Below are 144179 nucleotides of genomic sequence, written 5' to 3'. Positions count from 1 at the left end.
ACTAAAGTTCTTCTCTGTGGGCTTAATTCTCATAAATCTTCCTGTTTTTTGTGACATGTTGCTTCAAATGATTTCATTGAACACACACAGAGCTGGGGGTTGTGGGTTTACAGCTCAAAATAAATGCCGTTGGCTTGGTGAAATTCACCAGGGTGTAACAGATAATTAGTATTAACTTTGAAATTGTGTCGTGATTTTCATGCTGCTATTAATTACCTCATCAGTTGCTTTGGCCAGGAGGAACATTATACCTGACTGTATCCCTCTAACTTTGCTGTAGAGATTATTTATCATCATGGGTTGTAATTATACCCGGGGTTCGGTGCACTCGAATGGATTTGCTGTGGAGCTGATAGCATAAATGTTTTATGAGATGTTTTCACTGATGTGTGACTGGATTTGCATTATTACCAGAGATGAGCTAACAGGTTCTACCTGTCCTAGGCAATGTTTGCCTCAATCACAGCTGATAAACTCATGGATAGAGAAAAGAGACTTTTCACAATGTTCTAACTCAACACATATCTTATTTGGGAAAGGTCAGATGTGTGAAGAAAGTTGAGCGATTGCTAATTACCACCCTGCATTCAGTTAAACAGAACTCCTGGATCATTAACGTACAGCTCTACAAAGAAAAAAAATCCTTTTGTCTCCTGAAATAACCAACCATCTAACCAAGTCAGATTTATTCAACAGCATTTATTCTTCAATGCTTGATTTGAACATGAAAAATTTTGTTTTTATTTTTTTTAATCCTTACTGAAGAGTGAATAGACATGCACTAAGTGCTGTATAATATAACACATTCACTAGCAACAGTAGTAAAATTACAATATCAGAGAACAAAAGGATATTTAGCTTCATGTAAAAGCCAATCATTCCAACAGATAGGTTCTTAAATTAGTTTTACAATTACTGTCACATTCACAGTGTACTTACAATTTATTTTCAATAACACTGTATTCACAAGGACTCAAAATATGTCATAAAAGCTATTACTTTTGACAGGAAAATGACATGAAACAGGCCAGGAGCCAGAATCACACACAGATTAAGCAAATAACACTGATGTTCTGGTTTACTTGCGGTATGTTCATGTCAAGTTAGTATATATGCTACTGACTTATGGCTGTTTGAGGTTTTTTTTCCATTTCATTCTGATTTAACTGCACTTTAAGTAAGCACAACCACATAAATCTCTAAATGTTGTAATGAAAATTTCTACAGTAGCAAAGGGATAGAAACAACCTTGCCTCCTTTCATCATTAGTTCCCACCCTTTTTTCCCCTCCATTTTCATTTTTTTTAAATAATAATAATTACCACCTCCATAAATACCCCCTAATAAACACCCCCTCCACAGCACACAGACGTTTCCTAATTCATGAAATATCCGATGATTTTGTTAATTTCAGGAAGTCATTTTGACAACCTCAATGCAATAAAAACATTGCACATCCCTTGTGGTCCCCAGATTAGGAATCAATGTACACTACACCATTTTCTCACATTACACCTTTAACCTACACTCTGGAACATCATATGAATACACACAAACACATAAAGGAGACTGCAAGAAAGCTGGAGAGACAGTAGCCTTCCTCTAATTTAGAAGAGTCTCAATTAGTCTGGAAAGATAATTTAATAACCTATAAGAAAGCACTTCGTAAAGCTAGAACTGCTTATTATTCATCATTGATAGAAGAGAATAAGAATAATCCCAGGTTTCTTTTCAGCATTGTTGCCAGGCTGACAAAGAGTCCGAGCTCTGTTGAGCCATGTATTCCTTTAACTCTCAGCAGTGATGATTTCATGAGATTCTTCATCAATAAAATTGTTTCTATCAGAGAGAAGATTGATGGAATCCTTCCCACTATTATCACTGATATATCATCAAGTAGAGCAGCTTTAGAAGTATCGATAGAACCTGATTTGTATTTAGACGACATATGTCCAGTTGATCTTTCTGAGATAACAACAGCAATAGTCTCTTCTAAACCATCAACTTGTATTTTAGACCCAATCCCAACTAGACTGTTGAAGGAGGTTTTCCTCTGAATTGACACTTTCATATTGGACTCGATCAATCGGTCTTTGTTGACCGGATTTGTACCTCAGACTTTAAAGGTTGCTGTAATTAAACCTTTTCTTAAAAAACCTACTCGTGATTCAGAAGTGTTGGCTAATCATCGACCTATATCCAATCTCCCTTTTTTGTCTAAAGTTCTTGAAAAGATAGTTGCAGCTCAACTCGATAATTAGCCAACACTTCTGAATCAAGGGTAGATTTTTTAAGTAAAGGTTTAATTACAGCAACCTTAAAAGTCTGAGGTACATATCCTGTCAACAAAGGCAGATTGATTAAATCCAATATGGAAGTGCTATGCTGATGATACTCAGCTGTACTTATCTATTAAACCAGATGAAACCAATAGGTTGGTCAGACTACAAGCCTGTCTTAAAGACATAAAGACCTGGATGACTCAGAACTGTATGCTTCTAAATTCAGACAAAACTGAAGTCATTATCTTTGGACCTGAGCGCTTCAGGGAGAAATTGTCTAGTTATATAGTTACTCTAGATGGTATTTCCTTGGCTTCTAGTTCTACAGTGAGGAACCTTGGAGTTATTTTTTACCAGAATTTATCATTTGACGCACATATAAAACTGGTTTCTAGGACTGCCTTCTTTCACCTTCGTAATATTGCTAAAATCAGGAACATCCTGTCTCAGGGTGATGCAGAGAAACTAGTTCATGCATTTGTTACTTCAAGATTGGACTACTGTAATTCCTTATTATTGGTCTGTCCCACATATTCTCTGAAAAGCCTCCAGCTGATCCAAAATGCTGCAGCCAGAGTTCTGATGAGAACTAACAGGAGAGATCATGTTTCTCCAGTTTTAGCTTCTCTTCATTGGCTCCCTGTTAAATTCAGAATAGAATTTAAGATTCTTCTCCTCACATATAAAGTTCTTAATGACCGAGCTCTATCATATCTTAAAGATCTCATTGTAAGATATTTTCCTAAGAGAGCACTTAGCTCCCAAACTGCAGGTTTACTTGTGGTTCCCAGAGTTTCTAAAAGTAGAATGGGAGGTAGAGCCTTCAGTTATCAGGCCCCTCTCTTTTGGAATAAGCTGCCAGTAAATGTCCGAGAAGCAGACACCCTTAGGCTTAGACTGCTGGGGGACCTCATGTGTCACATCTTTCCTCACTTTGCTCTCTTTTTCCCAAGTTTAATTTCTCAAATGATTTTATGTACATGTGACATTATTGTAGTTTTTAACTTGTGTTTCCCTGTTCCAACAGGTATCCTTTTGAATGGTGTTATGGTGTTTTTTTCCCCTCTTTTCTGTCTTCTCAAACACCAGCTGGTTGAGGCAGATGGTCACCCTTCCTGAGTCTGGTTCTGTCAGAGGTTTCTTCCTGTTAAAAGGGAGTCGTTTCTCTCCACAGTTGCCTCAGGCATGCTTAGGACGAGAGATTGGACTGAAGAGAAGTTTCGGTGCAATCTGTTGATTTCCTTAGCAAAGATATTGTTTTTGAATTGGCTCTATATGAATGAATTTGATTATTTTGAAATTAATCAATTGGATTTCATTGGATTATGATTACAATGAATTGAACTCCAATTAGCTTGAATTGGACTATATTACTTAAGTGCCTTGAGATGACAATTGTTGTAATCTGGCGCTATATAAATAAAATTGAATTGAATTGAATAGAATTGAATAACCACTGATGAACAAAAGCAGAAGAATGACGTATTCAATAGTTTTTCATGTTTCTAGTCCCTTCAAAAAGTGAAAGAAAAAGTTTTCGTGGATAGTTTCAACTTTTCCAGAAAACCATCAGGTTTTAGAAGCCTTAGGTGTAAGTGGACTGATGTACAACATCAATCTGGAGTTTACAATAATGAAAAAAAAAAGCATTAGCTAATCTCGCTATGAAAACTGGACTAGTAATAACACAGTCACAGGGTACGTTGCCGTAGCAGCATCAAAAATGTCAGTGAATCCTTCTGCAATAAAATGTTTTTATTGTCTATTTCAACACATAACCACCTTGTTCTCCTTACAGTTACTACAAAAACAAAAAGTATCTACAAAAACTCGAACAAGCCCCCCATGCTTGAGTGTCAGGTGTCTGTCCCTTTCTCCAAACTTTGTAGAAAGACATTTTCTTGTCAGTGTTTACTATCAATGCAACTGGTGCATCCCTCACAAGTGCAGAAGGATAAGTGACAATATGCAGCTGAAGAACAGTTCCATGTGTGTGAAATCTGACAAGAAGGTGTCTTTACCAAGCATCAGTATGTGCGTAACTGGGGGAAAGACTAGCAAGAAGCAGGAAATTTGTCTGTAATCTCTGAAAGATGCTTACAATGGGGAGTTCTAAAAATAAATGTACATTCCACCTTCACTTTCCATGACCTCAGTCATCTGACTGCTTCTTTGGCTTATCTTTAATAGCATCCATATGTCACGCTTCAGGCAGGGATGAACTCTGAGACTGAGTAGTCGAATAAACAGATTATCTTTTATTATATTTTCCAGACAAAAGGGAATCCAGGCAATCCAGGTCAGACAGGCAAGGGAGGGAAAGCGTCCAGGCAATCCATGGTGCTACTCTGGAACAAGGAGAAGTTGGAGACTGTGGGAGAGAGGACAAACAGGTTTCAATGCTGGGTCAAACAGACAAGGGCACTGACTAAACTGGCCTGTGTGCGTTACTACAGTTGGCTATACGACAATCTGACACTGAATAGAAGGAAGCCAGGTCCTTAATTTGAAACTTTGCAGAGAGCAGCAAGTAGTGGTGTAAGACCAAAATACTAATGGGACTGGCGCTGCACGGTGGTGTGGTGGTCAGCACTGTCCCGTCACAGGTTCCCTAACCCCCTATCCATGTTAGGTTAGGTTATTTAGAGATTCAAATTTGACCTTGGGAGTGAATGTGAGTGTGCATAGTTTTTTGTCTCTGTGTTCATCCTGCAATAGACTGATGACCTGTCCAGGGTGTACCCTGCCTCTCGCCCAGTAGCAGCTGGGATAGGCTTCCAATGTTTTCCACCTGCGTCTTATGTATATACATGTGGTGCCAAAATCACAAATATGCTTTTGTGTCTTATAGTGTGTTGTTGGATTGATGATCATGTTATCAGCTGTCCCACTGCTTATTACATTTTAATTTGTGGTCGTTTTTCTAAGAATCTCATAATTGAGAGCAGCAATAACCTGCTGAGCAAACTTGACTATTGAGTGACTAATTTTTTACCACAATAGTGTTAAGTCATATTGTGATTTGTTATATGTAGTGGTTCTACAGTGACTTGTTTCTCTTTTATTTGTTGCTCTAAAACTATCCAGGTTTTTCTGTATTAATTTTATTGTTTAGGAAATTAAGTTAATGAAATAGAATGAAATAGATTTTCTTTTATAAACTGCTTCTTCTATAAAAAAAGAAAAACAAACTAAATGTAAAAGAAGCTGTTTGTATTGCCCTTTGTAAAATAAATACATATATTTAAAAAAGCATCATCCTGCTGTCATATACTAAAATACAAAACAGTTATACACATTTATTGTATTATCTGATTTATTTGCAGGAAAAAACACACATCAGTACTACTGAGCAGCACAGACTGAGAGCAAATTGGATATCCTAGGTCTTTACACACAAAGCTAGAAGTAGAGCAATTCTTTTTCGTATACATTTCATTTAACCTGGATGTCATAATGGCAGATCCATATAGTAGATATATATGTGTATCTGGTTACATCAACACATTTCCCATTACAATGTTGAATATTCTCACTCAACATTGCCAGACCAGATTTTTTTCAAAAAGCTTTTGACAGTTTACTGCCTTCCAGCTCTAATATCATTGTGGGTGATTTCAGTTGTTATCTTGATCTATCTACCATCATGTTTTCATTTATAGCCATTATCCAGTTTAGAACCCAAAAGGTTTAATCCTCTTTTGTTGGAAAATCCTGATTCCAATCTCAGTCAATTAAGTGCATAACATGTTTACACCATGCTATTCATAGAATTAAATATAAATCAGACAGATTAGTCATTGATGCCACAGAGATAAGCACTTGTTTTCATAACTTTTATAAAGAGCTTTATTCCAGCAAAGTTAAATATCTTATGATAATAAAAATAATAATAATATCTTGAATTTGTTTGCAAACAAATTGTTTCCATTCAAGATCGTCACTGATCAAACTATTTATTCTCAAAATGATCGTTTCTCAAATTTTTTCAAGAAATTTCTCTACAAGCAACTGAAGTAATTTTCTTGATAAATCTGTTGCCTTTGAAGTTTTCCAGTCAGGCTTTAAAGCTCACCACAGTACTAAGTCTGCTCTGTTGAGGGTTTTTAATTACATATTTTCAGCAAATGACTCTGGCCACTCTATACTGCTTGTTCTTTTAGATCTGACGGCTGCTTTTGATACCGTGGACTATAATATTCTCAGATTTTGCACCTTACCAGAAGTCAGTCAGAAGTCAGTCATCATTAATTTTGGGGTTAAAATAAGTTCTGCTTGAAAGTTTGACAGTCAAATAAACTCTATTGTTAAATCTTGTTTCTTCCACCTGCACCTTTCCATCATTTGTAATTATATATATTAGATCTTTTTTTTCTTGCTGTCCATAATTTCATCCATTCTGCCTAGATTTAAAACTAAGATTTTATAGATTTTCCCCAGAACAGAAACAAAAACATACACCTCTGTATAGAAACTTACTGTATATGATTGTACCAGAGATAGTCTGTACATCTCACAAAGCATATATATGTCAGGAATTGCAGAGAATTGGACCCAAATGCAGACGCTGGTAGAGACAGGTAGGTGAACAATAAACTTTATTTTTAATCGCAAACTGAACTCACAGACAACAGGAGGAACACAGGAACACCAGCCAGGGGGAACAGGCTACAACACAGGACAAAACACAGGCACAGAACACACAGGAAGAAAGGACACTGAACTTGAAAACAGGAGCACAATAGGGAACAAAAGACACAGACCTAGACAGGATATTTTTAGGGGTTAGGGTTCAAAGGCAGCAAACACCTGCATTTGCCTTTCATCCATAATTTCTTGGCAAAATGCCTCATAATCATCCTGCAAATTGAAAAGGAACATGAACAGTTCCCTCAACTCCTCATTCTCCTCTGGATCCAGGCAATCGGACAGACGGAGGAGTTCCGCTGCCCTTAAGAGACCTTTCCTGTCCATGGAGAGGACTCAGGGAAGGGAAAGTTTCCCCTTAAAAGTTCTGGTTCCACACTACCTTGCTGCCTCCATGGTGTCTTTAAGCAGAGTACCCTAATCAAAAATAAATAAAACAATTATTAAAGTAAGGGTTGGATAAGGCAGAAACAGTGAAATAATAAAAGCCCATAGCAGGCAATATACCCCGTTCTCTGTTCCCAGTCCTGGCGTGTTTCTCACCTTCCTCTGGAAAGGAAACAGATTATGGTTTGTACAATAACAATGCAAGATGTAAAAAAAAAATCAGTGGCTGATTTTAAATATACTGGTTTAATGAAAATGAAGAAATGACTGCAAAACAAACTGACATCCCACCTCTACAACCTTGATGGATATGTTTACAACAATGCTGCTTTGAATAATACCTGATGCTTCAGAGACAGCTTCTGAATGCCTGAACTTTTTAAAAGTGACCTCTTCCATATCCTGAAATAAGTGGAGGGGTTAGGCTTTCGTCTTCAAGCAAGGGTTTGACTACATAATAATTAATCAAATGACCTGTAGTCCATTTTGATCACGTCGCCTTTTTCTTTCCCGCAATCTATCTTCTTCTGACCTTGATGATTTAATGAAAACATACAATTATGATGAAAACATTCATGTTAGTCAGTTGACAGTGAATACAGTTAAACAGGTAATTTTAAAAGTATCTGATGTTGATCTTGATGATGATCTAATCCGATGTGATATTGAGGACACTTACGGCATGGGGAAGTTCTGCAACAGAACAAGACACCACCATCTCCTAATTTGCAGCATGTTTTCCTTAAAGAAGAAAATGCAAGAAGATTAAAATATGTTTAAAAAAATAATACCTTGTATACTAAGCGTAAGCTGTCACAATTTACACATACCTCTCTGAAATCACACTTGGCCCCCATTACAATGTACAGAGCGTACTGTAAGTCAAGAGGTACTAGAGAATAAAATATAATGCATATTCCCCAGGATACAAATTTGGGCAAGAGGAGAGATACATTTAAAAATAAAATAGGAATCCACAAGACAACATAGACAAAACAAAAATTCCCTGGTTAGTAATAAAGGAAAAAAGATTAATACCTGTGAACAAAATACTGATAATTAAAATATGAGTAATCTGTGTGACGCACCTCTGCATTTTACTGAAGAATGGTCTTTTAGATGGTTGTCCATCATTGCTTTTGCAGCCTTGTATCTGCAGAAGGGACAGTGAAATAGTCCAGTGTTGGTGCACTTCGTCACCGTTGGTGTGTCACCATATACTGACGTGTCGCTACATATCAGAAGGGGAATGAATACACTTAAAGTACACAAATGTTTATTCATGTCATATCATGGTTGCTGAAGAGCATAGATGAAGAACAGCTGACTGTTTGCTATCATGACGAAGGCAAAATTTGATTTACACTCATTGTTACCCAATAGGTCACATGACCTGGAAGCTGTCGAGCTAAAATGCTCATATTTATTAAAAAATTAGTGTAGGAGCATAGTACTACACTTGTTTTATGAGACACACATTAGAGGGCTACATTGGGATGTAGCCTACTTGTGTTGTCATAAATGTTTCTTATTCAATCACCTCAATCACTGCGTGATTATATGAAGGTAGTAAAATAGATAAAATACAGAGGAGGAGTTTAGAATATGAAACAGCCTTTACTTAATTAAAAGCTAAATGAAAACAATGAAATAGGAGTGTTATTCCTGACCTGTGCGTCAAAAAACATGCTGTCCAGGAACAAAACAGACAACCCCATGAATCTCTTTATTAATAGCCTATAAAATGACGTGTTTTCCCGCACAGGGCTATAACACCCATCTCTTTTTTTTTTTTAAATAAAATCTTAACAGTCCTCATTAATTTTGAAATCCGTATGTTTCCACACGTTGTTGTAAGTTAGCGCTGATGACCTCAGTTGTCTCCGGCTACTTTCCGCGCATTTGAAATGTTGAAGCGGCTGGCTTGACTGCTGTCTCGACTGCTGTTTCATACTGGCCCAAAAGTATGTCAGCCTACCGTGAAAATGCTCTATTACCAGTCCAGCCATGACATAAGTTAATAACAAAGTTAATAACTAAAAACAGTGTATCATCACAGAGCATAGCATATTTTACTTCCTTCCTTGTCTGTCACAAATATTGCAAAATAGCACATTAACACAAAAGAAAAACCTTGCTTACTTCCATTCTGCAAATTGTAATCTTCTTCTTAACAACATTCACTTCTCACTATTCACCAGTAATACACTAATCTTTTTACACCGCTCTTCTTCTTCTCTTGCACAGATTCTTCTTCTGCGGTTCAATGCAAGTACAATGTGGGCGGGGTTCAACGTTGAGCTCCGCCCCGATCTGCCGGTATTACCATTGAAGATGCCCCCGCCACTTTGAAATTGTTTGTTTGGCAGCACTTTGGGTACCCGGCGGAAATGATAAATGGTAGTAGAGTGACTGATAAGACACGGACAATATGCAAGCATTGTAGGAAGATAATGCCGTACACTGCGGTAATTTAGTTTCAGTTTGTGGAAGAAGTCTATTGAAAGCTCATGCTTACATAATGCATGTAAAGAGTTCAAATAAAACATTTCAAAAGGCATGTGCAGGTCGGTTAAATAAGAGTCTGTTGGTCCAGTCATACATTTTGTCATGGTTGTTTTTTTAAAATCTCATCTCGTTCTTGTGAACCCAATATCGTGTCTCGTCTCGTGAGCTGAGTGTATCGTCACACCCCTAGTAAATACGATAAAATGGATATTCACGTCGGCAGTTATGCCAAATCGGGAGGTCACGAAAATTAATGTGGCATCTGTGTGTAATTTTGCCAAAACGATGTCGGACTCTGTAGTTTTCTCTGGACCCCTGCCAAATCTAATCACTGATGACATGTTTAGCTGGATGTCCTCATTCAGCCACTGGTTGTCTAGATGGTGTCTAGCTCTTATTAAGGTGAAGGTCATATCTGGAAGGAAGAAGTCTCCATGGCGAAATTCCACACTGGTGAAAAATGGGAAAAGAGAGTGTCGGAAAGCTGAGCACGGATGGAGAAAAATGTATCTCCAGGTTCATTATGACATCTTTAAAGAGAAACTTCACTCATATAATTTACAACTGAGGAAAGCAAGGAAGTCCTACTTCTCTGACATCATCACCAAAAACAGTTATAATGCTCAGGCCTTATTTGCTACAGTTGACAGGCTAACAAACCCTCCTGTGTCAGTGGGAACTGAACTTCATTCCACCATGGCCTGCAATGACTTTGGCAAATTCTTCACAAACAAAGTCCAAAATATTAGACAAGCAGTTGGTACATCAGCAGCAGGTTCAACATATGTACCGTGTCCACCGAAAACCGGTTTAAACACCATGACACTGTTTCAACTCATTAACAGTAAAGACCTGGAGGACATATTACATCACCTGAACTCCTCCTCTTGCTGTTTAGACATCCTGCCAACAGATTTTTTCAAAGGGGTCTCAAAGATTTTGGAGTCAGACCTGTTACTGATCGTGAACTTAATGTGAGGTGTGTTTCCAGAGCCACTAAAAACAGCTGTAATTAAACCTCTGCTGAAAAAGGACAATCTTGACGAGAAACAAATGAACAACTACAGGCCCATCTCAAATCTCCCATTTTTAAGTAAGATCATTGAAAAGCGGTTAGACAGCACCACAGCACTGAGATTCTCTGACCAAAGTGTTTAAAGGGGAACCTTTAGGTATTTTTAAACCTAGATTTCTGGCATGAAATATGTTTATCTACTCACCGAGAACAGTTTGGCGAAAGTCGGCGTCCTTCGGAAGCTATTTAGATAACTCGCGATCCATATAACAGTATCAGTTATGACTAGATAAGGAAAAAGCAGGAGCTGAGCATGTAGCCAGGATAGAAGCAGAAAAGCCAGAAAAAGTGTTAAACTTAGAGGGAATTGAACTTATTTTACAGTATGACATCAAACCTGAGATTACATTGAATGTTTCCGGGACGGAGGTAACTTTTCTATCTGACACAGGTGCAACACGAACTGTAATCCATCCTGATGACATTCCAGGAGTTGAGGAATCCAAAGATATTATTTGGGTCAAATCAGCAAATGGTAAGAGCCACCCTGAGCGTTTATCAAAACTCTTGACAGTAACAGATACACGGAGTGGAGTAAGTGGTGATTGTCAGGTTGTCTTGTCCACTCTGTGTCCCTGTAACTTACTGGGAAGAGATTTACTCCATTTATTGAAGCTAAGAATAGTTCCAGAAGAAAAAGGGTTAACTGTAGTTCGAATGAAGTCCGCTCAAACAATGATTCAGCATGAGAACACCTTCATACTGGTATAGTTTGGATCTTGTATCTACAGGTCCCAGCTCTGTCACGCTTCCTCTCCTTAGGAAGGCAAAAGAACACGTCTCAGGAGAGCTCACCCTCAGGTCACCACATGAATTACACTGCACTATGTCTTACAGATACACTGAAGGGTCTGACAAAAACATATGAGAAACGTTTTTTTTCAGAGAAAAACAGACTTTGTTAAAGTTAGAAAACTTATACTGGAATAAAGAGGGTTGTTGTGCAGCTAGCTACTCACTCTCCCCCGGCATGAGAAAGATTTTAAGATCATGTAATGCACCTCATGTGTCACTCTCCAAACCCACAGACCACTGGAGGCATTTAGGTGTGTTTGTGACTGCATGTGAAGAAGCCTCAGAGTGGGAGAAGGTGAAGCCATGAATAGAGTATTCTGAGAAACTGGATGCATATACTAGTCCATTAAATTGGACCACACATGCAAAACCAAATGTACACTTACAAGGACAGATGTGAAAGAATAAAGGTGCTATGAACTGTAGAATTGATACGGCGGATTGGCTGACGGCTTTGCTTTGCGGTAAGACGTATTGCATCACTTCCTGTTGCTTTGTGTGTGTGCACTGTGACAGTTCTCGCTCCTCTTGAACTACTAATCACCTTATTTCTCCCTATAATTTACACATCTTGCATAGTTAACTCTATCCCATACTTGTTATATTCTAACGCTCACTCTTACAGATCTTTAGTTTTTATTTTTCACTTTTTAGCAGTGTGTCGGGTTCTCTAGCTTAGCATGGCTACCAGTTCTCTTCCTCTATCTCCTGCTTTCACCTGCTCCGTGTGTCAGATGTTTAGTTACTCCTCTGCCTCCTTTAGTGGTAATGGTACATGTAACAAATGTAGTCTTTTTGTAGTTTTGGAGGCAAGGTTATCTGAATTGGAAGCTCGGCTCTGCACTGTTGAAAACCACCCGATAGCGAGCCAGGCCCCTTTAGTCAGTGCGGAGCCACCTAGCGTAGCTAGCTCTGTTAGTCGTCCCCGAGCAGATCCCGAGCAGCCGGGACTTAAGAGTGGCTGGGTGACTGTCAGAAAGAGGAGTCATAGTCCTAAAGTCAAGCCCGTGATTCACCATCAACCTGTCCACGTTTCAAATAGATTTTCCCCACTCAGCGACACACCCGCTGAGGACAAAACCCTAGTAATTGGCAGCTCTATAGTCAGAAACGTGGCATTAGCGACACGAGCGACCATAGTCAAATGCATTCCAGGGGCCAGAGCGGGCGACATAGAATCCTATTTAAAACTGCTGGCTAAGGATAAACGTAAATACGGTAAAATAGTTATTCACGTCGGCGGTAATGACACCCAGTTACGCCAATCGGAGGTCACTAAAATTAATGTTGCATCTGTGTGTAATTTTGCCAAAACAATGTCTGACTCCGTAGTTTTCTCTGGACCCCTGCCAGATCTGACCAGTGATGACATGTTTAGCCGCATGTCCTCATTCAATCGCTGGTTGTCTAGATGGTGTCCAGCAAACAATGTGGGCTACACAGATAATTGGCAATCTTTCTGGAGAAAACCTGGTCTGATGAGGAGAGACGGCATCCATCCCACTTTGGAAGGAGCGGCTCTCATTTCTAGAAATATGGACGAATTTATTAGTCATCCAAAAACATGACAACCCAGGGTTGAGACCAGGATGCAGAGTTGTAGTCTTACACACTTCTCTGTGGCTTCCCACCTGATGCTGCCCCACCCCATAAAAAAACACAAAAGGAGCAAATCCTCTTGTGCAAAAAAAGTTAAAACAAAAACTTTAACTGAACAAAAACATGAAACTATTAAATGTGGTTTGCTGAATATTAGATCTCTCCCTTCGAAGTCTCTGTTAGTGAATGATTTGATTTGTGATCGTCATATTGATATATTTTGTTTTACAGAAACCTGGCTGCAGCAGGAGGATCATGTTAGCATTAATGAATCAACTCCTTCTGAGTATTTAAATGTTCACGTTCCTCGAACCACAGGTAGAGGAGGAGGACTGGCAGCTATCTTCAGATCAGGGTTACTAATCAGTCCTAGACACAAGATTAGTTTTAGCTCTTTTGAATCTCTGATTCTCAACTTTTCCCACCCAAAGTGGAAATCACAAAAACCTCTTGTGTTTGTTGTTGTGTATCGTCCACCTGGCCCTTATTCTGAGTTTCTCTCTGAATTCTCAGAGTTTTTATCCCAGTTAGTGCTGAGTACAGATAAAGTCATTGTAGTGGGTGACTTTAATATTCATGTAGATGTTGAAAGTGACAGCCTAAATATTAACTTTAATTCTGTATTAGACTCTATTGGATTTTCTCAAAGTGTTCACAGACCTACTCACTGCCTTAATCATACCCTTGACCTTGTGCTGACTTATGGCATTGAGAGTGAACAGTTAACAGTGTTCCCTCATAACCCTGTCTTGTCTGACCATTTTTTAATAACTTTTGAATTTACATTACTTGACTACACGGTTTCTGAGACGAATTCTACATATAGAAGGTGTCTGTCACAGAATGCTGTAACCAGATTTAAAGAGTTGATTTCATCATCCTTTTCTTCACTGCCATGTGCTGATATGACAGAGGATGGCTACCTAAATTTTACTCCAGTAGAACTTGACTCTCTTGTTGACAGCACTATAGCTTCAATGCGTACAACACTGGATAATGTTGCCCCTCTGAAAAGGAAGGTAATCAGTCAGAAGAGGTTGGCTCCTTGGTATAATTCACAGCTGCGTGCGTTAAAGCAGACTGCAAGAAAGATGGAGAGACAGTGGCGTTCCTCTAATTTAGAAGAGTCTCAATTAGTCTGGAAAGATAGTTTAATAACGTATAAGAAAGCACTTCGTAAAGCTAGAACTGCTTATTATTCATTATTGATAGAAGAGAATAAGTATAATCCCAGGTTTCTTTTCAGCACTGTTGCCAGGCTGACAAAGAGTCCGAGCTCTGTTGAGCCATGTATTCCTTTAACTCTCAGCAGTGATGATTTCATGAGATTCTTCATCAATAAAATTGTTTCTATCAGAGAGAAGATTAATGGAATCCTTCCCATTATTATGACTGATGTATCATCAAGTAGAGCAGCTTTAGAAGTATCTTTCGAACCTGAATTGTATTTAGACAGCTTCTGTCCAGTTGATCTTTCTGAGCTAGCAACAGCAATAGTCTCTTCTAAACCATCAACTTGTATGTTAGACCCAATCCCAACCAGACTGTTCAAGGAGGTTTTCCCCTTAATTGACACTTCCATATTGGATTTGATCAATCGGTCTTTGTTGATAGGATATGTACCTCAGACTTTTAAGGTTGCTGTAATTAAACCTTTACTTAAAAAACCTACTCTTGATTCAGAAGTGTTGGCTAATTATCGACCTATATCCAATCTCCCTTTTTTGTCTAAAGTTCTTGAAAAAATAGTTGCAGTTCAACTTTGTGATCATTTACATAGAAATAATCTGTTTGAAGAGTTTCAGTCAGGATTCAGAGTGCATCATAGCACAGAAACAGCACTGGTGAAATGATCTCATGTTAGCTTCTGATAGCGGACTTGTTTCTGTGCTTGTCCTGTTGGATCTCAGTGCTGCATTTGATACGATCGATCACAGCATTCTGTTACAGAGACCTGAACATGTTATTGGGATTAAAGGAACTGCATTAGGCTGGTTTAAGTCATATTTATCTGATAGATTCCAGTTTGTTCTTGTAAATGAAGAATCTTCCTCACACGTTGGAGTAAGTCATGGAGTTCCTCAGGGTTCTGTGCTTGGACCGATTCTTTTTACTTTATACATGCTTCCATTAGGTAACATTATCAGACAGCATGGCATAAATTTACATTGTTATGCTGATGATACTCAGCTGTACTTATCTATGAAACCAGATGAAACCAACAGGTTGGTCAGACTACTGTCTTAAAGACATAAAGACCTGGATGACTCAGAACTGTCTGCTTTTAAATTCAGACAAAACTGAAGTTGTTCTCTTTGGACCTGAGCGCTTCAGGGAGAAATTGTCTAGTTATATAGTTACTCTAGATGGTATTTCCTTGGCTTCTAGTTCTACAGTGAGGAACCTTGGAGTTATTTTTGACCAGAATTTATCATTTGACGCACATATAAAACTGGTTTCTAGGACTGCCTTCTTTCACCTTCGTAATATTGCTAAAATCAGGAACATCCTGTCTCAGGGTGATGCAGAGAAACTAGTTCATGCATTTGTTACTTCAAGATTGGACTACTGTAATTCCTTATTATTGGGCTGTCCCACATATTCTCTGAAAAGCCTCCAGCTGATCCAAAATGCTGCAGCCAGAGTTCTGATGAGAACTAACACGAGAGATCATGTTTCTCCAGTTTTAGCTTCTCTTCATTCACTCCCTGTTAAATTCAGAATAGAATTTAAGATTCTTCTTCTCACATATAAAGCTCTTAATGATTGAGCTCCATCATATCTTAAAGATCTCATTGTAAGATATTTTCCTAACAGAGCACTTCGCTCCCAAACTGCAGGTTTACTTGTTGTTCCCAGAGTTTCTAAAAGTAGAATGGAAGGTAGAGCCTTCAGTTATCAGGCCCCTCTCTTGTGGAATAAGCTGCCAGTAAATGTCCGGGAAGCAGACACCCTTTCCACTTTTAAGATTAGGCTTAAAACTTTCCTTTTCGATGAAGCTTATAGTTAGGAATGGCTCAGGTAATCCTGAAACATCCCATCGTTAAGCTGCTATAGGCTTAGACTGCTGGGGGACCTCATCTGTCACACCTTTCCTCACTTTGCTCTCTTTTTCCCCCTGTTTAATTTCACAATTGATTTTATGTACATGTGACATTATTGTGGTTATTAACGTATGTTTCCCTGTTCCAACAGATATCCTTTGAATGGCGTTATGGTGTTTTTCCCCCCTCTTTTCCCTATTTTCTGTCTTCTCAAACCCCAGCTGGTCGAGGCGGATGGCCACCCTTCCTGAGTCTGGTTCTGCCAGAGGTTTCTTCCTGTTAAAAGGGAGTCGTTCCTTTCCACAGTCGCCACAGGCACGCTCAGGACGGGAGATTGGACTGAAGACAACTTTTGGTGCAATCTGTTGGTTTCCTTAGCTAGGATATTAATTTTTTGAATTGGCTCTATATGAATTAATTGGATTATGATTACAATGAATTGAATTCCAATTGGCTTGAATTGGACTATATTACTTAAGTGCCTTGAGATGACAATTGTTGTAATCTGGCGCTATATAAATAAAATTGAATTGAATTGAATTGAATACTGCCAAAGAGGGTTTAAATATGCTGCAGTATTGAGCCATGGAGCACGTCATGTCTCTCCAGAAGGGTTGGTAGCAATAATGAACAAGGTTTAACAGCATATGGTTTTATTAATAATACATTTTAATATAATCATTTTATGAAAAATTAATTTTGTCTAACATATCAAATATGTTCAAAATAAGATCTACAAGGTGGCCTAGGACCGGGGCGAGGACAGTTCCCGAGGCCGGAGGACCCTTTTCAATGCGTTTGTATGGATGTCATTTAATTAAATAAAGGTATCTGCCTTGAGCTGAAGTATTACTATGTGCATAGGCAGATGCACTCTCAACATTGGTGAATTAAACATTACTTAGATTTGGAATTCCTGAAGAAAAAAAAAATCTACAGTGATAACGGGATGCAATTTGTAAATAATGTTGTCTTCCTGATGGCAAAGAACTTAAAAATAGATCTCAGAAACCACTGTGCATATCATCCACAATCAGCAGGTTTGCTGGAGAGACACAATGGAATAATTAGGTGAAGACTGAAGAACTGGGATGAATTGGGTTTACTGTTTACCACTAGTAGTCCTAAACATGCATATTACTCCAACTAGCACAGGATTAACTCCATTTGAGATAATGTATGACCATTTTTACTACCACAGTTAGAACTATTCACCGGACATGATGAAGAAAGAGAAGAAACTTCAACAGAATATATGGTAAAAATGTTAACAAATAGAGAGATCTCTTCTGTCTGGTCTGTTCCAGGTGAACCTGTGGAGGAATCTTTAATACCCGGAGACTGGATCTTCATCAAAGTGATAAAGAAAGAGAACTGATCCAGCCCAAGGTGGGAAGGTTCATAACAGGTACTGCTTACAGCACCCACAGAAACTAAACTAATATATCCTGGATTCACTTATCACACTGTAAACTAGTAAGGCCACGACCTGCAGAAGTAGGGAAAGATCAGTTACCCACCACTGTTCTCTGAGGCATGAGTCTTACTACAAAGGGGAATTCTCTCAACAGGAGGGGATTCATCTCAACCTCAGTGAAGAAAACAATGGCTAAAATGGGAACATAGGGTGTGGCTAAAATAAGAAACAGAAATGATTTGTTCATTTTCATGCAGTACCCTCTCTCGCCACATGGCAAGCGGCAGCTAAATAAGCTCAGTCAGCAGGACAGGAAACAGCATTGATTCATTCACGACTCAACTCTTTGGGTCTTCATTCATTTGTCACGTGACAGGCTGCAGAGCAGTAGGCACAACAGTTCAAAATAAGACCATAAATTACCAGGATTTTGTAGGTTAAAAAGAACCAGCTGTGTATTGTTAATCGTTCTTATTATAGTATTCCTAATTCTATGGGGTTAAGCACAGATTAATAAAAAACTAAAAGATAATGCATTACAATGAATCACCCTCAGACCCTTAACACAGACTGACCACAGAGATAGGAGGTCCCTCAGGTCCAACAGACAACTTGTCAACTTATTTTATTCTTGCAGGAATAGATGGGGTGGCTGAGATTGACTTATGCTCAATTATTTTATGTAAAGACAACCAAAAAGCCCATGTGTATTCTGAAAAGTACATATGTGAAATGTATGTTTATACAAGATTTCTGAAGAATCGCCGGTGTATCAGTTGGAATTTTGTTATAACGAATAGTAGTCCACAACAGGTTATAGTGATCGGAATAAATGGCTGGATTGGATGATGTATACAGCATGACAAAATAATCAATCGTATTGTATTGAATATGCTAAAGCCAGATCACATTTAAAAATTAAGCAATCACTCTGACCCAACTGGTTTCCAATGTGCATTACAATTGTATAATTAATCTTTGTTACCTAACACAAAGCAATGTAAAACTCTCTCTTTGTTGTTTCCAGCAGTTAAGGAAATAGATGTACCGCCCTCTGCGTTGGCTTATAAGGGTAATTATATATGTTTCATCCACAGGGGTACAGGTGAGAAGGTGGGTACACTCATGTCTGTCATTACCTCTGGTGGCTGTGTGGGGATATGAAACTGAGGTCCGTCCTTTTGCCTAACTGGCAGGGCAGCTGCGCAATAGCCCAACTACTGATGACTTTCCATCTGTTCCCTGTGGGGGACTTTAAGGCCTTGGGTGAAAAGCTGCAACGTCTCAAGCATTCAACTGTGTCTGGAGGTTCATTTGACAACAGAGTGTACCTGGATACATTGGGGTTCTGAGTCCCAGATGAATTTAAAGCTAGAAATCAAGTAACTTCAGACTTAAAATCTTTCCTTTTCTGGTGGGCAACAATAAATAAAAATGTTATTGGATAAATTACATCTACAAGGCATTGCTGAACAATTGAAATGTTTGGAACTTTTTCCTGTTCCTTTATTCCTAACAATACTTCCGCAGATGGCAGCATCACCAAGAGGGACTCACATCACTCTCTGCAGAGCTGATAGAAAACTCGGGGATCAACGACCCCTTCACTGACATGATGGAGATGGTTTGGTCTCTGTCTGTTATAACAGCCATAGTAGTCACCTGTGCTTGTTGTTGTATCACATGGTTGAAAGGACTGTCCCAGAAACTGATTAAAACCATCCTTACCCGCATAATGTATCAACAGGTTGAGGGTGATGATGACAACGAGCTACACATGGATGATGGGGACAAGGATACGGATAAGATTTAAAGTTCAAAGTACTTTGAATAACCCCGAGTGAATTCTCAATGATTTTTGGTCAAGACCAATGAACATGAGAATTGGACCTGTTAAAAGACAATTCCTGAATGTATAACATTGTAAAGATGATATGTTGCTTTTTTCTGCTAACATTCGTCCACAGGTTAAATTAACTGCATCAGCAGCAGAACCACTGCAGGACTCAAAGTCAGGTAACTGACCAGGTGTCTGGAATTCTAGAAGGGGGCCCATCATGCCAAGATGATGGTGGAACAATCACAAATTTTTATCCACATGTGTACAAAAGGGTTGACGCGAAGCTCAGCGCTCCACCCCAACTGAATGAAAAGCTGATTTGAAGAGTTCATTCCACCAAGTAACAATCTACAGCCTCCAACCATTACATCCTGAAGTGTCCTAAAAGAGGATTAGTTAGGGAATAAGAGGTGGTAAAGACCTCTTCCTGGAAGTAAAGTGCTTGTAACCTCGCCTTCCAAGAACGAAACAGTTACAAACCAGCCAGACTGATGTTCGGCCAGAAGCAGACGATTGCAGTGTTGTTGATGGGACTGGACTGAATAAACTGCATTGCATTATTATTGTTTGACTATTCCTGATTTTTCATTTAATCTTATTTTTCATTCTATTAATTTTTTCCATTTAATATTTATTTCATATTATTCATTAATTGCATTTATTCTTATTTTCATTTCATTCATTTTTTTGTTTGTGTATTCATTTTGTGTTTGCTAATCACACATATGTCCATCGCCATTCATTGGAATCAACTGTTCGGAGTGCAACATTTGATACTGAGTGAGTGATTAAGCAGTCGGTCGCCAGGGGGAGAATGGGGCTATAGGCGAATTTTCCCGTAAATACAGCAAATGGGTTTTTCATTCCTATGCACTCCGAACTGTGGAAATTTTCAACGTTAATGATTTAAAATGATTCAATGTTAATTGTGCAAGAAGAAGAGTTTTTACGGTGTTTAATCCCTTTTTCTTCATAGCATAAACAGGAGGGAATGTTAGAGGTACATGTCGAAGAGTCCTTGGGCAAGACACTGAAACCGACGTTGCCTCCCAGTGTATCACTGGGGTATGAATGTGTATGAATGATTAGAAAAAGCACGTAGTTAAGTATCTTAAGACGTGCTGTATGAATGTGTGTGAATGTGGGTGAATGCGGCATGTAGTGAAGCGCTTTGAGTGGTCAGTTAGACTAGAAAAGCGCTATACAAGTACAAGTCCATTTACCATTTAGAAAAATTATATTGTTATACTATGAGAAAAGCTGAAAGAATAAGAGTTTATGTGATGGGGGGAGGCCTCCTCCTGTCTTTTGTTTCTCATAATACTATGTAGCAAGCAAAATTGTTTTGACTGTCTGAACTCGTCTTCAAATAGCATTAAATGGCTCGCAATGCCTTTTCCCATAACATTGAATGTCCCTTTCCCATAACATTGTGTGGCCAGCAAACATAAATATTATAAATTCTTGCAAGAAATAAATGTTTTACGTTAAACGTATCCAGCGATTCTGTGCCTAATTTTGAGAGAATTTTTCTGACACATATCCATGCTCCCACTGGCACAGATTATAAAAAACAACAAAATAAACTACCATAGGTATGCAGATGACATGCAGATACCGTACAATGTCACCAGGAGACTGAGGCCTTGTACAGGCCCTTTATAAATGCATTGAGGAGATTAATGACTGGTTGTGCCACAACTTTTTCCAGCTAAACAAAAACAAAACTGAGGTAATTTTCTTTGGAGCTAAAGAGAAACGATTACAGGTCACGACAGAGCTTCAATCTATACACCTAAAAACTACCAACCAGGCCAGAAATCTGGGTGCAGTGATGGACTCAGGCCTAAATTTGGAAAAACACATTAAGGCAATAACAACGTCAGCCTACTATCACCTTAAGAATATATCAAGGTTAAAATATCTGGGGCCTCATGTACAAAGACTTGTGTGGATTTCCTATTGAAACATTGCGTACGCTCAAACCAAAATGCCCTCCAACGTACAAAAATATCTGGATGCATCAATATGTGCGCACGCATGAATCCAAGCACATTTTGTTTGTACATCCCAATCCACGTGGAATTGAGTGCACATGTCGGAGTACCCGTCTCCTCCCTGTCCACACCCCTACTTAAATATGCAAAAAACAAAGAAAACAAATGAGTAAGATGGGAAAAAAGAAAAACTTCACAGAAAGGGTCAAGCTGAAGAAGACATTTCACACTTTACACACGGGGTTATTAACATTTGCACACAAAGACAATCAGGGGCTCTTGAACTGTAGTTTAACCAGCAAAAAACAGTAAGTTACTAACTTTAACCACCAACTAGTAATGATGCTGTGAAGACAGGATAGAAATTGGGGGGGCACATGCTCAATGCATGTCACAGGGGATAATATTAGGACTATTACACGAATAAAGTTACTCATCAAGAAGCCACCCATCACGCAGAGTGCCAGCTTGTAGTCTGTTCCCAACAATGCTGTTTCTCAGATTGTATGAATCGTGCGTTGAATCAGGCCACCCCCACAGTGTTGGTTAATTGCATTTGCGCATCACATATGATCAGTACACTGATGGAATGAAAATGTTCCCTATTGATATATACAAATTCATCAGGCGCTTTTATAGCAATGTGTGTGAAGGGGATAGCACTGATTACGTTAGGAAAACCGGCTCTCGCTTCAAATTGCGCTTCAATGTTGGCCCGTTCAGCTGCATTGTGGGAATTTGATATACCTGCTGAGATGCAGATAATTCCGTCCCACTCGGCTGGCATGGCTCGGCTCAGGTTCGACTGGCACAGTCCCAATCGGTTGGTCAGCTCTCTCTGAAATGCCCCGGTTGCTTAAACACCAGTGTGCAAATCAGCTGTGGCACAAGCAGCACATGGCTCCTTGCTGTTGCGCTCCAACGCCGGCCGCAGCTCTGCCACAGTTTCAGGAGGATTGGCCTCAAAACGGCAGATGAGCCACTTGTCATCATGTGCCAGCAAATCCTCTCTGTCTTAGAACACACGCTTTCTTCCAACTGCACCATTTGCAATGTCTTCCAATACCGCTAAAGCAGCCATTGTTTTTAATACTATGCACTGCCACACTTTTTGCTTTTATATCCATTCGTGTACTTGCAGACACAGGCGTGTGTTAATTGTTCATGTGTCCCAAATGTGCACATTACTCAGTGTGGGGACAAATTGTGTTCACATTTATTTATTACAACAGTTTCCCAACATCACCTCTAAGTGTCACCAAAGAATCAACAGTTGTAGAAAAGTGTGTGCGACAGCCCTGAAGTTGGCGTGAGACACCGCACATTTCCACGGTCATTTCGCTATTGATACATCTGATTGTTGACGTACGCACTTTTTTGTGCATACGCACCCTTTCTACACGAGGCCCCTGATGTCTCAGCAGAACCTGGAAAAACTGGTCCATGCATCCATCTTTAGTAGGCTTGATTATTGTAACAGCATATTTACAGGTCCACCTAAAAAGTCAGTTAGACATCTGCGGCTCATTCAGAACTCAGCTGCTCGAGTCCTCACTAAGACCAAAAAAGTGGACCACATCAGTCCAGCTCTAAGGGCTTTACACTGTCTGCCTGTCCATCAGAGGTTAGACTTTAAAGTTCTGATGATGGTCTATAAAAATATGAATGGTCTTGGACCAAAATACATCAGTGACCTCCTGACCCAGTATTAACCTTCCAGACCCATCAGGTCATCTGGATCTTTTTTTAATTTTTTTATCAGTTCCCAGAGTCAGAAACATATATGGAGAAGCTGCATTCAGTTTCTATTCTCCACATGTCTGGAACAAACTCCCAGAAAGCCTCAGATCAATCATCCCAGTAGAGGTGTATGTAGAATTCCCTACGTTAGCTCTCCTATAGCTGCCAGTAGCCATATAACAGTAGCTGTGTGCTAACAGAGCAATAGTATGCGATTGCTCATTCATTCGTCTTAAAGTATTGGTGAAATAAAGACAGATAATGCCTTATTTAGAGGCTGCATCGTCTAAGCCCCGTTCACTCCATTATATGGATATACGCGAGTTATCTAAATATCTTCCGAAGGACACGACTTTTGCCAAACTGTTCTCGGTGAGTAGATAAACGTATTTCATGCCAGAAATAAGGTCTAGGTTTAAAAATACTGAAGTTCCCCTTTCAGGGAAGAAGCACCCACAAAGAGACAGAGATTGCATTGGACTTTTGGGCTTTGAAGATCTCTCCGGATTTAATGTATCATTCTGTAATTCTGATATGGACATGGTTGACAATAAAATGTTTCTGTGTTCTCCCTGTACCATCTACACATCAGCTGTTTGAAGGCAACTATCTTTCATACACCACATCATCCAAAAACATGACCAACCAGGGTTGAGACCAGGATGCAGTTGTAGTCTTACCGGGCACTCACACCAAAAGCGTCTTGAGCTGCAGTGGTCGCTCAGGCCGCTCACAAACCACCGCCTGCACGACCTGTGGCCAAAGCGGCCGAAGGGGCAGGGCTTTCAAAAAGCAGACATATCATAATCCATCTATAAAACGGTTCCCTCTTTCACCATGGATCGCACTCCGGGCAGTCTTCTTTGTGTTGCATGTGCATATTTGCGATGGAAACGGAGGTTCCGTTGCCGTCGGTCCAACTGGGTCCATAACGTCCTGAGAAACCGGCCTCTTCACGGAGAATTAAACCAGCTGATTCAGGAGCTCTGCTTTGATGATGTTGGGTTCCAGCGTTATTTCCGACTGGATAAAAGCCAGTTCGATGACCTCCTCACCGAGGTTGGTCCATGGATCAACAGGATGGAACTATTGCCGAGCTATTGGTGAACGCCTGGCTATCTGTCTGCAATGAGAATGAAACCTCTAGTGATGTGTCATTCGTGAACGATTCGTTCGATATGAACTCATTTTTTATATGACTCGGGAGTAACGAGTAGTCTCAGTGAGTGATTCGTTCGTTTTCATGCAGCACCCTTCCTCGCCACATGACAGGCGGCTACTGCATAAACTCAGTCAGCACGACAAGAAACAGAAATGATTCGTTCATTTTCATGCAGTACCCTCTCTCGCCACATGGCAAGCGGCAGCTAAATAAGCTCAGTCAGCAGGACAGGAAACAGCATTGATTCATTCACGACTCAACTCTTCATTCTTCATTCATTTGTCACGTGACAGGCTGCAGAGCAGTAGGCACAACAGTTCATTCACAAACCGGATCATTCATACGGATCGTTGTTTCGTTCATTTGTCATGTGACTGCATCTCAGCTGTGGACTACAGGCTGCATCGGGAGTGAGCGGCTAAAACACTGTGAGATCGGGATGTAGCCTAGCGACAGGATGTCAATAAATGATGTGGAAACGAAGCTCAAAGAAGGTCTTTACAGCACAAAGACAAAGCAAGGCAAGTCTGACATTTGGAGAAGTTTCTCAATTGTCCGTGAATCTCTTTATTAATAGCCTATAAAATTACGTGTTTTCTCCTGCGGGACGGGAGAAGACACAGAATCAATGCATTTCTATTACTGTGCGGGCATAAATTCTCAAAGTTTTGCGGCTGCGGGCGGGAGTGTAACACACGTTGCGGGCGGTAATGGTCAGAAATTCAGTGGGAGCGGGGTGAAGAAAACAGTCCCGCACAGGGCTTTACTGTGGACTGAGAAACGAAGGAGGAAATGAATGATGTCTGATTTGTGATGTTCATTCATTTGTCATGAAATCATAATTAATTAGCGGTCTTTGGTTCTTGTAGATATGTATAGTGTTGTATGTAAATGTAATTTATTTATACAGGGAGTTAAGAACAGGAGTGATATGCATACGTCTGTCAGTGTTGGTTAAAAGACGGGCAGCAGCATTTTGCAGAAGTTGAAGGCGACTGAGAGAAGTCTGGGAGATGCTGACATAAAGTCCATTGCAGTAGTCTAACCTTGAACTTATTAGGGCATGGATGGCTTTCTCAAGATCGTGACGGCTAAAAAACATTTTAACTTTGGCCAGGAGATGCAACTGGAAAAAACTAGTTATGACTACATTGTTAATTTGTTTGTCAAACTTCAGATGACTGTCAAAGGTTACTCCCAGATTTCTGACAGTTGAACTGAGCTTTGAAGACAAGGTGCTAAAGTCAGCCGTCACAGTATCCCCAAAGACAATACATTCAGTTTTGTCATCATTTATATGTAGAAAATTTGGGGCCAACCATTGCTTAATGTCAGCAATACAATCAAACAAAGAACATTTTGCACTGTTACTATTTGGCTTCACTGTATGGCTTCACTGTATGTAATGCGTGAAGTATGTAAATAGATACATGATAATGTAATAATGTGAATAAATACTTTTGAAAGTTATATCAGCATATTGATATTGTGTTATACTCTACCATAAAATAATAGAATATAGTAATAATTTGTCATGTGACAGCTACCGAGTCACTGTCAAGCTTTAAACAACAATGGCAGGGAGGATACAGACACAAGTCACCTTATTGTGTATTTGCTTTCCCAGGTTTTCACATGGTTTGAATTGTTTGTGGCATTTTGTGTATTGTATTTTGTCAGGTCAGCTGAAGCAAACTATGTTGTCTTCAGTGTTAAGTGTTTAGAACTGTGGCCGTTTTGTGCAACGCCCACAGTAGGGCTACAGCGCCACCTGCTGGAAAAATGAACGAAATTACTCGTTCAACGATTCGTTCAATTTACTGTTCGAGAGTAAAAGATCCGATTCAGTCAAAAGACTAGAAACCTCGCGGGCACCCACACACATGTAGGGTGGCCAGATGTCCAGCTTTCATTTATTTTAATTTCTCAAAACTTGTCTGAACAATAATGGAATATAAATTATATTAAAAGTAAAGCTAAATTTTAGAAAATAGTAGCTTTTTCTGCCTTCAGAATCCAGATCGGCCCACAATTGGTTGTCGCCGCCGTCGCGTTGCTGCTCATTTGCATATTGCATAAAGTTGAGCCTCTCTCAACTTTCAACGCTCACAACGCTCATGAAGAAGCTCACGCCGGCCACTTATTGACACCCAAATTAAATAAATCAATAAACACAAGAGGAGCAAATCCAGAAAACTTAAAAAAAACGTAAACAAAAAATTTAAGAACAAAAACTGACTATTAGATCTCTCCTTTCCAAGTCTGTTTGTGAATGACTTGATCTGTGATCATCATCTTACGGAAACCTGGCTGCAGCAGGAGGATCATGTTAGCATTAACGAATCAGCTCCCTCTGACTATTTAAATGTTCATGTCAACTGGTAGATCTATGCTGTCTATTTATTGTTTGGTTTTAATCAAAACATATGTTTTTCAGTGGTGTTGATACCAAGCATTTACAATTTGTATGAACATTATAATTTATCTGTGTGGATATTGTGGTATTGCACAATGTATTAAGTGATTTGCATGCACTTTAGTGGAATCCTCATGTTGGACTTTCACTTAATTATTTCAGACAGCAATGATTGAACCACACCAGGATAGGCTGGGATACACTCCAGCCTTCTTGCGACCTTGAGTTGGATTAAGCGGGTATTGAAAATGGATGGATGGATTTTTTTTTTTTTTTCGAACTTTTTAACATTTTTGTTTGCTTGTTAAAGTTTTTCCTGACCCAGTTCGTGCCAGTGATCTTATAGAAGCTTGGCCAAAGAACTGAACACCTTTATCAGATCGAGTTTGGAAAAACAGTTTTGCTAGAACACAAAATTATCCTGTCAGTTCCCGATATAGGCTTATTCAGAAGGATCCCTGTCACACTTGTTTTTGTCTTGTTCCACATAGTGGTTTTTTTAAACAATAGTTTTTGCTGGTTTCCAAAACTACTATTTTGGACACCTCATATTTGACGTGTCGATCCAGTTGCATTGTAATCTGGCTGTATTTGGCTGTTCAGAATAGATTAGACTACTTTCATCCTATCAAAAACAAGCCTTAACGATGGCAAAGAAGACATTTTATTTGAACGGAAATCACCATCACATCCCTGTTTTAGAAGATGGCTGACTGAGATATTGTTCATCGTGTGTGAAAGGCAAATCATACATCGATTTTCAACATGCTTGGACGGCTTTTTTGAAAACGTTAGACAGGTAAAGCATAAGGGTCTATTTAAGGCTTCTTTGTAGTAGAGTATTGTGATTTTTTTCTGTGTGATCTTTATAATTTTTGTGAATTTTCTACCCACTGTTTATTTTGTTTTGTGTGTAACTGTTTAGTGTGTGTTCTGTTATGCGGATACATGTTAAATAACATATATATATATTCAAAAACGTATTATGTATTACACAGCCTCGCCTTCACTTCTTCTATAAACAACATCCTGTCTGCATCAAAGTCAAAGAGATAGAAGAGGTTTGTCTCCACATCAGACACCCCACTCTGCTCAAACACTGATGCTGCATCATCAATCTCATATCAAACTGTTCCTGGAAAAATGCCATACTTTGCTCGGGAGGTAGCAATGATGACTAAATGTGTGAATCCTCCTACCCTTAAAAAGGAAACAAAAAAAGCACAAAATACAAGCAAAAATAACATTGAAAGTATTTTTAGATTTCACTCCTTTTTCTCTTTATTTGCACACATTAGAAAGACTAGTGTCAGATACTGCACATTGTACAGTGTTACATTTGGTAGTTTGGGTTTGGACGGTATCGTTTGTTTGTCATTCTCTAAAACTACAATATCGCTATGAAACCTAACTAGATCTTGCTAGAACTCAAGAGATAAGACAGTTTGGTAGAAAGCAATATCATTGTGACAGTCACATTAATGAACACTACTGACTGCAAAGGCAATTAATTACTGCTTGCATCATCACCCCAGAAAAAGTGTTTAATTATTTTTCGATGCACTCTGTTGCACTCTGCAAACCTCATGGTGTGTGCTCAGGCTTACAAAATGAAGGCTGGCAAGGAACCAGCAAAGATTTGGTTTCACCTCCTAATGCCTTTTGTAGTGGCAGAGCAGATGGTGTTTCTTGACAGTTAAGATGCATGAGGTCTGCTGGAGCAGATGTGACATTTATTGTCATTTTAAATCTTTTTTTTTCTCAATTTTTTAAATCCAGCTGATTTGTATCTAGAGCATATTACCATTAAAACACCAACACAAGAACCAATATCTCAAACCAATTAAAAGTTGAGAAGTCCCAGAAAAAGGAAAGTACTCACTCAGTACTAACTTTATAAGTTAGTTAGTTAGTTTAGAAATATTCCACAAGAGTTGTAGAGTTCCTGCTGCTAAACGACATAAGCAAACATATAATTTCAACAATGTTCTTTCAAGAAGATAACACCAGCAATACTGTTCAAAAACAGTAAACATTAAGCATTTTTTATGTCAGATAGATAGATAGATAGATAGATAGATAGATAGATGGCTTCAGTGATGATTTACTTTCTCATAATGCAACAATGACTAACACTTTAATTAAACATGCAGCATTCGTTACAAATGTAGATTTGCACATTTGCACATTACTGCGGGGCTCTGGAATTTTAATTGCGAAAGAATTTATTAGGTCTTTATTATGAAGATTTTTTCTTTAATATGCTTAGTGAATTTTCAAGACAGGTACTGAATTTGCTTGCAATAATTGATGTTTTTTTGTATGTTTTTTTTATTTCTTTTGAATTGTGTAATTTGTAAGGATTTATTTTCAAATGCTAAAAGATATAAGGAAAACCAGCACATAGTTTGTCATATGTCTACCCTTACAGCAAACAAAAGTATGACCAGATGGAGCCTCAAATACTACCAACCATTCCATCCAAACATTTACATTTTCAGTTTGAAAGTTAACGTTTTTATTTAATTTTTTTAATTCACACTTCCATATTAGATTTGATCAATCTGTGTTTGTTGACAGGATATGTACCTCAGACCTTTAAGGTTGCTGTAATTAAACCTTTACTTAAAAAACCTACTCTGATTCAGTGGTGTTAGTTAATTATCGACCTATATTCAATCTCCCTTTTTTTCTAAAGTTCTTGAAAAAATAGTTGCAGCTCAACTTTGTGATCATTTAAATAGAAATAATCTGTTTGAAGAGTTTCAGTCAGGATTCAGAGTGCATCATAGCACAGAAACAGCACTGGTGAAAGTTACCAATGATCTCTTCTCAGCCTCTGATATCAGACTTCTTTCTGTGCTTGTCCTGTTGGATCTCAGTGCTGCATTTGATACGATCGATCACAGCATTCTGTTACAGAGACATGTTATTGGGGTTAAGGGAATTGCATTAGGCTCGTTTAGGCTCATCGACCCACTTTGCATGCTCCATGAGGTCAGAGTCCAGGAGAGTCAAGGTCCTCCATAACTACTGCCCCAAACTAAAGAGCAGCGTTGAAGTTGGAACCACGGCTGCGTGCAATGTTGAGATTGTCAAGTGGGTTCAGTGGGACAGCATTGGGGCCGCCTGTAACCCTATGTGTTGTGGTTGTCGTTGTGGAAAGTGCGCCCCTAGGGGGAAGGAGATGTCACTCGCTGAGCGAGACTTACAGATCATCAGGGTAGATCTGATCTTCAAGCTGAGCGACAACCACAGCGACAAGCCCCACTGGGATGCCAGGTACCCCTGGAAAGAGAACGTTGCAACCCTGCCAAACAACTACGAAGCTGTCAAGGCGGCGTTTCTGAAATTGGAGAAACGCCTCGAGAGGGATATGAGGTGGAAGGAGGCTTACGCGAGGCAGGTGCACTACATGGTAGCCAGGGGGGCCGCAATAAAGCTTTCCAGGGCTGCAGTGGACAGTTGGAATGGAGCTGTGTGGTGGGTGAACGACATGACAGCACCCAACCCACATTCTGTCTTCACCACGGTCTGTCTGGGACAGCAGCCGGAAATTCAAGAGTGTTAGCCTGAATGGCATCCTGCTGAAGGGCCCAGATATCTTGAACCCCATCCAGGTGGTCCTGCTCCATTTCCAGGAGGGGGAGCATGCTGCGGTTTGAGGTGTGTCCAAGATGTACAACTCAGTGTGGTTGGAGGATCAGGAAGTATATGTCCATCGCTTCCTGTGGAGAGACTCTTCGGCGGATGACATTGAGGATTACACCGTGGTACGGGTGAACATAGGCGATAAGCCAACTAGTTGTATCGCTCAGGTGGCCATGAGGGAGACTGCCCATCTGCCACAGTTCGCAGAGAAAGTGGAAGAAAGACATCATCATGGACAACGCCTACGTGAATGGCATTCTGGTGTCCCACAATGACCCCTAAAGACTGAGCGAGATCCTTCAGGGGGTTGAGGCCATTCCTGCAAAGTCGGAGGCAGGGTGGTGTTCCCACCAAAACTGAGACTATCATGTTGCCCAACCAGTTACGGGACGAGGACAACAAGGCACTGGGTGTGGGTTACCACGTGAGAGAGGACAAACTTTTCCTCATGATGGTCATTAATTTCTCCGCAAGGAAGAAAAAGATACGCACCAAGCTCGACCTCACCATGGAGGACATAGAGGTGAAGTTACATTACACCAGATCCCCTTACCTGTCGTATGTTACTGAGCCAAGTAGCCGGGCTTTATGACCCCCTTGGTCTGGCGACACCCCTGAAACAGAAGGACATCATTCTTGTCAGGAGGGCCTTTCAAGAGGCCGGGACATTGATTAAGGATACGTGGGACAAGCCATTGTCTGCTGAGCTGTGCGGGAGGGTGATTGAGCTCTTCAAAGAGTATGTCCAGCTGAATATCATCACTTTCCCCAGGAGTATTACATCTTCCGGCTAGCTGGGTAAACCCTGGGAGATCACATGGAGTCAAAAGCTAAGTTGACCCCCCCTTGACTAGAAGGGCAACGCTGTTAAAGCGGAGATCTGTGGAGAAGTCTTTGCCGCCCGTCTGAAGGGGTACATACTGACGCATGGGTGGTTGGAAGTGGGTAGGTGGTACCACCTCGCTGACAGCCATGCAGCGGGAAAGTTATGGGTTCTAAACTTTCTTCGCTAACCGTGTTGGTGAGATCCAGGAGGCCGGACCTGTAACAGATAGGTGGTGGGTCCCCGGTCAGTACAACGTGGCCAATCTTGTCACAAGAGGGTGTTCCCCTGAGCAGCTTGATGGTAACTCCTTGTGGCAGAGAGGCCTCAAGTTCCTAACTAGAGCTCCCCTCCAAGGAGCGGATCAGCACCCTCCTTGCCGAAGAAGCCCACTGTGCCAACCATGAAGGCATTGCCGGTACCTTCCTTCGGATGAGAAAAAGAGCCTGGGTGGTGCAAGGCCCTAGAGTCACTCGCAAAGTCATGGACTAATGTATTCATGATGGGAAGCGCAGAGCCAAGTTATGTTCTCAAATAATGAGAGATCTCCCTTCTGTACGCACCGGGCCAGCAGCTCCTTTCGAATACACAACGCTGGACCTGTTTGGTCCATACACAGTCAGCGACGTTATGAGGCAGTGCACGAAGAAGAAGGTCTGGGGCGTGGTCTTTAGTTGTATGGCGTCAAGAGCGATCCATGCAGATTTGGTCGAGGATCTGTCGACTGAGGGCTTTCTCAAAACTTTCCAGATATTTACCACCATAACGGGTCATACCAGAAAGCTCTGGTCCGACCAGGGCACCAACTTCATGGGGCCAGACCTGCGCTGGAGGTTCTCTATAGCTTCCTGGCAGGTATCGACAAGGACGAAGTCCAAAGGAGAGCGGTTGTGCCTAGGACTGACTGGGTGTGAGAGTTTAGTCCAGCGAACCCACCACATCGGAATGGGGCAGCAGAGGCAGTTGAGCAGTGTTGGTGAAGTGGGCGACTTGACCATCCTGGAGTTCCAAACCCTCCTCTACCTGGCTGCCAACCTTTCCAATAAAAGGCCAATCGGAGCCAGAGCTCGGGTTCAGGAGGAGACTGTGGACGTTGTGACACCAAACACATTGTTGTTGGGTCAGGCTGGGCCCAGAGGTGACACGCAGGGTTTTGAATTTCCTACCTACCTGTTCAGTCATCTGCGAGCAGTCCAGGTGGAGTTGGATAAGTTTAGGAGACATTGGAGCCAGTTGGCAGGACCTCACCTGTTCGTTTGGCAAAAGTGGAATGCCCCAGCCAGGAATGTCACAGTCGGAGACCTGGTATGGGTAGTGCCCCAAAATGCCCTCAAAATGGGGTTGATTCAGGCTGGGTGGGGTCGAGGAGTTGTGTCCAGATGATAAGGGTGTTGTCCGAGACATTAAGGTGAGGATTTGTCATAGCCTCCCCATCAGCCTGTCCCAAGTAAGGAAGGACAAGGAGCCGTGTCCTGCCACGATCCTCCACAGGGACGTCAGGAGGCTGGTGGTGTTGCTGCCAGTAGAGGAGCAGGAGAGGGCTTCACTTACCCCCCTGAGTACCTAAGAGGTGCTAGAACTGTGAACACTTGGATAACTGGAAGATAATGGATGACTGAATGGATGGAAGTCATATTACTCATGGTGTTTCCACCCCTTTCATGATTTGATTATCATCACTCTAGACTAGAAATTCCATAAAAGTGGATTGAGGGTTGTGTTAAACCCCACCCTTCAAACAAAAGATTGCTCTTTGGGATTCTGTCCTGCAAAATCTTTTCTACAATGCTTTCACTTTTCTACTTCAGCTGTACATGCGTCTTCGATTACTTACTTTTCTACTTTACTCCATACTGTTTGTGGTTATGGTTATTGTTAAAAGTACATTGTTAGAGTTAGAAAACTATATGTCGTCATACACTACCGTCGACTACACAACTGCCAACCAAAGATGTTCTATGGACCTCAAATGCAAAAATGACTGTATATTTAAAAATCAGATGAAGTTGACACATTAAATATCTTGGGTTTATATGCCTACAATGAAATGAGAGTCAAAGTAAATAAATCACTGTGTTTCATTTTGTTTTCGTTGCCTATGAATTTTTTTCTCAGTCAGAGTTGTAAATATTGAAATCACATGTAACTTTAACTTAAGTCTGCTTTGAATAGCAGGGCCCAGTTAGATTGTTTTTATTCATGTTCTTTAACACCTCTTGTCCAACAGACACTATTGTGAAAGAAAATATACCTTTCCCTGAAAAAATTCAATCCAATTAAGAGCAAATACTAAAAGTGATATAATCTGTGCCCATTGCAACAAAGGGAAAAGTGTTCTCACTCTGACCATCATAATATTCCAGTGCGTTCTCCACTGGCTTAATGACTCAGGAGATGCTGTGCATTTGTCGGGTTGCTGGCCACCTTCATCCCCTCCTCGTTTTCGCCTTTTTTCAGCATGGTTTTATAACATTTTTTTTTACCTCATGAGCACCGAGGAGCCGGTGACACCCTCATTATATACGTTATAGAAGGTTATTCTATCGAAGAAATAGGCATATAGTACAAATAACAAACAAGACACAATTTGCAACAATTTCTAAATTAATTCTCCTCATTAATCTACTCTAACATGCGCAGCACTGCTTTTTATTAGTTTCTTTATTTACGTATTGGTTTGTACATCAAACCAAGCGGTCAATATGATAGTAAAGGGCCGAATAAGGAGTACACTCGCACATGTGGGGTGTGTGTGGATACGACTGTGATCCGTTAGACTGACGTCTCTCCGCTAGCGCAGAAGAAGACCAACCGGGTTATTTCACAGACTTCGGTAAAGCCAAGCAGTCGACCGTCGCACTCACAGAGTGAACGAGAAAAAAAATTAACAACTTCACCAACGATAAGCTGTAGTCTTCCAGCATGTTTATCTTTCGGAAATCACCGTTCAGGCACCCTCGCCAAGCGAGTGCTTGATTTTGCTGGTGTGCAGGCTTTGCTCTTTTTTTCCTTTTTTCTTTTGGAGGGGAAAGATCCGTCTTTTTTCATCCTTCGTCTGATGTAAAACAACCCCATCTGTACTGGAATGATGTGGACATCTCAGGATACTATTGGATTTATTTTCTTTGTCGGATTTTGTGTTCAGTTCGGATTCTCCTTTGAAGGTAGGAACAGCATATTGACACCAAACAGTCGGTCTGGATGTGATCGTTTCGGGGTTTGCTGCCCTGCGCACTGTGAGCTGCTCGCTCAGATAAAGTGTTAAAAGTGCGCAGCCTTTCTATAAATTCACGGGGAGCTGTTTGGAGAAAATGTTTTATATTAAGGGAATTGTAATTACTGACGAAATAGAAATAATCGCGCGAGTAAATATCATGAAAGCTTGCGGTTGAACACAAGCGATGAAAAAAATAAGCAACTGGTGATTGTTTGAAATGTCATAAGACGTTGAAGGGAGCGGGCAGCAGTTTGTCTTCTTTTGCTCTTGCTTTTCTTTACAGCAATGTAACATGTTGCTCGATAAAGAAACAATCTTCTTCTCCGGGATGGCCTGGAGGGAGAGTGAGCGATCCATCGGATGTTTCAGCACCACGGAAAGCAGCTGTGTGCCGCTTGCCATGGTACTGAAAGCAACGCTCCACTCTGCCTGTCCGGATTTATCCTGCTGAGATTTCTACTTTCAAATTGCGTCTGTTCGCTTTCTTCTCATTAAAGCTGCATTCACACATCGCGGATAAAATATTTCCGTTGCATGAAGAGCCTTTTCTTTTAAAAGATAAGATAAATCGCGGTTTGGAGTGAAAGTTTAGTGTAATTTGTCAATTTGTATACGTCACCTGCGCTGTTCTGAAGGATGACCCCCCCCCCCCAAGTCAAAATCCATTTCGTCTTTGATGAGCCTGCTCTGACTCTGGTTCAGGCCAGTTTATCATAAGTAAGATCAACAGAAAAAGACAGCTGACCAAGAGAATCTATAAGAATCTCTGTTAGAGCCTGCGCACGACGGAGGTTCTGAATAATTTAGCTGTACTGTGCTCGTGCGTTATTCCCGATTAAATCGCGTCATTATCTGTAACTGGGGTAGGTGAGGGCTTGATGATGTGAACATTTCACTAAATTTGTAAAATATCGCACTTTCCAAACTGACTGATGTCTTTGCTTGGAGAAATCCCACAAACTATGCCCTCTGTATTATAACCCATCCCCCTCCACCCCATCTCCTCCTTCCACTCATTCCTTCTCTCATCTGCAGGTCGCTTCACGGATCTGCCCTCCAACATGACGGTGAAAGAGGGACAAAACATAGAAATGGCGTGTGCTTTCCAGAGCAGAACCGCCTCTGTGTATTTGGAGATCCAGTGGTGGTTCGTTAAAGCGCCAGAGCCCACTGACAGTGTGGAGGACATTGATGATCAAGAGGTAAAAGAGAACCCCCACCCCCCACCCCCACCCCACCCCCATGCTCTGTTTTAAGCACAACCACTGAAATGAGTAAAGGGGCATTCAACATGTACCCGCACTATTACGGACAAGCGCCGAATGTCATCAGCCTGTGTAGCGGGCTATGACGGCAACTCACACCCCAACTTTAAGATTGAGCTCTTCAACTTGTAATGTCCTTCAGATATTTTCATTTGCTGTGTTAAAATTGGATAATTTGCAACGATCAAAAACATTTTTGGAAAAAAAAAATAAAAGCATTAATTTAAGAAAAAAATAAAAATCTAAAAATGAAGAAGCAGAGCATTTCTAGTATCAATCACATGAAGTAAATGAGCCTGATTATTCATAAATGGGTAAAAGTGGCAGTCAATGGAGCCAAAGCATATCAAACATATTCTTACATATCACCTCATTAAACACATATTGGAAGTGTGTGTTTAAAGTTTGTCTTGCTTCGTATTGCTGCTGCATTATTGCTGGTTATGACAGCTCCCCTTTGCCCAGAATAATGATGGGCTGCTTTGTGGGTGAGCATGGCTGGATGTGTTTACTGTATTCAAAATGACTCAGTGACTTATTGTGTGGCAGGTAGCTTCATCTCATAATTTGGAGAGGCTGGTATTTTGTCATGAGAGACATCAAACAGAGCTTTTTCTAATTCAGTCATAAAGAGGAGAGGAGTGTATATGTGTGTGTGGGTATAGCTTGACATCCATGTGGCTTTAATTATTGTTCCATTGTTGCCCAGCTCTCATAGTGGCATCAATTGGGCTTTGATGTGAGTTTGATTCCACGTGACTCTTGGATGTTGGGCTAAAGTGGCCTATTGATGCAAACATTGTATTCTTAGCCTTATTTCTTATCAGGTGAGGCTGTTTGAAATGAAAGCTGCCATGTGTATTTGTTCTGCACTGTTGTAGTTAGAATGGAAACAGAGTCAAGAAGCTGAAAAAAGCTGCTTGGGAAACCAGCGAACATCCTGGAAATTTAGAGGAAATAAGGCCCGTGTCTTAGAACGTAAATTTGTACACAAATATCCTCTTTGAGGATGTCATGAAAATATTCAAGACAGTAGCTCTTCACTACATTAGAGCAGAGGGTAGAAAGTATGAGCTGGGTTGTTGGGTGCATATAATCAAAATCAAACTTTGCACAATTATGTGGATATAAAAGGAAATACTTTCTAATACAGATTATAATAATGATGATAATAATATGATATTTTGATCAAATGTGGAGTCTTTATTGTAAAGCCAAGAATTAAAGATGGTGATTTCTGCATCTTGAAGGAATTCATCTCTAGTCTGCCCGAGTAACACCTGAATCTGTACTGTATTTTGGGAAAAAGCCACAGCTGCCAGATGCCTAATAGGAGAGAATTGTGTGATCATCCCTGAGGTTGATAATTCCTTAACCACCTCCACCATGAACATGTTCTGGATTGGATATTGAAAACTGATCCCCTGCCACATGCAGAGGTTTGAGTACTTCATATAATCAAATTCAGATGAGGTAAGTGTTTACTGACTGATTTTTGAAGGCCTTTTATTGATGTACTCTTTAACAAACTTATTTAAAAACCTGGTTTTATGGAACTAAGTGAATGTCTCATAATCTGCCAACCAATCAGCTGGTCCTCTTGCCATCTGAAGATCAGTGGTTCGATCCCCAGCCATGCCACGTCTTGATGTGTCCTTGGTTAGACAGGGTCTTCAATATCTGTGACTATAATCTCTTTATAAAAAATGCAGATATATAATAAGTACTGTATCAGTGCTTGTGTGAGTAAAAAGCTTTATGTGTGGGCTGTTTACTGCTTAGGCAAGGTAGGAGTACATCCATGTGGCTTTGAACACATTGTTTAAACACATATGTGTGTTGAGTGAATGAGAGGGATATATTAAGTGTTACTATATAAATTAGCAATATTTCCAGTCCCCCTATCACCTCTAACATGAGAGAGCTCTGAACTGCATCAATTATTACTCTGTAAAATGGGCCAAATACTCATAAACCTCCTAATTCCACTCTGTGTGACAGTACGCTTTTTTCTTTTATTCCACCTTGTTACACAGAATTCTGCATCTCCAAAATTTGGGCAGTAAGAAAGCAAAGATCTAAACAGTGACAATGTTCATTTGCACACTCACTTTGTGCCCCATGATCAACTATCAGTGGATGTAAAGGTGGACACAGACATCAGCTAGTAACAATTTATTTAATGTTTTGAACCAGACCCTGCCTCTCACCCGATGACCTCTCACCCGATGACCGTCCGCCCCCCACCCCCCCGACGCGACCGATGGATTAAGCGATTAAGCGGGTATAAAAAATGGTATTGGAACCAGCTTCATCAGTTCACCAGAGCTCACAGAGTCACAGTGCTGTTCTTATCTGTCTTTATATGGTACATACAGTACAGTCACTGTTAACCAGCAAATAGGCAAATGAACTGTTGTAGACATTACTGTGTGAACATTACCTCAGAATGTAGTGGACATTTGACTTCTATGAAGATTTTGACAATTATTGCTTGTTTAATTCATTCACATCATTAGATGTAATGGTCTTTAAACTGCAAGCTTCAAGTAGACTGTATGGGTTTACTAAACTGTGAAGATCAATTTTAATCATTCTCACAAAAAATAAAATTAAATCTAATTAAATAGAATAAAATGTTAAGATTTGGTGAGGTGTACAGTTGGCTTTGGGAAGGAATTAAGATACGGGTAAGGGCAAGCTATTTGTGTGGTAACTTTGGACGCTTAATTAAAGGAAACCACGTTGACCATCAGATGAAAATGTTTCTTTAAGACTCTACAGAGGATCTCTAAAAGTGTTACAAGTCCACCCTGGACACGGATCAGGAAGGGGATGGAAGTAAACATCAATACAAAATCCCGCTGTTTGGCTTCAGCTTCCCTAACAAGTGGTAAATGATTCTCCGATCAGATTATAAATTACATGCTAGCACCTCATAATTATGCACAAACACAGACAGATAGAAACAATCACACCTCCATGACAAAGGGCTGCTGATGGGATTTGTTTTTCTTGTGATGTTGTTGATTCAAGTCAAAGAGTTAAGACACACAGAGAGGAGGGGAATGAATGCAGAGCACGAGTGTGCTGAACATTCTCTTTTACAGAACAGAGTGCTGGAAATGCATGCACATCACTCTACATGACATCAAACCACAGTAACATGATAATGCAGTGTTGTTGAGTATCATCCTCAAAGGCTAAAGTGTTCCTGTCTGAGCAGAGTAAGAAAGTAATTTTATACATATTTATCTGAACTGACACGAGGATATGAGCATTTAATGAGCAGGGGAAGCAGTTAGTTTGAAGGCTTATAAACCATTTTAAAACAGGGGAACAGCCACCAAAAATGATTTAGTTTTGGCTCTGAATACAAAGCTCCACTTCACCAACAATGCTCGAGTCACTGACAGTTTTCAGCCATCTTGCTTTCATCAATTATCTGATATTATCTCTGTTTCATATTCAATGAATTGAAGAATTAGTGTGAAGAATTCCCAACCGCTTTTAGTTTGTACCACCTTGAAGTAAAACCCATTTACAAAGTGCCCCTGACACTGTCTTCTTGAAATTTTGTTTGTTTCTCTTTTTTTCCTTTTCTTTTACCAAATATGTCCTGATCATTGATGCCTCAAACAGCTAACTTGGCCAGCTGAGCAGAGAGGTGTTTGGGTTAATGGTGAGGTATACAACACAGGACTCTGACATCGGACCCAATGACATGAACATAGCTCATCATTCTGAATAGGTACTTAAATTCAAACTTGTTCAGTCCTGTTTGAATAAGACTGGAATCTCTCTTTGTGAACAGTGTTAATGCAGTTCTCAAAAAACTTAAGACAAGTAAGATCTTTTAAACATTTCAAAAAATGAATTGCTTTCTTCTGCCTGATCTATGGTCAGGGTTTATTTAGATAAAAGCTACGGTTTATTACATTGAAATAGTAAAAGGCTGTGTTAGTAACAATGTTAAAGGGGAACACCAGTATTTTTAAACCTAGACCTTATTTCTGGCATGAAATACGTTTATCTACTCACCAAGAACAGTTTGGCGAAAGTCGGCGTCCTCAGGAAGCTTTTGAGATAACTCACGATTGGCTTATATCCATATAAAGGAGTGAATGGGGCTTAGATGATGCAGCCTCTAAATAAGGCATTATCTGTTTTTATTTCACCAATACTTTAAGACGAATGAATGAACGAACGAACACGTACTATTGCTCTGTTAGCACATAGCTACTGTTATGTGGCTACTTGCAGCTATAGGAGAGCTAACGGAGGGAATTCTACACACACCTCTACTGGGACAACTTCTCTGTTTATTTGACCCCATCATAGGTACATAAAGTATAGAAAGAACAAAGCACTGCCTCAGTGGATATACCAAAAGCATAAGTCGCACATGCTGGACTGAGCTTTATTTCCATGTATTTCCATCTAAAATATATTTGTCAATATCTGTTTGGTTTAACCCCTAAAACCCTCTTATTCTGAAGAGCTGGACTTGATTCTTCTTTATTAAGGTAATGTGGATGCTATGGTTTGCTATGAGATCAATTTATTAAGTAGATATTTACCACCATGTCCACTCGTAATTCTATTTGTCTTGGAATTATATATGGATGAAATGGAGAAAAGCTGAGCTTCGTCTGTGGACGAAACTGTTCTATTTCTTTCAGCCAACGCTCTGCGTGTTATCAGTCACTAATGTTTCATTCCTGAGTTTATTTATACGATACAAACAGCTTAGAACTGATACAATCCTCACTGTGAGTGAAAAAAAAGCTTGGTTCAGATCAAGCAGATCCACACTGCATTTAATTAGTAAAATATTGCCTGGACTGGCATAACTGAAGAGTCTGCTGCTGGATGGAAACCTAGATGTTACAGGTCTGGGTCATGTTAAGATATGCAGCTTTGTGTCTGTAAAGGTGAGAGGAATGTTTGAAAAAAAACGAGGTGCACATGAAGCAAGGCGCCCCTTGGCCTGATGCTGCCAGAGAAAATAGGGACTAGTTGAACCTGTTGTATGAATACAAATGAGTCGGACATAAAACATCCACTGGCACTCTTTGACCAAAATGCACTTACCAAGCTCAACCTCACTTAAGATGTCAGTTTATAAACCTAGTGGGTGTAACTGCAAGGAAGCATAAAATCCATTGGTTGCCATGCTCTCTGAGTGACCTTATTGTGTGCTTCTCCACCCCTCTATCAAAGTCTGACTGAAACTTGAGCAGTGGCACCCTTCCCTTGGGCTCAGATAGATGCAGCCAGAGTCAACAGGGGGCACCAGGCCTCTTCCTGGCAACTGCTCTCATCAGCTTCCGTCAGCTCTCATACGTTTGTAATGATTTGTAATGGTCTCCAAACACTTTGCAGTCAACACGAGCTCTCCGCAGGAGGCTGCTGTTTGTGCGTGAGCATGCACTGACACATGAAAGAGCATGCAGCTTTCATTTTTGACTAGTGGACTGTGAAGTACTCACTGTCAGGCTAGCTATCAGCACAGCCACCAGTCATGAAAAGAAGGCCTCTTTTGAAATCCCAAAAAATCACTGTATCACACCACTGCCAATTTCCTAGTATTTTTCAATAAACACATGTAGACGTGGATTTAATGTGGAATCTAATCTTTGGGAGGCCCCATTAACATTCTTGTATGGAAATTTTGATTCAAAGACACAGATGTGGGACTTCCACACCAGCAAGAGACAGACTCCACCTCTAATTTCAACAACCTTTACTTTGGAGATGATTTGAGGGACTCTCTCCCACCAGACCTATCCCGTGACTTATCTGTGGGACATAAGAATACCAGCTAGAAAAAGCTATCAGTGGATGAACAGAATAATCCTTTCATGTGAGTGAAGAGCCTCAGACAGACCAAATGTTCTACCTCTACCTGGACAAATCAAAGATGGCTCCCATCTGCCTTTTATCTAACAAGACAAAAAACAGACCTCTCACACCTCTATGAACTTTCTTCAGATTCATTCTCAGTTGGATTTTTAAAACTGCGTTAAATGTGTTTTATACCATTGTACATGTTCTTTAACGTTTTCAATGATATCACAAGCTGCATTTTGATACCTTTTTCACGATTGTACTTGGTATAATAAGGAAGAAATCATTATTTAGGAAAATTACTAACTTTTCTATGGAGCCACATTTCCATTTAGTGGTCGTAGTACTGAGTAGTTAAATCTAAAATAATTAAGAAATCAGACATTTATGAAGTAACTCAACTGTTAACTGATGTTCCTTGTTGTTTCTTTTTGTACTCCATTGTGTTAAACACTGGAAAATGACATTGTTTGGTTCTGTATTCATGTCATAACTTTACAGATATCCATATGAATTTGAGAGGTATTCAAGCAACACACCTGTTATCCATGTTACTTTAGTTCAGAATATGTTGTTTATTTCTCGTCTTTTGATTTTACACGTTTATTTCACATCTGTACTTTCATATCTTAAGCAAGTGTGGTGTTTTCAGAATTTTTCTTTGTTTTATAGAACTCGTAACACTAGAATTAAATTTTCTACTTTACACGACCATGCAAACGCCATAACGTTTTCAGGCATATTATTGGCTGAAAGTTGAGCCTAAGCCTGCGTCATGCCCCGCGTCCGTGAATCAAACTCGGAAAACCGGCAGAAGAAATTAGAGAAGAGAAAGAAGAAATTAGAATTAAAAAAATAGAAAGATGTTGTTTTTTTTCATGAGCTTTGTTCCTCATCGCAAACCGCTGCTAGTTACTACACACAGTAATATTTCCCTGCAATGAAAGCCAATGTAAGCTTGTCAAGTTTTTGTTAATTTTAGATATCATCAGTTGTTTATTTGGCCAAATAAACGAACCAATTCCAACATTCAGGTGACCGCACCTACAATGAAGTCTCGATAACAAGCCTGCGTCTCTTTGGCAGCGAGAAACCCCCAGTGGAAAAAGAGACCCACAACTTGTCAGGCACCTTGAAAGTCCACAGAAATTCATCCACATCCAGCTGACGACAGAGCAAGGCCCAGAGACAGCGGACCAGAGAGACTCACTCAGTGCGGCTACATGCGGGCAATCAGATCGGATTAGTGGCTAAATTACAATAAGATTGAGTTATTCAGCTCATGTAACAAGCTTAATCCGACAAGAAATAGAATCGGATCGAGTTACTTGCGATCGAATTAAGACCCCGGGATCGATCCGATTGCCCACATAAGGTGCCTGGAGACGACAGTGGATCGGATCGAGCGCTCTGCACATGCTCAACATTTTTTCCCACGATCGTCACCCGGAAGTCGAAGGAGACAATATTACTGTTGTTGTCTCCGCCGTCAAAAAGAAACAAACAATGCGATGGAGAATGCGCCGTTGTGCATCGCGTTTGTGTCATAACCAGCTCATCACAGATGTAGAGGGACGTAGCTTCAACTTGCTCTTCGTTCGCCATCTTTCTCGAATGCCTGAGTTTTGTTGTTGGTGGTGGTGAAGACGTCAGGAAGTGACTCTATTAGCGATAGCTGAAATGGGTACAGCGCTGCCTATGTACTGCATGTATTGTATGCTTTGTGCCAGTGATTCAATACATTCACCGCCATGTAACAAAGGATTACCCTCGCTCAAATAAGAAGCATAATCCAACTATAGCTATAATCAAGCTAATCTCATCATGTAAACCCACTGACTGGGATACCGCTGGCCATGATGTGTTCACAGCCGACTAACTGGGCTAAGTGCCAACAAAAGTAAGGTCTGCCATCTTCTTCTCCTTTTCAGACGGTACGGTGGTGTTGAAATAATGCTTTGTTAAAAATAATAAGTGACTCCAAAGTACTTAGCCTTTAAACCGTAAATAGTGACTCAATTTGAGCAATTCTTGTACATTTATCCATTCTCTTGCCTCCTGTCCCAAACCACAAGGTGTTCCCTATACCACCATACATAGTCCATCCTTTTCTCCTGTTTGTACTTTAAGGTTAATGTTGTTGGTTACATCTTTCAATAAATAGTTCATATATATATTTAATGAGTCGTTGAATGCTCCTTTATACAATTTTGGTTCATTCAAACGAGAACTCGTGAAGTAACACTTTGAGACTGATTAAGATCACAGAAAATGTTCCTTCTGCCGAAGGATGGCGCCCTTTTTATTGAGGTTTATTTAATGTAATAGTGAGAGCGCTACATACATAAGTCGATTTAGAAAAAGAAAAAAAAGGCTTAGCTTTTAATACAGACATTAGAACTAGCTTGTGATTAAAATTCAAATGGTGAAAAATAATAGCTATTATTGGTGAATGGATGAACATCAGTAATCTAGATGTTCTCCATCTGCAAGAACTCCATATATGGCTGGTTTTACCCTCAAATCCACAGGTTTGTCTTGGAGACGTAAACATCCAGCTGAAGAGATAATAGTCCTCCCTTCCCGTGGTCAAAATAATGTCAAAGCAAACCTCTGGTATTTACAACCATTATCAAAATAAAAACGTGAAATGAGACTTTGATCAGAAATACTCCTTTCAGCCCACTCTGCATGTGTTTGAGTGACAGCTGCTGAGAGCGTGGAGAGATGAGGTGATGAAAGGTGTGATGAAAGCTGTGCAGAGAACTGCAGCTTCTATACCAAGGACAGTGGTCTGAACCATTACAAGCCAATGCAGTCTCACACCAGAATCAACATGCGTAGTAGCCACACAAAATGTAGCAGATTAAAAATAAAGGCTCAAAATCACATAATATACCTACAGTACATCTTTCTGTAAAAATAATAGCATACTTCTTTTTTTCAACCACTAAAACTGTCACATGCTGCAAAAATGTTACTTTTCCACATTGTCTTTTGTAAATTGTTACATTCTTTTGTTTGAAATATCTGAAACAAACCCAAGGTTATCAATCCCCTTTTTACTGCACTACTTTACTTTCTGTAGTGGTTGGTGTGGGTTGGGGATAAAACATGATTTGACTTAGATGTCCATAGATAAATGGTAACAGGGTTGCATCAAGTCGCCTGGATGCTTGCTTGTACAAAACTAAAAGGCAGTGAAAAATGTTATGGTCTCACCATGTCTGTGCCTTTACTCTGACAATTCTATGTTTTGGACATGTGGACAAATGTAACAGTTACAAGTTTTCTTTCAAATCCCAACTGTTGAATTTAAATTGGCAACTGTAAGATGTTGTAATTTTCTTCTTTTCTTCTTCTTGTCCTCCTATTATTATTATTATGTATATTATTACTGATAATATTATCATTAGTAGTAGTACCATTAATAATATTCATTCATTTATTTTAGCTGGGGTCAGTGGCTGTGAGTTGAGTTTGCTGTTGTTCAGAAGCATGCTCATGTTTAGAGCAGTCAGTTCACTGAATCACAGCATATAAAGCTCTAAATGATGTGCTCAGGTCACAACATGCCTCTCTTCTCCATGAGCTCAGAGCACGTTTGGAGAGTATATGGATGATAAACTCATCGTTCATAGCAAACTTTATTCATTCTGTCAAACGTTATCAATGAAATCGGTATGAGGTTTGACATGGCTCTTTCAATATGTGGGCATCTGAATGATCATCTGCACTTACTGTATTTACTGTATTTAAATATATGTATGCATATGCACATATTTTCACATTTCTACATTTTCATTTCTAGCTTAATTATGACGTGAAACAGCTTGTGTATTAAATGAGCCATGAGAATGAAACTCCATTTCATTACTGCTTAATGAAAATACAGTTTGAAAGGAAAATTTCTTTCTTGTTTTTCAGAATACATGAAAGATTTCAGATAAAAAAAAGATTCCATGTTTTGTGCAGCAAGTTCAGGAAATGTAACAAATTAAATAGAAATAAAATTTAGATACTAGTATAATATATTGACACTGTTTCCCTCCACATTCCTGGCTTGACAGTCTACTGCAGGGGTATTCAACTAAAATGTTAGGTCCAGTTAGAGAAAATTCCCTCAAGTGAAGGTCCAGAACATCACATGTATAACTTGAGTGGATATGTTTGATGAAAAACTTTGAGTTTTGTCTCATAGTTTCACATTGGCACTTTTAATGAGCGCCGCGGTCCCTGAACAAATGAGAAACACTGGGTTTGTGCTCCCTGTGGGAAGAATGAACAAGAATGAATATGTCCAGTCCGGGGGAAAGCTCTATTTTCACTATCCACTTTTCTCTTCCACGTGCCATTACTTTTCCCTGTCTCCCGCTCACTCCCTGTCTCCCGCTCTCTCGTCTCTCAGTCTCCTCTCCCTGTCTCCCGTTCACTCATCTTTCCGTCTTCTCTCCCTGTCTCCCGCTCACTCCCTGTCTCCCGCTCTCTCCCTGTCTCCCGCTCACTCTCTGTCTCCCGCTCTCTCCCTGTCTCCCGCTCACTCTCTGTCTCCCGCTCTCTCCCTGTCTCCCGCTCTCTCGTCTCTCAGTCTCCTCTCCCTGTCTCCCGTTCACTCATCTCTCCGTCTTCTCTCCCTGTCTCCCGCTCACTCCCTGTCTCCCGCTCTCTCCCTGTCTCCCGCTCTCTCCCTGTCTCCCGCTCTCTCCCTGTCTCCCGCTCACTCACTGTCTCCCGCTCTCTCCCTGTCTCCCGCTCTCTCGTCTCTCAGTCTTCTCTCCCTGTCTCCCGTTCACTCATCTCTCCGTCTTCTCTCCCTGTCTCCCGCTCTCTCCCTGTCTCCCGCTCACTCACTGTCTCCCGCTCACTCACTGTCTCCCGCTCTCTCCCTGTCTCCCGCTCACTCACTGTCTCCCGCTCTCTCCCTGTCTCCCGCTCTCTCGTCTCTCAGTCTTCTCTCCCTGTCTCCCGCTCTCTCCCTGTCTCCCGCTCACTCTCTGTCTCCCGCTCTCTCCCTGTCTCCCGTTCACTCATCTCTCCGTCTTCTCTCCCTGTCTCCCGTTCACTCATCTCTCCGTCTCCTCTCCCTGTCTCCCGTTCACTCATCTCTCCGTCTTCTCTCCCTGTCTCCCGCTCTCTCCCTGTCTCCCGTTCACTCATCTCTCCGTCTTCTCTCCCTGTCTCCCGCTCACTCCCTGTCTCCCGCTCTCTCCCTGTCTCCCGCTCTCTCCCTGTCTCCCGCTCTCTCGTCTCTCAGTCTTCTCTCCCTGTCTCCCGCTCTCTCGTCTCTCCGTCTTCTCTCCCTGTCTCCCGCTCTCTCCCTGTCTCCCGCTCTCTCGGTCTCCCGCTCTCTCCCTGTCTCCCGCTCTCTCCCTGTCTCCCGCTCTCTCGTCTCTCAGTCTTCTCTCCCTGTCTCCCGCTCTCTCGTCTCTCAGTCTTCTCTCCCTGTCTCCCGCTCTCTCCCTGTCTCCCGCTCTCTCGTATCTCCGTCTTCTCTCCCTGTCTCCCGCTCTCTCCCTGTCTCCCGCTCTCTCGTCTCTCAGTCTTCTCTCCCTGTCTCCCGCTCTCTCGTCTCTCAGTCTTCTCTCCCTGTCTCCCGCTCTCTCGTCTCTCAGTCTTCTCTCACTGTCTCCCGCTCTCTCGTCTCTCCGTCTTCTCTCCCTGTCTCCCGCTCACTCGTCTCTCCGTGTCATCTCCCTCTATCGCTAACTTCCCTTTCCACCTGTCACTCGCCTCTCATCTCTGTGTTCAGAGTCACGCTGTTGTTTACACAGATTTGATTGGCTGAGCAGCATCATGTGGGATGGCTTAACTCGCATGCAATTGGTCTGTAAGGTCTGCTAAAGAAATGCCCTAAAGACTAGGAAACTGGTGCTGGTGAAAATAGAAGTGCCCCGTCAAAATGTAGAATCCCTCAGGCATTTATTGATTATAGGTCTGGGTCTGCATAGGACAGCGTCTGGGTTCAGACCATGACCGCGGTAAGCCTGTTAAGCCACAATTTCACAACAGTGTATGTTTTCATGGTATTCACAAGAATAAGAAATATTAGACTCTGAGAGCGACACATGGTTTGTTGGTTTCATGCTGTGATACTTCCTCAAGCAAAGCAAATAAGTGAAATCACATTCTTTCTTGTATTGTTGAACACTATAGAAAACAACTGCTGGAGAGTATGCTAAGTGAGTAAATGGTAAATGGACTGTACTTGTATCGCACTTTTCTAGTCCAACTGACCACTCAAAGTGCTTCTAACACTACATTCTACATTCACTCATACAGCACGTGCTTCCTAACATTCAAACACACATTCATACACCGATGGATACATTGGTAGGGGGTTCAGTGTCTTGCCCAAGGACACTTCGATATGTAGCCAGGGGAAGCCGGAGTCGAACCACCAACCTTCCGATTGTTGGGCGACTACTCTGAGCTACGGCTGACCGAATAGTTGGTATCTATTCTGTCATCATGTCCCTGAAATGAATACCACAGAACATGACAGACTGTTCTGTGTCAGAGAGAATGATCAAGTGAATTCTGTCAGCTGATTCTAAAATCTTAAAGAAGACGCAGTGTGCTTCATATTGATAAATCACGCCGGTCTGCTTTCCTGTACGTCTACAATCAAAGACCTGGAATGACTCATCATGTTGGCATGCAGAGCAAACAGAAATCTTTTGAAAGTTTTGAAATCTGAAGGTCACTGAGAAGATTTTCACTCTTCCAAAGCTACACTCAGATTTTCATTTTTCATTTGGTTCATCTTTTATGATATTATGGTAATGAGTTTAATTCATTTGCTGCCTCAGAAACAATGCAAAAAGAAAGCAAATGAACAGATTTGCAGTGTTGGACTCAGAACTGTACTTGTTGTTCTGAACACGCTGATAACTTTACCCAATTGTAAAAATATAAAGACCCACAAAAAATAATTCTTGGTCAAAGAGGGGAAGAGTGGTGGAGTAGGACGAATGCAAGGTCATCACTCAACAGACTTGTTTGATTTTTCAGGGAAAACCTTGTTTCAGATTCATTCTCAATGTCCCAACATGTAACAATAACAAAGATTTATTTGAAAAATCCATCCATCCATCCATTTTCTATACCCGCTTAATCCATCAGTCGGGTCGCAGGGGGGCTGGAGCCTATCCCAGCGGTCATCGGGCGGGGTACACTCTGGACAGGTCTATTAGAAAAATATAGATTTTTTTTAAAAACTATGTTTCTATGAACATCTAATAACCTTACTAAATGAAAAGTTAGATTTTTATTACCTTTTAATTACACATTTAAATATGCGCACAGTAGGTCCTTGATCATGTTACTGCCACAAAAAGTATGTAAAAGAAGAGTACTGCTTAGTAGTTGACAAAGATGAAGAAGTTTGATGAATAAGTGGATGCAATTTTGTAGGAAATTCCAGGGTATACATTTAGGAAAATGCATGATCAAACTTGTTCATTTATGCAAGAACAGGCAACAGAGAGTGAACTGACTTTGTCAAAGAAGTGAAAACATGACGAGGAGAAGCGAAGATAGAAAACAAGCATAAACATTTTTGTGGATTTTACCCAATGGAAATCAGTGACAAGGAAAAAAAGTTGCCAAAGATGCTTGTTTTATTTCTTAACAGGTCATTTAACGTACAATTATATTATAGATTATGAATAGATGGACTTTGATGGTTTCTGTCTTCAACTTGACTACTAGATGTTTGCAAATATTAAAATAAATGTTCCTTAAACTTTTTAAGGCTTTGTTTTTAGTAACTCTTTAGTTAGGTTTATGCACAACAGTACTTTACCAGGAAAATGTATATGGATTGAGTGGTGGGTCGTTAACAATAAAATGTCCACAAAAGTCCATTCACATACTGTGGAGGGAGGAATAAAAAAGATGGACAGATGGAGAAAGCATATGGAAGATGTTATGCAACAAGGATACTGGAAGGCTCTGGGGAAATATATGGATGAGTTTCATATGTGCATGCAAAACAAAATTCTCATTTAGTGTACTGTGAGTATCTGGACAGATTTGTTTATGACCAGACTGTATGATACACATCACAAGAACTTAAGGCTTCGTTGTAGCAAATTGTCTCTGCCTCTCCAGCATGATGAGGAGGAAGAGGAGTTAAGTGTGGCACGTTAACTTAGTGAGTCATTCAAAAGAATTTTTGATGCTCATGTTAAAGCAGTGTCTTTTGTAAGCAAGCCTTACATCCATGCATGCACTCTCACGCACACACAGATACTAACACCCTATTTAGAATCACCAATTAACCTACTTGTGATTACAATTCCCAGTCAGGGCATGTCTCCAGCAATCTTGAAATTAGCACTCAATCATTTTCATTTACTTTTTATTTACGAGGCCCTGCCAAATCACAACAGATGTCATCGCAGGGCGCTTGAAAGATACAGCCCAAATCAAACCAATTGTAATTCAGTTTGTTGCAATGCAATCCTTATTCAATCAAATCAAATTCACCAGAATCCAAATTCCAATCCAGTTCATTCATTCATGAAAAAAACATGGTCCCTTTCTAAGGCAACCAACCGATTGTATCAAAATTTCTCTTTGATTCAAACTCCCATCCTGAGAATGCATGAGGTGATGATGGAAAGGACAATATCTTTGATAGAAGGCTACTATACTATTCCCAGTGAGAATGTTCAGCTATAGAATCTGCAAAGATAAATAGAAATAGATGAGGTAACAGAAAGATGTTATGGGAAGGGGTAGGTTGGACGACAAGTCATGGGGGACTTAATAAATTATGATAACACTAACATCAGGTCAGCTGACCTGAGATTGAAGAATGTGAATACATTGGATACTTGGAGTGTGTATGGCCCTTTGCCAAGCCTAAGAGACCGATAAGCTGATGTGCTTTGCTACAAGATGAATGAAACAAGAAACAGTAAGGGGCAGTATCCTCCATGGAGAAGAAGGTTGGAGGGCAATATCGACATGGAAAAGTTAGCCAGCTATCAGAGGTGCAATGATGAAATAATTTCCTAAGAAATACAGCTGTATAATACAGCAATACAGCTGACTCATTTTAATGCAGAGGGGCAGCAACTCTACTCTGAGCTCCTGCTGGATGGCTGAGCTCCTCACTCTGGCCCAGCTACCTTCCAAAGAAAACCCATTCCAGCCGTTTGTATCCGCAATCTTGTTATTTTGGTCGCTACTCAGGTCTTGTGACCATATGTGAGGGTAGGAACAGAGACGGACCAGTAAATTTAAAAGCTTTGCCTTATCTTCACCACAACGAACTGCAGCAACACCCCAATTACAGCCGACGCAGCCCTTATATATCTGTACATCTCTCTCTCCAGCCTGCCATCACTCATGAACAAGATCTCGGCCATTTCACAATCAGGCATCATTTGTAAAAAGCAGAGATGCAACCCCGAGGTTCCCAAACCAGACACCCTCCTCTTCACAACTACACTTAAAGACCCTGTCCATGAAAATCACAAACAGAATCGGTAACAAGAGGCAGCCTGGCAAAGTCCAACACACACTGTAAAAAAGTTCAACTTTGTGCCAAGAATGTGGACACAGCTCTTCCTTTGGTTATACAGGAACAGAACAGCTTACAAAAGATTTTCCACTACCCTATACTCCCTCAGCACCCCCCACAGAATTCCTTAGGAAACAAAGTCGTAAGCCTTTTCCAAGTCTACAAAACACATGTACACTGGGTGACCAAACTTCCATGATCCTCGCAGCAGCTCTAAAAATCCCTTCCTGCTCTCAACAAAGGCATTTCTCTTCTTTACCCTATCTTCCCTCTCCCTTATCTTCCCTGCTTTTCTTCACGCCTTGTCCTGTCATGTCTCAAATTTGGGGGACCTCTGTCTGCATTGCACTCAAAATTAAAATCATGGAATTGGTCAACTGGTCTCTCAACGCAATTGACAAAATTTTCTCGACGAGAAGCTCGGGTTGGAGGGAACCTCTCTGCCCTGATGGAACGTTCACCGCTGGTTACATAAGGGACTCCTGGGAGAAGTGGAGGGTGATGACATCCTGTGAATTGAGACACTGATTGAGAGTGAGACGAAGCAACTCTGGGCTTATGGACACACACGCATCTACTGACATGCAGATTTGCAGCACACCCCCCTACTCCCATCAACCTTCAAGTTGTTTTTTGCGTTTGTATGTGTGAAGCGAGCAAATGTTTGCTTATGTTTTGAGTCTATGTTGAATCGTGAGCTTATGTTTGCTGTTCTTGATGTTGCAGAGGTTTTTTCCCGGCCCCATATTGTACTCCCAAAGGAGCACAGTCTGGATGCTGTGTTTTTTTCCCCTCCCCTCTGCCTTTGTTTTCCTCCCCTTTCTCCCTTTCTCCCCACTCTGTGCAACTCTTTAAAGTTGGTGCATGCATTTGCTGCCGGGCTAATTTTGTTGTACTCATGTATGATGACAATAAAGATTTAATTCATTCATTCATCAGGTCCACTGTTCCACACAGAGTCTCCTCTCCAACACCCTGGAGTAAACTATTCTGTGGAGGCTGAGTCATGTGATCCACCTGTAGTTGGAACACACTGTCCGTTCCTCTTTCTTAAAAATGGAAACCACCACTGGTGTTGTCCTGGACCTCCATGCAACATTGAAGAGGCGTGTTAGCCGAGACAGACCCACTATGTCCAGAGGATTTAGTACGCTGTGTAGAGATGAGCCCAACTATATCTAGTTGGCACCACTCCACCTAACACACCAGCTCAGGCTATTTCCCTCCCAGTGAAGTGACGTTTCTTGTGTCAAGTGCCAGTTTGCGATGCTGGGGATCAGCATGTCCAGGCCCCCACCTTTGCCGCCCACCTCACATGGCACCCAACCTCAAATGTCCTCCATGTCAGTGGTCGGACCACATGGAGGTGGCTTCCTGATTCTTCTTTGGACTGAGCCTACTCGAGCCTCAGGATCCAAGGCTAGGCCACGAGGTGCTCGCTTGGCTCCAGGGGTGTCACTTGTTCCCCTTTTTTGGGTGAGGTGACTTTAATAGCCTGGTGCTGCTCCATCGAGGTATTTGAATTGTTCTGTCTGACCTCTCCTCTGTGACCAATTTGCCATGGAAGATCCTATGTAGCACTTATGCGGAGTGAAAGGATGATAGGATTACAACCTATGTGGATTCTGCACAGACATCCTAATGTGAAGTCGTGCACATCACATCACACATGGATTAGGACTATGTGTTGGAACTTGACAGAATGACTTCAACAAAGGTTATCTGGCGAGTTTTATGACTGCTGATTCAACAACCCAATGAGAGAAAAAAGTATTCACTGACCCTTGACCTCCATTCATAATTTTTTTCCAGTGTGACCTGTCTTTTCGATGGCACGAGCAAGGCAAAAGAATATAAACAAATAACAGATCAAAAATTGATGAGACATTTCTTGACTTTCCAACACTGTGCACATCACATACTGATACTCAGTCAGGAGCCTGCTACATCCGTTTTCAATGTGCAGCCAATGTATTTACTGACAGCTTCACTCTAATCCACCACACTTTTGTTGCTGTAATCAGCAGCAGATAATGACCAGAGATGATAGAGGAATGGGCTTATATACACCACAGTGGGACAGGAAATTAAACACAGATTAGGAAGATGGTTTATCCTTGCTGTTTGATATTAAAGGCTAATTATAATACATGGGTAATCATGAAGGTGTTAACGTTAGGTATGACTGTAGCACCATGGAAATCAGCTTATGCACCCTGACTCTGTTCCTTAGGTTGCTTTCAATGCACAGACTCTGCTTTATACTTTTATTGCTGATTTGGTAGTGAAGCCTACATTGAAAATAAGACCTGCTGTTGCTGCATCTGCTTGATTTGATAAATAAATAAATTCAAAGTATCAATGCTTCACATACAACTGTTTTTCAGCATTTACCTGGGCTGTTTCTGGACTACCATCTTGTAATTTCTTATCAATGATTTGAGGGGAAAAGAAGATTTCTAAGATGTTTTCTCTCTGGCTAGAGAGAAATCTGGAAAAATAGCTTTGTGTACTTTTAGATCTGACAAACATTTATTTTTCATCTGAAGATTGATATTACATGAGATCGGAGAATCAACTGACATGGAAACATGGCACGAACAGAAAACACACTTTTTTGTTTTGGGGTTGAGGAGGGAGGAGATATAAGGGAGTAGGGCTGGTGCTCTCATGTGCCTTTTTCTAACTGCAGCCACACATAATTCAATCAGCGGATCCTTTGCTGTCACTGCTATTCTTGACCCTTCAGTTACACTGTTACTAAAGGGGAACTGAATCAATTTGGTGCTACGATAGAAGCTGTCAGACACAGAGAATAAATTTTCAAATTGAATCAGACTTTTCTGTAAATGCTGACAGTTTGTGTCTTTGATGTTAAAATGCTCCTCCACTGTTGGAAATGTTGCCAAATTGCAGCCCTCTACTTGTTGTGACAATCTGTGCTGGGCTATCTAATGCTAGGTGTTTTTTGGTTTACCTGCACTGTCCATGCAGATTAAGTTTTGCAAATGTCCATAAGTAATTTTCACAGTATTAGGGGGGGGTTTCTTCATATTTGTTTTTGTGTATTTTTTACTTTGCTGTATTTTTTCATTCGTCAGCTATGGTTGTTTGGACTGTTTTAGAGCAAGTTGTACAAAGGCAGAGAGATAAAGTCAAATTGGTCTGAATGATTATTCAGATTATATCAGACATAAAATTACATCAGGGTCACTCATAAATCAACAGTAAGCACAGAGGCGGGTGCTATAATTGTCTCTTTTCTGTAACTTAAAACTCAGAAGGTTTTGTAGGTCTGGTTCACACCTCACTTGACACTATGAATAAAAGTTATAACTAACCAATTTTAGATCTTTGGCGTCTGTGTATCAGCAACCCAGAATGTGATATGGTCACATCAATTAATCTATTGATTTGAGTCCACAGAACATGATTTGTGCTGGGATTTTAGTGCTGCTTAACAAGATAATAATTCCACAGAGTAGCAGAGTATTGCAGCATCTTGTGAAACTCACATTTAGACCGTTGCCTCACCTTTAATAGTCAAAAAGTATTTATAGAGCATATGCACCTACGCCACTGTTCAATTCAGACAATTTAGAATGCTTGAATAGATAGATGCTAAGTGGCAAAACATGTAACCTGGCTGCCACTGCTACTCCAGGGATTGGGAATATAACAACTGAATATCATCTGTTAACGAATCTGTGGATGGTTTCATTAACATCTAGCCAGAATTCAGGTTTCCTAATGTTTACATGTGCATCAATTCTAAGAGAAAAAAGTAAGCGGAAACACATGCACACACAGTTGCCTCAGATGACTTAAAAGTTCTATTTGTATTTTAAATATATGAATATGTTGCCGCATATTCGTGCCATATTTCCTAAACATCCTAAAATTTGATCCCTAGGCAATTTATACAGCACGTGGAGAGATCATGTTCTTTTACAGTTTCTTAATTCTTTTAATTTAATATCGACTGTATTATCCGATGTATTTTAGTTAGCTGTCTTTTTTTCCCCCTTTTTCTTACTATCTCTTTTGGAGCAAGTGACAAACTAAATCAAAATGGATCCTCAAAGTGCTGACTCTTATAGCTTTAAAGTTCATTAAATGTGATATTTATGTGTTCATGTTGATGCATTGGGCAGATGCTTTCATCCAAAGCAACGTACAAATGAGGATATGACAAAGTAGCTAACATCAAAGCTAACAAATAGCCACATAATTTACTCTTTACTTAGTCTACATTTTTTAATCTATCATTTTATTTTTTTATAAGAGTTTTTTTAATCACCCTGTGATAAAGATAATTGTACATTGTAATACAGCAAAAACATTGTGCAGATTAAATTCTTACATAACTCAAGTATGTAGAGATAATCTGATTTTGGATCTCTAAAGTAAATCTATAAAATCCTAATTAAAAGCATAAACAATTTTTTTTTCCACAAAATGTATTTGCTTCATTTGCTTTTCAACAGAAAAGAAAATGAAGCAAATTTGAAGCAAATTTTTTGCATCCATAAAGTAAGCCTACACAGAACAAGAAACAGCAATAGATCTGCTGATGTGTTTCACATTTGAACCTTGCAAGACATCTTGTGATTAAAGAATTGCAACTTTAGAGTTTATTGACCCTGCATTGTAAACATTTTTTATGTATCGTGTCATAATTAATATATGATAAAAAATTATACAAGCAACAAGACCAGAAAAGCAATCCAAAAAGTAAAGTAGATTCAATATGCTCCATACCCTGTGTCTTTAATCCGGGATGTGACCAGCTCTAATAAGTGTGTCAGAATAAATTATGAGTAATCTTTAATAGAGCTCAATGTCTTTTGTTGGCGTTCTGTAAAGTACCGTCCCTACAAGTGGCAGAAAGGAAATACAACTCATATTAATATTTTATTTATTAAGAGGAAAGATGGGTAGTTGGATTGAGCAGTTAATCGCTGTGCCTTCAACCATGTACCTGTATGACAATGGACATGACAATAGTATACTTCGTTGGGGTTAGAAAACAAACTAGGTGTAGGTGTAAAACTCCAAAACCCTCATGTGTGTAATTCTGCTGGTTACTCTGGTTACAAGCACTTTCCAATGAAAAATAGTTTGGATTTAGATAAAAACCTCATTTGGTTAGGGAATTAGGGTTAGAAATCCAAAGTACTTGTTTTGGATTGGAAAACACCATTGGTTGGGTCTAAAAAAACATTATTTTAAAACTTCACTGAACCTTCACATGCAATTACTCTCACAGGCACTTGAGGTGGCATATTTTTTAAACTTGATTATTGGCTATATCTGCATGCAGTAACAAATGCCAACGGGCACCTCTTCAGGTCTATTTGACCAATCTTTAAAAGTAAAAATGCCAATTTTGTTTTTTCTTTCATATCATTGTCTGAAAATCACATGGATGGTCCAAACTATTAACCAAAATATTGTAAGGCCAGCGGCTGAGAGAATCCCTGGAGGGAGCTCATCCTCTGAGTCCACCCCCAAGAAACAAGTGCCTTGTATTAATTCAATTCAATTTCAGTTCAGTTCAATTCAGTTTTATTGATATAGCGCCATATTACAACAAATGTCATCTCAAGGCACTTAAATAATATAGTCCAATTCAAGCCAATTGGCATTCAATTCATTGTAATAATAATCCAATTAAATCCAATTAATTAATTTCAAAATAATTCAATTCGTTCATATAGAGCCAATTCAAAAACAATATCCTAGCAAAGGAAACCAACAGATTACGCCGAAACTTCTCTTCAGTCCAATCTCCCGTCCTGAGAGTGCCTGTGGCGACTGTGGAAAGGAACGACTCCCTTTTAACAGGAAGAAACCTCTGGCAGAACCAGACTCAGGAAGGGTGGCCATCCGCCTCGACCAGCTGGGGTTTGAGAAGACAGAAAAGAGGGGGAAAAAACACCATAACACCATTCAAAGGACACCTGTTGGAACAGGGAAACACAAGTTAATAAGCACAATAATGTCACATTTACATTATATCATTTGAGAAATTAAACAGGGGGAAAAGAGAAAAAAAGTGAGGTAAGGTGTGACAGATGAGGTCCCCCAGCAGTCTATAGCAGCTGAACTATGGGATGTTTCAGGATCACCTGAGCCATTCCTTATTCTAAGCTTTATCAAAAAGGAAAGTTTTAAGCCTAGTCTTAAAAGTGGAAAGGGTGTCTGTTTCCCGGACATTTACTGGCAGCTTATTCCACAAGAGAGGGACTATATAACTGAAGGCTCTGCCTCCCATTCTACTTTTAGAAACTCTGGGAACCACAAGTAAACCTGCAGTTTGGGAGCGAAGTGCTCTGTTAGGAAAATATCTTACAATGAGATCTTTAAGATATGATGGAGCTCGGTCATATGTGACTTTATATGTGAGAAGAAGAATCTTAAATTCTATTCTGAATTTAACAGGGAGCCAATGAAGATAAAACTGGAGAAACACGATCTCTCCTGTTAGTTCTCATCAGAACTCTGGCTGCAGCATTTTGGATCAGCTGGAGGCTTTTCAAAGAATATGTGGGACAGCCCAATAATAAAGAATTACAGTAGTCCAATCTTGAAGTAACGGTGTTACATGGAGCAGTTTTTCTGCATCACCCTGAGACAGGATGTTCCTGATTTTGTCAATATTACAAAGGTGAAAGAAGGCAGTCCTAGAAACCAGTTTTATATGTGAATTTATCAAATGATAAATTCTGGTCAAAAGTAACTCCAAGATTCCTCACTGTAGAACTAGAAGCCAATGATATACCATGGAGAGTAACTATACAACTAGACAATTTATCCCTGAAGCGCTCAGGTCAAAAGAGAACAACTTCAGTTTTGTCTGAATTTAAAAGCAGACAGTTCTGAGTCATCCAAGTCTTTATGTCTTGAAGACATGCTTGTAGTCTGACCAACCTATTGGTTTCATCTGGTTTCATAGATAAATGCAGCTGAGTATCATAAGCGTAGCAATGGAAATGTATGCCATTCTGTCCAATGTTACCTAATGGAAGCACGTACAAAGTTAAAATAATCGGTCCAAGCACAGAACCGTGAGGAACTCTGTGACTTACTCTGGTGTGTGAGGAAGATTCTTCATTTACACAAACAAACTGGTATCTATCAGATAAATATGACTTAAACCAGTCTAATGCAGTCCCTTTAATCCCAATAACATGTTCAAGTCTCTGTAACAGAATGCTGTGATCGATCGTATCAAATGCAGCACTGAGATCCAACAGGACAAGCACAGACACAAGTCCGCTATCAGAGGCTAAGAGGAGATCATTGGTAACTTTCACCAGTGCTGTTTCTGTGCTATGATGCGCTCTGAATCCTGACTGAAACTCTTCAAACAGATTATTTCTATGTAAATGATTACAAAGTTGAACTGCAACTATTTTTTCAAGAACTTTAGACAAAAAAGGGAGATTGGATATAGGTCGATAATTAGCCAACACTTCTGAATCAAGAGTAGGTTTTTTAAGTAAAGGTTTAATTACAGCAACCTTAAAAGTCTGAGGTACATATCCTGTCAACAAAGACAGATTGATCAAATCCAATATGGAAGTGTCAATTAAGGGGAAAACCTCCTTGAACAGTCTGGTTGGGATTGGGTCTAACATACAAGTTGATGGTTTAGAAGAGACTATTGCTGTTATTAGCTCAGAAAGATCAACTGGGCAGAAGCGGTCTAAATACAATTCAGGTTCTAAAGATACTTCTAAAGCTGCTCTACTTGATGATACATCAGTGATAATAGTGGGAAGGATTCCATTAATCTTCTCTCTGATAGAAAAAATTTTATTGATGAAGAATCTCATGAAATCATCCCTGCTGAGAGTTAAAGGAATACATGGCTCAACAGAGCTCGGACTCTTTGTCAGCCTGGCAACAGTGCTGAAAAGAAACCTGGGATTATTCTTATTCTCTTCTATCAATAATGAATAATAAGCAGTTCTAGCTTTACGAAGGGCTTTCTTATACGTTATTAATTTATCTTTCCAGACTAATTGAGACTCTTCTAAATTAGAGGAACACCACTGTCTCTCCAGCTTTCTTGCAGTCTGCTTTAACGCACGCAGCTGTGAATTATACCAAGGAGCCAACCTCTTCTGACTGATTACCTTCCTTTTCAGAGGGGCAACATTGTCCAGTGTTGTACGCATTGAAGCTATAGTGCTGTCAACAAGAGAGTCAAGTTCTACTGGAGTAAAATTTAGGTAGCCATCCTCTGTCATATCTGCACATGGCAGTGAAGAAAAGGATGATGGAATTAACTCTTTAAAACTGGTTACAGCATTCTCTGATAGACACCTTCTATGTTAAATTCTTCTTAGAAGCCGTATAGTCAATGTCAGTTACCAGGGGATTCAGGATGCAGATGCAGGGTCGTGGGGTTTCAAGAGGGTTTTATTCAAATAAGCAAACACAAGACAGATCACGGCACTACAGGGCGACCTCCCGGCAGCGCAAAAGACAAGACTATAAAACTCCTAAGCGTATCTATGGTGGAGAAGGAGCGCGGCTATGAAAGTTAACCAACATAAAATCTCTCCAAACTGGGAGGAAAACAGAAATGCTATGAACACTTAACAAAGCAAAGACTCGCTCTCGAAATGAGGCGGAATAAAACAAAGGCGCACTCTTTACAAAAACAGAGGCTCTATGAAAATGTAACTTTAACTTAAAGCTCTCCTTTAACGGAGGTGACTATGAATAATAACAACGAAAGATCACTCCTTGAAAATGGAGGAAAAACGAAGCTATGAAACCGTGTTGGAATAAATAAACTAAGGCTATGGAAAACAATAAATTACAAAGCAAGATGCACTACAGGAGAGTCGCTCACTGCAGGCTCGAGGAGTCAACATGGGAACAAGACAAGACAAGGCAAGTGGCTGGTAATGAAGCTCAAAATGAGACAACATGCCGGCGACGAGACAAGGGAAACGCAGACTATTTGAACACACAATGGACCAAGGGGAACAGGTGAAAACACTTAGGAATCAGGGAAGACAATGAGACGCATGACACGGGAGGATGGGCAAGTTACCTGAAACGAGAGGACAAGGTTAGTGATTTTTCAAAATAAAACAGGAAATGACAAGACAAGACATGGAACGGAAAATAAACCGTGACAGTCAAGTAATGTAAATTCAAAAGTTATCAATAAATGGTCAGACAAGACTGTTCACTCTCAATGCCATAAATCAGCACAAGGTCAAGGGTATGATTAAGGCAGTGAGTAGGTCTGTGAACACTTTGAGAAAATCCAATAGAGTCTAATATAGAATTAAAGTTAATATTTAGGCTTTCATTTTCAACATCTACATGAATATTAAAGTCACCCACTACAATGACTTTATCTGTACTCAGCACTAACTGGGATAAAAACTCTGAGAATTCAGAGAGAAACTCAGAATAAGGGCCAGGTGGACGATACACAACAACAAACACAAGAGGTTTTTGTGATTTCCACTTTGGGTGGGAAAAACTGAGAATCAGAGATTCAAAAGGGCTAAAACTAATCTTGGGTCTAGGACTGATTAGTAACCCTGATCTGAAGATAGCTGCCACTCCTCCTCCTCTGCCTGTGGTTCGAGGAACGTGAACATTTAAATAGTCAGAGGGAGTTGATTCATTAATGCTAACATGATCCGCCTGCTGCAGCCAGGTTTCTGTAAGACAAAATATATCAATATGATGATCACAGATCAAATCATTCACTAACAGAGACTTCGAAAGGAGAGATCTAATATTCAGCAAAACACATTTAATAGTTTGATGTTTTTGTTCACTTAAACTTTTTGTTTTAAATTTTTTTTTGCATAAGAGGATTTGCTCCTTTTGTTTTTTTGATGGGGGGGGGGGCATCAGGTCTGAAGCGGCAGAGAAGTGTGTAAGACTACAACTCTGCATCCTGGTCTCAACCCTGGGTTGTCATGTTTTTGGATGACTAATAATTTTGTCCATATTGCCAGAAATGAAAGTCACTCCTTCCAAAGTGGGATGGATGCCGTCTCTCCTCATCAGACCAGGTTTTCTCCAGAAAGATTGCCAATTATCTATGTAGCCCACATTGTTTCCTGGACACCATCTAGACAACCAGCGATTGAATGAGGACATACGGCTAAACATGTCATCACAGGTCAGATTTGGCAGGGGTCCAGAGAAAACTACGGAGTCCGACATTGTTTTGGCAAAATTACACACTGATGCAACATCAATTTTAGTGACCGATTGACGTAACCGGGTGTCATTACCGCCGACGTGAATAACTGTTTTACTGTACTTACGCTTATCTTTTGCCAGCAGTTTTAAATAGGATTCTATGTCGCCCGCTCTGGCCCCTGGAATATATTTGACTATGTTTGCTGGTGTCGCTAATGCCACATTTCTGACTATAGAGCTGCCAATTACCAGGGTTTTGTCCTCAGCGGGTGCTTCATTTTAGGACTATGACTCCTCTTCCTGACAGTCACCCAGCCACTCTGGGGTCCTGCCTGCTCAGGTTCTGCTAGGGGACGACTAATGTAGCTAGCTAGGCTAGGTGGCTCTACATTGGCTAAAGGGGCCTGGCTCGCTATCGGGTGGTTTTCAACAGTGCAGAGCCGAGCCTCCAATTCAGATAACCATGCCTCCAAAACTACAAAAAGACTACATTTGTTACATGTACCATTATCACCAAAGGAGGCAGAGGAGTAACTAAACATCTGACACACGGAGCAGGTGAAAGCAGGAGATGGAGGAAGAGAACTGGTAGCCATGCTAAACTAGAGAACCCGACACACCGCTAAAAAGTGAAAAACAAATACTAAAGATCTGTAAGTGAGAGTGTTAGAATACAACAAGTATTCGATAGAGTTAACTATGCAAAATGTCTAAATTATAGGGATAAATAATGTGATTATTAGTAGTCCAAGAGGAGCAAAAAATTCCACAGTACACTTACACAAGGCAACAGGAAGTGATGCAATATGTTTTACCGCTTAGCAAAGTGAAACGGCTTTCATTTAGACCTATAGATATCTTTTTTAAGCCTATTCATACAAATATCTATGTGTGTTTTATGTCTTTTTTTCTTTTGCCCCAACAGATTCTGATGGTGCTGCTCAAAAAGATAATTGTCTGGAAATGCTAAAACATCTATGCGCGGTCTGATAATCATCTGCGCAGTAAATTGATTGGTTTCATTTCAGGATTAAACTTTGACATATGCCTATGGTATCCCATCTACTTGTGTGCATCTGATCATAACCATAGTGAAAATAAAGAATTATTATTCATTATTATTATTTATTAATTATTTATTTACTGAAAAATTAGGTATATATTTATGTTAACTCGAGCTGTCATAACATATATTACACAAAATAAGTGTAAAATAAATGTTAATATGTTGGAAACAAGTTCACTGATAAGGTGAAACAAATTATGTGATTATTTTATACCTCATGTTTTATGAGCAGTCAAAACAGATCGGGTCATTTTGACCTGGGAGGACAATAGGTGCGTAGTAAATAGGAAGACAATACAAGGGATACACCTAATTATTGGCTGTATCTGCATGCAGTAACAAATGCCAATGGACAAGTTTCAAACTAAAACAAATAGTAATGAATTTCTTCTGTATATAAGTGTCTAAGAAGAAAAATAAATTATTTGTTCTTGATGTTAAGAAGATCAAAGTGTATGTTGGAGAACAGAACCAGACTGTGTATGAGTACAGCAGTATTGGTTTTAGCTTTGCTTTACAGCATGATGGTGGCATCTTATTACTAGAGGACGATTTGGGGATGATTTGTATCAGCATACAGGGCTCGTGGCCCATAATAGTTTCCCCAAGGAGCCTAAATCTGATATAGTGGACTTTTATTGGCTATAATGACTTGTTTTTCTAATGGCTTAGTCTCCTTATGGACTTATCTTCAGAGTGATAATGATAATCACATTCCAACTACCAAAATTCTCTTTTACTGTATTGTACCCTATTCAATAACAACAATTATTTGTAACTTTTATCCTTTAAACAAATGCCTAAAGTGATATATCTAAAATATTGTACTTATTCACACTTAATAGGGGCATAAATGAGATCTTGAAATTAGATGTACTGTTACAGGTATCTAATCATAAGTCACAAGCTAGAGACACAATGAAGCCATATAAACCATATTTATGCATAACTGCTACTAATTTGAGTATAGGTAGTATTGTTTCTCTGCATATTTCTGGGCGACTCAGTGAAACCTTAGAGAAAGCTGAAAAAGTGCTTAGTCATTGCTAATGATTAACAGTAGAAGAGCTGGATTAACCACCCAGGGAATATGATGCTGTTGGCTCTTACTGACCACCTAGCTTCTTCCCAACTGATCATGAATGCATTATTGAGATCATGTGTTCTGTGCAGCATTCAGATGTTTGCATTTTTGTGTGTCCCTCAAATTCATATGATGAATCTTTCAACTTTTGAAGTTACCACAATGTAGATTTTATCCAAATGTGAACTTTTAAGTCAAGTCAGCTTTTTCATGGAGGACATTTAAGAAAATAAATAAAAAGTTGAGCAGTGTTATACCCAAACAAATGGAGAAAATAGCATTAGTAGCACTTTATCAATAAAGCATTTGAAATGACCTAAGTTATAAAGTTAGCACAAATATCAAAATGAAAGGCTGAAGCTTAAGCCCAATTTGAAATAATGAATTAAAAAAAATACAAAAACCAAAAAAGTTTCATAGAGATACAGACATTACAGAATTAAAAAAAAAAAGAAATAAATAAAAATAAAAATCAAGGAACAGAAATGTGTTGATGCCTGCCGAACATTCACAGTCCATAATTTTGGGGCAATAAATTTGTTACATTTTCCTTTTAAATAAAACAGATTTGGTCACTTCTGCAATTTGTCTGTTTTGACCAAAGCACTTGTGTATCTGTAATGCATTCAAATGGAAAATAATATGAACACGCTTCGTTAAAGTAGATTTAAGCAGTTTGTGCTGATTATTTTGTTTTCACTAAGGACCGAGTGGGAACAGTTAATCTGGAACTGTTTATCTAAAGCATTTTGCCTCCTGATTTGTCGTTTTTCCAAACATTTTCCCTGGTTTCAGTACCAAGTTTGAAATTTTAGTATTGTGACTGTCTAATATATAATCAGTAGACTTTTATTGTTTATCTTGTGCTGGGTAGACAGTGAAGCTAATGAGGCCAAAGCAGATGACATATATTCATGTATACGTGTTCCCCTCTGGAGTCTGGTGGCAGCATTCTGAACTAACTGCTGCTGTTGAATAAGCACCTGGCTCATTCCATGATATAATTGATCATAAGTCATGTTTCCATCCAAAAGGGATTTGAATCACTGGGAAATGCGCATAAAAACAAATCATGTGTGTTTCCATCCAAATTATGGACTTTGGTGGAAACGACTAACTCGCGCAAGTTTTCTAACAATGTCGTCCATGGTTTGTCAATCCCCCAGCTACAGATTTCCACGCGGAGCTCTTGATATATGCTGGCATTTCTCTGCTATTTACTGTCAAGGATAGCAGTTATTTGTTTCTCCTCAATTAAAGTTAAAAATGCCACAACTTCTCCCTTCGTCCATAAATAAACCTTCCGTTGTCCGCCATGATTGTTGTCTTGTGAGTGACCCGCAAACACCGGAAGCAGTTGGGGAGAAAGAGCGCTATGTCAGACTTTATGTGAACATAGCTGTTTCCATCCCTTTCGAATCAACCAAAACCCGGCGCTAACGAGCATATATTAATTTGTGCGAATCGGCAGATTATGGCGTTTCCATCATAATTTTCTGATACGATACTTCTCGATGCGCATCTAAACAGGCTGATGGAAATGCATCTCTTGTAATCATTCTTTAAACATTTAAAGGAAGGAAAGGTTCAATCATAGCAAGTCATACAGTTTTTTTTTCTTAAGATGTTTTTTGCCACAGATTAACAGGCAAATCTAAAGAAAGACAACTATATGAGCAACACAAAGGTTATCCACAACATGATTGGCAATAGGTTAGGAGAATTAATTATCAGAATCTCTGTTGTTATATATTTCCGTAAAATTAAGAAAGGTTTGTGAAATCCATGTTTTAACATCCATCATACTATTCGTTTTGGGGATTTTAGAAGACATTTTCAAGTTTTAGTAGAAGGTAAATCTGAGATTTATCGACAATGAAGTTTTAAGCAATAATATGTCCTCTAAAAATTACCCATGAAGGAGCACATGGTATGTAAACATAAGAGGATGGATCTTTGAGGTACAGCACAAGTCAAATTGCCTGAATTCAATTCAATTTTATTTATATAGCGCCAGATTACAACAATTGTCATCTCAAGGCACTTAAATAATGTAGTCCAATTCAAGCCAATTGGAATTCAATTCATTGTAATCATAATCCAATTAATTCATATAGAGCCAATTCAAAAAATAATATCGTAGCTAAGGAAACCAACAGATTACACCGAAACTTGTCTTCAGTCCAATCTCCCGTCCTGAGTGTGCCTGTGGCGACTGTGGAAAGGAACGACTCCCTTTTAACAGGAAGAAACCTCTGGCAGAACCAGAACCAGGAAGGGTGGCCATCCGCCTCGGCCAGCTGGGGTTTGAGAAGACAGAAAAGAGGGAAAAGAGGGAAAAGAGGGGGGAAAAAACAAAACACCATAACACAATTCAAAGGACACCTGTTGGAACAGGGAAACACAAGTTAATAACCACAATAATGTCACATTTACATTATATCATTTGAGAAATTAAACAGGGGGAAACAGAGAGCAAAGTGAGGAAAGGTGTGACAGATGAGGTCCATCAAGGAAGAAAACTTTCAAAGCACCTCAATAATTGTCAAAAGTTTAATTGTGTTAAATGGTAATTAACATAATTTCAACATCAACCAGAACATAGCAGGAGTGTTCAATAGAGATGCTGGTTAAATAACACCGGTGTTAGCTTAAACCTGCAGAAATTCCTGCACTTCATTAAAATAACTTAGTGACAGCAAAGTGACACAAAACATGTCAGAACTGTGTTACTGTGAAAGTTTTAACTCCTCAGGCATCACCCCATAAATCAGTTCTCCCCTGTCTGAACACATTAAGCTGACAAACACTGTTGATGCTTCGGTGTGTTGATGGACTGCAGAGGGAAAAAAATCAGCACAGGTGAACCGGTCAAGTGTACACGTTATTCTTTTATACAGAAACTTTTCAAACACATTAAGTCACAACGCAGTGGTTAAATGGTTAGCAGAAAAAATGCTTCTGGCCGAAATCTCTGCTTGTAAAGATTGTCTAGTTTAAAAGACGTGCACATTCGGTAACTGATGTATCTAAATTTACCATAATTATTAATGTGAGTTTGCACTGTTCTCTGTCTAGGTGTTTGCCCAGTGATGTTCTGTCAAACTGCCCACAGCGTATCCTTACACTGAACAGGATAAAGTGGAGAAAAAGATAAATGTGCACTTTTAGTAAAATAGGAAAATATGTGAAATGACTCATTTTCCACTGAAAAGCATGAATAGAAGTAGCACCTTATAGGCAGAAATTTCCATTTAAACATCCATCCATTTTCTATACCCGCTTTATCTGTCGGTCAGGTCGCGGGGGGGCTGGAGCCTGTCCCAGAGGTCATCGGGCGAGAGGTGGGGTACACCGCTAAGGCCCCACAGAGACAAACAACTACACTCTTAAGGACAATTTAGAGTCACCAATTAAGCTAACATGCATGTTTTTGGACGGTGGGGGGAAGCCGGAGTACCCGGAGAGAACCTACGCATACACGGGGAGAACATGCAAACTCCACACAGAAAGACCCCAGGTGGCAATTGAACCTGGAACACTGTCGCTGTGAGGCGACTGTGTTAACCACCACACACCGTGCAGCCCCCATTTAAACATAATTTAAGTCAATTTTCTCTCTCTCTCTAGATATGTATCTATATATCTATATGTCTATAGATACACTGTTTTCTTTTTTGCAATAGATCAGAATAATGAGAAGATTATACAATTTTCAATGTGATGAAAGTAGGACATCTGAAGCTGCTCAACAGTCCTGGGTTTTCTTTGCTCTTCACGATGCTCAGAATGTTTCAGTTTGTAAAAGGTCTGGACTGCAGGTCAGGCAGTCAGAGAAAATTTCTGAATCATGTTCATATATGGCTTCTTTGCATAACAGAGCTTCAGTTTGCACTTGTGGATGGCATGGTGAACCGTGTTCACAGACAATGATTTCTGGAGTAGCTCCTTGACCTATGTAGTGATTTACATGATAAGTCTGTTTTTAAAGCAGTGCTGCCTGAGGGCCTGAAGATCACGGACATCCTATATTGATCATCTATGTCTTACACACACATGTCTCCAGATTCTCAGAATCTTTTGATGATAGAATATTCAAAGTCCTCACAATTTTATGTTGAGGAACAAAGATCTAAATTGTTCCACAACTTTCCAGATTGATGAACCTCTGCCTATCTTTTCTCCAGAAAGATTCTGCTTCACTAAGGTGTGCTTTGTATACAGGGCATCCGGAAAGTGTTCACACCGCTCTACTTTTTCCACAATATCATTTTACAGCTGTATTCCCAAATAGACTAAATTAATATTTTACCTCAAAATTCTACACACAATATCCCATAATGACAAACATGTTTGAAACCTTTTCTAAAAAAAAAAAAAAAAAAAAAAAAAGTATTCACATCGTTTGCCATGAAATACCAAAAAGCAAGCTCAGGTGCAAACTTTTTCCACTGAAGTTTCTAAAACCTGATTGCAGTCCACCTGTGTTAATATCAGTTGATTGGTCATGATTTGGAAAAGCACACTTTTCTATAAAAGGTTGCATATTTGACACTGCATGTTAGAGCACAAACATTAAGTCCATAGAGTTGTCTATAGACCTGTGAGACAGGATAGTATCGATACACAGATCTGGGAAAGGTTACAGACAAATTGTTGCAGCATTGAAGATCCCAATGAGCACAGTGACCGCCATCATCCATAAATGGAAGAAGTTTGGAACCAACAGGACTCTTCCTAGAGCTGGCCGCCCATCCACCCTGAGCGATCGGGCTAGAAGGGCCTTCGTCAGGGCCAACTCCACCACTCCAACAATTCCACCAATCAAGCCTATATTGTAGAGTGGCCAGATGGAAGCCACTCCTCAGTAAAGGCACATGACAGCCCACCTGGAGTTTGACAAAAGACACCTGAAAGACTCTCAGACCATGAGAAATAAAACTCTCTGGTCTGATGAAACAAAGACTGAACTGAATGCCAAGCATTATGTCTGGAGGAAACCAGGCACTGGTCATCACTTGACTAATACCATCCCTACAGTGGAGCATGGTGGTGGCATCATCATGCTACATCTGTGGGATGTTTTTCAGCAGCAGGAACTGAGAGACTGGTCAAGGTCGAGGGAAAGATTAATGCAGCAATGTACAGAGACATCCTTGATGATAACCTGCTTCAGAGTGCTCTGGACCTCGGACTGGGGCGAAGGTTCATACTCAAAAAGACTTGAAGCTGTAATTGCTGCTAAAGGTGCTTCAAAGTATTGGGCAAATAACTTATGAAAATATTTCATTTTTAATAAATTTGCAAAAGTTTCAAACAAATTTCTTTTACTTTGTCATCATGGGGTATTGTGTGTAGACTTGAGGTAAGAGATTAATTTAATCTACCGAAGGTGTCAGGAAACCTGCAGGACACAAGTGCAGGGTCTTTTCAAGACAAAAGTGTTTATTACTAAACAACAGGTTGCAGATCTCCAGTCAGAGCAAATCAAAAGGGCTGTGAAACTCCTGAAGCACTCTCCTCAATAAGTATGGCTGAGGAGAGTGCAGCTATGAAAACTAATAAAACTCTCTCCACTCTGGGAGGGAAACAAAGGGCTGTGAATGACTATAAAACGAACTGACAAGATCTTCAAGAACAGGAGGATCGCTACACTGCAGGCTCGAGGAATCTGTGGCTGTGGATGCTGTGGAGGAAGACGCTAGAGTGAGGCTCAAGACCAAACACAACACACTGGCACAAGACAAGGGAGACAGACTATTTGAGCATAAGAGAAGCCAAGGGGAACAGGTGGAAACACTTTGGGAATCAGGGAAGACAATCAGACACTTGACACAGGAGGAAAGGCAAGATACCTGAAACGAGAGGGAAGTTAATATTTCAAAATAAAACAGGAAATGACGAGACGAGACATGAATAAAAGCATAAGTCGTGACAGAAGGCTATGTTGTGGAAAAAGTGGAGCGCTGTGAACACTTTCCGGATGCACTGTACCCATTCCAGTTACTGTTGTTAATAAACCTAATTGTCACTTACTTTTAAAGCCTTTTGGGATGCCTAGCTGCGATCAAATTGAAGATTAGCCAATATTTTTCTTGAAATAGTAAAATGTCAAACTTTCAACATTTGATACAATAGTCCCCATGTTGTACTGTTAATATATTATAGGTTTATGAGATCTGCATGTCATTACATTCTATTATTTTTTTTTCATTTACATTTTACATTGTGTCCACTGGGAGGAGACCCCAGGGAAGACCCAGGACACGTTGGAGAGACTATGTCTCTCGGCTGGCCTGGGAACGCCTCGGGATCCCCCCGCAAAAGTTGGAGGAAGTGGCCAGGGACAGGGACATCTGGGTTTCTCTGCTCAAGCTCCTGCCCCTGCTAGCCGACCCCCAGAGAAGCGTCAGATAATGGATGGATGGATGGATGGATAGATGGACTGTGTCCATACCTTTTTAGAATTAGGGTTGTACACGATTGATTCGGTCAGATCAGTAAGCGTGCCACATTTGACAATTTCCACATGATATTTAGGCACTCGAGGGCCTCTGAGCATCCGTGGCTAATTTCTACCCATAGCTTTGGCACCGTTTATTGGCTGTTGTCGCTCCTAATCTGTGGTTATTTGGGCATCATGTCATGTTGAATCATCAGCAGAGGCAGCTGACTGACTGGCTTTTCAATACCTATTTATAATTGCTGAAAAAAAATTTAATTTAAAATTCAAGTGTCAATAAACAATTCTGTTTGCCACAAAGTAGGATTCAACAGACCTTGAGAATCTATGACAAAGAGCACCAAAGAGCCTTTACAGCACTGTTTGTTTGTGTGACAGTCTACCGCTATGTCTAGTAATGGAGAAATGCCATATGTATTACTTTCAGGTTGCATATGAACAAAATCTGCGATGAGGCTGTAATCAGTCTCAATGGAAAAATAATTCAACCCATTTGAGACAAGTAAGGTGAGCAAATCAAACAACATTTCTATCTGTCAATGATAATTATGGATATTCAAGTGGGACTTTGATTTTATAGACACAGCAGACTGCAGCCAAACCTGACCACAAACACAATAGATTATGTAAATGATGTGAAGCATTGCTAATGCTTTGGTTCAACCTGACCTTATTATAAAATGGGGTAACATCTACATTGGACAACAGTGCAAAACATTGCACAGTAAAATTCCTGCATTTTACTACATTTTCCTTACTCAGTTTTATGGGAAGATATGTCATCACACCGATGACATTCACACTCTGCATCTTTCTGAGTCTCACTATTGATATGGTGACGCAAGCCGTCTCGCAGCAAAACATTAAACATGTCACAAAACAGAAAACTTTGGCTAGTTAGTGCTAAAGGAATGTTATTTTTATTGTCCCAATCAACATGACTTTTACAGTAATATATTTTAGTTGGACATTTGGGTCATGTTTCCAACACATGTTGAGTTTTAAGACAAGAGGGCTGGATGGCTGGATGGATGGATGGATGGATGGATGGATGGATTTCCTCAGTAACATTACTGGACTTCCTGACACCACCAGCAGCACAAAAGATTAGCATGTATCACCTCGTTATCATGGCTGTAAACGTTTTTGTTGGTGGCAGATTATTCATATCATAATGGTGACAACTGCTGTGTAGGTAGGGGCCCCTGTGAAGTTTTCACTTAGGGGCCCCGTCAGACTCAAAAAATGTTGCTCTTCAGCTCTTTTCTATTCAGCTTGCAGCAGTGTGTGTAATGCCATCCTCAACCCCTCTGATTACCAAATGAAGATTTTTTTTTTGCCTATTGAATTTGATGTAACGGATTTGTGATATTTGATTAAATAACACTGACAATTTTTTCATCTGTTGAGTTATGTTTGTGTCCAGTGGCCTTAAAAACAACACATATTGTGCCAGTGGACAGAATCAATAGATCAATTTCTATGTCTATTGCATCTTTAACCTGTAGACTGGGAGTGGGGTATCCCAGAGGCAGGGTACACCCTGGGCAGTTTCTACCATTGGGCCACAAATGAGACAAATGATTATGCACGTACTTTTAGAATCACTAATTAATTTAACATGTATGTGAGAAGAAGCCAAAGTACCCAAACAGAACCCCACATGCATCAAGAACCTTTTTGCTATGTAGCCCATTTAGAGAAAAATTTTTAATCAATTCTGAGACCACAATGGCCAGTGGAACCGAATAGCTTCTGTCTAATGAACAACTGAAGCCAAAAAGTATTTTACCTGACATCTCCAGAGAATTAAAAGTGCCTGAACACATCAAAAAGGGTGAGAGGGAAGGGCTAATGCAGATGAATGGCTACATTGATGAGGTAGATTTCAGCAGACTGATGTTGATTGACGAAAAGACATAACAATAAAAAGCAGGTAATGATGGAAAAAGTGTTACTGGAAGTGATTATTTCAGATCAAAAGATGGCACATTTCTGTGGATAGAAATAGGAAGATGGCTGAAATGGCTGGTATATGTCTTTGATAGTTAGCCAGTATGTCTACTCCACTGCAGATAATTAAGTGCACTGGAATGACATTATAGCAAATACAAATTGAATAAAATCTAATTGTTCTGAATTGGCTGTGGCATGGTAGCACAGTAATTATCACTGTCACCTCACAGCAGTAAGGAAGTTCCAAGTTGTCTGCAAGTTTCTTCCACTTTCATGTAACAATCCAAAAGATATATGTATGCAATAAACCTGGGATAGGCTGCAGCAACCCGTAACCCTGAAAAGGGTAAAGATGTCATGTCATGATAGATGTATGAATAACAGAATGTTTTATTCAGATTTACTTTTCTTATTCTACTCTGTAAAGTTCTAAAAAGAGTATAATAATACAGGAAATCATTAATGTGGCTAAATAAGATATCAACGCCAAATGGAAACAAAGTGCTGTTGAGTCGGATTATTCCCTGACAGAATTTCAGTAATTGTTTGTTGGCAATCCAATCGATAAAAGGATAACACAGGAGTAGATATCAGATGTGATCAGTGTCACAACCGGTTGAATGCAACAATAGATTGTATGTAATATCCTTTGACTGCTATCCAGCCAGTGGAGGCGTAAAGCAATTAAAGGCAGAATCAATGCCCTGGGTCAGAATACCGTGACAGCTCTATTATCCCTGGATGTAAGAGGCCGAGTGGAGTTCAATCTCTCCGCTATTTTCATCCTGTTGTTTAGTGTACTAATGCATCTATACACATATTCTTTAACCCTTTAGGCGCCAGTGGTTTTTTCCATAATCCTTGATTTTGACAAATAAATATCAAAAGGCTATATCTTAAAAGTGATAGGAGATAGACTTTCTGTAAATTAGAGAAATGTTAAGGATGACGCAAAGTTTATGTAGGAAGCAAATTGACACACCTAATTTGCATATTATGACATCACGGGGCGGCGGCCAGGTTTTGCTGTTGGCCAATAATCTGCCCAATAATCTTCTACCAAACCCATACTCAAATGCAGAGACATGAAGGCTTTGATTTCACTTACAGTTACATCAGACCACTGGTGAAATCTTGAATGAGGCTTGATTTCATGGGAGGCTAAAAACTGATGGGCATAACTATTTGTTTCTACAGTCAATAAATTCCAGAAATCATCATTGAGAAAAAGTGACAAAAAAGGGTCGAATCAGTATTGGATAGTTCTCCGTCCCCCTGCTATCCAACTGTTTCATCAAATGGCTTTATCCAATTTTGATACCCCACCTCATCAGTGAAATACTCAAAGCCTGCATTTCCATAACCTTGCTTAGTGAGACGCATGTTGGCTGACGTGGCTCTGCGCTGTGTGACAGCAGGTCTGCCTCTAAACGCACCATTTGTGCCACCTTGCACTCCTGTCATGTCTCCACCAAGTGCACTAACACGCGTTCAGGTCAAGTGAACAGACGCAGCATGACTGCGGCTACGCACATAAACTGTGGCGCTACGTTTTCCCCCAGCTCTCCCACTGACACGTCGACCATGTCTGACATGTCCATCGAGATTTATCAAGCTACTGGCTGCGCGATCGCGGATACTTTGTGAAGGCACCGTGTCAGAAAGCACAGCGTTCACTTGGCGAGCTTGATAACAAGACAAAAATAAAAAGAACACCCACATTACTCCCAACCTCGTTCCCTCCAGTACTACCACACCTGCTAACTCCTCGATGCAAACTGGGAAAAGGATCTGAAGTTGGTGTTTGGTTTAGGGAAACACTTTGTCCGACTGCTGGGACCGCAAGGCGGGAACGCATCGCCACTAGCGCTGGGACTAGCGGACCGTCATCTTCCAAAGGTAGATTTTCCCCTTCAGAATCAGGATCAGCGAATAGAGGATCCAGCGCTTCTTTGCAGGTAAACTTTTTAGTGGACATTGTGCAATTATTGGAAAAAAAAATACTCGCTAATGCTGACTATATCGCTCTGCTGCCGTTGCTCAATGGTGTACTCGCTCGGTGAAGAACTCATACTGATTCAACTTGCTGTAGCGCGAAAATTTTATGTAGAAAGATGACGTTTTTTGAATCAGAGGTGAAGTTTGACATGTCTGCCAACCAGAGGTGGAGAGTAGGAACAAAATATGACGTTATTTTTGCCACAATGGGCCGTTTTATTAAAGACGCCATCTTGTCGACTTAAGTTGATCATGGCGCTTAGAGGGTTAAATACAGAGAGTAGCATGAGTGATTGCAAGGCACAGGTGGACATGATTGGGATCAAGCACACTAATAGCCTGTTCTGTATTGTTATGGTTCTCTAATTAATGCCATTCTCAAATTCTGCTGTGTGTGTCTCTCAATGTTGCTATTTACTTTCAGAGCTGCTCTGTGTTCTTCTGGTCTTCTGATCCTGGTTCATGCTTCATGACTTAAATTTATCAGTGGCGTAACCAGTCTGGTTACACCAATGCCAGCTTTTTAAGAGACTTGAAGATGTTAAAGACTGCTTATCAGCTTGACATCCTGTCAATTTTCTAAATGATCCATGCAATTAAGCTTTGCTGGAATGGGAGAAGGCTACACTATGTTCAGGTTGCTAGAATAGTAAAACTGAGTGAAAGCTTTGATAACATGAGTGCAAACCTTAATTTATAATAGTTTTAGATAATTCAATATTGTTTTACAAACAATCTTTCATGATGAAATATAACATTCATAAACTCAATGGAGTTCATTTCTTCATTAGAAATGCCAGAGTTTGAACAGTATGACTTTATTTTCAAAAGAACTCTTCATCCCCTCCATGCTTTTATTTCTCCTCTTAAACTTTTGGGAAATTTGGCCGTAACTACATCATTATTTTCTGAACTCAGGCATCTACATCTGAACAGAGCTATTATGAATTCAAAGCAAAGTATCTTGAAGAGATTCTTGAAAACTTCTTGCGTTTAATTTTTTTAAAAATCAGCGGTGAGGCATTTCAGTAAAATGCAGCACACACCTTCTATGGCTACTTTGTTGTGCTGGAAACATGAAACCTTTTGATTGTAAATCTTTAACAATTGTTAAAAGCTTTCAAGTTCAATGTTCCATTTTTTATTTCACATTTATCTCTTGCGGTTGACAAAATTCACACAGATCAGCTATAAAATTAAAACCACTGACAGCATCCATGAGAAGCACAACCCACAGGGCCAAATAATCATTTACTAAGGACCTCGTACAAGACACTCCAGGACACCTTCAGATGTTCTTGGACCAAGCCCTGACTGGTCATAGCTCTTTTGGCAGGATGAAGAGATATCATAATGTTAGCGTTAGGACATAATGTGATGGCTGATCGGTGCATTTTTCTCCTAGCTAAGATATTAATGTGTGACTCCCATTTACCAATAGAATTCATTCCAATATGAAATTCTAATTGTGACTGAACTGAGCATTAAATTAGTCTCCTGAAACATTAAAAATTAAACTCTGAATATGTGATTAATGTGCCAATTAATTCATATGAAAGAGGATAATTTCTTACAATGTCATAAGAATCTGCAGAAGTAATATATATTGCCTAATTAAAGCAATAATTCAACATGAATATGACAAAAATCTCTTAACGAGATACTTAAAAGTAGAACTTTTTTATGGATATGAGATTGCCTAAGAAAAACAACTCTTCTTCTATTTGACATTTTGGTCACTAACATATCTTTTCAAAATCAACCACAAACCATTCAAGAGCTTAAGTATTTTCTTTATATCAATTGTTTCACTGAACCAAAAGGTTTATACTTTAAATCTGTTCAGTTTTGACTAAAAGCTACAAAAAGTAGATCCTGGATACCTATAAAGCATTTGGACTTTAATTTGTGAAAGATACAGAGGACTACTGCCATATTTTTACCACTTTTTCACCACTTTAGTACTGTGTGAGCAGGGCTGAGGCACAGTGCAAGCCTTTTGCTGTGTCTGTGACTGGAAACCTGTGATTAGGACAAGGACAAGATGGCAAAATCTGTAACCTGCACAGAGTGTGAGGAACTAACTGAGATGATAATGCAGCTTCAAAAGAAGAATGAAACGCCACAACATATTTGTGAGAGTGAGCAATTCATTGATGCTGTGGCAGCTTACATACAAGGTGCTTATGGACAGACTGGTGTGTATGGAAATACAACAAAAGTGGAGCATACCATCGCTGACTTGGCTGACACAATCCCATGGATATGTCCTAACACCACTGGATCAGCTGCAGAGGTTCCCAAACTGGCCTTCCCTAATTACCCTTCCTACTGGCACAGGACTGATGCTCAACCAAAAGCATCAACTCCAGCCAGGACTTGGTCTGATGTCACTAGACGCAAAGGTAAATCCAGCAGGAATCCAGTCAAGAGAGCCCCAACGCTCACCCCTCCATCTGAACTCTCTCTACACAACAGGTATGATGCACTGGCTCCAAATGAAATATGTGACAATACCAACTACACTGAACCCAGGCAGACCAAGGCTATCCAAAATGCAAGCAATAGCCCCAAAACCACTGCTAGACCCAGAGTCAGAAAAAACTATGCTAATTCCACACCTTAGAAGCCAAGGGCCAGGAGAAGTATCGCTAACACCACATCTGATCAGCCAGATACCATCCTGATCGGATACTCAATAACCAAGCATATAAGAGTGGCAAAGACTGAAAATCTAACAGTGTCTGACACGTCTGTCAGGGAGCTAAGCGAGCTGTTACCAGTGATCCTCTCTACACACCCCAGTAACATGAGGATCATCATCCATGCTGGGTCTTTTGACATTCTACGAGGAAAAACTGGCTCTGAGATCCTAAAAAATGTTTTTCCCTTCTCCTGGAGAAACTGAGTGATTGTCAGTCACAAAATGTGTTCATTTCTGGCCCCATTCCAATCCTGGGGAAAGGAATCAAGTCTTTTACCAGACTCCTTTCCCTGAATACATGACTGACATTGGCATGCTTCACTCATGGGTAAAGTTTATTGACAATTTTAACATATTTTGGAACTGTAAGAATCACTTTCAGCGTGATGGGATACATCCGAACAGCACTGGATGCAGACTATGGACAGATATGAGCCAAGGACAAGTACGGGGCACAGAGACAGAGAGCCTGCATCTCTCCCCCTTCACCTAACCCTTTGCCCCACATCACCCAAGGCATTCAGAGGATGTCTCTGTCCCAGTCAGGGATCCAACAACCCCCTTTCTCCCCCCCAGCACCGGCGCAACCACCGACCCTCCCCTCGACCACCACAATCACCATGGAGCCAGTGTCAACCCCCCCCACCACGCTCACCAATCAAGGAGTTAGCTGCCACACTAAAACTAAAGCTCAGTCAAACTGATGAACTCTTAAATAGTAGCCCTAGAGTCATCACTCAGGTGCTTGTCAGAGATGAGACAGACCCCTTCCTTAAACATACCGGCAATCTTATATAGCCGGTGGTATGGTCAAACACATCTTGAAATTGAAAAGCATAAACCAGAGTAATCTCCAAGGTCTGTCATTCCTGTTTTGACTAGCATCAGGAAAAACAATGTGTACTCGAAGCACACAGCTTCTCTATCTAATCTGACTCCAGTTATGCGTCAGCCACAGACTGTGTCAGACAATGTTAGTACATTAAACTTAGCTTTATTAAATATCAGATCTCTGGCTGGCAAGTCACTATTAATTAATGATTTTATTATCAAGAGAAACCTTGATTTTATGTTTTTAACTGAAACTTGGTTAAATGAAAACAACAGTGCAGCAATACTTATTGAATTAGCCCCCCCAAACTTCCATTTTGTCAGCTCAGTTAGAGAACTTAGGAAAGGAGGGGGAGTAGCCACTTTATTTAAGGATGTTTACCAGTGCAAGCAGTTGTCATATGGGAAGTTTGAGTCTTTTGAATATGTTGCACTGCAGTTGAGATCCTCCTGTCAAGCAGTATTAGTAACCATTTACAGGCCTCCAAAATATAGTGGACAATTTGTTGATGACTTTTATAAACTACTGTCTGTTGTCTGTATTGATTTTGACTGTGTTGTTATAGTGGATAATCCCAAAGATGGCAGTGTGATAGAACTTTTCTACATCCTGGACAACTTTGAACTTTCCCAGCATGTCACAGAGCCAACACACAATAAGGGACATATTTTAGATCTAATTATCTCCAAAGGGCTCAACATTTCTGAGGTTGTGGTGACTGATGTTGCATTTTCTGATCATTACTGTGTTTTGTTTAAAATGGCCATCTCCGCTGACAACAGTAAAATTACAACAAAGGTAATCAGAAAACGCTATATCAATGAAAAAACCTGTACACTTTTCACCTACGATTTCATACCCACACCAGCTGTGCCCTCAGTCTCTGTCAATGATCTGGTTCATAGTTTCAGCTCTGAAGCTATGAATATTATGGACAATATTGCCCCCATGAAGGTCAAGGTTGTCTCTGGTAAGAAAAAACCACTGTGGAGGAATGCCACACAGGTAAAAGCTGAAAAAAGAAAATGCAGGAAAGCAGAACGCAGGTGGCGAAAAACCAAACTCCAGATTCATTATGACATCTAAGGAAAGTCTGCACATCTATAGCTTGGAGCTAAAAAGGACGTGGCAGTCCTTTTTCTCTGAGATTATCAACAAAAATAACAACAATGCACAGACTTTATTTACTGTTGTTGACAGACTGACAAACCCATCAGCGTCAGTCCCTCCTGAACTGCTATCCATCAAGGCAATGACTTTGCTTCTTTTTTCACAGACAAGATTTCAAAGATAAGACAGACAGTCTGTAAGTCCAACACAGTGGCTATTTCACCTGTACCTCATAAGACTACTCCAGTTAATTTGGCACTTTTTCACCCATTAAATTATGCTACTTTGACAGACATAGTTAGAAACCTTAAGTCCACTACCTGCTGCCTTGGCACTCTGCCTACAAGCTTTTTTAAAGATGTTTTTAACTGCATAGCATCAGATATACTACAGATAGTCAACTGTTCTCTTCAGTCAGGCCTTTTTCCAACGGCCCTGAAAACTGCAGTCATTAAACCTCTCTTAAAAAAGCCTAATCTGGATGCCTCAGTAATAAATAACTACAGGCCCATATCAAATCTACAATTTTTAGGAAAGATCATTGAAAAGGTTGTTTTTCAGCAGCTTAACACCTTCTTGGAGCAAAACAATTTCTTTGATGCCTTTCAGTCTGGATTTCGAGCACATCACAGCACTGAGACTGCATTTGTAAAAGTTTTAAATGACATTCATCTGAGCAGTGATGCATCAAAGATTTTGGTTCTTGTATTACTGGACCTCAGTGCTGCATTTGACACAGTTGACCATAACATACATACATACAATCATAGAAAAGTTTGTGAGACTTTCTGGCACTGTGCTAGATTTAGGTTTTTATGCTAGGTTTAAATCTTATTTACAAGACAGGGATTTCTTTGTGTCACTTGGCAATTATGAATCTGTGTGAACAAAGATTACATATGGAGTTCCTCAAGGGTCCGTTCTCGGGCCTCTTCTGTTCAACATCTATTGCTCAGATTATAGAATATCATAACATCTTATGCAGATGACACACAACTTTACATAACAGTGTCACCAGATGACTACAGTCCCCTATATCTACTAAATAAGTGCATTGACGAAATCAATATGGATACGAATTTTCTACAACTAAACACAGAAAAAAACTGAGATAGTTGTTTTTGGCCCCAAAGAACAAAGATCAATAGTCAGTGCTCACCTTGATGCCATGACACTAAAACCTACAAATTAAGCCAGAAATCTTGGTGTAGACTCAGACCTAAATTTCAGTAGTCACATTAAGACAATTACTTATTCAGCCTACTACCACCTCAAAAACATAGCAAGCATAAAAGAATTTCTGTCTAAACAAGATACAGAAAAACTTTTTCAGCAGACTGGACTATTGTAACAGTGTCTTCACAGACCTGAGTAAAAAATTCAAGTCCTCACCAACACCAATAGAGTGGAGCACATTACACCAGTGCTTAAGACTTCCTGTGTGTCAAAGAATAGACTTCAAAATCTTGTTACTTGTTTATAAAGTACTAAATGGTCTCGGGCCTAAATACATCTCTGATTTACTTGTACGTTATGAAGCACCCAGAACCCTCAGATCATCTGGAACAGGTTTACTCAGAGTGCCCAGGATCAAAACCAAACAAGGTGAAGCAGCCTTTAGTTTCTATGCTTCCCGCCTGTGGAACAAACTTCCAGAATATCTGAGGTTTGCTGAAACTGTCAACTCATTTAAATCAGGGCTTAAAACATTACTATTTACTGCAGCTCACCAGTGAACTAGATATTGTAGGATAATCTGTAGCTATTGTTTTTATATTTGTCTGCTGTTGCTTTATGTTTGCTTTTCAAATGCATTTTCTGCACTGTTTTTCTTGCGTTTAGCTTTTGTTTTTAATGATCTATTGTTCCTTTAATGTATTTCTCTTGTAAAGCACATTGAATTGCTTTGTGTATGAATGGTGCTATATAAATAAAATTGCCTTGCCTTGCCTAGGAGAGGAACCCAAACAGTACGTTTACATATGTAAGAGAGAAACTAGATACAGTTTTCTAGGAAATTAATGTACTGACATCTTGCCAGAAAACATATGAAAAAGGACCAGAACAAATTACAAAGATCTTCTTCAGATTGTATGCAGTGTGAGCAGTCCATGTCAATGTCCTTTTTGTATCTATGTAGAAATAATTTACAAGGATAATCAGATATTTAGAGGGAAGGCAAAGTCCTTTGAACTGGAAGGACATGGTTTACATGTTTTCAAAATATGAGTGCCACGAGTAACAACTTACGCGCTGCTATTAAAGAATATTTTGATCCAGGACATGGATAGGATGTGATACTGGATATACTGTCGACAATTCACAGCATAAACGTGAGTCTGCATACGCTGTTCGTTTGTTTCTTTTTGTCTGATGATGTTGTCTTTCCGGTTAAAAGGAAGGACCACCAGTCCAATCAGCGACGATTCATGTCAAATCACACTGTCCCTTTAAAATCTTTAAGAAAATTATGTAAGTGTATAGAATCGTTGGCTGAATGTCATGTATCGTATCGTGAGATTAATGTATTGGCTGGATATTGTGTATGGTATCGTGAGATTAGTGTATCGCTACCGCCCTACATCTTATACATTAAAAGTCTGAGTAAGTCAGATCAAATTATTGATCATTTTGAGTTGGTTACACCAAAAACAAATGTATTATCAACCATCCATACCCGCTTAATCCGTCAGTCAGGTCCGTCAGGCTGGAGCCTATCCCAGCAGTCATTGGGCGAGAGGCGGGGTACACCCTGGACAGGTCGTATTACCACTCAGTTAAATAAAATCTCTCAGTAAATTAATTTAGATTTCAGAATTGAGAAAATGGACTTGTACTTGTGTAGCGCTTTTCTAGTCTAACTGACCACTCAAAGCGCTTCACTACATGCCACATTCACCCCACTCACACACATTCATACAGCACGTCTTAAGATTCTTAACTACATGCTTTTTCTAATCATTCATACCCCCGATGAGGCAACGTGGGGTTCAGTGTCTTGCCCAAGGACGCTTCGACATGTATCCTGGGGAAGCCAGAGTCGAACCACCGACCTTCCGGTGGGTGACTGTTCTTCCTCCTGACCTACAGCCGCCCCTGCTCTTGACAGATCTCAGACCAGCTCAAATAATCCAATTGTAGAGCAAAAGGTCAGTTGCCCAAATTAACAATATAGATATTAAATATTTTTGACAACTTCCAGCTTTGGACTGAGTTACAAACATCATCTAAATATATAAAGTGAGACTTACAGTCACATTACAGCTTTACAAACAAACATTATGGGGGGGGGGGGGGGGCAGTGATTAGTATGTGTGTTAGCATCCCCACACATGTAACAAGGGAATGCAGTTACCCAATTTATGTGCATGTACACAACAGGTAGCCCATTTCACACAGTCAGCTTTAGTAAATCATAAATACAGACCTTGTCTGTATCAACTAATTTCATATTAGCCATAGTTACATTTATTGTGAACTGTTTCAAAACATTTCAGTTTGTTCACTCATCTAAGAAACCCAATAAAAGAAGTTGAAGGAGCATCAAATAAATTATGTAATGTTGCAGAGCTGTGTCAGCTCACAAATGCTGATGAAGACACCCCTTTAACCCCTGATATTCCCACAGCTCATGGGAGGCATTTTGGAGAGCTGAGGTTCTTGCGATTTGATATTGATAATATCCTTGCCACAGCAGGTGCAATCATTGCCAGTCACAATCAAAACTGTAACGGGTGTGGTTTGAACCCAATAGTGGCACAACGACAGGCAGGGATAGTTGATAACACACTTTATTATCACACGTCCAGGAAACAATGGTAACAGGCAAAAAAGTCTGTCTTCTGGCCCTTAAACAGTCTCTAGTGAGGATTGGAGATTAGGCCCAGCCGACCCAGACCAGGACACTGGTGAGTAATGTCTGTGAAACTCTGTCTTGTACTCACTCAGTGAAGAAATCAGAGTCACAGAACTGCAGGAAGCCACAGAGGAGACAGGAGTAACACTCACTCTGTAGAGCTAAATCAGGTAATCACCGGATAGCCAAGGGAGCAGACAGGCAGAATCCAGGAAGGGACAGACGAGGATCGTGGTCGGAAGGCTGAGGTTATTTCCAGGAGATTCGTGTGGCAGGGTAGTCAGAGGCAAGCAAGGTCAAAACCGGGCGATCAGGCAGAGAAACGCTGGAGAGTCTGATGCAAGCATCGAGAACAACCTGACAATGAGTGAGTGTGGAACTGGGGCTTAAATACAGCCAGAGCAGAGCAGATAGCACAGGTGAGTGGAGTTGGCTTGATGAGAGGGGTGTGTCTGATTGGCTGATTGAAGCAGGCAGGTGCAGAGTGGTGAGGCAGAGATGAACTGTGATAAAAACAAACATTACACCACTGAAGCAACTCATCTATAAACCCTCCAGTCTCCTGGTCCATACTCTTTTACATAAAAATGGCCCTTTTTTTTACAAGCGTCTTTACAGTCCAGTTCTGTCAAACTTGTATCCCCAGAAAAGTCATTTATTCGATATTATTCCTTATCAGGTAACCCAGGACCGATGTTGATACCAAATGTGAACAGACCCTTACAAACACTTTGGCAGTGGCACATCCAAAAATTCAAAAAGTTTCTGGTGAAAGTTTGTAACTCTTGGCAGGGATCCTGGGCGTGATTCTCAGTTCTATATCGTGTACCATAGCTCTGCACAAAATCAATTCCTGGGCGTCCACCTTCTCCCGTAACTTTGGTTCTTGGAGAAGGTGCACAGCTTTCTAACAACTGCAGTGCTAGCATGGCTCGTCAATCCAACAAGCATAAATCTGATTTAGCTATTCCAGCATCTGCAATGTCTCATTACAACTTCACATGTTACAAAAGTAATCCAGTTATTATTCTTCTCATTATCTCTTGCAATTTAAGTCGACAGCCCAAGTTCTGCTGATTCTGGCATCCAAGGAAGATGTGTTTGCATGATGAACAAACAACAATTACTAGCTAGTCAATAGACCTCTGAATGACTCGGTTGGCTAATCAAAAGCTAATGCATTATAATAGTCTATTTATAATATTACAGTGTTAGAGGCAGGGTCAGCATTAAGTACCTGCTCACTGTCTCATAGTGCTGTTATTTCAGACTAGCTGTAAAATTCCTGAACAGGAAATCAATGAGAATCTGTTTAACAGTCCAACTCTACAACTCAGTACCTAATGGATCTTAGTCTTTTAACAAGTTTTTAAAAGCTGTTGCCTAACACATATAGTATTCTCCCATGCAAATCTCTACATTTGCCTTACTCAAACTTGATATGATAGAGGGAGCGGGTAAGGGAGGTTGGACATAGGATTTATGGTTTCTGTAACACAAAATATGTCTAGATAATGATTACTAATAAAATCATTTACTAAGAGTGACTTGGGCAGGAGAGAGCTAAGTTGTCTAAACCTAAACCTAATAGTTTTACTTTTTTTTGGATAAGACCTCCTGACTATTTTTTCTTCTTCACTGATACAAGCCTATACTACTTTGACCTGCAGTAATTGACAGTATTTGCACTATTAAGTAAGAGCTCAAGGAATGCTTTTGGTGAGACTGTTGGACACAGACATTGCTCCAGAAGTTCTTAAAATCACATTTAAATGTTGATCAAATCCTGTTTTCCATCAGTGTTCAGGTCTGACTGTGAGTGTCTATTTGCCAGGACTGTTCATCTTTATTTGTAAAGTTACAACTTTCATCTGCAGTTTTTAGACCATTTTCTGAGTTTGTACAGCAAACATTAAAGTTCATCTCCTATTGATGCAAATTTGTGAATTATAGCAATCATTTCTCAAATCTTAAAATTCAAAACCAGATGTCATCAGATATCTTACTAATCATCTATTACAGCCAAGTGTTTCCTGCTAAGACACAGTCGTGAAAAATAAAGCGCACCTTCTTTCAGCCTTCAGATTTTAGGGCAAAAAGAGTAAAACAATGATAATAATAATGATAAATGATATAATATTAAAATAATGTAAATAAAACCTCGTATAAAAAATAAAGCAGGGCGTGTAGTGTCAATTTTTAATAAACAAAATGCAGTAAATTACCCTAAAATGCAGAAGCAGTTTGTAAGAATTAAGTGCATGACTACATTTTTAATAGGAAATGTATTCAATGGGTAAGTCGGACTGGCATATCAAATGCACTTGATTAACTGATCATCAGCAAGTGTGAGCAACTCTCAAAGCTGAAGTTTTTGGCAATTTGCTGGTCTGGAGCACTAAAGTGTGTTAAAACAATGTTAAGGATAAAATACATCAGCAATGATCTTAGAGAAGCAAGAGATGTTTGGTCATCATGCACAGCAGCACGTTTGGAGAAAACCAAACACAGCATATCAGTACAAACACCTCATACCAGCTGTCAAGCACGGTGGTGGAGGGCTGATGATTTGAGCCACAGGACCTGGGCACCTTGCAGTCACTGAGTCCACCATGAACTCTTCTGTATTTCAAAGTATTCTAGAGTCTAATGCGAGGCCATCTGTCTGACAGCTGAAGCTTGGATGAAATTGGATCATGCAACTGGAGAAAAATCCCAATCATACAAGCTAATCTAAAACATAATTGCTAAAAAAAACAAAAGGACACAATCAAGGTGTTGCAATGGTCCAGTCAAAGTCCAGACCTAAGAGAGCTGTGCATAAACCAATGCTGCAAACCTCAATGAGCTGAAGCAACGTTGGAAAGAAGAGTGGGCCGAGATTCCTCCACAGCCATGAGAGAGACTGATAACGTCCCACAGGAAACCATTACTGCAACTTCAAAGCTGCCGGATCACGGGGTGGACTTTTTCACACACTGCTTCTGCATTTTGACTTAGTTGTTCAATTAAATAATGACACATATGTAATTTCTTGTCTGTAATCTGAGATTAGATTTAGATAATTTTCAGACCTGCAAAAGACTAGAGGATTTTTTTTGTTTTTATGACAGTATGTACTGATATGTCTTGTGGTGCTTTCTAACAGCGTCACATCATTACTCTGAACATGATACAGTCGTATGTAGTCCTTTGATCCAAAAGCCTCGAGCAGTTTTTTGTGATTTATTTAAGATTCTGTCCGCTCATTATGTGTTTTGCCCATACTGTATAAAGATTATTACAGAGTATGTCTGAAAATAAAATAAATAGATAAATGGAAAAATAAAATAAACATGTTGAGGTGTTTTTTCATTTAAAACTTCTACTGCCGATTGTACCAAGCAAAGAGGAAAGAGACTTTGATTGGATTTCCTGCATTACCCAGTACAAGAGTTAATTTGGAATTTGAAAGGCTTGACATCAAGCTGTACTGAAGCTGGAAGAGAGAGGTGAATCCATTAACTTAACCATAGCAATTTCTTTCTTTTGTCCAAATTAAATGTGATTTTGTGCGAAGAGACATTTTCCAAAGATGTGTCCACTGTGAGAAAGATAAAGTCAAGATAAAGCAGGATAAGACACTGGCTGGTGCTACCTTTTAAATAGTTGGTAGTCAGAGCTGCCAATGAACAAAATAACTCAAATGAGCTTTAAAAACTTGGCTCAAACTGTCATAAGTTATGGCTCTCCTCAAATGTCACCTCTCTGCTCTCATTAGGTATTCCCTTTGCGGGTAGTAAGTACTTTGTCATTCTGCTAGTCGTCAACGTAAATTGGCATTTCACTCAGTGCCTCTTATTTCATGAAGTATTCTTCTGGGGCTGCCTTTTCCTTTGTCTCCTCTTTCTCAGCCATGCCATTTCACCTTTTGTCTCTCTGGAAATGCACTGGCCAGCCAGGACAAAAATTAAACTGCCAAATCAATTAGGAATCCTCAAAGGTATCTATTCATTTTCATGCTCGTTCATCATGCCCTTTTCTACTCTTGTCTGTCCCCATCCCTCGATTATTAGTTGCCATGTTCCAACCTACAAACGTCGACACTAGAAGGAGAGTCAGAGATGATTTTCTAACTAAGGGTTGGGAAAGAGCACGAAGTGCCTTCACTATAAATGTCTGCACTTCCGTGGTGCCTTTTAACATAGTTCGACAAAGCACTTGTGAGTTTTTCTCATTCATCCTGTCAAAAACTGACGTACCAGTGGCAGTGAAGTTGCCATGTGAGGCAATAGTCTTTTTTCCTTGGCAATCAAACGGACTGCCGTAAAAAATCTGTACAGACCATAAAGGTAACCTTAGGAAGACGTTTAGACTTTGATGATACTCTGACTTTTCATCTTGCACAAGACCAAGTCAATGTATTTTGGAGAAAAGTCTGAATTGAATGAATTTAAAATTTGACAGTTACTTTATGAGGAAAGAGAGCAAAAACTTTCATTCTACTTATTTTTTTTTGTTTTAGTTCAGACTGAGAGTCTAGATATTTCTGTCTTCTTTCACCAGCTGTTACAGGGGTTATTTAGCGACACAAGTGGTTGTGCCTTTGACGAGAGATAGTTTCACATTGGTTTACAAAGCCTCATGGCATAGTTAGTTTTAGGTCCAAGTGGTGTATTTTTAATTCTATGGTGGTTTAGTTGTCTTTGAACTTTTTTATAGTGATTTTAATAGTTCCAGGTCTGAATATTTGTGCACAGTATTGAGAGTGAGTAACAATGACTGAGGGTTCTATGGGAATTACTGAGATTTAGTAGTTTATGTGGTATCTACCATTGACTGTCACTTAAGCACATAGTACTCACTAAAAGAGCAATGTTGGCATGGTGCAGAAGAGAGAATGATGGACACTGCAAGTCATATTTTCTTATCAGCAGCACATTTTTTTTTAGGTGATAGAATGTATCAAATGCAGCAGGAGGGGAGTTAAGAGGATGTGTTTTTACGAAAATGTTCCATTCTCTTTTTATTACTAGCTGAAAAGCTGTAAAGATATCCATTAAGTCTGTTGCTTTTCAATCAGAAGTGTTAACCAAAAACAGCTTTTGGGGTACTGTTCCATTGTTTTCTTACTGCTGACCAGCAGAAGTTGTAAAATTATTGAAACAGCGACAATCGAACAAACAGCATCACCAATTTAGAATGCTCTGCACACATGGAGACACATAATCAGTGCCTCCATTGTTAATAATATAGGAAAAAAATTCTCAAAAAACATTTTTTGAGAATTGTGATGACGTTTTATCCGGCAACCAGCTTCTAGACGCCATCCTTTGTTGAGGGTGCTGGCTGTGGTTGTCACGCACTCCGAATAAAGCAATCACTTCCCCTCTTGAGTTACAAACAGCGTTTTATTCGCCTCTGGTTTGCACAACTTAAGTCACCATTATCAAATAGGAAAAACACAAACGAAAACAAAGAGAATTGTCAAAAAAACAATCTCAATCTGTGGATATGTGGATGATTCCACGCATTGGAATAAGGGCTGGACTTTTATGGACCTAAACACAGGCCCGGCCTCAGTGGACTTCTGAGTAAATGTTGCGCTGGAAAAAAATAAATAAACAACAACAACAAATATGCTTATCGGCTTCATCTGACAAACAAAACGCAATCCAGTGATATGAAAATAAAATGAAAATGTACTGTATATGAATGAATTCTGCAAACACGGACGGAACCTTATAAACAAGTTTAACTAAATGTATGAATAAAGATGGCTGATGCTGGCCCAGAGGAGAGATTCGCTCTGCGCATCACGCAAAGGGAGACTTGGAGTGTTCACACACAAAATGAATGAAGATGAAATCAATGAAACCGTGGGTAATGTTGAAAAGGTGAATGAGTCTGTTGCCTTGTTTCAGAGATCACTTGAAGATTTCAATGAGATTCATGAATCAGTCCAAATGTTTTCATCTAAGGAAAAAGAGAGAATTGATTGGTAAGAACCAAAAATGTCCACATTTGCAGATTTCCTTAAGGATGTGAAAAAGTGGAAAACTTCTCAAACAGATCCTCAGTCTCTCATTGGACCTCAGGACAGCATTTCCAACGTTTCAAAGAGGTCACGACTCTTAGAACGTTCATAAGCAGCATCAACCATTTCTTCTGTTTTCTCTGCCCGTCTTAAAGTTGCCTCAGAAAGAGCTGCTCTGTTGGCCCGGGCAGCAGTTCTGGAAAGGAAGCATGTCCTGGACATGGAAAAGGCTCAATTAAAAACAAAATGGAACAAATGGAGTTGGAAATGAATCTGGCTGAATCTGAGTCCAAATTAAAAGTGCTGGAAAACTTTGAATCTTAAAATGAACAACAGCTACCAACACATGTACCACAAGTACAACATGAGGATGTCATGAATGAATATTTGGAAACTTACCATGGAAACACAGAGCTAAAAGCAAATTCAGAAACATCTCCAGTTCAACTTGCTAAGCTTGGAGCGATTCCCAAAACACCCTTTCAAAGATACTTAAACCAACAATCCAAACCAATCACAAGCTTTCCACCACGAAATAAAAACAACATAACGCACATTTCTCTACCACTGCATGGTCCTACTGTTTAGTGTTGTCCACAAACAACAACAGGTGCTGTGATTAACATGACAAACAACGATGACAATTTTTTGACTGCAATGCAGAGACAAAACGATGTTGCTGATTTATTGGTTTTACAGCATAAACAAGTATCACTTCCTGCACATTAAACTCCAGTTGTTGATGGAAACCCTCTTAATTATCACATTTTTATGAGGCCATTTCAGCACAACATTGAGGAGAAAACAAATAACTGCCAAGACATGTTATATTACCTGGAGCTGTATACATCAGGACCCTGCCAGGAGCTGGTCCGTAGCTGCCTTCATGTGGATGCTGTAGCAGGCTTTGCAGAGGCTAAGAGACTGTTAAAGGTTCATTTTGGAAATGAAATAGAGATTGCAAATGCTTATATGGCAAAAGCTCTGAACTGGAACAATATAAAGCCAGAGGATGGAAAAGCACTGCAAAGTTATGCACTTTTCTTAAGAAGCTGCTGTACTGCCATGCAGGACATGGAGGAGCTTGACCTACCGTCCAACTTAAAGCTCATTGTGTCAGAACTTCCTTATAAACTGAGGGAAAAATGGAGAACTGCAGCTTGTGACATTTTGGAACAGTGAAATACGAGCAAGATTGCAGGACCTTGTGGCATTTATTGAGAGGCAAACTAAGATACTACAAGATCCCCTTTTTGGTGATATTCACGATCCTCTTACGTACAATAGGAGTTTAAAGGCCAAAACGACCACAGACAAAACTAAACAGATTTAAAAGTAAAGGAAGCAGCTTTTCTACCATAGTGGAAATGGTGTCTGGCAGCAAAGAAGAGAAATCACCCATTAAAGTCAACTTGAACTCCAGTACTCATGAAACTCCATGCTCCTTTTGTGCTGGTATGCATCTCTTAGCTGAATGTCAGAAAATAAATGTACAACCTAATGAAGCTAAAATTGAGTTTCTCAGAGAAAATGGGTTGTGTTTTGGATGTTTGAAAGCAGGGCATCTGAGTAAAAACTGCAAAAGAAGAATGAAATGTCAGAGTTGTCAGGCCAAACATCCTACTATTCTGCACATAAAGAGATCTCCCAAATCTGAGACATACACGCACAAGCCAGAGCAACATAGTATGGCAGCTAAACCTGGAGAAACATCAATAAGCTCTTGTGACACTTGGAGAAGGTGAGGGAACTGGGGCTGACAGAGAGTGCATACTGGCCGTAGTTCCAGTATTGGCATCCATCCCTGATACCAGCCAATACCAATGCCCTCTATAAGAAAGGGCAGAGTTGCCTTTGTCTCCTAAGGAGACTCAGGTCATTCAACATCTGCAGGACCATGCTGCAGATATTTTATCACTCTGTGGTCTCCAGCGTCTTCTTTTACGATGTGGTGTGCTGGGGCAGCAGGATGAAGACAGCTGATGCCAACAGGCTCAACAAGCTCATCAGGAGGGCTGGCTCTGTCCTGGGAGTGGAACTGCAGTCTCTGGCAGAGGTGTCTGAGCAGAGGAAGCTGAGGAAACTGCTCAGCATCTTGAACAATAGGACACACTCCCTGCATGTCACACTGGACTCCTTCTGCAGACCGAGGTGCTCCACAGAACGCCACAAGAAGTCCTTCCTCCCTGTGGCTATCAAACTTTTCAAGTCTTCCCCTTTTTCTACATAGGACAATAACATTTCATTCTGCACTACAGTAACCTTTTTAAGCTCCTATCAACACCTTATTTGTTATATATTGTATATTTATACTTGTTACATTTGTACTCTGTTATTCTTCTTTATATTACTTTGTTTTGTGTGATTACTTGTTATCTGTAATGAAGCACTGGCGAAACAAGTTCCTGCGGGATCAATAAAGTTCTTATCTTATCTTAAAGACTGGAAGTGTTTTCTTTGTTTTGTTTTTGTTTTAATTAAAGTAAATTAAAAGAAAACTATATATATATGTGTATATATATATATGTCTTGATAAAGCACATACATTTTTCAATACGAAGTCCCTGTCCTGAACAAAAACAATTGAACATAAAAGATTCTTCAGATGGGGCAGACATGCATCCTGAAGGCTTATTGCTCCTTTATGGCCAGTGAGCCTTTTCTCCTGTTTGTGGTTATTGAGGTTATTTCATGAATGCTCTTAGTTATATTATCACATATTGTTGATTACATTTGCAAGTAACAACACATTGACCATGCCTCATTCTATTTTTTTATTTTATTTTTTTTACATGCACCTATGAGTGAAGAATTATTCAACTAAGTGCAGCAATTTTTTCGGAAACATGAACAGAACACTCCAGCCGCCAAAAGGCTGCTTGAAATTTGTTGTAGCTAAAGCTCTCAGAATCTGATGCAAAGACAAAGAAACACTTTGCATCAGTGTTCCTCACTGATACAAAGTGAGGAACACGTCTGAGGATGTCTGCATAACCGCTTACAGGAGGTGCGGCAAGAGAGAGGAAGAACCTACAACTTCTGACCTCAGTGTTGCACATGGGGAATGATTTGTCCTTGTTTCAACATTAATGTTGATATCAGAATGTGTTTGGATTTCATGAAGAGCTACGATTATATAACGATATGATGCACATACATGTCACTAACCGGCTACCTCGTCTTTATGTTGTGCTTTGAGTTAGTTTCACTCTTCTGTGAGAGCAGCTCTTTGGTCTTTGAATCCTGGCAAGTCAAATGGCCACTTCTCCTTCACTTGACAAAGTAACAGAATAATTGTATGCAATTCAAGCACTTGCATGATTTCTGCATGCACAGTTGCAGGCTTTACAGGTAATTAACATAGCTCTTGTCGTAACCCAATGGGCTTTGAAGGGATTAGTGTTTGTATGTGAATGGGACCCCTGTCAGATGTGGGATATAATTAGAGTCACCAACAGCTTAGACCCAAAACATCTTCAAGTGGGAGTCAGTGAGCATTATAACTAGGAAGCACTTTACGGGACACACGACTGTGCTTTATGTACTTTGCACCCAGTGTTGACTCACTTTGTACTAAAAGAACCACATTGTTCCCTGGAGCCTCAGCCAGAAGAGAACTGTGGATTATAATGCATGCCACATTCATAACTCATTAATGGGTATGATTAAGATGTCCTGGCTGTAATTGATCTTGAAGACGCTAAACACATCCATCATAATTGGAGACGTGTCACTGAGTATCAATATCCTGTCACTTTATAAGAGCTTCCACTTGCAGCATTCACTCCTCTGCTGTCTAACCCTGAGGATCTGTGGATATGTAAGAAAGTTCAGAGTTCTTTCATGGCTGGATTGCAGGGCTTTGCAGAAAGCTAGCAGGGTTCTGAACTGAGGAAAAAACAGTTTGTCAGCAACTCTAACCTGCTTAAAAACTATTACATGGTAAATTCATTTGCTAACCCCCCACCCACAAACAAAAAATCCTAATCAGGGAGCATGGGGGTGGCTAATTTCTTAAATTCTTAAAATAAGTGAAGGGCACAAATGCTGCACATTTTCATATCTGATCTGAGTTTTAGTGAGTGTGCACATTTTAGTTGGTTTCCTGATCCTGAGCAAAGCTGAAATGTCTAGGTTGACAATAACAGGTTGCTTGTTTGACAAAGTAACTATAACAGATTATTTGGAATTTAAAAATGAAAACATACTTTGTTACTAGTTTCCAAAAAAATAAGTGTTTTTAGCCCGAGCACAATAAAATACATAAATAAGGTCAAATTGCTTATCTGATGTATATTTTGTTTATGAAACCAGTGGTGTATCCAGGACATTTTTATTGGGGTGGCCAAAATGGGACACAAAAGCAGTGTGGAGTAGGCCACTATACACTATATATATATATATATAATATACACACTATTTACACTCACACAATCGTACATTCTAACGTATGTGTGTACGTACATACATACAGTATATACGCGTGTCTGTGCATTTATGTATTATGCACATTAATTAATGTTCTTCTGTCCGAACTTCTGTCAACTGTGTTAACTATGTGTGTACTGATGTTTAAGACAGTTGTAATAGTTTTTGTAATAGTATTAGTAGTAGTAATATAGTAATATAGTAATAACACTCCAGAAATACTATAGTAATAGTAGTAATAGTATTTCTGGAGTGACAAACAACTTGATTGTGAGCCTACATGGTAAATTTAAACTATCCAAGCATGACCTACCACCCTGTGCAGGGGGAGCTGACTGCTCTTCATCACTAATATTGCTGAACCTAGACTGGGCTGACTCTAACTGTTGTGTTTTTTTGAGGAAGAAGCTCTCAATATTTCTGTTTCTCTTCATATTCCCCTTATATCCCTGGGGGAAATTTAATTAAATCACTCAATCTATCAATCAACCAGTCAGTCAATTCACTTTGAAGTAATAGCCTAAACGATGTCTATTTATAGTATCTACAAATCACTTTTAATAACACAATTAACACATATTGCATCTCAAACATTTGTGGCATTTGAATGCAATTTACTCAGCCTCTGCCTATTTAATCGTCTGAAAATATGTGAACTGTGAAGATGAGCTAATTGATACAAACAAGAAGTCCTTTATCTCCAAGAGAAAAAAAGCCTTTAAACAGCTCTTAAATCACAGAGCAAGTAAATAAACCACTGCTTGTTCTTGTGTTATAGCTACTTACATCTAAACTGTCACACTATATTTCACACACTGGTTGGTCAAAAATATAACTATAGGTATAATGAACACACACATCAGCAATAACACCCCCAGTCCAAAAACGTTTCATATTTCATGGCTGTATCCAAATAACAATAAAAACAATGTTAAATGCTTAACTCACATCTGCCAATACTGGGCTATGAAAAAGAGAGAGATTTTCTGGGGTAGAGGTTGGAATACTCCACTCCTTCTGAAATCGGCCCGACACAGTTTATAAAATGCATTTCACTTTAAATTCGGGGATACCGCCAAATTAAAAATCCAGGGCAGGGCTGCTAAGCTAGCTAGTGCAGTGTCGTTCACCTTTTAGCTGCTACTTTGTGCTTCATAAAAATTTCCCACACATTCAGAGGGAACCACGACATAATCAAACATTAAATTACCATACCTCTCAATCTACAGATTTTATCTGTTTTAATCCAGCAACAGGTGACGGAGTCTCTAACCGTCGTCCTGATTCACCGGACCAGCAGCAGCACAGATGCAGCGTGCATCTATATTTTTCTGATAGTGCCCCAGAGTGGCAGCAGCATGCTGAAACGTTTAACATGTGTTTGTCAAGCTATATAAAGTTGTAGTAAAGATAGAGTAGAACCAAATAGAGATACTAGCAAAGTTATATCAACTTAAACAAAGTTTTATTTCACATGCCAATGAGGGCTCCATTTGTGTACACGATAGCCTTGCTTTTCTGATGTAGGACCAGTTCTGGTAATATTTGCCACAGAAAAAGAATGTTCCTCCCATGATCCTTCAATGGTTTCTCAACCATTTGATTGAGTTACAAGTCTTGTATTACGTTATAGTCTCTACAGATTTCAACTTTAAAGTATGTCAGGTTAGTTAATCATGAAGTGATAATTCATTGTTCATTTTTTCTACTTGTTAAGTAAAATGATTGTGCAGCACCTGGGTCACATCTGCAGATTCTGTTGAGGTTTTGGGCATCTTAGCCTATTTTGCACATGCACACTGTTAATTTGCGATGTTTCCCTGGACTTTTGTTGTCTAATGAAGCTTCATCGTCCGTTGACACAAACTGTTCCGCCATCACACAAACTTGTGTTTTGCATTGAGCATGCTCAGAATGTTTTCTGTTGCACTTGTCAGTTTACCAGGGGACTCAGGACACAGACGCAGGGTCGTATGTGTTCCAAGAGGGTTTATTATTAAATGCAGCACACAGAGCACAGCAATGCAGGGCGATCTCCAGGCAGAGCAAAGTAAAGGGCTGTGAAAAACCTGAGCGCTCTCCTCAGGAACTAAGCGGAGGAGGAGCGCAGCTATGAAAGTTAACCAACATAAGTCTCTCTAAACTGGGAGGAAAACAGAAACGCTATGAACACTTTACAAAACAAAGACACGCTCTCCTAACGAGGCAGTTTAAACAAAAGATGCACTCTTAACAAAACAGAGGTTCTATGAACTTTAACGATAACTAAAAGCTCTCCTTTAACGGAGGCGACTATGAATGGATACAACAAAAAAAATAAAAATAAAAAAAAAATGAAAAAAATCACTCCTTGCAAACGGAGGAAAAAACAAGGCAATGAAACTCACCGTTTAGAATAAATAAACTAAGGCTATGGGTAAGAATAAATTACAAAACAAGATAGCACTGCAGGAGGATCGCTCAGTGCAGGCTCGTGGAATCTATGGCTCAAGGCTTGACAAAAATGGCTGGTTTTGATGCTCAGGGGGAGAGACAACATACTGGCACAAGACAAGGGAAACGCAGACTATTTAAACACATGAGGGACCAAGGGGAACAAGTGGAAACACTTGGGAATCAGGGAAGACAATGAGAGGCTTGACACGGGAGGAAGGGCAAGACACCTGAAACGAGAGGAGAAGGTCAGTGCTTTCAAAATAAAACAGGAAATGACAAGACAAGACATGGAACAGAACATAAACCGTGACAGCACTGTGACATGTCGCTCCTGCCGGCGTTATCACCACAGACTGGCTTGGTAACATTATTTCAGTGTTTGTGGAAAATTAGGTATTCTATATTTGAAACGAAGTGAAAAACATCTGTTTAAAAAATTTATAAAGTAGTGTAGTCAAGGCCCAAGATTCTGCACCACTAAAACACTGTATATTTGAAAGATGCGTGTTGTATCGTTCTCTTTAGAAATTCCTTTGTTATTTCATAAAGGATCAAAGTTCCAAATCACTTTAGCAAGTTTAAAAAAAGGAGCCAAAATAGATATCAAAAAAGGATATTTAATCATTTTGCTTCTGTCTTCAAGGCAGTAGTCTGGAGGCGATGCCTTACACAACCTTTTCACCATGTTTTAAATTCTGCAGGTCATGCATTTCAAATTGGAAATGTATCTGAAGTGATGCAAGGATTCGTGGTGATTCATGTTTTATTCATCTCAGCACTGCTATCTGCTTTTGGCTCGACATCAGCTCAACGTATTCTCCATTGTTCTGTGACACCTCCCAGAGAAAGACCACAAACACACAGAACAGATTATTTTTTCCAAAAAGCACATTAACATTAAGTTGGGACTTCAAGTATATGGAACTTGAAACTGAACTTTTCCCTGATGCTCTGGGTGAAAATGCTAATATCTCAGGCCTCTTACATGATGGATGGGCATGTATCATTAGTGAGCATCAGTGCAAACGCGGCACTACAAACAAGGCTTCTCTCTTTGATTATGAGAGTATGACATGAGGACAGTTTCTTCAGATCTTTTAGCTTTTTTTTTTCAGCTAAAAGGCTAAAATGAATATATTCATTGTGTAACATTATCTAACATTATCTGCATTTGGCCAGTTATATTACAAATCAGACATCAGCCACCAGCAAAATGGATATGCAGGGAAGAAAACCATGAGGTGTTAATATTGGAGTTGAGGGTATTTTAGGTTCAGAAAACTATTTATTTTCTAGCTTCATAAGAATAAGCATCCTACTCTGGGATCTTTTATCCCTGCCAAGATTACAGGTAATAAAAGAAATGGCATTTGACAGAAAGTCAGAGAAATTGTTTGAAGATAAAATGTTCATGATGAAAACCAAATAAAGAACAAGCCTTTTAACAACCGTTGGTTTTAGTCTAACAAATGTTTAGCATATGATAGCTTTAAAGATCATAAGCAAGCGCAGCACCTAGACCCAGAAGATGAGACAGTTGCATAAAATGAAGTTAGCCCTTTTTTCTACGAGGGAAAATTAACCTGTCTGTTTAAAAATAACTAAATTGACTATAATTTGACTAATAACCAATCAGATCTTGTTTTATTTATTTCACAAATATATTCAAGAAAAGTTAACCACAAAATGAAGAACTTTTAAAATGGCAGGTTTTACATTGGGTCAGACACGCGCAGATGTTCTGAGGATGTTCCAGATGGGGTGGCATGTGTGCACTCTGAGGGTCTTGCAGAGTTTTTCCATCCAGAGCCCCATTTAAATGTTCCGAGGATCAATGGGAGAGACAGTACACAAATGTGGCAACTGAAGCTTTTACTGTGAGAAAACACGACTATTTTCTCCTGACCGGCACATTCTTTCCACATACTGCTTGACATTGTGGATGCATTTAAGTATATGTGCTTATGGTATCAACATAAAAACACAGTTCTTTTTAACATCCTGAGTGCTCGTATGAAAGGGCTTTGGTCTGCACCTGTAACATCAGAAGGTGGTCAGAAACAGGACTTATGTAAGCATCGAGAGGCCACACGACTTCAATCAAACATCAAATTAGCCGTCTAAGAATGAGGCGTGGTTGATTCTGGTGTTCAAAATCAAACATTTTGTTGGAACAGGGCTTCAATCCACAGGTGAAAGGCTGGTTTGGTGCATATGACACCACAGTGAGATTTTGGAGGTACTGTTAATATTTACTTTATAGAATTACTAAACTGGTGTCATTTTGTGCTGGCTTTTGATGGAATGTTTTTAACCACATTTGACAACATGATAACAATTTTCTCCACCACCACTACTCAAGATGAAAGGGTTTAATATGTCCACAACCTGAGTCTGAACTCCTCTGAATGTTTGAGCTGCTAAAGCTTATGATTGTGTGATATATTCATATTAATGTTTGGTTCCATTAATTTGTTTTCATTGGTCACGTGTATCAGCCAGGCTCTGGGCTCTCACATGAGACTCTATCCCTTCACAGTGAGAGCTGAGATATAACGGCAGCCACACAGGGTTGCTTGGTCCCCATTTCAGTGTAAATGATGATGAATTTTTCTTCATGTGACATTAATTTAGTCTCAGCAACTCAATGAGGCTTTTTTGATGCACAGTAATTGCAGAGCACATTTTACAAGAAGTCAATTTGAGATTTGCATGAAGAATGGCAGTGTGTCATGGTAGAAGGGTTTTGCAATAAAGAGACAAGAGATTGGAATTGAGATACTTGTGAGCAGCCGTGGCTTTGGCTCAGAAGGCACTCATGTGATAGAAATGAAATACAAATGGGAAAATAATGGTGGTATACTCTGACAGTGTCAGAGACAGCGTCAAATGTGAAAAACTTTTACATTGTCATCACAGACAAGTTTAACTAATTAAATGCAGTAAAAGTGGTTGTTTTCATTGAGTTTCCTACTTTATCTGACACAAAGCGACATTGTAGAAGAAATAAATTGCCTAAATAATTGATAAATTGATATTGGGCATCTCCCCGTGTATGCGTGGGTTCTCTCCGGGTACTCCAGCTTCCTCCCACCATCCAAAAACATGCATGTCAGGTTAATTGGTGACTCCAAATTGTCCGTAGGAGTGAGTGTGAGCGTGCATGGTTGTTTGTCTCGTTTGTCTCTATGTGGCCCTGCGATGGACTGGCGACCTGTCCAGGGTGTACCCCGCCTTTTGCCCGATGACTGCTGGGATAGGCTCCAGCCCCCCCGCTACCCGGTATTGACGGTATAGAAAATGGATGGATGGATATTGGACATATATTATGTCACAATTATGTTGACTATACTCATGATGAGATGAGAGAAAAGGCTTCATCTTGTCATTCTTTTTATTCTCCCACACTTTTTCCACATGCATACAATTACAGTTGTTGGTTTTGGTGCCTGATGCTGCCGTCTCTGTCACACTGATCAACTTTGAGACACAATTCTTTTTGTTAGAGTTGCAACTGTTCATTTGTGTATATGAATCTTATTGAATATGTATGTGCTCAGCAGCAGCTTCAGCTGCAAAAGCTGGAGAAATACGAGCTATTTAGGCAGCATGATGACAACGGCTACTCTTGTGACCACTCACATTATTACTATGCTCATGATAGTGCGCAGCTTTGACTTTATTCAGTGCTTGTGATTTGGAATGTGAAACAAAAAGGTGCCGGTAACGCAAGCTTTTTTCATTCAGGTGAATAACCTTCAAAAATTGTTGGGACACCGTGTAAATTGCAAATAAAAACAGGGTGTAATGATGTTCAAGCAAATTTAAACTGAATTCAGATCTGTTTTTTAATTAGTATTGATCAGTTTATCTTTATTTATTGCAACATATTTTACATCATGAGTGCAGAACAGATTTTTACATGAGGACAACACCTTGTGCATTGTGTTTACACTCCCACCCCTCCAGCCCTCATACACACACACACACACACACACACACACACACACACACACACACACACACACACACACGCACACACACACACACACACACACACACACACACATTCAAACACAAATACAACGAAAAATTCAAAAAGACAAAAAATGTGGGGCAGGACAATCCTCCCAGACAGCATTTGATTATCAGGTATCAAAGAATTATTACAGTAGAGCTTTGAACTGTTTGAACAGAAAATGGCTCAATCATTTGTTAATTCTCTTCTACCCACAGATGTCTGTGCTTGCATTCAAAAACTGGGGAGCTGGAGAGAGGAATTTCAAACATTATCACACACAAGATCCTAAAAGAATTCACTTTCAAGTCACTTTGTCTCTTGCCACCTGAGAAAAACTCAAAATTTGGCCACTTTTAGCCCAAACTGACACTATCATGACCAATTGAATGAATCAATTTAACAATGTGCATGGTCAATGTTGTTGTACAGTAGTATTATAAGACAGGAAATGCAATCTTTTAACAGAGACTAAGAAAAGGAAAACAGTGGAACATGGAACTTGAACTGTGTTTACTTTATGGGAAACTATTCATAGAAATGGTCTTAACTCATGTCTCACTGACAAAAGTCCTGTGATTATATAATTTGCTCACTGCATCAAATATTTTTATAACCATTACAATGCTCCAAAACCTCCAAAAGGACACGTTGTGCCGAAGTATGGGGGGAAAAAAGAGGCCACGATAGGAATCAGGCCTAACCAGAATGTTCTATCCATTTTTCTGAACTAACTACTCAGTGGAATGATGACAACATGTACTCTGAAAAAACAGGTTAAGGATTTTCCATCCATCCATCTTCTATACCGTCAATCCGTTAATTGGGTAGCGGGTGGGCTGGAGCCTATTCCAGCAGTCATTGGGCGAAAGGCGGGGTACACCCTGGACAGGTCGCCAGTCCATCACAGGGCCACATAGAGACAAACAAGACAAACAACCATGCACGCTCACACTCACTCCTACGGACAATTTGGAGTCACCAATTAACCTGACATGCATGTTTTTGGATGGTGGGAGGAAGCCGGAGTACCCGGAGAGAACCCATGCATACACGGGGAGAACATGCAAACTCCACACAGAAAGGCCCCAGGCAGGGATCGAACCTGGAACCCTCTTGCTGTGAGGTGACGGTGCCAGGTTAAGGATTTTGATAAAAAAAATAGTTCATGGAGAAAGATATGAAGTTCATCTGTAGTGTGATGACAAACTTACTTTAAACAACCTAACAATCTGATCATTGATGAAATGTCTTAGAAGTAATGAATCTGTTACATCTACCATGATTTTCTTAAATCAGCCACCCTGTGTGGACCAGAGAAGAGCAGCTAAACTCCAAGCCAGCAAAACCACTGTTATGGTGGTTTATAAAAGAGAAGGCTGAAACTGATGACTTTTAACAGTCCAAACTCAAAGATCGAAGATAATCAATCATGCCTCATCTAAAGACGTCTTTCACTATCTCTATCTTCTACAATAAAGATGCCAGGTCTGTCTGTGAAGTCAGGATGTAAGAGTCGTGCATACGTGCAGAGAGAGAAAGCTAATTCTCCTCATTAATCACCTGTCTGCCGAGCATCCTCCAGAGAAAAGCAGCCCTGTTACACCAAAGTAATTACAGCACTTGAAGGAACACTGTGCAGCAAATGCTCATAAGTAGCCATTTCATCCCGATCCTACGTTGCCCTTCCTTCCCCTTTTTTTTTGTCTCAGTTGTGGAGCCAATAGCTTTCGTGTCCTCTAGAGAAACTTCCACCTCATTCCCCTCCCAAGCCTTTTCTGCAATGCTCCTCTTGCTCCTCTTCAGCATTGTCGTCAGCAGCCTTTTTTTTCTCCCTGGGCACACATCCATTTGGCATCCGATGTGGGATAAATAAATTATAGCCTCTAAAATCAATACCTCATCCATGATGTTGGCTGTAGTCTTAATGCTCGCCACCATGTTAGAATTATGCCAAAGGACTTAAGCAGAAACATTTCCTGAGCCCAGGAGCTACGCTGCTATTCAGAGTTTTTTGTGCTTTTGTAAAAAGCTTTTTGAAGCTTTGTGACATTTTATTTGTAATATTACTTTTACTGCAGAGACTGCAGAAGGTTCAGATGTGTAATTTGTCTCAGGAAGCTGCAGGTTTGTCAGACAGCATCCTGGTTTGAACTTGTTTTGTCCCTTTAAAATTGCAGCAACATCTGGAAGTTGTCTTTAATTTCTTCACGGAAGCACTTAAAGAATCTAAATATAAATCAGAACGAGTGGGAAAGTGGCATTTACTTTTAAAAGCAGAACAGTGGCAACACAGTCACTCAGACTTCAAAGTGTGTGTTGATGTTGGTTTGGAAATATTTATAAGCCTCAGAGATGCCTTTTCCCAAAGTTGTTGTAGTAATCTCAGCATTGGTTTTAGGGAGTCTGACACTTGCATAACATGACTTATATCTTTGAATGTTTCCTCAGAGTGGCTCTTGGAGCAACCCTGTACTCAGCGGGCTACTCTCACTGTACTAATAATCTCTTTTCTGTGTGTTTCCAGTTGGAAATGATACCGGAGCCTGATCCTGATGATGAGGGGACAAAAATAAGTGTAAGTTGAAGAACATATCATGGACACCTGGTTGCAAACCAGCACTTTCCAAACATGTTCCATTGTGATCCCAGCTGGCAGAGATTCCTTCTGAGCAAACACAACCGCAGCTGATTTCCTGAATAATACACCTCCACATAGAAAGAAGCTAATCAGTGAAATCAGTGGCAGCATACTATTACTGTCAGAATGTTTCCCTTTCTGTGCGTGTGCAACAGCAACTATTACACCCCTATTTCTTTTGTGCACAGTGCACCACACAGCCTTCAAATAACCGATCTCAGTAGAGCCCTCAGATCGTAAAGAGTTGTGCGTAATGGGAAATGACAGATTGAAGATCCAGCTAACTTACATGTCAGAGTATTAGAGACCTTGGACTAGATGCATACAACTGAGGGTAGATTTATGGCTAAGACAGTGTGTATGCATAAAGGCATAAATGTGCATGCATGTGCATCTGGTTTATAAAGCTGCACAAGTCCCTGTCATTGTGAAACTAAATGCATACATAGATACACTAACCTGATATCTACTTCCATTTTTTTAGCCACGATGCAGACAATCCCCTAATATGTCATTATTTTGGCTTACAAGAGCACCACGACTATATACACACGATGAGACAGACGTGATGATGAAAACAAACTAAAGAAGATGGGCAGTTTTACCAAATGTAGCTATGTGACTATGAACAAGAGAAACAGGCTTCAGCTCACTCTAGGACCACATCAAAGCAACAGGTTTAGGACCACAGGCTTATTGTGCAACAGATGAAGGCACAGCCTCATCAGTACCATAAAAGTAGTGCTTTAAGATGATTGGGGATGACATGGATGTACAGATGGATCATGGTTTGTTTGCTGTTTTCCTGAATAGCCTGTGGAGGCAGCAAGGTATATGCTAATCTCATGTGCCAGAATGTCGGAACAATCTCAGAATACTTATTTTCTTTTTATAGGTCTTGGCTGAAGTACCCACAATTCCAAAAAGTATATGAAACAAAAGATTTTTCAAGTGTAAATTATTAAAAAAGACATTAAACTGTTTTGTATTATAGTAAGTGTAGTTGCCTCATTTTTTCAGGTAGAGCGGTTGCTGACTGGATGTCAAAAGCTGCCAAGGCCTTCAGCATAAAAAAAGTTATTCTCAAATTTATAACATACAGCCAGCAATACTCCAACCAGGAAATATAGTTTGAAGTTTTTAACCCTCAAATATAGTTTATCAGCTGGGCTCTTACATCCTCTGAGGCTGGTGGTATGCTCCTCAGTACAGCTGACAGCAGAACGTGTTCACCAGAAGTTGGCTTCATCTGTCTAGCAGCTTGAATGTGAAAGGGCGTAGAGGTCGAGGCTTAGCAGATTAGGTGGAGTAAACTTAACTGATGACGTGAAATGAAAATGGAACTGGCTCATTAAACAAGGAACTTTTAAACAAGGGGGCACTAAGAAATGCCAGTGTTGTATTTTTTGGGAGTTTTATACTTGCTGATGACTTCAGACATCCAATATATATGCTCCCAAGAACAGAAAGAAGTGATGACATCAACAGGCAAATTGGATAATAATGAATACAATTTTCATGTGTTGGTCATGCAGTTTTAAGTAGAGACAATGTCCTCCTCCTAAAACCTGCCAGTGTGGCATTTTTTAATGTGGGAAGAAATGACGTAATAATAATCACGTTTCACCTCTTGAATCTTGGTACTGGAGGAGAACATCCGTTTTGATCCAGCTCTCACAAGTCTTAGCTTTATTTTGATAGCAAGATGGTTTACACAGAGTTTGTAATTGCAGAGAAATCCTTAATTCATTTTGGCCATTTTCGAGCAGGAAGCCCAAAAGGATTGTGTTTGTGCCTTCTTGAATGAAAGACTTTAGAATTATATCTGCTGAAGTGTAAACTCTAACGTGAGTCATATTTCCCTTTTGCATTTGAGGGGCAGAACTTTACAGGACACCCTTCTGAGTCTTGAACGAAAATACTGAGGAGTTGATGTCACGTGTTCAGAGGCTTTCTCAATAAAAATAATTTTTTAACACTGTTTGTTGGACAATCAGACAGTCATCAAATATGATGACATTATGGTCTTTTTTACTTTCTCTAACAGACGGTGAAAGTCCAAGGCAATGACATTTCACACAAACTGCAAATCTCCAGAGTCAGCAAGAATGATGAGGGACTGTATGAGTGCCGGGTGACACGGGCTAACTATGGAGAGATTGTGGAGTACAAGGCCCAAGCCTGGCTGAAGGTCAATGCGACTGCCAGGCCTCGACGACCGCTGCCACCACCGAAGAAGAGCTCCCCACTGCACCTGACAGACAAGAAACCGAGAAAGTCCAGCTCACCTCAGGGCCAAGACAGCATGAGCTCAGAGCAGAGGGTGGCCTGCACATCCACCTCTCACACATCCTCCAATACAGCTAAACACAACACCGGCTCAGGTAAGAACAAAATTGTTCAATTTAAATTAAAAATCACTCTTGACAAATTTACTCAGTTTTTGCAAAATCCTCTTCTACCGTCCACATGCTTTGGACTGCTTCAGTATATCAAGGAATTGAGTTTTCACAGTTTTTTACATTGGTTAGGGTAGTTTTTCTTCCAGTCCTTTGAGAGATGAAGGCAGAGGAACTGGAAAACACATCAGAGATGTTCAATAATGTAAAGTGTGGTTGTGGAGGCCAATCCAAGTGTCCCAAAACAACGCTGTGCTTATGGACAGTTTTGAACCGATAACTGTGAGTCGGAAGAATTTTGTCCTGGAAGTTGGCACCAACGTTGGGAAACAGTTGGCCACCAAGAACTGACAAACACCATTAGAAGTAAGGCCAGGAATATACTCACTTTTAATAATATATATGCATGTTTGTCATGGATGCCTCGCTTATCCTGCATTGGTTTGGAGCATCATTTGTGCACATCCTCAGAAATTGGATGCGATATATATGCAATGACTAATCGGGGCAGTGTGGTGCCAAATTTCATTGGATGTAAGGTCATAGTGTCGACAGGGAGGGAAATGATGAGATAGACAAACCTGTAGAGAAAGTCTACAAATAGGCTCATCTTTGCAATGTGTAAAGTGCACGGTGACATATGCTTGTTAAAATTGCTGGAGAGTGCAAGGAGGGAATGTTGGAGACACAGAGTGGGGGCAGTGCCAGTAGCGTGCTTTTTTCCAGCCTGCCCCTAATGGAATCCTCCAGTACCAAGCGTAGTAAAAAGGTAAGTATGAAAACAATTATGCCCACAACTGAGCAGGTTCTTCATGTGAACGTTTTATTAAAAAGCAAGTATATTCCTCTGCCATGTAGTGCTATTACAGAAGCAGCAGAGTTATACAATACAGCCTCCCATAACAGTTAACAGCGTGTGCAGTTTTTGTGTCCAGCCCTTTTCAGTTACACTCCTTTCCTTCTTTGGAAGTTTGACAGGTAAACAATTTTACATATACGGATCAGTGGCATGAGACAGCACCAGACCCCAATGCAAAATCAAAGCAGGTGCTGCCAAACATGCATGATAATGTTAAGCTTACTAGTGAGTTTAGAGGCTGCCTTCCTTTGGCCTCTTGTCCTTCAAGCTGCCACTCAACATTTCATACATTAAATAAAGCACACCAGCAAGTGACAAATATTTCAATCTCACAGTAACATCAAAATACCTGACATCAGATGTAGGTGAAAGAATGCAACGTCAGAAAAGCCTGAAACAACTAAAGTAGCTTTTTAAATAGCATAAACCAAGACCTCTGTGAGGCAAAATCTGGTGCAGATCACTGAAACAGAGAAAGACATAGTTAGTGGTAGCACTAAACTGTCTGTGCCAGGATTAAAAACAGTCTTGAATTACATTCAGATTTAGATTTAGATTGAGATCTTTTTGTGTCTTTTGTTGCTCTCTTCTAAAACCTGCTTTTATGTCAGAAATGTTTTGTTAGGTAATGCGCTGCTGTGACAGGGTTGCTGCACAATTTTGTGGGTCGTATGATTGGCCTGCAAAACTGCTATGGTGGCAAGTAAATGGTGAATGGCAGGATGCAGATTTTTGTTGGAACAAAATGAGCAGTGCTATTCATTCATATGTCACTAGTACATGTTATGACTTAAATATGTACGATTTAAGTGCCATTGGGACGTATATTCATATTTATGTCCAAATGTTTATGGGAATATAGGGATAAATATAAAAGCTGTTCTATTTTGTTTGATTGAAACAGATCAGAAAACAAACATCAGAAGAACTGTCAAAATAAGACTCAATAAATGTATTTCCGCTTCTATAAAAAAAAGAAAACGAAAAATGACGCACATTTACCTTTTTTTAAACCCTTGAACCCTTTCTGACTGTTTCAATCTTGACATTACATGGTTTAAATGGCATGAGACATGGCATGTAAATGCGTGGACAATCTAGGAGTCCAAGCTATAACAGGTTTATCTCAATCCAATGTATTGACATACATTTATTGACTCTGTCAATAATTCAACATCAAGTTCAGCTTTCGTGAACTTTGACTTTTTCACTTCTGACCTGCAGGGGTGTGGACTCGAGTCATGCATTTAATGACTCAAGACTTGACTTGACAAAATGATAAAAGACTTGCAACTCGACTTTGACTCACTGAAATGACTTGCAACTTAACTTTGACTTCAGCCTATTGACTTGGAAGTACTTGATACCGCCATCTTTATCCTGAAACAACTCATTTTAATGCTGTTTTCACCTACACTACACAGAATCTTTTCACTCAATCACGTAGCAGGACACAAAGACGACAAAGAAGAAAATAACGTCACAAAGAAGCAGAGCTCCAGTGGCAAAAAAAAAAATACCAAAGCTCATCTCGTTCGCTTACAAAAATGATGAGGTTGTCAAAAAACACATCACAGTGTGTACAACATGTGGGTCGAAAATCTTAGACACAACAACATCCAACTTCGTTCAGTCAGTCACATCAAAGTTTGCAAGCTAATGCTAGCTTAATGAGGGACTTCGGCATTGGTACGCACGGCAATCTATTAAGCCCACCACATAGCACACGTTGATTTTGTAAGTTGCACAGACTCCATTCCAGCCAGTACACAGAAACAAGCTACATAAGTTTTAACAAACAAGTATGCAGTCTGCAAAATCTACAGCAAGTACAAAAGAGCCCAATCCTAAAGTCATTCACCCTTCTAAAAGTTTCCCTCGTACTGCCGCTAATCTACATGGTGTTTTAATAGTGATAACCAGACACAGTCAGTGAATCCAAGATTAGCATGGAGCTGGTTTGGTAAAAGCTGACAGGAGGAATGATTTAATTCAATATACTAATCAGAAATGTCCAGCTGTTAAGAAAAAAAAGCTGTCTTAAAACAATACCCAAGTACTGGATTTTTTATTTGTGTTAATGTTTTACAGCATTGTGCATTGAAAGCGGCACAATTTTTTCCCATTATTACATTTATTCACTTTCTGTTCAAATAACCAAGTACAAATTTCAGGAAAAAAAATATTTTGTGTAAACTTAATATTTCAATATACATTTAAATAAGATGTATTTGATGAAGAGCTTGTGATGACCTTGCTGTGACTTGAAACTCAGTGTTAAGCACTTGTACTTGACTTTGGCCTTTTCAGTCTTGACTTGTGACTTGACTCAGGACCTGCTAATACTGACTTGGGACTTGACTCTAGACTTGAGTAGAGAGACTTGAGACTTACTTGTGACTTGCAAAATAATAACTCGGTCCGAGCTCTGCTGACCAGTAGCAAATTGATTATGCTTAACAGTGTAGACAGCTTGGATTTCTCAATAGACTATTATGCGAAAGCTGTCTTGTAACATTAATCAGTTTTATTTGGCCTTCTCTGTTCATGGAAAAACTATCAGACAAAAATTGATTTGCATGATTGATTAAGCCATTGGTATAATTACATGGGATGAAAAACATCCTTCTTGAGACAAAACTAATATAAAAAGCTGAAAAACGGACTGTTAGCAAGTTAATTAACTCGTAAACCTTCATTCAGAGAGGAAGGAAACAAAGGAAGCACCTGGACTTATTGTAACTGAGCTTCAAGCTTTCTAGGGTTAGCTTCTAGCACATGCATTAAGTGGTGGTATTGGGAGAAACACAATAGTCATTATTGCATGTAGCTTTCAGGCAAGTGTAACCAGTCGTCTGAATGCTTGTAAAAAAGGGCATAACAAACTTCAGAGATTAATTATAAATGTGCCTATGAGGCATAGGATCGCAGTATCTTGCAAGTCTGGCAAGAAGGTTTGACGCTTGCTCTTTCTCACAGAGCTTCATCCTATTCAGGTTCACAGATGGGCTGGAGCCCATCCCACTTTTCTTTCTTATCTTTTTCACTTTGTCATTCATTGAGTGAGAAAATTCATCTTGCATCATGAGCAACATGCAGCAGCCAATATTTTAGCCTAAGGTGGTTTTGAATACAATCTCTCATCATTGCTCTGACTATCCAGCTGTGCTATAATTGTGCCAGTCAGCCTAATCTACAAATGGCAATAATTTCTTGAATGGTCAGACAGTTCAAATGCTGTCAGGTCTTCTCTAATAGCTGTCTGCACCCTGCAGCAAAACACATGGAAATATTGTTTGCCACTGAAAAGACGTAAAAGTTGAATAATCCCCAGGGCTGCAGAGACAGAGATTATGAGGCAGCCAAATTATGCTGACAACTGTGTTGCAGTGAGTCCTCGATGCGGTGTGTCTGACAGAGATAAATGCTTCTCTGTGGCTGATCAAGCAGTCTTAGCCACCTTCACAGAGCAGAAAAAAGGTGAGAGCGAAAGAGTTCTATTACTGCTGTGCTGAGGTTTGAGGCTGATGAGCAACAATAGGTAAATGGAATGAGATGAAATTAAGCCCAGGAGAGCGCAGATATTTCTGTTTCTGCATTGCTGCACCTTGCACTGAGGCACTTTCCAGATGGGGAAATGCGACTGTGGCCGGTGGAGCGTCATCAGCAGTAGAGTGGTTTGTTCACAGCTACTCCCCACCAGTATGTCAGCTGTTGTTAGATCACAGCTCGGCCTCCATCGTTGGCAGTGTTGTTCTCTCAAAGCTCAGAGGTGACCAGAGCAGAATGTAGGGAAAAAATAAAAGATAAAAGAAAAGACTAGTCTCTCCACCCCTGAGGCCAGCCTTAGTTCTACATGGGAGAAAAACCAATATGGATTCAGATTGATTGCATTCATCCAAATGAATAAATGAATAACACATAAAATAACACATACAAAAGAATCACATACCTCTTTATAAGAGGAACTTTTTCTGTGTAGAAACTGCCTTGACTGCACATGCAAAGAACGTAAATGACTCATCTTTCCAGGAAAATTATGGACAGTGGATAGAAACAGTCACTCAGAGAGGTGCACACAATGTAACTGTGCCTATTCATTAATCCTAAATAAAGCTGTCATGTTCTGTGTTTCTGTCTAGTCTTTAGTTTTGCTTCTAGTTATGTCCTCACCTTTTCCTCAGTTCCCTCTGGCCGGGTCATCAGTTCCACTCCCTACACTTGTGCCCACTTTTCCTCAGCTGAACCATGGCACCATTCACTCTCCCAACCCTATCCACTCTCCCGGTTGTTCATAGTCACTTGTCAGATCCTTACCATCACCCATGTTAAGTCAGGTTAGTCTTTGCTATATTGTCAAGTCTGTTCTTCTTTTTTTAGTTTGGTTCTTGTTTATTCATGTCACATCAGGTCTGTTTATTTTTTGGGTTTTGTTTCATAAGTTTACTGTTTTGGATTTCCGGCTTTGCCACACCTTTTATAAATCTGCATTTTCTTTATAAATCTGCATTCGGGTCCTCCCATCTCCATGTCTACACCACATTCCTTTACAAAAGCAATAAAGTCATAAGAAAGTACTTGTGTCTTTTGGGAGCTTGTAAACATCTGAGTATACAGGTGGGGGAAAGCGCAGTCCTGAGCACCACTAAAACCACATAATATTGAAGACTGGATCTCTTCAAAACAAAGTAACTACAACCTTCACATATTGGATTCCAGCTTTTTATTATGCTCTGACATCTCTTGTGGTGAATTGGCAGATGACTGTTGCTATCTACAGATTCTCTCATTTTCAGAGGTAGTCTGAATGCCACAAGGATCCAAATCGTGTCAGGATGGTAATTTACTCTCAATTCATTTTGGGTTCATAAAATCTATATTTAGAATGATTGAGTATTTAGGTCACAGAGGTATATATTATCCGTGGAGCAGGAAGCAGGAAGCTTCCTCAGAGAACCACACATGTTCACTAATAATGTTCATTAACAAATAAATAAATATTCAGGTTACAGCAAAATGGCTTATGTGTGAGTGTGTTGCAAATGATAAAATAATTTCCTAATTTATATGAAGTTAGATTGGAATATTAACTGTCTGCGTCCCCTCCAGACTTTTTTTGCAGTTAAGTTACAACAACAAGCATGTTTATAGAATGACATCTGCTCACAGATCATGCTGTCAGTTCTCAATGCTGGTGAAAATTCAAAGGTTGCTTCCTTGAAGCAAAATCATCAAACCACACTGTTAAAAAGTCCTTAGCCAAAGATGTGCAATCATAATAAAATGGCATAAGAACAAATAATTCATAGAAGGGCGATTACGTAAAATGTGTTCTCACTCCCTTTGGCATTTTTCTTATGTTGCCTTAAACATTGAGCTTTCAAGCTTAAAACTAGTGTTGTATTATTTCATTAGTACAGCACACTGGAAAGAAAATAATCATTCAGAGAGGAAGTAAATGTTTTTGCAAAGCACTGTATATGCTTCTGTTGTAAAAGAAATCAGTCTCCAACACCACTGAACATCAGTATAATGAAAACTAAGGTGCTCTCCAAACAGCTCAAGGACAATGATCAGAAGTACAGTTTAGTGTTGAATTATAAAAAAATATCAAAAACTCTGACTGTCCAAGGTAGCATATCAATTGTCTAGCATTGTCCAGAATATGGCACATAACAAACCTGCCAAGAACACCCATTCACCAGGCAAGAAGGAAAGTACTGAGAGCACCACGCAAAGATTTGAGTGTCTGTCCTTTGGTGCACTTGAAGCTGTACACTCTACAAGGCAAGACTTTATGAAAGAGTGGTCAGACAATAAAGCACATTTAGAATTTAGAAAAAGGTAAACATGGAGGAACATACTCTTGTGGGAAACAAAATGTTTGACCATCAAGCAAAACACTGCATGTGGCCCAAATCCAACATCTCATCACCCAGAGAACACCATCCCCACAGTGAAGCATGAATGACTGGTGCAAACAACGGCAAATTCTTAAAAACAGAACAAAAAAAAGCTGTTAGGGTAGTGTAGCGAACTCAGACTTGAATATAGTAAAACTTGATCTATGGGAAGCCCATTAATAATTGATTTGTTGACTCAAACACCACAAGTTTACTGGGATGTGGGATTTCCACATCCCAGGGAGAGACAGACACCACCTCTCTTTTAAACAAACTTTGTGCTTTTGAGATGATTGAAAGGGGCTCTCCTCAGCAGACTTTCTCCTGTTTTCCATAAACTGGCCCTGAAGAAATTAAAGCTCTGGTACAGACTAGAACAACAGCCTTTTAAATTTGGATGCTATCAGTGAAAACACAAGTCCAAATGTTTCTTCCGCTCTGTGGACAGGAAAATAAAGGAATTCCTCAACACCTATATCCACTTCATCTAAAGCTGTAGGGCTGACATAAAAAAGGACCTTCCACACCTCCCCTTTCTTATCTTATGCAAAAGGACGATTTACTTCGGGTTAATTTTCAGATGGCTTATTGCAACTATGTTAAATGGGTTTATTAGTTTTGTACAGGTTTATTCAAGGTTTTCATTGAGTTGGAGAGCTTCATTTTGATACCATTTACAAGATTGTAAATATACAAGAAGTATAAGAATAATAAAAAGAAACATAAATTAGAAAAAAAATAGTCCTTTTCCCATAAAGCCACATTGCCATCTAGTGGTCATTGTCACAGACTATTTAATCCTCAAGTAATGAGTTAATCAGACAACTGAATGAAAGGTAACTTCATGTGTGTTTAACAAATGTTTTACAAATGCTTTGTAACACATTTTGTTTTACGTTGTAAATTTAACATTGGATATCTTACTCTATGGCTTATATAGAAGGCCATTATCCTTCTGTCAAGCTTGGGTCTTCTACCAGCAGCCTGAGAGCTTGAGGGTTTTACACTCTATCTTAGGTGTTCCTAGAACTGCGCTCTTTGAATCATGTGTTGTCTCGTCATTTCCTGTTTTATTTTGAAATATTAACTTCCCTCTTGTTTCAGGTATCTTGCCCTTCCTCTTGTGTCAAGTGTCTGATTGTCTTCCCAGTAGTGTTGGGAAGTTGGACTCTTTTGGCTGAATCGGATCTTTTACTCTCGAACAGTAAATTGAACGAATCTTTGAACGAATCATATCGTTCATTTTTCCAGCAGGTGGCGCTGTAGCCCTACTGTGGGCGTTGCACAAAATGGCCTCGGTTCTAAACACATAACACTGAAGGCAACATAGTTTGCTTCAGTTGAGCTGACAAAATACAAAACACAAAATGCCACAAACAATTTAAACGATGTGAAAACCTGGGAAAGCAAATACACAATAAGGTGACTTGTGTCTGTATCCTCCCTGCCATTGTTGTTTAAAGCATGACACTGACTCGGTAGCTGTCACGTGACAAATTAACGAACAAGAACGATCCGTTCAGCCCTGTCACGTGACAGCTGGTAGAGAACAAGTGAATGTAAAACTCACATTGATTTTGACAATTAGTAACACAATTAAGTGAGAAGTAACAATAAGTTCCTTAAAATGTTACATAGTGCATTTATTGTGTCCTATTATTATTATTATTATTATTATTATTATTATTATTATTATTGCTATTGTCATTACTATATTCTATTATTTTATGGTAGAGTATAACACAAAATCAATATGCTGATATAATTTTCAAAAGTATCTATTTACATTATTACATTATCATTTATATATTTACACACTTCAGGCATTATATACACAACAACACTTTACATATCTACAAGAACCGAAGACTTTGAGAATTTATGCCCGCACAATAATAGAAATGCATTGATTCTGTGTCTTCTCCCGTCCCGCAGGAGAAAACACGTCATTTTATAGGCTATTAATAAAGAGATTCATGAACAATTGAGAAACTTCTCCAAATGTCAGACTTGCCTTGCTTTGTCTTTGTGCTGTAAAGACCTTCTTTGAGCTTCCTTTCCACATCATTTATTGACATCCTGTCGCTAGGTTACATCCCGATCTCACAGTGTTTTTAGCCGCCAGCCGCCAGCAGTTGAGTCGTGAACGAATCAATACTGTTTCCTGTGCAAGGATCCGTCACCTGAGGAGTTGAGTCGTGAACGAATCAATACTGTTTCCTGTCGTGCTGACTGAGTTTATGCAGCAGCCGCCTGTCATATGGGGAGGAAGGGTACTGCGTGAAAACGAACGAATCACTCACTGAGACTACTCGTTACTCCCGAGTCATATAAAAGATTAGTTCATCTCAAACGAATCGTTCACGAACGACACATCACTACTTTCCTGATTCCAAAGTGTTTCCACCTGTTCCCCATGGCTCCTCATGTGTTCAAATAGTCTGCGTCTCCCTTGTCTTGAGCCAGTGTGTCGTAACTTTCCATGTGCTTCAATCTAGCGCCTTGAATCACAGACACTATAGTCTTGAATCCTTGAGCCTGTTGTTGAGCGATCCGCCCACAGAGCTATCTTTGTTTTGTAATTTATTCTATAGTCATAGTCATAGCCCATGGTAAGTTCATAACCTGTTTTGTCCCTCCGTTAAGGAGTGTTTTTTTTATTCTCGTTAATGTTTCATAGAACCTCCGATAGAGGAGTGTTGCATGTTTAAGTTATCGCTTAAGTTTCATAGTGCTTCCTTCGTGGAGAGATTTATGTTCTATCGTGTTTGTGCCCCGTTTATCGGGACAGAATCTTTGGTTTAATTCCACCTCATTAGGAGAGCGCGTAAGTTTATTTGTAATCGTTCATAGCCATTTCTTTTTTCCTCCTGGAGTGGAGAGAGATTTTGGTTTTGATCAATTTTCATAGCTGCACCATCCTCAAACATAGTTATTGAGGAGAGTGCTTCAGGTCTTCACAGCCTCTTGCTTTGGCTCTGTATTGGAGAATCACCAGTGCTTTATATCAATATCAATAAAAACAACACTAATAATAATATTAATAAATTATTGAATAAATAAATTTGAGAAGAACATGTCAGCAGTCACAGTTAAAAAGCCTTATGGCTTTGGAGACAAAGGACCTCCTGAACCTCTCAGTGCTGCAGTGAGATGAGCAGAAAAAGCATTACAAATATGTAAAAGAATTAAAATTAATTAAAATTAATTAAAACAAGCAACAGTCTAAATAAGTTAAACTATACAGTGCAGATTTCATACATAGACACATGAGAAAAGAAATATTTTTAACCTGGATTTAAAAATGTCTACATTTGGTGACTGTTTAATCTCCACTGGCAGTTTGTTCCACTTGTTTGTAGCATAATAGCTAAATGCTGCTTCTCTATGTTTTGTCTGGACTCTGGACTGGACCAGCTGACCTGAGTCCTTGGATCTAAGAGCTCCGCTGGGTTTATATTCTCTGAACATATCGCAGATGTATTTTGGGTCTAAACCTTTATTTGATTTGTAAACCGTTAGTAGGCTTTTAAAATCTTTTCTGTGACTGACTGGAAGCCAGTGTAAAGATTTTAAAACTGGTGTGATGTTCAGATCTCTTAGTCCTGGTTAAAACTCTAGCAGCAGCGTTCTGGATGAGCTGCAGATGTTTAATGCTCTTTTTGAGAAGTCCAGTTAAAAGACCATTACAGTAATCGAGTCTACTGGAGATGAATGCATGTTTCTCCTGGTCTTTTTGGGAGAGAAAACCTTGAATTCTGTTGATGTTTCTGAGTTGGTAAAAAGCTGCCTTGGTGACAGCTTTGATGTGGCTGCTAAAAGTCAGATCTGAGTCTATCAACACTTCAAGGTTACGAACTTGGTCAGTGATTGTAAAGGCCCGAGTCTCAACGCTGACCCTCTCCTCTTTGCTACCAAACAGAATGATCTCAGTTTTGTCCTCATTTAATTGTAGAAAATTCTCTCTCATCCAGGTGTTTATTTCCTCCAGACACTGACACAATACGTCTGCTGGGCTGCAGTCGTCTGGTGACAGAGACATATAAAGTTGTGTATCGTCTGCATAACTGTGATAATTGATGTTAAAGTTCTGCAATATCTGACCCAAAGGGAGCATATATAAGTTAAACTGAAGAGGTCCAAGAATTGACTCTTGGGGGGTCAATTCATGGCCACTCGCTCCGATTCATAGCTGCCCTGGGTGCGTCTTTTCTCATCTTATTACCCTGTCACTGTGAGTACAGTGTGGATAGTTCAGTGAAGAACATCCTATTTATTTTTCTGGCTTCAGCCTCTCTAGTGTTCCTTCTCAGGCAGGTAACCAGGGCTGTGACTTGTGGATTTGCAGTTTCCAGTGCCTCATCAATGGAGAGTTTATTCTATTTCTTAGATAGTTTCCTCTTCAATGCACCTTTCTGAAGCTCTGATAGCTGGCTAACCTTCCTCTTTGCTGCCTTGATCTTGGCCTTCAACCTTCTCCTTGGGGAATACTGCCTGTTGTTTATCTTTGAGCCGAGCATCTCGTTGCAGCTGTGGTGTACGTCAGCTTATTGGTCTCTGTGATCGTCCCAGTATGTACAGTATATAGTGAGAGAGAGAGCAAGGAATGTAACTGTATATAAAATATGACATTATTTGACATTGTTTGATGATCTGTTGTGATACTTGTTATGGTTCTTACAAACTTTTTCTGAATATTACTAATATAACTCTCAGTCTTATGAACAAAATTGTGTTTTAAAACATGAGCATGGCAAAATAGACACATTTTTAAAAGGAAAGATAACACTAAATTAAACTTTGCTCCCCAACGCCCAGGACAAAGGCCATACATCGTTTTCAAGCATATTGGAGCCTCAGTCATGTCATGCCCCACATGTTTGTTATTTAATTTTCATTTTGTGGTTCAAGATTTCAATAATTACCAATAAGTATCTATATTAATAAGTTGTTGTTGATGTTTCTTTATTTAACTTTGGTCAATTCAAACAAGAACTATTGACTAACCCTGTGATATTGATTAAAATGAATTATAATAATTCTTCTGTCATCCTGACATGAAGTCCCAGTCAGCTGTTTGTCCCTCAAATCAGTTATGGCTTTATGGTTTGGAAAATGGTTGCATTAATGTGGGTATGTTTTGTAAAACATACAAAACCTGGTGTGGTGGATGGTTATTTTGGGTCTTTTGTATTACTAACTACACTGTGTTATCACATTTAACCTCATTCACAGCTGAACAGTCTAGATGCTTGGTAAGGACATCCCTTTTTCAGTCAGCCTAAAGTCCAGCCATGGCTCAGATCATTGGTAATCAAACAGCAACCTTTATGAAAGAGTCACATTCCATGTAACCAAGCAATTCAAAGAAACAGTCAGCAAAACAGTCAGCAAGCCAGCCAAAGATTAGCAACATTAGATGGAAGTGGCACTCTGCCAGCTGGAGCTCCCTGCGGAGGTGCCTCACTGAACCTGAGTGCCTGGCTGGCCTGGAGTCGATATTCACATAATTTCACGGAGTCGAAAACATTTTGACAAAATATAGTGTTGTGCTGGCTTAAGTAGGACCAAATGAAAACTCTTCAGTGTGGATCTATTTTATCCCAGCCTATGCTGAGAAAGTCTTGACAAATGTGTCCACTAAATTAGACAGATACTCTTATTCATTATGCCTAAACATCATTCAGTCTGCACGCTGTGGAGGAAGCCATGTGGCGTAAAGGCCAACTCGAAACGTACCATGCTCAGCTTTGAACCCAGAGACGAATCCAAACATTCACTTTCCCATGAGCAACTCCTTTTCAGCTGTGAGAATGAGCTGTGAATTCATCTCACGTCTTGGAAAGACTTGCTGACCTTGTCAAGCAAACTGTGACAGGAAGTAGGTAGAGGTAGCTTTCAGCCAAACTGATAGATGAATGAAATAATACAGCTACTGTCCACATAAAAGGTTTTTTGTGTGTGACACAAAAAAATCTGTTCGGCTATGTTACAGGACTCCTTCTGCATGTTGTCCTTATGCTCAACATTCAAAATGCAATCAGAGTACAAAACAGCAATAGTAACTCAAAATTATTCCTTTGTTCCTCTTTAAAAATAGCTCATATGCACAGGTAGTAACTTTTCCTTTGGTATGCTTGATAGCAAGGTTAGCTTGGAAGTGAAAAGCAGTTCACATAAAAATGTTGAAAAAATGCTAACTTATACGTCTTCTCTTCTCTTCTCTTCTCTTCTCTTCTGTTTGTGTTGTATCAGAGGTTTAACTCAAGTACTGTTGATTGTCAGTCTTTATTGCTTGTGTTGAGAAATGCTGGTATACTTAAAGAAGAATTTGTTTGTGTTTATTTTGCATGTGTGTGGCATTTGTTGGTTTCAAAGGTCAATGCTTGGATTCATAGCCTTCCTGTCTGCTCTATACCTAATCTCACCTAGATTGACACGTGTAGACCACGTGATGAGACTGGTGCTAGTGTCTAGTTATTAGCTTCTGGTTAAGCCAAGTGGTGCCCTGTATCTAATGATTTGCATTGGTTATTTTCTGTAATAATATTAGTTGTGCTTGGTCACTTGATAATAATAATCCCTAATAACTACGTCAGCTCCCATTAGATCCCAGACAACATAGACAAGTGGTTGTGATGCTTTGGAGAAATGAAGGCCACATACGAAAAGAGATTGTGTGTAACATGTAAGTCATCTGGTCTGCTGCCTCCCTTCTGTACTGATTTGCAACACTGAACAGATATTCAGACTGAGCTCTCTTTGAGTGTGTAGCAGTTCAAAATCTTAAATTTGCTGAAAAAAGATGTCAGCGTAGTCCGACAATGGTGACGGTGCGCACACACCATAAAATATAAGAGACAGATGTTCTCTGATGCTCCAAACATGTCCAACAGCCAGTTGGTCCCATAGCCAGCTTGGTGTATAAGAACCCTAAAAGCAAATTTCTGAATCTGCTGCAGGTGTCTGCTCCACTTATAGGGCTCCTTTACATCAAAGCAAGGCCCATGCTGTGTCTGCCCATGTCGCCAGTGAAAAAATAATAAAGAAATGAAGAACAAATAGCACTTGAACAGGCCACAACAAATTATAACACTCGCCAGGATGAAGTGTGCTGCCATGCATACTTGATTCAATAAGGAGAAATGAAAGTCAGTCAAGATAAAATATAAACATACCAGTATTTGATTTGTATTTTCCAGTAAAGCCATTCAGAGCTAGTCTCTGCTGAAACATGATTATCAGTTGGTCTTCACTTTCTTTGCCCACGTATTCTTGTGAAAATTGTGAACTACACTAAAAAGCCAATCAGAGAGATCTCTCTCACTGACCAACATGTTGAACAGTCAGCGAAATAGAAGTCAGCAGAGTCAAACAGAACGGACAGTGTGTTACACAGCAGAAAGAAAAGAGGGACAGATGTTCACTGGTGCTATCGACAGCTGATTGTCAGCGTGGTGCATCAGGGCCCTGTGAGAAAGCTGTAAAGATGGTAACACAGCAGGCAAGCTTACCGCCAAGGACCAAATGGATTTTTTATTTTTTTTGGTCACCTTTGGTCATGAGATCTGTGCAGTGACCGACAGAATGAGGTCACGGATACGAGCAGCTGAAACGAAGTTCCCTCAGAGGGTGGCTGGGCTCAGCCTTGGAGATAGGGGGGGGGGTTCAATCACATTGAAAGAATTTAGTTAAGGTGGATCAGAAAAAATGTTTGAATATTGAATATTACACGAATAGCCAAGATTTAGGCTTTATCGAACCAACTTTGTTTTTAATTAGGGCCGGGATGCGATTAAAAAAATTAATCTAATTAATTAGATACTCAGCTGTACTTATCTTAGATTCTTCTAATTAATTAGAGGAATTAGTTAATCAAAATTAATCACATATTTAATCGCATTTAAATATTTGACCTGAGAACAGTGAGAACCAATGATTTCACATGGATTTTAGTATATAATTGAATAATGACTGAATAAGCAACAAAACATTGTTTATTTTTTTCAAGGTGGTACTTAACCAACCATGCTCTTATCGACGCTTCCATCCATCCGTCCGTTTTTTTTAATCTATTTTTTTATTCCTTTTAATGAAGAAGAGAATTAAGTATTGTTCACTGTGGTTTGTCGTTGTCTGAAATCATGAACGTTGATGCACCAGTATAATCCGTGAAATGCCTGAAACTCATTAAGTGAGGAACGCTCCGCGGTGTAAAACTAAGTGCGATTAAAATGCAGTAAAATTTTTTTAACACATTCATTTTCAAGGAATTAATAATCTTAAATAATGTGTTAAAGTCTCGGCCCCATTTATGATTAAAAAATATATAGAGAAAAAACATCTCCTGATAAAGAAAATGCAAATATAAAATAAAACTAGCCTCCTCGCCTACATTACATTCAGACTAATCAAGCTAACACAGATTAACACCTTAATAGCACTTTTCTATAGCAGAATGAGTGTTCACATTAGGCTAGAAGGCTAGTATAGTGTGGGTAGTTAGCTACTACTTACTCTCTGGGTGGTGAAATAACATTTGATGTCTCTTTCTTTTTCAGTAACATTTTCTATTTACAAAGCAGAAACACGAGCAAAAATGTTGAGACCAAACGAAATATTAATGTGAAGATTTACTGTCATGATTTTGTGGTGTCAAGCGTGTCTGCAAGAGCCAATCTGATATTTTACCTTCAATGTAGCATTTTACAACAACTCTGCCACACAGCGCATCTCTTCGTCGGCAGCGGTGACGAGAGGGGCTGACCTTCAGCCAATCAAATGGCAGCATATCTAACCTTGTTGCATTGTAGGTTACACTGAAAAATTGTTATCTACAAATGCTTAATACTACCAATGAGTTTGTGAAAAATATTATATTTAATGCATTTTGTAAAAAATATATATGATATTAGAATATTATCAAAAATATTGGTAGGGACAACTCTATCTTCCCCAAACTTTGGTTGTGACTTGTCCCTATGGTCCCTACTCAAACTTACGCCCTCGTTGCTACTGATGACTTATATGTTGCGCACCAGAGATGAATGTGAGTAATGTAGCCAACATTTGATTTTATTAACGTGTGAAGCGAGAAGTAAGGCACATGTGGAGGTACATTTTGCTGTCAGGTGGGATGTGATAAACTTGGTGTGGTGCTCCAGAAGCATGGTAATATTGGGTGTAAACAAAGCCCTACATTATGAACTTGTGTTGTACTGATATTGTGGGTGAATTTAGACTGAATTTTCCAACTGCAGCTGCGCTTCCTCCAATTTTCTCCACCTGATAAAATCATATCTACGGAACATGCAGTCTCTTTTTATGTTTGTGTTCCCTTAAAAAGAAAAATGGCTTTGAAAATCCAGTATGAAATAACAATAACTACAGCAACAGCAAATCAATAATTCATGAATTCCAATCCTCCAGCTTTTCTGTTCAAGTGTGGCTTGATGACAAGATTTTACAGGGATGTTTGGCACAACTTAAAGTCGGTTTGCCAGAATTTTAAGGGGATCAAGAAGATGTCTGACTTGATATTGATAAACTGACCCAGCACAGCTTTGCAGCACTCAGTGACCAGTCATATGGATTATAGCCAAAGGGGAGTAATTTCAACCCAGCACTGGCAGCCATGCCTCTTTGCTGCTGTGTATCATTGTGTCTTGACCAGCCTTAGAACCATGTTAATTTTTCAGTGTTTCCTCCTAGAACTTGAGATGTTTGTGCTGATCAATTAGCAAGTAGATATTAGTATGGTGAAAATTGTAAATCAACATGCTCTAAATTGAAGGATGATGATCTAATGAAAAATTTACTTTTTCTCTTTGTTTGTGTGTGTGTGAAAATGAAAATAATTACATTTAAGAATACAGACTCATTAATGAAAGTGCAGCAAGAAGTGGTAACACTTTTTTAAAAGGCAAAAAAGTTCACGTTGAGTGAGTTTGTCTCCCACTGGAGTCAGCACGTTCTACATTCAATTTAGTTTTCTACATTCAACTTTTCACTTCCATTGACTGTCCATTAGGTTTTAGCAATGAAAAGGCATTAAAAATTGGTTAAGGTTTAGAAAACATCATGGCTTGGTTTAAAATGGACCCTCTTACTCAGTCTAGTGCATGTTAAAAATGAAATTTTTGATTTATAGACATGTTACGGGAACAAATTAAACATACAGACAAACATGTCCCTATGAAAGCTGTGCTGGCACAGAAAATACCTTTGTCACATTTTGCTGTGAGACAATGCCTGTATTAGTGAGTGCAACTTAAGAATAAAACCAGCTTTAATCTATGACAGCAAATTCTTCAAACAGTTTGAAATAATGGACAAAAGAACCCCCAAAGGTAAATACTTCCACCTCAGTGCTTCATATTTTCTTTCCTCTCCAAGTGCTTCTCTTCTTTTACCCCACTTTGGCAAAAGTGGCAAAAGAACTCAATTTGAAAAAATCTATTGCTTCAGATGTTGACTCCTGTGAGGTGGTGAGAGGTAAGGTTTCCGATCCAGATTTCTTCTATGCAGTTTTTTCTCTGCCAAGGCTTGACCTTTTAAATTTTTTCCTAAATGTAATTTCTCAATGCCATTTAAGTGAGTAAAAATTGCAAGTTAAATGTACTTTCAGAGACTTTTAGAAACATATAGACAAGTTCAGATCCTCAATCAATTACTTACAGCAGATAAGGTGTAGTATCCTCCTGCCTATGATTTTTTCACTTCAGTCTTCTTTTGGGCACATACTGCTTCTAAGTTGCCAGTACTAGAGCTGTATTATCATCAGTCAACCCAGCCAACATGCTCCAGTCAAGACCTCAGTTTGCTTTTCAGATGATTGAAATTATTAGTGCTTCCATTATGAGAGGGTCAAGAGATTCTGACATGGTTACGTGGTCTCATTTCATACGTTTCATAAATGTTTCTGTATTTACTGTCAGCACATAATTAGAAGAGAACCTAATTGGTTACTTTTAGGCTTCTTGTCAACTACTGAGTTTATTTCTTCATGTTCAAAAGGAAGCTGCATCCATGTGTTGTCCGCATGGCAGGAGTCACGATTGCCCTCAAAGCATCTGCAGGTGTGTAACAATTTCATGTGTGAGACAAGAGAAGCCCCAAACTTATTCACAGATGAAAACATGCCCAAATTCCCCTTCCTGATTTGCTCCCTTCATTATACTGATTTCTCCAACAGCTGTATAAAATCGCCGTTCCATGACACTGTTAATTTTGGGAAACTCTCAACAAGATGTGCAAGCTTAGTGAGCTGAAATTGAGTTTGAATTTTGAACCAAATTTGAAATTTGCAACCAACTCTATATGCTTTGGGGAGAGTAAGAATGTATGAACAGATGTGAGTCATTCGTGTTTCAAAGAACAGCAATGTGCTCCTCTCCCACAAGGCACGGAGCAGTAAAAGGGTGTATTCGCAAAGCACTCCCCTGGACAAAATTGCTACCTTTCACAACGAGTGCATTAGGTCTCACACTTCAGCACTTTTTTCTTTGGGATACAAACATATTAATTGTGGAATCAAGTCTTCACACACCATTCAAACCAGCCAGTGTCTCTCTGCGTCAGTCCAAAAATCCACACATTTTGCCATTGACACTGTTTGTCATTTTCTAGAATTGAAATCACCGATCACTTTGAAAACTTCTGTCAGTGAACAGTCAATGAACATTTGTTTCCCACAATGGATACAATGGAACTCACTGGAACATGAGCATTTCATTTCATCAGCCTACATTATGGACTGCTCCATTGTGTGACCTGATATCTGCTGCTTAATTTAACCTTTATGGCGCATTTCCAGCACTGTTTCATTAGAAAACAGTTTGTCCACATTTCTAAAACATTGTAGTATCAAAAGATATTGTTTAAAACTGTGACATGGTAACATAGAACTGGGGTGTTTTTTGTTTGTTTGTTTTTTGTTGGACCGCACCAATGTCACATGACAGGAACTGTAACCCATAAGTATTACAGTGCATAACCTTCTATCCTTTGCTAATCTAAACCGAATTGTAGACTTTTCATTCTTAACCCTAAGAGTAGAGCAAAGTCAAAAACTATGAAAACACTTGTGGGAGAGGAAGTAGAAAAGTGAAAAGAAGGAAAACTTTGAGCTGGAAAAGTCTCCAACTTGCAATCTTTTTGCATGAAAATCTGAAGATTAATGCCTTTGTCCAATCCCTCTTTCCTCCTTACACAGCACTTACACATTTAACAGTGTGTGGTGTTGAAATGGTCGTGTATCACATAACACATTAGCATGTGTCAAGACATTTAACTCCACATCATCGTGTAGCGAGACAAAGTAGGAAATTTAGTCAGGGAAATAGTCAATTCAAATGTTGTTTTGCCTTTACTTTGAAACTGCAAAGTTTTTTGTCAGATGGGCTAATGTAGCTCATTCTTTCAGGCTGTAGTGGATACAGGACTTTACTTTTCATTATAAGAGTGCTGGATTCTGCTTCTCATTTCAGGAAGTTTGATAACCAAACAATGTAGGTTTGGGGGGAAGAGAGGTGTAGCAGAATCAGTGATAGAAGTTACTCTAGATCATTTGTTCACTGGGGACTAATATCTATCCAGCAAATAGCAGAAGAAAAAAGACTGAAGTGCTTATCCTCCGTCCTCCTGAGAAAACAGTTTCTTAGAATTTCAGGGTGAAATTGCATCTTGTTTGACAATGGTTTTAAAGGTACAGAACAGAATATTGCAAAAAGCATGAATCAGAATCAAAAACAGTTTCATTGCCAAGGAATAAGGAACAAGGAATTTGTTGTGGTGCTGGTGCTTTGTTTTCCAGATAATTAGATAAAAACAATAAAGAAGAACAGTAAGTCAAAGTGTAACAATGGAACAAGCATGCACAGGTATGGTGTAGACAGTCCGTGGAGGAGATAGTTCACATTAATGTAATGTGCAGAGTGTGAAAGGGGCTGAACATCAGCTCATTGGGGGCAGGTGGGGTTACGTTCTTCCTAAAATCCACCATCTCCATTGTCTAGACAGTGTTGAGTAGTAGGTTGATATTTCTGGATTAGTGTCGCATGTACGGTTTTAGTTTGTCACTTTACATTTGTGCTGTCTTCCAATTCCTAGCTTGAGCTAATTAATTATGTGTGCTCAGTGTGAAGGATGCTTTGGTCCAGAGTGATTGCTGCTTCTCTGTAGCACTATTGCTCTCTGGATCACCTCAAGCCAAATGAGATGGGGAAAGCAATAACTGGTTAAAGCCTTCCAGCGAAGTACCCCCCACCCCCATCACCTCTCCCTTTATCACTCAAACCCAAGCAGCCCTGATAATCCAGAGCTCAATCCCAAAGAAACGATGTGTCCCACTGGATGTTTTTTTTCTAAGACCTACTGTACATTTTGACAGAAATCTAGCAAATGTCAGTATTATTTTGTGAATATTTAATTTCCTATCTCCCAAGTCCTGCCTCAATTCACAAAGCTGTGTTTTCGTACTGCTGTTGTCGCTCACTTCACTTTCATTTTAAGCTTGTTCTCAGATTTTTTTTTCTTAGTGTGAGCAGTCTTCACTAGTGGAAGAAACTATTCTTCATCCACAGGTACCTGCTTCATAGGACATTATAATTATCACTTGTTACTTTGTTCTCATTGGTTCAGGTTCAATATCTGTGAGACAAGCAAATGAAACTTTGTGCTGACAGGTCTGTGCTCTAATCTGTAGTTGTAAGTCTTGTCTGAGTTTTAGTTGAATCACAGCTGTCAGAAGCTTGTCGGAGCTGAAGCAACAGTATCTGCCCATGTAAACCCTCTCAGAACATTTCAAATATTGGTTTATTTAGTAGGGGATACACACTGCATCTGTGCTTTTGGTAATGTTGCATTTCTTTTTATTCCTGGTCTGCATGCCTCTCTCCTTGTCATTTATCCAGTTCCTTTTGCATCCTTTTGTTCTGAATTCACTTGCAGCTCTTTAGACGTTGGTACAGGTCTCTTTTTGGTTGGTTTTGTCATTTTTTTGTTCCAGAAGCTTTGGTTATTTTTATTTTCTTTCATGTCAGCTGATTGACTTTCTCGCATGTTAACAGTCATTTCATTCAGGCCCTTGGGAATAGGCTCCAATCCACCTGACCCCTGACCCTTCCGTCAGCATGTGCACTTAATTCAATTCAATTCAGTTTTATTTATATAGCGCCAAATTACAAGAAACGTCATCTCAAGGCACTTAAATTGTAATAATTCTGAAAACAAGTCTGAAATAATTCAGACTTCTACTTTAAATGCTCTTCACTTCATTTATTTCCAGGAATGGCATTAGCAGTGTTTTTCATTGAGAGAGTATATTAGGACTTATATCGAGTTTTTTCTTTTTTTTTCCAAATAAAAACATAAATATAATAAAATAAAAATAAAATAAAATAAGATAAAATATAAATATATCAAAGTACCATGAGTCACAAAGTGGATGAATGTCACTTTTTTAGTGTTTATGTCAAAATCATGTTTAATTAACTGCAGCCAGAGAATATCTAACAAAATTATTTTGTGTAAAACCTGGAAAACAGAAGAGAAAGAATTACACAGTCGCGTATGTCGTGGTTTTTCACGTTGAGGAATCTTCCACTGAGGTGAATGAACATACAGTTTGAAAGTGTTGAGAGTGAGTGTCACAAAAATCTGTCATTCTGGATAAAAGTTGGAGTTAGGGTTTACTTGTTTATCAAAAATAACTTTAGGTAAAAAGGAGTGGATTCAAAGTACTCATCACATCATCTTCAGACTTGGAGCCCACAATAATTTTTTTTCATATTCTTTCATTTTCCAGTTTGATTTCAACAAATCTGCATATTAAATGATACCATTAAATAAATTTTTTGTTTACTGGATCCAAAGTTTCAGAGATTCAATTCAAAACACTTCATTTATCCCCAATTTAAAAGGAGGCATGACAGTAGCTTAAAAAAGGTTAGAGACTCTTGCTCATACATCGACATCTCTTTTTGAAACATCAGACTGATGTCCTGTTCTGGGCTGTCCGTGCAATACGTGTCTCCGAAGAGACACGCCATAGCAGTTAAAGCCGTTTTCTCAGCAGTTTGCTGATCCTGGGGTTGTCCGGCAACAGCCTCACTGCCTGTTTCTCCTGCCACGTTCACCTGTTTCATCTCCTCCAGTGTAGCCACCTGCACCTGCTGTCTCTGCTCCTCTTTTAAATTAATGAGGTGATAAAAGCGTGGATCCAGGTAACTCGGATCCAGGTAAGCTGAGCACGTTTTAAAGGCAGTACAGCTGACATAGTTGGATTTGTCAGTTGAAAGTGTTTCTAATGCCACTTTAAAGGGTTTAAGAACCTCTTGCACCTACAATAAATAAGTAAATATAATATGTGTTGATATTAGAACAGGTTTGCATTTGTCCAGATTTTTAACATTCACACAAAGTAAATTAGGGTCATCATCCTACCTACCTATTTAAACAAAAAAAATATTAGGAAAGTTTTGCATTTGTCCAGCCTATTACATATTTCATACACTATGCTCACCTTTTCCATTAGGGACCATTCGCTTGTGGTCAGCTCCATTCTTGACAGTTTTTTCTCAAAGATGACAGCAGACACAGCTGCGTGCTGCTCCGATGCCCTGCAGATCATTTCATATGTGCTGTTCCATCGCGTCAGACAGTCGTTAATCAGCTTCTCCATTTTTAATCCCAAAAGTTCTTGTTTCTGCAGAAGGAGGTAGTTGTTGGCGGAAGATTTGCTGAAATGTGACGCCGCCCTTTTTGGCCTTCCAAAGGGGATTTCAATGGCTCTGATCCCGAGCCCTTTACTCACAGCCAAGTTTATTGTGTGAGACACACATGGTATATTTACCGTTTGAAGATGTCTCTTCACTGCATTCACGTAATTAGTGGCATTGTCCGTTGTGATGGCAATCACAGATAGGGATGTCACGATACCAGACATTTAGTAGTCGATACCAATACCAGTGAAATTCCACGATTCACTATACCCAATTCGATACCACAGTAAAAAACCTAAAACTAAACAACAAATTCCATGTACTTCAACATACTCATTTATTAAAAACATTTGAACATTACAAAAAACAACAGTGGCACTGGCATGTAGCCTTCAAGTAATGAATAAAAAGAATACAATTAACATTACAGAAAAAGAACAGTGGTAAGTAGTGTTAAAGTAATAAATAAAAATAAACCAATATTAACTTTTGATCTATTTGAATTGGGATCAGGCAATATCAGAACCATGATAGTATGATATCCTATGATTTAGTCATTTGAAAAAAAATCTGCTTTGTGCCTATCGCGCATGTGCACTGTAGCTTTAGCTTACCGACACAAAGGTGATCTATGCATGTCTTTTGAACACAACTTTAGTCTTTGCAATGTAAGAAGATACATTATTTTATCTATTTCAAAACCAGATAACTCGCGTTGTCACAGAGAAACAAGGGATACTTTCGGAAAGGGTACATTCTGCTGTTTATTTTGATATATTGTGTATTGTGTAGTGACGGGGACTTTGCAACATATTGAGCCGTACTTTGCAAAGACATAACTTTGTTCTGTTTGTTTGTTGTCTTCATAACGTGATTATTTTGGTATGTACAGATACTCTTTGCAAAGTTCTGATTACGCTTGTTTACGTCTTGTGATATGCGTTTCATGTCTATGCAATGGGGAGTTTGTTCAACTGAGAACAATGGGTGTGAATTTGCCTGCAAAATTAACGTTAACATGACTTGAAACTCACTCACCTTGGATTCTGTGAATAAATCTGGATGTCTGTATTTGAGGTGCTTCACTAAATTGGAAGTGTTTCCTCTTTTTGTCTGAGAAGCTGGTTGGCACCGTTTGCATATAGGCTTTTGCGAATCTATTACTCATCCCTGATCAGGAATTTCATCACTGATACCAACAGTACCTACAGTAATTGTGGTATCGACTTGGCACCGAAGTTTCCATTCTTGTGACATCCCTAATCACAGATCCCTTTTCTATGCCAAAAACGTCTAATATCTCTTGAATGCATTTTACATTCTCTGCAGTGTGGCTTTCCTTTTTGATTTTAGTACATGACATTGTTACATACACTCTGTGAGGGACCAAGCTAGTCAAGCACAAGGACGCAGATTGATTAAAAAAAGAAACGGGTTTTGTTTACCCAAAGAACATAATATCAGGGCCCTTAAAAGAGGTCAAATGAACAAAACAAATTAAAGTCATAATAACTTCAAACCAACTGTTTAAAATGATAAGTAACTTAAGACAGAAACTGTACTAACTTAACAAAGAACCAAACTGACCTAACAAACAGGAAACAAAGGAGAACTTAAATACTGGCTGATCAGACCAATTTTCAACACAAGAGGGGTACCACATACTAACAAATAAAGAAACAGAACCAAACAGTTAGTTTAATAATCACTCAAACAAAGAATTAACAAAATCACTAAATAAACAAATTACTTAAATTACGTAAAGGAATACATCTTAACATCTAAAGAACTTAAACTACATCGTGTCCCCCCCTGATGAAGCTGCCTTGGCACAGGCTCATTGCACTTCCTGTGCATGTGGCTTTGCCTGCAGCTTGTGCTCACTTTTGCCCCCCCCAGCTCTCACATGGCTCCCCCCAGCACCGATAGAAGAAAAAAAAAACAGGTATGACATAAAAACAAATTTAACAAAGTTGAAAATACAATTAGATCTAAATGTGCGCACTTACAAACAGAAATAATGTATTTAAACTAAGTTTAAACAAATATGTAAACAAAATGATATCAAGAAATACACATAACATAACTGAAAGTGTTGGTGCATGGGGTTACCGACTTTTTAGCTGTGCGGCTGTAGGTGCAGCCCTCACACACTCATACATGACATTGTTATGCATTTCTCAGTCATCATTAATCCAGTGGTGTAACATAGGATGCTGTCGCTAGGGATGTCCACCTATCGGTGATAAGAGCCACATTTTGTCTTTCATTGATTCCTTTATTTTGTCTGAGGTGCTGTTGTACATTTCTATAATTCTGTTGGTGAGTGTTCCACGGCTAGGGATACAACACCTCGGTTCCAGTTTTCGACAGAACTCCCAGAAGCCTGTCCCATCAATGACACCGATCGGTCTCATGTCTTTACATATGAACGAAATTAATTTCTGCGTGCAGGCCTCTTGTCGTGCTGCAGAAAAATAACTTGTGGCGGGCGGTGCAAAATATGTGTTGAGATGTGGCTGTTTAGTTGGAGTTTCATATATTATATACCATGCTCATTTGGGTGCACATTTTCAAGATGTAACCTCATGTTGCTGGTGGTCAAATGACAAGCTAACTGTAGCTTACATAGCTTGCATATCACTTTGTCTCGAGGCTCCACAATTTTTCCATCAACCGACCGAAAGCCGAAGTGTTTCCAGACAGGGCTTTTCATATGTTTGGGGGTTAAAATCACTTTCTCTCCACCTGCGGTTGAGTTGGGTTGACGCTGTGGCAGACAGTGAGACTCCTGTGACCTGTCCTTGGCCCTTGCGCCCACTCACAAATCACTGCCACACTGCTGCTGCGCGGATGTGTGTTTTTCCACATTTGAATATTAATTTTCACCTCCGAATGTATGTTTTTAAAACCTACTCGAACATATATTCGAATTTAGAATATTCTTTGACTGCCCTACTCACCAAGTAAACAAGTGTTGTAGTCAAGTGTCATGTTGTGTTGTGGACAGAATTTGTTGGTCTGTGTCTCGCACCTCTAAAAGGCCCATGATTAAATGCACATTACTATTTTCAAATGCTCTATTGTATACAACAAGTAGCCTACATAAAACAACAAGAAAAGTAGGATTTCATTTTCCTTTTTTAGAAAATTGCTTTTGTTAACACTCGCAATTTTTACAGTTTCTCTGGTCTGCATGTTAAACAAGAAAAGAAAATGTAAAGTAATGTAACACTAACATTTTAATTTGTATTTTTCTTCTCTTTATAGGTACGACAATATCATCCAAGTATGGACTGGCTGTCCTGGTTCTGGCATGTGGTTCAGTGAGGAATGCCTTGTTATAATTTGAGGAACTGATGTGGTTTGCAACTAGCTCTTGCTCGGTTTGCTCTCAATGCGAACTAAAAAAAAAGCCTGTTTTACTCCCTCGCAACCCACTCTCTGTCCTCCCCACAATGCAGACAGCATAGTTGGTTCCTCACTCCCCAGCCACTACTGCTCTTACACCCAGCACATTGTTATTAGTCACTGTAAAAACCAGTCACAGCAAAAACAGTTGGATTACCTTTCGTACAGACGTCTACTTGACACCATCTGAGGTGCAGTATTACGACTGTTGAATAACTCTCATGGAAGAATGACTCTCTGAAGGTTTCGCTGTTCTAATTCATGTGTTCACTGCTCAAAAGCCAACAAAAAAAGAAGAATCTATATTTGTGTAATATACATATGATCCTAGATAAATTTGTTTTATTTGACACTTAGAATTACTGTATGTGCTGTACACATAGCTATCACTCATTTTGGCCATGGAACATCATCATCAATAGGTACTTTAAGCCCTCTAAAGGAGATAAATCAAATTCAAGTAGACTTTCAATGTTAACCAGTGGATTAAAAGAAGCCTAATTCTGCATTTTCACTTTTCTGGCCATCTAAATTTCAGATGTGCATAATTTTACATCTTGTTGGTGATACATAATCAGATGTGCATGCTTGGTCTGAAGGATTAAATGAGAGGAAAATATGTTTGTTAAACTACATAAGTCAGCACTCAGACTTCAGTGTTAGAATATGTTAAGTTTCGCCTTACTTTCATGTGCTAGCTTTGATGAAAAAAATGTTCCTGTCACTTTAATTTGTTTTGTATCCTCAGTGAAAATAAAAAGAAATTCATAATTTGTGAGATCCTACTATGTGACCACTGGATGATTAATTTTAACTGACCCATGCTATTTCCAAATGGAAAACTTGTGGCTGTGCACCTCTCTGGTGTTTATAGAGGAACATGTTATGTACCTTTTCTGGATTGCGGCTACAGGTAGTTTTTATGATGTTGATTTTGAGACACACCTATTTGCACATTTTCAGGTTGATAAGTGACAAGGTGGTGGAATGAGATCCAGTTAAATTTAACGACTATACTCAACATAACAAGACCCGTGTTTGGGAGAAATGTGGTCATTTTCTTGTAGGTTTTTCACTTAGATCTCACTGTCACTTATTTTTGGCTTTATTATCAGTTGCTGTATCATTTACTCATTCACTCTTTTGCCATACCCACTGTATCCTAGTCAGTACTATAAAGGGGTAGAGCCTATCCCAGCAACTGTTGGGTGAGAGGTAGCATACATCCTGGACCAGTTGTCATTTCATCACTGGAGACTGGTGTATCATTGAAATTTTCATTCACACAACACATTTATAAACAAAATGCTTTGACAATCTGGACAAAAACAGGCAAAGTAGTGGTTTGCTTTCTGGGTGCACATAACTCCTATTTTTAGATCATCAGCATGAACTGGAATAACCTCCAAAATAAAAAAGATTATTTTTGAGCTGAAAAGGAAATTGTAAACCATCCATCAGCAGCACAGATGCAAATTCATACTGAAATGCATATGAATAATAGAGAAGCATATTTATGTCTAAAGAACATAATTAAATGAGTATCATGTTGCCAAAGTGCAGAACTTGGCAAGTACTTTATTTTAGTACACACTGACCCAATAATGCATATCTTTTGCTTAGCTGGGGCCAGACTTTTAGGTGGCCACACACAGAACATGATTATCTTGTATATCATTCATTATATGGTATAATCTAACATTCATAGAGTCCATAACTGCCAATGCAATTTGCAATAGTTTCTATGCTGCCTATTATCAAACTGCAAAATACTCACTTCACCTTGACTTATGCTACATTTGAGAGAGGATAAATGTTTCCCCAGTAAAGATTTACAGCATTTCCAAAGAATAGTGCAGGGACACCTGGAGATTCAGCACTGAGGTTCAAAGGCTGACAGATCATCTCATGCCTTGAGATACCAGAGGCATGTCCTGATCAGCAGCTTCCAGCTCCATCTATTGCCCAACCCTGTCCAATCCCTCAGTCCACATAGCTTCAGGGTAGATCTGGAAAGTTAATCAAGTATCACTGTCACATATTTGCCATTCTATTTTGAATGAGAACTAATTGTTTAAAACGAGACAATTTATGTAATATATTTCAGAAAAAGTTTAGCTAATAAGAAAAAAATAGTGCCGTTTATTTTACTGTAATGAGAGTGGGATTTTGATGTTGATCCTGAGGATTTGTTCCCAAGCACCCTGGAGAGAGTGCAGTCTGAGTTGACAGGTTGTCAAACCCTCATGTAAAAATATTACAGATCTGTAGAACTTGTAAATTAAATAAGCAGCATGTTAACTTTTTTTTCCATTGAAAAGGCAGAGGCCAGCGATGTTCTGTACTTGTAACAATAATGTCATGTATTCATAATCAAGTGTTAAGAGTCCAAAGTTGGTTTTCATCTCTTCAAAATGAACTTGGGTAAAATGTTTTTGACACAAAAAAAATCTCTGTCTATCTCTCTCTATATATTGATATATATTAGAAACATCTCCTTCATATTGATTCCATAATAGTGATGCGTTTGATTTAGGATCCCTGCAACATAACGATTTTCAAAGGAGAGATTGTTGCAATGACTGAAGTGATGTTGTGATTGGAATGATGACAAATGATCCTTAGTTCGGGTTTTGATGGAGACCAAATTGCTTACATGCCTGGTCTCTATTGTCGGGGGGTTTCAGAAACCTCACATAAGTATTTTCCTGTTCTGTTTTGTATGCCTCATCCACTCTAGATGTATTTGTTTCTTCTTTTGTATTTCATTTCGATGCAGTCCTGTCTGTTTGTTGAGCTGTCAAAAATTCTGATGAATTATGTTTCTTTTCTTTGGTATTGTGTGAGGCTTCTGTACTGAAACATTGCAACAGTTTGTATTATAATGACAATATCAGAATAATATTTAAATAAACCATTTTCACGGATGAAACTCAAACCCTGACGAATACCATCTGTTTGGTGGGTAACACACTGGGTATTATAAAGAATGAGAAGGAGAGAGTGCTGACAGACGCAAAAAAGATACAACTGTCCAACTTAGGAGAAAGTTACTGTTGTTGGATATATAATATGAGAAAAGCTAACTGACATTATTTTTAAGTGATTTTGAAATCTGTAAAAATTTAGTCTGTCATAGGAAGGACCTGGGAAATTTAAAAGCCATTGGTATTAGATTTTAGGACTATTTTAAAGCTGTATTTTTTTAGACTTAAACTTAGAATTTAGAATTTATTCAACCAGGAAAGCCTCATTGAGATTAAAAATCTCTTTTACGTTAGTGTCCTGACCAAGACAGCAGCAAGTCATGGAACACAATTACTGACAAACAATACAATCCTCCAACACTTTCGGTCTACTTTTAAAAATATTTAAAGAGACCTGCTCCCTCAGGCCCAACTCCTCCTGCAACAGGTTCCACGCTGCGGGAGCTGCATATCTAAAACTCCTTTTTCCCATTTCAAGTTGAACTTTAGGAACAGTCAGCAAAAATAGGTCTTGTGACAGAGACTGGGTGAAGACTATAAGTTCCAAAATTCTCAGCTTGATATAATCACACAAGTAAGAGGGAAGCAAATTAAGAATTGCTTCATAAATGAGGACATGCCAATGATTTTGTCTTCGAACAGACAACGCAGGCCAACCAACTCGAGAATAAAGGTCACAATGACGAGTCAGAGCCTTATGACATATAATAAACCTCAATGCTCCATGATATACAGAATCCAAGGAGTGAAGGCATTGTGAAGATGCGTGCATTTACAAAACATCACCATAATCCATCAGGGGCAAGAAAGTACCAGCAACAAGTCTCTTTTTGCAGCAAATGAAAAACAGGACTTATTTCTGAAGTAAAAACCCAGGCGCAGCTTCAGCTTCTTGACAAGCTGCTGAATGTGGAGCTTCAAAGACAGGGCATCATCAATTAAAAAACCTAAATATTTATAAGATGAGACAAGCTCAATCACATCAACCTGATACAAAATTATAGAAGGCAAGTCCTGTGGTTTAGCATTACTAAACATTATAAGTTTTGTTTTTCTAGGATTTAAGAACAATTTTAAATCCCTAAACGTGATTTACACAGTATTAAAAGCATCCTGTAAATGTGCTCCGTATTATTGATATAAATGGTAAATAATAACAGGATCAGAACTAAACCCTGAGGCACACAGTTTTATATTTTTAAAGGGTTTGAGGTGAGGCCTTCAGCCTGCATGCACTGCGATCTGTTTGATAAATCATTTCTGAACCACCTGGGAGACTGTTCAGACAGACCTATACTAAGTAGTCTGTGTTATGATCACGTGGTCCATAGTGTCAAACTGCCTTTTCTGTAACACACTCCTGATAAAGTCTGATCAGCCCGAAGTTCCAGGATAGAAGTGCAGCAAAGAGTAGAAACATTGTTTGCGTGAGGCTTGTGTTACTCACTGTCGTGCGTCCAACCAATGTGTGGAGACGTCCTCTTTCGGAAAATGCAGCTACGAGCCCTCATAACCACATATACACAGCAATCTGGCAGCAGCACACACGCAGTAGCAAAGAAGCGATCCAGGACACAGGCCCACACATCAGAAAGAGCGGGAAGCCAGCAGCCAAAACAGGGGGCCAGGTAAGCGGCAGGCGAACTAGGAACACAGCTTCAGCTACGCATTGAGCTACACATGGTGGCAAGCAGCTACTGTTTTTACTCAGATATCACAACACAAAACTTAACTGAAATGATAAGGACGAGATAGGCTTGATCTATTTTTCTATTTTAATCTATGTGAAACTGTAAACGGAGTAACAAAGCAGTTTAGACAAACATGACTGGACAAACAGACTTGGAGACAACCGTGCTGCCATCTTGGAATGGTATTGATATATATTCAAGTGTTGAGAAACAAATATAGCAAAAATTTAACGGAATTAGTTAAGTGAAATAATTAACTAAAAATTAAGATTTCAGTGTATATTGCACAAGTCAGCATTTTGGAAATAGCAAAACTAAAGAAATGAAAGCAGTTAACAAAAAAATATTTTGATTTTGTAGTAAGCAAGCAAACCCAAAAATATTTTAGATTGTTCAGTGAAACAGTGACGATGTTAAAAAGAGATGTCCAACTTTATGAATAAAAATGATGGTCACGGTATGCTGCATGTACACATTTCCCATACATCTCCCTGAAAAGCCAATTATCTGAAGAACCTAAAGCAGTATCCAGCCAGTCGGTGTTGTTTGACTGAAGAAGATTCACAGGTGAGTTCAGTTCCATGGCTCACCTGACAGACAGCAGTGTGTCCACCACATGGTGCGATGTTAGGGGATACAGATCATCTCACATAAATTTGTACAACAATACTGAGGATATGATAATGCCAACATTGTGAAACAAAGGAGCGTGCGTGTTCAGTCAAGAGGCTTCGTCAGCTCTCCTGCAAGAACAATTCAGGAGGTCTTTCTTGCCCAAAGCAATAGCCTTATGCAATCACTGTTTAAGATGACGAATGACTAGTATCTGTTTATTACTTTTTTCAACAACATAACTTCCCTTTAAAAATTTATAAAAAAGGAAAAAGTTGTATTCAGTGAATCTTCAGGGAGCGTTTGACCACCCACAATATTCACTTTAGTCAAACCATGACACTGAGCAGAATTTGCTGTAATACACTGAGAATACAGAATATACATGCAGTGGAAAAAAATCATGAATAAATAAAGCAAGCAAAGACAATGTCATCAACCTTATTTTAGGCAAAAAGAAATATGTTTATGATAAACATCTTAAGCGTGTCTGTTCTGTGTTTCTTGTATATTTGACAAAGGATTCTACACATATATGTTTTGTGACCTGTGACAATTTAAATTGCAGTTGTAGTTCTTTCAATCTCCATTTGGATTGAACTGTGAAGCATCTTCAACATATCCAGAGTACCATCTAGTATTTTTGGTTGAACTAACCCTAACAATGAAGATCTGGTTTTAACTCTGTAAGTCAACGGAGATGCTGTGACTCTGAACATGTTAGTGCTCATTTGAACCAGGGAACATTGATATCACCTGGCCAATTAGAATCATTGAGAGTGTGCCGAATCTAGAAATATATCAATAAAACTAATGCAAATTATATTAATCTGTTAGTTAATAATCTTATTAATATAATTGCCACGTCATGAAATCATGAGCAGTCTATCTTTGTGATGTATTCCAGGATATTTTTTGCTTCATCCTGGATAGTGGCTCTGACGCTCACTGGCCCCGGGCCTCCCTCTTTCCTCTTAGTATAAAATCTCAGGGTGCTGGATTTGGGGTGAAAGAAAGAGCTTTCTTGTCTTGATATCAGTGGTTTCCACCTCCTCTTTTGGCCAGGTTATTATGCCAGCAGGGTATCTGATGACTGGCAGGTTGTATGCATTAGAATGTGTGTGTATCTAACAAATGAAGTGGTCCCAGTAGAGTGCCTGTGTAGAAATCCCTCTGTTAGCTCTCCTATAGCCGCAAGTAGCCACATAATAGCACCTATGAGCTGACAGAGTTCTAGAACACGTTCGTTCATTCATTCGGCTTAAAGTATTGGTGAAATAAAGACAGATAATGCCTTATCTAGAGGCTGCTTGCTAACGTAGGATTGGACAGAAGCCGTTTGTGGGAGGGGCTTAGCAAAGGATCAGTTAAGAGTTTAATATTCACTCCTCAGTTGCACAGATCAAAGGGCTCTGTATGCAGACATGTTGCTCCATGAGAAAACAGGATATTTAACATTATAGATTATGTTTAGTTGTTTAACAGTAGCACTTGAGTTGCACACACAACACTACATATTCAATCACAGTCACTCCAAGAAGACTTCTTTCCTGATATTTAGCGCTCATGAAATGCTTATGTTAGAACCACTATACTATCTGAAAAACATGCCAGTCAAATGAGGTAGAGACAATGTCTGCGCAGTGATTTTGGCTTCATGCGATATGATGTCCCAAAGAGAAGGCTGGAAGCGACAAAATGTTTCTAAATTTTTCTTACAATCATCAAAGACTTCATCACCCAGCACACAGACTCGTCACCCTCTTGCCCTCTGGGAGGCGCTACAGGAGCCTCCGGACTAAGACCACCAGGTACCAGAGCAGCTTCTTCCCCACAGCTGTCACACTCCTGAACTCTGCCTCCTGACACTAACAACAACCATGGACTGTATTCCCATATACACACAAATAACACATGGACTACTGTATATACTGTATAGATAACCTACTCCTGTTCATAAATACACTCCCTTACTTATATTCTTTTTTTCTGTTTATACCCCTTCATATTTATAACCTGTTTATAGTTCATAGTACATTCATAGCCTGTATATACTTTTACATATAGTTATAGCATATTCGCAACAACTTTACTGTACATTTGTAAAATATATTTATATTTGTATTTATATTTATATTCATATTTTTGCTAAAGCACTTCTGGATGGATGCAAACTGCATTTCCTTGCTTTGTACTTGTGACATGTGCAATGATAATAAAGTTGAATTCTATTCTATTCTAGTCTATAAGAAGGCTAGACCTTCATAGTACTGTGGTGGAGCAACGGCTGAGGAGGAAATCATATTCTGTTTTGGAGAACAATAAACTTCCTCTCCACAGTCCTGGCAGGACAGAGGAGCAGCTGCAATGAGAGGCTGCAGGACTGAGAGCTTCAGGAGGTCCTTTGACCCCACAGCCATAAGGCTTTTTAACAGTGATTGCTGATTTTGTTGTTTTTCTCAAATGTATTCATCTATTTATTCATTTATAATTATTATTTTCATTGTTTAATATACAATCATTATCAAAAATTTTGAGCTACTTGACTAATTTTGAATTTCCCCCACTGGGGGATGAATAAAGTATTATTCTATTCTATTCTATAAACATGTTATTAGCACAATTCTGCAGAAGGAGCTCACAGGATCAGCTACCTTTGAGAGAGCAGGGTTAGGGTTAGAGGCAGAGTAAGATGTTTCTGCTGCAGGGCAGAGATCTCACTCTGGCAGGTACATAAATTGCCAAGTTGGTAAGACTGACAATGTTTGTGTTTGGAAGGTTTCCTGGGAAGCCAGTCTGATATCACCAGGACCAAGAATCAAAATAGATGAGACTGGAATCAATGCAACTGGAAGCAAGAATCTGGAGTCAAGAGTAGTGGAGAATATACTTTCACAGGGTCACACAGTTCACATGCGTCAGATAGAAGACATCGAACAAAGAAAAAACAAGGTCCTATTTATACCCTAAACAGAACAACACGTCTGTCTTTAGGTGTTATTTTCATCATAAATAAACTAAGGAGCTGGTAATGGATTTCTGCAGGCGCAATCACATCCTCCGACACCGGTGAACATCCAGGGAATGGACATAGAGAGAGTGGATTCTTACAAGTACCTGGGTGTTCACCTGAACAAAAAACTGGACTGGACTCATAACACCCATGCACTTTAATGGAAAGGTCAGAGCAGACTCTACCTGCTGCGGAAATTCAGGTCCTTTGGAGTGCAGGGAGCGCTCCTTAGGACCTTCTTTGACACTGTTGTGGCATCAGCCATCTTCTCCGCAGTGGTCTGCTGGAGCAGCACCATCTCTACAACTGACAGGAAGAGACTTGACAAACTGATCAAGAAGGCCAGCTCTGTCTTGGGTTCCCCGCTGGACTCAGTGCAGGTGGTGGGAGAGAGGAGGATGATCACAAAGCTATCATCAATTATGGACAATATCTCCCACCCCATGCGGGACACCATCAGTGCACTGAGCAGCTCCTTCAGTGACAGACTCCTTCACCCCAAGTGTGTGAAGGAGAGATATCGCAGGTCCTTCCTTCCTGCTGCTGACTGTTTAACAACCAGGTCTGACCCGCCCCAGTAGACCACACACACACACACGCACACACACACACACACACACACACACTTAAGGACTTGGAAAACAATGTGCAACTTTCTTTATTTTTACGAGCCCATGTAACAACAGTATGTCCCTGTTGTCTTTCTCTTGCTTGCTGCTGTAACGTGAATTTCCCCATTGTGGGACAATAAAGGAAAATCTAATCTAATCTAATCTAATCCATTCTAATAGGCTTTCTATTAGAAAGTCCAGACATACTGGTGTCATATATCACAAAGTTGACCCTTCAAAAGTAATGCAGCATCAGTCAGGTCTGGCTTTTTCCAAAACGTATTATCAGTTTTTTTTCACTCCAACACAATTTTTTTAATGTGACAATGAGTGACAACAGTGATTCGTGAGTCTCAATGTCTCAATCCACCAGCAATGATCCAAGAATTGATAACAGGTGTATAACTGATGCTTTTGAAAATTTGGAACATTGGAACAAGTGAAAACAGTTCTCACTTCCCATGTGGTGTTCATATTTTCCATAAATTTTGAACTGAACCTTTTAACTGACAAATGTGAAGCGAGCTCAGGACTCTCTTGTGGGACTGAAAGATGTGATAGTAAATGTGTAATGCTGAATTGTGCATGCACTCCCCACACCCCACAAGTGTGCACACCAGTGGAAGCCTAAGGACTTGCAATGATTTCTGAGCCAGGCATAAATATTTATATACAACTAATGCTACTGCATTATGACAGTTACAGAGATGAGTAGAACTATGCAGCAACAATCTCACAGTAGACAGCATTACAGAAACTTACAAAAAGTGATGTAACAAGGAGGTTTTAGACGAGAACTATCTAGGAGTTAATAGGTGTGAGGCCTGGATATGATGAGTGACTTTGCAGAATAGAAAGCCACGGAAGAAAACACCTCTATTGTAAGTTTAACTTTTTATTTTGGCTTTGGAGCACACTGCTGCACATTTTCCTACTCTACTCTCACCTCATTCATATACTGCCAATGAGTATGATTTTTTTCTGAGGTGGTGCTCTCACATCCAATTTTGTTACACAGCTGCTGCTTTGTTTTCTTAAGGTGTACAACATGTTGCTGTTGGATGTTTTAAAGTTGCATGCAAGACTGACATGTTGATCACAAGGCCTCTGTTGGATAGTATGCTGTCATCATATGCTGCTGAGTAGCGAGACTCGCCTGCAGAAGAACTTTAAAATTAGCCACTTTCAGCTTTGTTATCAGCTAAGTATTGAAATTGTTAAGAATTTATCAATTCCGGTTCCATTATTGTGCCACCATCCGAAAACATGCTTGTTAGGTTAATTGATTTCTCTACCAAATTGTCCTTAGGAGTGAGTGTGAGCGTGTGTGTGGTTTTTTGTCTTGTTTGTCTCTGTGTGGCCCTGTGATGGACTGGCGACCTGTCCAGGGTGTACCCCGCCTCTCGCCCGATGACCACTGGAATAGGCTCCTGCCCCCCCGTTATTCGACCGACGGATTAAGCAGGTATAGAAAATGGATGGATGGTTCCATTATTGATATCGCTTATTGATTCGGTTCCTTATTGGTTCTCTTATTGTTTCTCATCCAGTTATATAGTACAATATATAACTCTATATATAATATATATAATATATATATATATATATAATATATAACTATAATTTGCAACTCTGCCTTACTCTTGCAGTCTTCTTCAACTAAATGTTAATATCAGATGGAAATTAGTCATACAGTATGTCGCTAACATTATTACAACAGGTGATCAAAGCTCTGCACGTGTTGTAACTGGCCCTAGTATTGTCCTTTTTGGTGAAATATAACCAAACTTTGGAGCGCTTCTGCCTTGATGCCATTCTGAGCCAAAATACGAAGTGTCCACATGACGTCATGGTGCAAATGCATCAGATGTTAGAAGAACCTATGAATGAATTAGGCAGGTGGATTAACAATTCCAAGGAGTCAAACTACGGGAAGCCAGTTGTCTTTGAGAACCGGTTCTGGATTCCCATCCCTATTAACAGATGGTTGAGAGCAAAGTGAGGAAAGGTGTGACAGATGAGGTCCCCCAGCAGTCTAAGCCTATAACAGCTAAACTATGGGATGTTTCAGGATCATCTGAGCCATCCCTGAGCTCATGCATGTAAGCTGTATGACCCAGTGTATACCGTATTAAAGAATATTCTCCACTAAAGACTCTTGTTTCCAGTCTCATTGATTCCCGCTTCATCTACCTCTACTCTTGGTGACAACAGAACGACTGCCCAGGAAACATTCCTTACAGTGCTCCACTCTAGCTTTCTCCCTCAACTCTGTCACTACCGGACAGAAGAGGAGTCATGGCCTCACATGGAGTATGTCCAGGAGATTGAGTGCCACCCACAGCCTCTCCCATGGACTGGAGGGTCCGGCTACACAGTCATAAAAAGCCTTAAAAGCACATCAAAATCAGCAAATGATCAGTGAAATGATTTTGTATATATAAAAAAAGTAGCTTAACAATCACATTATCACACATTATTGTTATAAAACAGAAGGGAATTGCAGCGTAAACAGTAATTGAGCTTCCAACAAAAAAGAGAAAGTCCTGATGAACAAAAATACTGAACCATTCATGCTGTACAGCTGTGTACATATCAAAGTGATTAAAACTTTGATAGTTTTAAAATGCATCAATCCCAGATCACTACACCCCACTGTCATGTAGAACAGAGGGGGAGGGGGGAAGTAAGTAGCAATTTGTGGGTGAAACTGTAAATGTATAAAACTGCAGGTTTTGGCAAAACGTATCAGTGGGAAACTGAAAAACAATAAACTACCTCCCAGAAGTTGAAAATGGGCCCGTCAAACCTCATAGTCTGTACATCATTTCAAAGATGAGACGGAGAAATTGAATAGAATGAGGGCGAGACAGACAGAGTCATCTTCTGTGGAATTGAGAAGTGAATTTGGCAGCAATGGCTGAACTAATCAGGTTTATTTAATCAGTGAATCAAGAATGCAAAGTTGCAAAAGAAAATGAAAGCAGTAGAAAAAGACAGGCACCAATTTAAAATATCCCCTCAGCCTGTGTTTGTTAATTCAGCAAGCAATGAGAAATTAATTTATGAGGACGCAAAGAGAGCAAACAACCGACAACCCTCAGGCACTTTAATCAGAATGCTGGTACAATTGTTGCATAAAGAAAGAAGGAAGGTTGAAATTATTGTATGACTAACCGTGCCTAATTCTACACATTAAAGTATATTGTGTTGCTGCTGTGCTGATGAATCACAGATGGCCGGGATCTGTTCTTTTTATGTGCTCCCATTGAAAGAAAAAAATAATAATACAAAAGGACAACTGAAGTTTACATTTTTCTAAGCTCATGAAATATAAATGGAAACATTATAGAAACATGACCCAGGCTGAGATGGAGAGCTACTGTGATTCCAGCTGTAATGCAAAGCACCACACTGCATGGTTTACTGCAATCTTTTTTTGGCTGCTTCCTCCTGCCTGTAGGATGAAATAAAATTAAATAAAATTCAAAGGATGGAACCAAAGACACAATGGCCTAAAAGTAGAATATGTGGATTTCCTCTGAGATATGTCTGTAATTCACATTTTCCTGCAGGAAACGTAGTTTAGATGTAGCTAAGGTAAGGCAAAAAAAAAACTTCTTGGCTCAGGGAAGATCGTGATCAGGGCCATATGAACAGTCCTCCTCTAGTAAAGTCAAATCCTTTATTAATCTATCAAAACACATTCATTTCCTTAACATTTATGAATTACAACTATATCAATAAATCTATTTAATATTCATCCATTCACTCACATACAGCACATCTTAGTGTGCTCACAGACTACACAGTGCTTCCTTCTATATTCACACATTCATACACTGATGGATACATTGGTAGGCAACGTGTGGTTCAGTGTCTTGCCCAAGGACACACATGTGTCACGTGTGGCCCAGGGGAAGCCACAGTCGAACCACCAACCTTCCAACTAGTAGGTGACTGCTCTTTCCTCTGAGCAACAGCCTCCACATTCACTGTGGTGTAAATTATTACCAGCAAGCGATGCATTCTCATCAACAGTAATGGACCAGGCAGAGGTACACAGCATAACTCTTAGTAAAGCAAGAACATCATTTATTTCTGTCTTTAAACATTTTAAACATTTTGTAAATATTCTAGCCATCCATCAATTTTTAATACCTGATTAATCCCACTTAATCCAATTCAGGGTTGTGGGTGGGTGCTGGTGCCTATCAGCCTGCCACTGGGTGAGAAGTGGGTTACATGCTGGATGGGTCACCAGTCCATCACAGGGCCACACAGAGACTCTCGCACTCACTCCTAGAGTCCAGTTAGAATCACCAATTAACCTAACATGCAAATGAGACTGACCAGAACAACTGGCGTAGGTAAAGTAGTTCTTCGTTTTTGCAATGATGAGAGCCTTTTAGTGCGCCTTATCTACAAAGCTGTGGGTTGTCTGAATCCTAGAACGAAATTGTTCAGCTAGAAATTATTCAATTACCATGTTAGCCCGATTTTTTCATTGGAAGCCCAAGAACAAGCTGGACAAATCATTTATTAAAAAAGTATTTATTAGTGGTCACATGTAAAGTATATTGCAGCGCTGGACTCGGAGTGCCAGAGCTCCCGCAGGAAATCCGTCAGGCCGAGCCCCGTTATCCGGAAACATGTCATATTTATATTCAGCTTTATCTCACAGAAGTTGTTTTCACACTTGTCAGAGTATAATTGGCCAGTTTTGAGTGGCATGATCAGGCCAGCTGCTGTCCTTGTTGTGTTCTTTGGATGTGATAAACAATGTGTGTGTGTGTGTGTGTGCTGTTTTTAGGCGTGGATCTAATGTACCAGACCTATCTGCCCTAATAGAGATGTTTTGTCTGACCCAGTTGTTTATGTCATTCTAAGGTCTTGGACCATTTAAGGTCATCGATTGTGCAGTA

General features: G+C 39.6%; 1 protein-coding gene across 1 annotated transcript; it reads left to right on the top strand.

Annotated features, from left to right (window-relative positions):
• The first annotated feature begins 34170 nt into the window (after positions 1-34170).
• Positions 34171-133260, top strand: vstm2a (V-set and transmembrane domain containing 2A). Its single transcript, XM_072378891.1, has 5 exons — positions 34171-34547; positions 35636-35802; positions 101933-101983; positions 104094-104430; positions 130200-133260. Exons 1-5 carry the CDS (start codon positions 34469-34471, stop codon positions 130274-130276), a joined length of 711 nt encoding a protein of 236 aa, XP_072234992.1. The 5' UTR covers positions 34171-34468; the 3' UTR covers positions 130277-133260.
• The last annotated feature ends 10919 nt before the right edge of the window (positions 133261-144179 follow it).

This window comes from Leuresthes tenuis, unplaced genomic scaffold (genome assembly GCF_036924035.1).
Source record: "Leuresthes tenuis unplaced genomic scaffold, fLeuTen1.0.hap1 SCAF_24, whole genome shotgun sequence".
Taxonomy (NCBI): Eukaryota; Metazoa; Chordata; class Actinopteri; order Atheriniformes; family Atherinopsidae; genus Leuresthes; species Leuresthes tenuis.
This window is presented reverse-complemented; position numbering and strand designations above follow the sequence as displayed.

What these genes read in the sequence shown, in the direction of transcription:
- vstm2a (XM_072378891.1), top strand. Translation starts at nt 34,469, where the DNA reads ATGATGTGGACATCTCAGGATACTATTGGATTTATTTTCTTTGTCGGA. An exon ending in AGGACATTGATGATCAAGAG is followed by an intron (nt 35,803 to 101,932) that starts GTAAAAGAGAAC and finishes GTGTGTTTCCAG; the next exon opens with TTGGAAATGATACCGGAGCC. An exon ending in ATGAGGGGACAAAAATAAGT is followed by an intron (nt 101,984 to 104,093) that starts GTAAGTTGAAGA and finishes TTTCTCTAACAG; the next exon opens with ACGGTGAAAGTCCAAGGCAA.